Consider the following 121,896-nt stretch of genomic DNA (forward strand, 5'->3'; position numbering starts at 1 on the left):
ATTACGACGCAGTTTAATTACTTCATAATGTTTAACACGAATCTCGCGCAATCGTGACCTCTTCGGCATTTTTAAATCGCATTATACAATAAACCACACCTCTAATGTAAATAACGACCATTTCAAACTGATTTTAATCCCGTTGTTGTTAGTTCATTACAATAATTTAATGACGTAACTAGATTGCGTGTCATCAATAACGGCAAAGATAACAATAGTTTCCGATTATGGAAAACAAACAATTTCTTCAATTTATACACTTTCATTGATGCAGGAATAAATTATCACAACCTGATATTGGTGCTCATTTCAACTGAAATGTGTGAAAATGGCAAAAGATAGAAATTATTCGACTCGTTTAATAAATTTAATTTGAAACAAGCACTCATTCAAGATCATCTATGTATAAATTAAACAGATTTTGTTTAAAGGTAAACGCGTCCTTGTAACAGAATGAATTCTTGACATGTTACGAAAGTAACATAATAAATGGCTGCAGCCATAAGCTATTTTGGTGTCAAGCTTTTGAAACCTATGGTTATATTGTTATGGCTCAAGGCCTTCAACAATTTAACAGAAGGAAGCAAACCCAGTAAGTTTAGTAAAATCAACAAACTATTTATTTCTCTAAGTTACAATGTAAAAATGTATGATACACTTTCAGTATTTCGAATTAAATCCCAAATAATTCTCAACGTCGTATCACAATTTAAAAAATATACAATCTTCCAACTTCCATTTTCTTGAATGTCGTGATCTACCACAATGATACTTTAAATAAATGTAGTATGGAAACCGCATTTTCTTAAGAGTGCGGGTTCGAATCATACCATCGGACCAGTCTGGGTTAGCTGTAATGGTGTGTCCTTGAGCAAGGAACTCTACTCTAATTACTTAATAAAGCGCTAAAACAAACCGACACTTTAATTGTCTGAATTAGCTCTTGTTGGTTATTCGTTTCAATTAGCATATTCCTCTCTCGTTTAGAAGTATTCGCGAATGACAGCGCTTTCACTGTTCGGCATGCTATGCATACAACGCTTGAAATGTACTCTTTATTTAAATCAATTTTCAATTTTAAATTCGGTCCGACTATAATAAATGTAAATGAAGCTCAAAATTGGAGCAAATTAACATTTTCCTAAATGACTGTGAGCAGCTAAAGCAAATGCAAATGTAGTAGGGACCCCGGGTGGTCGTGTAGTCAAAGCTTACACTTTGACTGATCACTGCTATCCTATCTGGGTTCGATTATCAGGCCCCACCAACGTAGATATGTGAGAAAGCTTGCCAGTATCTTCCCGTGGATCGGTAGTTCCAATCGGAGTTTTCCCGTGTTCTTCCTTCGTTAAACCCAAAAAAACGATATTTCGTATCAGGCACACTGGGAAAGGATGTGAAGAGTACACTCTTTCCATCATTGCAGTTTCCTAAAATCAAGTGTATTTGTGTGGGTATAAATAAAACACATGTATAATATGTAAATATCATGAATCTTAATAGAGATATCATGGCTTGAATGCTGCAAAAGAACGTCCTGAAGTTGGAATTTGCTTTGGATGGTGTCAGATTCTATGATAATGTCACAGTGTCCAAATGGATGTTTTCTTGTACAGTTGCTCATTTGATACAGATAAATAAATACAACATAATACAAAACTGTGTGTGGTTAGGACGTTACCTATTTTATAAACGTTTTACATGATCAATAGTCCAAGAAAATAAAATAATAAGTTAAAACTTAGTAATCTATTTCATTTGTATAGGAATCCATGGTATGACTAAATGATCATAGAATATGGATGGGAATAAAGTATTTAGGAAAAATAGACCTTATGACATTGAAATTGATGTCCTCGACAAAACATAACTGTATAAACCAAATCTTTCAGCTATGCTTGATTAAAAATGTCATTTTTATGTTATAACTTGAAGTAAGTCACTAAACTTTGAAATCAAAGTTGGTCAAATTAATTTCATGTGTGAATCAGAGGAGAGCAACGTTTAAATCATTTTACAAGATTTCAAGCTATTTTTTGTAAATATAGTATGATGGACAGATAGACAAAAACATCAAATATAATGCCGTTATGGAGAAAAAGCATACTATAAATACTGACTTTTATCACATGTCCGTCAATATGAAATTCAGCAGCAAAGATTTCCAAGAGTCATCTCTCTTTTATTCCAAAGACAAGGTTCGTGCATTGTTTAAATATAAGATCTGCATATTATGTTACATATAGTTACAAATCAAATCCAATTGTATTATACAGAAAATATTAACTGATGAAAGACCATTTATGTTAATGAAACCTGTTAGGAAAGTTTTGAATCATAATGAATATGTAACATAATGTGATCAATCACAACTTCAATCCTAAAAAGAACAGAAATAAGTCAACTTTCACACTGTGAATAAATGAAGTATGTGCTCAACTAGAATATTTCATAAACAAACAAACAAATATATCTCATTTACTTTCTGACACTGTCAAAACACAAAAGTTCCTTATCATCTAAATTTATGGACACAAACATAAGTTTTTAACCAAAGTAAATTCAACTGTGATGAAATCATCAAAGAGTTCTAAATAATAAAACCAACATTAATTTCAATGCTCTTAAACTTTCTTTCTTTAAAATTAATAATGGTGGGTAGCATATTTATCTATATAAGTTATCATTTGTGTCTGAATATAGGTATGTGACCCGGTTACACATATTTAAGTGAAGTATTTCACATAATGGAAATTAAAAGTTATTGAAATGTATTTCTGACCTTTTCAGCATACAATATTATTTACTGTTTTCCTACAGTATAAGCAGGTCTTCCAATAAAATGTAATATAAAAACTGTTAAAATGAATAAAAAGGCTACAAAGATGCTTTAACAGTAGCACACAGAATATGTAACTGTGTATTGAACATTTATGACAAAAAAACAATAGCATACTAATTTATATTAAAGCATAATTAATGAATATAATGATTGCACAATTTATCTGTGACTATTATTATTATTATTATTACCTCTTAAATATAGATGATATTTAGTAGCATCTGCAAAATATATCACTGTCACAATTCTTTGAAGATATAAAATGTTCATTACATGTTTCGGATTTCTAAGCAAATTATTTTAAATGTTTTCTGTATGTTTTTACATGGAGAGATCTTTTCACTGTTGACGATGTCATATATCAAATAATATTGTATGTACTAAGACACAACACTAACAGATCTCTACCGTCCTATATACCTTGATTCACGTGAAACATAACTCACCTCAGAAACATTGCTAGGTAGGATTTTTTTCAAAATCTTCTATACCTCCACCGGTATGTGTCCTCAGCGTCTTGCAAAGCCATACAACCTTGTAAACTCAAAAGTGATCTTTTGACTCATAAGATTGGAACCTGTGCAAAACCGCAGAAAGTTTTCCATACCTTCAACAGGCCATTCATATCAATTAACTCAAAGTTATCTAATGCTGACTGAATCATGGTTCTTTCTGAAACCGATATGAAGCTAAGAAATGTTGTAAGGCTTGCTGTGATCATACCAAATACTGCAACTTCAAGTGCAGGTTGCGCAAAATGTAGTGGAAAGTATTGCAAGGCTGATCCACCATTACATATAATTTTACCAACTGATTTCCATTCATCGTTTCCCATATCATGTCGCAAAAAGGAACATTGATATCAACACCCTCACAAACAGAATTCAGTGGAAACATCTCTGAGATGTCCAACACATTCACTTCTTTCATTTTCTCCATTGCGTATTCTTTCATCTTCTCCATTGGGTAAAACCCTTTTCACTGTGCAACTACATAGACACATGGCCTCATTCTGATCGCTTTATCAAATCAGCAAACATGTTACATTGATGAATCCTAAATGTCAGAACATTTCTTTCCTGCTTCTAGTTGAAATCGCTGATAATAAAGTATGGCAGGTTTCAGAAGGTACTGATTTAAACACAACAATATCATTTGTGTGATTCAGGAATCAAGTTCCAGTGGCTGATGTTGCAGCATTGGGTAAGGAATTGTATGAGATTGAAGCTGGCCCATTTGATGACAGACGTTAGTAGCTTTTGGCACAAGGTGAAAACATTGTTTAATGATTTACCGGAACGGTCAGCAAACGTGACTGGATATTTTAATCACTGGATTGCATGGTTGGCGACTATGTAGAGGCTTTCAGGACTCACGGTACTAATTCGACTCGAATAGTAAACATATGGACACACTACCTTATTCAAAATTCAGTAACTTAAAAGTTCTTGATGATGATGATGAGATCTATAATTCTTCATGCAGAACTAACCTTGGTGCAAGCTTATGTGTGGAGACCATCATATGAGCCGCGGCATTTTGTTTATCTACATGTGCATGAAACACATGTTATTGATTCTGCACCAAATGAATCGGGTGCTACTTTCATTATTGAGTACTCCTAAGTCAAGCCTGTAAAAATACTAAAATTGCATCAATAGAATGTTGTCAATATGTTTTTAAAATTACATATAGGATAAGCTCTCAAAAGTTATTTTTATTAAAATTTTAATTTTCATTATTAACCAATTATGAACCACCAAACCCGTAAATACTCTATTTTATTTGTTCACCCATTTCTAGACTGTATCACAGTTCTTCCGTATAATTAGTACCGTGTGTCCTTCAGTGCTGTTGGTGTTTTACACAGTGATGTGATTGTTGTTGGCATATATCCTTCAGGATTGACGAAGGCTGAGACAAATGATAAAACTAACCAATGGAATGATTTCCAAACCCAAGCTGTTAATCCACGCAAATTTATATCCAGAAGAAATTTATGACATGGATCTGCAGCACCAATAGGCTGCTTGTTTCTTCTATATACATATACTATAACTTATTTGTGTTCTTTTGTACAGATCTCCACTGTTATTGAATTATCAACTGCTGTCAGCTAAAAATCTTTTAAAAGTAATTCAAATTTAGATTTACAACCGTTTTACGATACACCTACGGGGGAAAAAAGTATCTTACCATATTCAAAAATGTCTTCGGCTTTCAAATATTTTCTAACTTTCGCTTCTTTTGCCCCACCGCCATTTATATTTCTGACGTTTTGGCATTCGTCTTCATAACCTTGGTGTCCAAAATAGTTCGACGTCAGCCATCTTGAAAATATTGATATCGCTAGCCCGCCTGAATCAATGGTAATATCAACATGGGGATTCCAAGAAAATACTTCCTATGATGTCAAGTTGTTTCGTAACGAAAATTATACGGATTCACGCCGAATATGGCCGCTGTCGTGAAATATCTTGTAATCGTCCTGAACAAATAATCGTATCAACATGAGCTATTATAATGTCTAGCTCGTCCAAAATAAAAACTGTTCCGATCTAAAATTTACTATGGCTACGAGTTGAAATAATCTTTAAAAAGCTTGCTATCGGAACTCTACTTGAACATAGACTCGTACAGCTTTTAGATTTTGACCATAAGACTTCGAATGATGTCTAGTTGGTTGTAAATGAAAATGGTGCCAACTTGGCGTCCAATATGGCCACCAAAGTAGCCACATATAAAATCGCGCTATCGCTACCAATCGTTGATGGAATGGGGAATGTAATCTTTTACAAATATCGTTATCTGTATTCCACTCCAACTGGATGTTGCCAGGTTGCCTTAAAGACCTTGTTATCACTACTCCACCTGGATGGATGCTTATTGTCATAATGGCCTGGGGTTTTCACAAATAACCTATGATGCACTAATATTACATAAAACCTAAATTTTATACATTTCTTCTCTCTCTCTCTCTCTCTCTCTCTCTCTCTCTGATTATTTTTATTGACTACCTGTACATTTTGTTCCCAAGCACAGACTTACTATTCTTAAATGCGGAGGTACTTGATTATACCTGGTACTGGCCGAGCCAATGACTATTTCGAAAATAAAATAAAACAAGTCAATAAATTCATAAATGAAATTAGTATCTCCATTTATGCTTAAGAAACTGTTGAAGATAAATACATTAATTATGAAATCAAACAAGCAGATACATTAAAAATATATACAGATTCATATCAAACAAAATAGTGTAGTCGCAAATTTATAGATGTACCTTTATCCGATAAAAACTATAAATAGACCCTTACTCACAATTTCAATTCCAGTTCCGTCTTAATAAAATGTTCTGAGATTTGATACTTAAGTCCTTTCCCGAACGAAAAGATTGTTTTTGTGTCTTTATATGTATTTATGACTAATCACCAGTTTAAGCAATAAATTTCGACAATTTAATCCTGTTTGTGTACCCCAACTACTTGTTAAAAAATGTAGCAACGTCAGAGTACAGTATTAAAGTTATCATCATAAAAATTTAAATTCCATAAATATCCTTTTTCTTATATTTTAACTACATCATTACGTTTTAATAATAATATCGATGATAAACATCTACCAGTTTTGCAAAGAAATGTCCTTATAATATTTAAATTTGCTCCTCACATTATTGTACATCGATTTAAATTTAGCAAATTAACTTTTAAAATAAGTAAAAACACTAAATATTTTAGCGAAATGAATTACACGTGTATTTAATACTGAAGTGTAATATATTATCAATAGTAAGCATATTAGACATAAAGTCTGAAGTTCTAACTGCTGAGCTATTGCAGACATCTCCATGTACGACCAGATCAACTCTTTTCTTGCCTCTATTAAAAGGCACAATATGTTAATTGACCTAAGTACAGCACACACGTCTTTATTTTCAGTGGAATCATTTATAATAACTTTACTCTTCTTTGTTTATCTGAACAAAAAGGTTGGAGAATTTTCGGAAATAAGGGCAACTACCCTTTTAAAAGCATGTTCGAATGCCACTTAACTACGTTGAGCGAGAAAAAGTAGGCTAGATATGAAGCCAATCATCTGGTTAATGGAGATGGATAATTTTCGGAAAGTAAAGGAGACCACACTTTTGCGAGCAAGTTTGAAGGCCACTTAAATACTAGGAAAACGTGGTATAGCTATGTTGCCAAACATCTGAGCAGTAGGGTTGGAGTATTTGTGGAAAATGAGGGTGACCACCCCTTGTAGAACACATGGGAATTCTATTTAAATCGAGAAGCTAGATAAACGTAGGTTAGATATTAAGTAAATATTTTATGTTTTATATTTTCTATTTCGTACGGATGAAGGGATGGATACGTACAATCTTTTGGGATTTCAAGCAGGATGTTCAAGGTCATTTAAAATTAAATTATGCATTAATTTCACCTGATACGATAATATTCCCCTCAAAACTAAACAATTAAACAAACGAATATACAAAAAGAAATCATGTACATGTTCGAGAAACAAGAAAAGCAAATCTATATGCAGAACAGTCTACCGTCAGATTATGAGATAACGTTGAGCTGCTATGTATGTAAAATTCATTCAACGGGTCAACAACAGATAGTGTTCCAAAGGTAAATGACTACACTAGAAATCTATGCAAACAAAGTTAGGTGCTCGTTCACTCGGTGTCTAATCACCACTAATCAGGATATTCCCACGAGTAGGTATGAACAGAAGTTGGAAGGTTTATAAGAAAAGAAAAACTATACGAAAACACACAGAGCGTTAGTTCAATTACTCAAGCAAGGTAAGAAGTATACTAAATTTCATATATTTTGTTGACAACTAAACCATACGTTACAAACGTGAAATGGTAATTATCATTTCCAGGTGAAAATCACACTAATTCTTTGCATATCCTTTCAAATAACCCAATACTGTTTTAGTCCGAAAACCAATGGGCGGTTTGTTACGCTCGAGCTGGATTGGTATACTGAGAGACACGTTACCACACTAATGTCATGAGTCATGCAGAGAAGGTGTTCTTGCTGGTTGTAAATGACAAGATACTTTTTAGTTTGTCTTAAAGCTGGACTATTTTGGTCATCCCTTTAATAGCCTCCTTATATAAGCATCATACTATCGAATTTATTAAAATATGTTCGACAATTTCTCACGTCCTCCCATCAACTCTCTTTCTATCTCACACACACGTATGCACACACAACTCCACTACCAAATAATTCAGATCTGTGTTACTTTAAATGCGAGTATTATAGGAATATAATGTTTGAAAGGCACACCGTTGCTAAGGAATCTCAACTACGGTAGAGCATATCTTAAGTTTGATCACACCTGCCAAGGCTGTTTTCAGTAAAATGTTTCACGTAAGTCTGTTTTGGAAATCACACCATTGGTGAGGGAGTCATGTCGGGAGTAATTATGATCGGATGTCCTTAGAAACACTCGGTGGGCCTTTCTAGAATTGAAAATATCGTTTGTTGTTTTACCCTATTGTTAAGGAACCCACACCGTTGCTATTAGAGCCAAACGAGATGACACTTAAATTGAGATGACTTAGCAAACTTCTTTCCCAAGATTGAGTGAAAACGATTCATTTTTATGGAGAAGAAATTAAAAATAGGTTTCTGGCTTCATTCGAACCACGCTATGACTTGATTACTCACCTCAGATAATTTTCATAAAACATGTACTAGCAAACATTGGCCCTTTTCTTCACTGAAATAGGTATATCGGTTTTAAACAAGAATTTAAACATAGGTTATCCATATGGTTGCTACGAAATCTATGCAATTTCTGGGGGAGCAGCCCTGGAAGAATCTGCCGAAGCATGTCTTATGAAGCACTCTCACCATTAGTGATCAAAAATGGATCCACCTTGCTGCTAAGGACACGACATCTTTCCTGGAATATAAACCCGTGAGAGGATTGGCAGTAGATCTTGTTCTGATAAATGCCACCTTATTTGATTAAAGCTAGGTCAGCCTATAGAGCAAAGTCGAAAATATCGTTTACACCCTATTGCTAATGAAACTATCCTGTTGACTTGGAATCCATCACACACTTAATGTTTCTAGTGCATGTTCTATTAGACATTCGTTCTAAGTTACAGAGCTTTTCTGAAGATATAATTGCAATTACTATTGCTACGACAGAAGCCAAAGTATTGCTAGGAGATCAACCTATGGCCTAGTTTTGATAGGCATGTCTTATGAACTATATGTAGTTTGATTGCAATGGCTCAGCTGTTCCAGGAACAAATCGAGAAATGGTTTTCCAATCGTGCAAAAGAAGATTGCTATTTTGACACAACATTGTTCTACGATTCCTATTAAATATCTCTATCAAGCATGATTAACATTTGCTGGCCAGCAGTTTTTGAAATGAAGTTTAGAATAGCAATGTGGATGAACGACAGGCAACAGGCACGCACACTGGACAATGGACCATAGCATAAGATCACTTAGACTTTATGTGAGGTGAGGCAAAAATGCAATACTGGTTGCCAAAACATACATATGACAATCCCGTGTTTTTAAGTGTGTTAAGATAGCTCATTCCTTTTCAGCTCACCGATGCACAGTATGTATTAATGTCCATACATAAGGAAGGATGGATGGTACGTTTGGAGATAGGAAAGATTTGTTTTAAACTGTCTTCATAAGAAAAGAAGTACGTGTATCGTGTAAATAATGAATAACTAGTAGGTGTCACCGAAAGAAAATAAAACGTTCTTAAGGGAAACTTTTAAAGAGAGTATACCTTAAATAAAACATAATTTTCAATATAGAAATTCTGACTATATTTAAAAATAAAATACTGAAGAAAAAAACCCTTTTTAAAGCTAATATATACATAGTTATGTGTTTATGAGACTTCATTAATTATCTAAAGTCAGCCAAAGACTCACTCCATATTAGCTTTCGGGCTGGTAATATAGTCGGCAAGGTACAATTAACGCTGAAAATATAAAAAATCTGACCTAGAAGGAGAAACATGATAATATTAAAATTATCATTATTGTAAAAAAAGGTAAATGAACATTTATCACTCAATAAGAATATCAGCAATATGTAAATTATTTTATTATTGATACTGGTTTTAAAATATTGATTGAATTTTGTTACCGTACAAATACTCCTTCTAGCATGTGCTTTCGCGAGATTCTGTCTAAGTTATTATGACTTTAGCAGCCAAACTACGTCTGGATTTCACTTATTACGTACAGCTCAGTACACCAAAATATAGTATTTTCGACATTTTTGTTTAATCTATTCTTGGGGTAGTCGAGATGATTTAGACATTATTTATGTTAAATGACATTTATTACATTTTAGAACATAAGAACTTTTTGTGATTCTATGAGTTTAATTCTGTGACAGTACACATACGTTTTTACCCATTTAACGTTTCTAAAACGAACACGAAAGGCTGTGATTTAGTAACATGCCTAGCTAACGTCGAGTCAAATTTGCTGATACAAATTACTCTCCTTGATCCTAAGCCTGCAAAATGTATTAATAACATGTATTTGTAATGAATAGTACAGGTAGTGCAGCAAATAGCTTAATGTATATATGGATTATATTGCACGTTTTAGCAACGTAATTAAACGTACAAATCTTAGGATGAACCATCATCGTTCTTCTCTTTTTAGCGCTATTTTAAAAATAAATATGTTAGCAAGTTGTGTCGCAAAATAATTTCCATGACTGTTTCTACCAAAATTAAACCTTTACATTTATTAGGTTTAAAGTTTTAATTTCTGTAGAAACAGTCATGTAAAGCTATGCAACGCAACAGTTTTTCTGTTTTATTTATTTATCTTGTCTATGTTATGTATTTGTCTTTGAAAAAGGCTCACTAAATGTCGAAGGCGCTGAGGCTAGTTTGCACTGTTCGTTATCGGTTTATTGCATTTTATCTTAATCAATCCCTGAAACATGTGATCCCTTGCTGGATCCAGTGCCCTTGAGAGGACTATTATTCGCCATATGATATATATATATATATATATATATATATATATATATATATATATATATATATATATATATATATATATATATATATATATATATATATATATATATATGATAAAGACGTTTCACACACTTAATCATACTTTTTACTTACTAATTACAATTGTAATTACGATAGTGTAAAGCAAGCAAGCTTAATATATTTATATATTTAGAACTGAAAGGATGTAAATGAGAAGTCGGTATTCAGTAAAAAATATATAAAACAAAATTAATCGATTATTGTATGCATGGTTTATTATAAACGTTGATACTGCCAAGTCGTATTAGGGACGTGATTTAGGGATTTATGTATTGTAGATTTGATTGGGCCCCTTAAAAAGACATATCAAGTAAGAAGTTACGGAGAAAAAAATAATTGTGTATTGGTACTTTCACTTAGTTAAAAAAATTAATTCATGTTATTATATCTATAACTTCTCAAATCTACTTGCATCATTACTTTATTTCCAAACGTCAGATTCGCAGGAATTGTGTTCAAATCTCTAACGGAGAAGTTTAACGTTAATATATTTATTGTATCACTTAAATTGTATTGCTGTATCTCATTAACTGACCTCAGTATTTAGGTGTTATTGATCACCACATCATATCAAGTACAGTGCGAATGACGAGATAATAATTCAATAGGTGTCTTGAAATAGACCACGAATATAATATATATTGGGCCGCATGTATATAAATTAACATGTTTAGTTAAATATTTATCATAAGTTTTATGTATTGTGATTGCTATAGTCATTTATTTATCGTTAGTCCAATGGCAACTGGTAAAAGTATTCTAAATCTGACACTCATGGTTTCAAAAACTTTTCTCAGCCTTCCGACTCAACGTAATTATAAAATTTGATAACGTTATAGAGAATCGACCGAAGCATTTAGGTCTTTTAAAGAAAATCACAGAAAATACCAATGGTTCAGGAGGAGAGGGCACTGAAGAAAACAATTCATAGGCACAGTGAAAGAGTACATGAATCTGAGAATCTTTATCCGTAGGACTCATCGAAATGCTAGGGATGAAAGGTCCTTTTCTAAACGGAGATTATTTCTGACATTTGCAAAACCAGTTTACAGTTTTAAACCATAATATATCATACTGATGTGTTACAATATATTTAATGCTACATGCATTTTTCCAATCCAATTCAATATTTAACCAATGCAAGAAAGATGTGCATTTGTCTGCTGAATATATACTGTATACATACTAAATCCAACCCATAAACATTATTCAAAAGGTAAAATTGCAATCCTACAAGGTGAAGTATCTGCCGACTTATTTCCGTAAAATATGAAATCATACCACTCTTATTTGCAAACCTTTTGCAAAATACCACTCTTATATGCAAAACGGGTGCAAAGTAGACAAAATGATGATCTATTCGGAGTTTGTGAAACATGCTACTAGGTTTGGCCATTTTTAAAGATATCGTTACATAATATTATTGGGTAAAACGAATCTGCTTATTAAAACGTTTCTTCTCAATAAATCCACCATTTTGTCTGTCTCTCTAGCGCGCTGCCATTCTTCATTGATCTATTAATAATGTTAACGATGTCGATATTTGAGTGGCGTCTATAACTAATGATACTTTCCTATAGCTTCCTGATTGATATGAAATTATTGATGTTCCTTGAAGAAACGCTTCTTTACATGATCTGACAGGTCAACTTTATGACATCGGCTGTACTCCAACATCAGAGTTGCAATGTTGTCATCGGGTACCGTGTATTGTTGCATAATAAAGTTATTTTTGTACGTAAATCATAAATAGTGAGCTCATTTGGTGGCTGGTTATTTAAGAACCCTTCGATTCCGCCCTAAGGTTTACAGTCTATCTACGTCTACAAAGACACAAATGATATCCTAGAGTACATGCAAACAATTGAACCCCTCAGCTCCTCCCTCGGATTTACATTCTACCATCGTCTACTAACAAGCATCTGAACTTATAATGCGTATATGATCCCTAGAATGTAATACAACATTAATTGGTTCCAAACAGCAAATCAGAGCTACGTTTAGCACAAACGCAATTAAATTAAACAGAAAATCTAATCATGTCATGCATTGGTTACAGTTTTATTTTCCAGTCAAATGTTTACATGTTTCAATTTAACACAAGATACCAGATAATTATGAAAACATCTTATTGCTAACACACTATTTACAACTGAATATACACAGGAACTAGGAAACTGATGTTTTGGCTTGTAAGTCTTAGTGCCCTTACGCCAGTAATCATGGATAGATGATTAATCAATTCATGATACATCTGACCAAAGGTTTTCTCGACATGCATAGGATTATTGGACAGAGTGGCTTAAAAAGCAAATAACTAGAGACTTAAATTTGCCCTTCGTAATCATAGTCAATGTGTCGAAATGATCTAGCAAGGATAAAAATCTTGACAGTCTTTACATTTCGCAGTTTTACCTGTTATATACACATCTAGTAATTCCCCTGACTCTCTGGAAAACAAGATCGTTTTGTTCGAATACATTGGGTGATGTATCTCATCATTGTGAATGTCTAAAGAGTGTTTCACCAAAATTGGAGAAAATTGTCTTTTATGTTCTTTCAAACAATCTTCTGCAACGGAATTTGTCGGTTTGTTTCAATTGATGGTCTTCAAAAGTACTTTCACAATATTATAATAACAGTCATTGTCCTCTGCGCATAGCCATTTTTTCCTAATCATGTTCAAAATGTGTCAGTTGTGTCCAATACGAACTGGGTGCCAACAATCACAACCACTGGTTTAAAAAGAAAAATCTAAGTTTTAATCAAAGTAAAGTTTTTAAATTATATATAGTTGAGAACTTATTTATTTTTCTTTCTTAAACGCGTATCATTGATGTCAGTAGATTACTTCGTCGGCGGTAACGCAGCATTATTCTGAAACGTTGTTATTTTTGTGTAGAGTTTGCCTTAAACTACAACACTAAGGAATAAATTAGCTGGCAGATAAAAATATAAAACTGTTCTTCTATATTTCCGTAACAGTGTCAACGTATGAGAACTGTCGAAATAGGAGAAACCCGTACAACATGCCCATCTCAGACATGCAGTAAAATGCATTTGTTACCTTTGACAAATCAAATTGATGCATTGGGTTGCTTGACATTCTGATTTCCGCTTTTGTTTCAAGGTTTGGGGGCGGCGTTGGAATGGGGGATACTTTCGTTTCAAAACTCTTTTTGACCGTCGTGTCTGATCATCAGTGGTATCTCTTTAGGTTTCATAGAAGTAACGTTCACGTATTGATATTAATTTCACGTTAAATTTGTTTTATTTGCACTGTGTAGTATTAGGAAGCAAATAACACTCAAAAGGTAAAAAGAGTTAAACATCTCAAAATTTCGTACATGTATATTCAATCCGTCATGAGTTTCATTAAGGAGACTTTACCTGCAAATTGTCGGAACACAAAAAGGAAATTTTTAATTGGGTAATTTATTTACGGACAAACTGTTACGAACTGCCAATACTTTCTTAAATATAATGTTTCACGCTTTAGAAAAAAAGAAACAAATAAAATGTTTGATCAAAAAGAATCTTTATTCGGGTGGTGAAAAGTATTTGCTGTTTATGCTAATTTTTCAACGAAACTATTCCGCGTCTGCGGTATTCATGGGTAGTGAACTAAGGGTACAACTGAGAAACATGCACCGTCTGCGAAAAAGTACGAGATTGTAAGAAATACAGGGTATAAGGAAAGTACATGCTGTATGTGAGCGACCAACTGTATCGTTGGAATTCTCTAAAAGAGATAATGGGAGTACGTACATAAGAGTGAAATGGCAAAATACGTGTTCGTTTTGTAAGTATTTACTTGGTTTCCTAATCATGTGTTTTATCTGTACATTAGTCTGAACACCTTTAAAGAGTGCAATGAATATTTAAAGAAATGTTAACATTCTATTAAGAATTTGGTTGAAATGTATGTTTGTGGGGAGAATTTCTTTCTACTACGTTTTCAATTTCCATAATCCTGCATGCCCGATGAAATACATTCATTTTTCTTAGTTTGATATAATAGCTCGGCTATATAGGACTGTCATTCAGGATCTAAACTAGTTTTAGTTTTGTCTGCATATTAAACACATACAACCATGTTGATTCGCTGTGCTTGGTGTGTTTGTTTGAGATAATTAATATATAGCCAATGAGCGGAAACATTTATTTATCGAGAAGGCAAAGGCCTTCATTAATAGCTGGGCATACATAGCATTCGAACATACAGTTGATATCTCTACGGAAAGTGGTTCTTTTGTGCTTCATTCTAATAATTTGCCTCCTCAAAGAAATGCCTTTGACCGAATTTGAATTTTATTGACTATGACATGATTGAATATAGATGCAACAGAGAAATCGTTTGACAAACCCTTCTAGAATGTGACCTATTTTATATGTTCCATAGATCAGTTTGTATTTAGAATACTAGTTATACAGTCTTAAGAAGTCATCTTTCCTGCAGATTCCAAGCACAATACCAACACAAAAAAAGATTTTTAAATGAGTGGAATTTACAGATCCATGCAATGGCTACAAGGCTCTTCAACAGCTGTCGTCACAGCAGCTGAGCCAATGAAAGTTCCTAGTATAGCCTTCCAGCCGATACCGACCACTGCTAGAGACTGCAGAACGGAGACTACACTCCCAGGTACCATACTGCCCCCATAAAATGGCCATGTTCTTATCCACCAAGGATCCTGCTAAAATTCCAACCGCCCCGAATCTGATTACTGGGAGTCCGTATGTGACAAGTCCAACTAGAGATATTATACTGCTTATAACAACAGCAGAGATACCCCAGGAAATTTTAATATGCACCAAAACTGTTTCTTGTTCATTTCTTCTCCATCGGTGTCCTTTCTACAGTTGGTTTTTCATGTTCTTTTCCCCTTATCTACTCTGCGTGTGGTATTTCACCAGACGATGTACGTATTGTAATTTCAAGCTCTCTGAGTAATGCTATCTGGCCTCCAGATAGGTCTACATCCTTGATATAGTCTTTAGGTAAACCCTGAACTGCTGCAATGTTTGCTATTTCCTGCTCCTTCCAAATTTGGATCGTTTAGTCATATAGCCCATGCTTTCTCAGCATCTTCTCAAACGTAGAGTTGAGGGGCAAAGATTTACAAAAATTATTAAAATGTCAAACATTTCTTTTCGACAATGTTTATAATTTGAAAGGACAATCAGACGCGTACATTATAAACTTCGCAAGGTCTTTAGATTCCTGTTTTGAGCTTACGAGGGAAGTGACAACAAAGAAGTAATGTTAAGATGTCAAGGTGTGCACAAATAAAATTCTCTATGAATGTAGAAACATATCTAAATTTAAGTGTTTGCTAATCTTTAAAATTAAGCGCATTGTTAAAGGAAATCATGAACGTTATTAGCAACTAACGAATAGCTAATACCTACTGTGTGAGATACACGATGTACTAACAATATGACGAAGCTGCTCTTATTCTAGAAAATCCGTCCAATTATTATGTGGGTAATAACAAACACATGTAGTAAACGACCTTCATAACAAAAACTCAAGTCACTATTTGCCTGCATTGCTCAAATTACTCGCTCTTATTCAGTGTACAGGATTATATTGTCTTCGACAAGAAAACTCGAATGTACAGACAACTCTAAACTTGATCCATCGAAGCATAGACTTTGCAAGTTCAAATGTATTGTTCTTTATAGGGAAGGCTAAAGAAGCCAACTTTCCTCATTTCCTAGATGAAAGAATGTTCAATTTGTAGTCTTAAAATTTGTTGAATACTTACAAGATCCACAAATATCGTAGTAAATAGTCAATACTTTTTTCGATTGAATGACATATTTTTTTGTGCTTTTTTTCCCCTTCTGTAATCAAATCTTTCTCTCTATAAATATAATTGCTTTAATTTTTCTAAAAATATAATTGCCGAGACTGTAGTATAACAGTAGAAATGAGGAAGACTCTTAAATGGATCAATTACCGCAGAAGTCATTTAAGGTGTCATTGACTTACGCAGTTTTGTTATACGTATTAATCGATATGACCCTTCAATTACTAAGCTTGCCACGAAAAAAAAACGTTGAGCTAAAAAGCTGAAAAGCGAGTTTGTGAAACAGTGACTTCTGCAAAGGAACACTGGAAACAAAGCCAAAAAGAGTCAGAAACGTTGAAAAACAGAACCCGAAATAAAACACACACCCCAACTCTACCCTGCCATGTCCCAAGGCTAGCTCCAGAGAAAATAGATCAAGCATCATACGGTCTGAACTTGCCAGCATTTGTTGGGAATTGTGTTGGAGTCAAATATATCTGAACATTTAGAATTCATTGTTTGTCGAAAAATCGGGTTGTCTACAGAAAGTTCATGATAATTCTATAAGCCCCCGTGGACAATGGATTCATTTTATATAACATTGGAACAAATACATATGCAGTTGTATTAATTAGATACGTGTATGTGGAATCTATATTGATTTCACTATGAAATTCTTCTGATAATGTTTCTGTCAATATTGGAATTATTTATATTCCATTTCTCAAAGATGTATAATTATACAACCGTCAAGCATATGAATATATTAAATTAAACAGTCGAACCAAGGAATACTATTTCGACAAAGAAACCCAATAAGAGGCGCAGACTATATAACATTAAACTGAATATTTGTATGTCATATATGTATGTAGTATTGTAAACTATTATGTAGAATCATCTACTTTTTAATTTATTTAATTTATAGGAATGAAAGATGGACCGATCTTTTATTTTTAAGGAAAAGTGTAACTTTAAAATCCCCCCTGATGACTTTGTGGATAAAGCTTGGAAGATTTAAAATAAAACATAGTCCAGGGTTTAATTGTTTATGCACATTCAAGCTTAGTATTGCCAATTGCCAGTAATTCTTACATATTGTTACAAGCCAGGGGTATTCGCTTGACCGAGCGGTGTCAAACCCTGGCGCGATTAACTCTAGAAGTCACAAGTTTACCCCAAAATTCCAAAGACTTCTATACAAAGCCCGACATGTCCATTCCATACGTAATTGTTTTACTCTAACCAATGCAAGACCACAAATCTCACAACTTGCCAAATATACATCAACCGCACATGTGCATGGTTTTTCTTCGCTATGTTTCCTTACCGCCAGCAGTTCACGCCAAAGAAACTATACAACTATCCCCTAACACAAGGGACTGTTTAAACTGCGCCACCTTAATCCAGTCAATCCATGGCTTCCAGGCCCATTTCGCCAGTACATTTCCATCACATTTGCCACCATGGCGACATAGACGGTATATGCTTAGTCCCTTCTTGTTGATTTCATTGTGTAATTTACCGGTTTCCTACCGTAAATATTGCCACTGCTGTTACGTCACCAGTGTACACCACACTATTGTAATGGGGACTATGGTACTCCAGGGACACTCATGCAGTTTTAACCTAAATTCACTAAATGTACTAAATGTGAAGCATGGCATCATGGAAACTCACTGACACTTCACTCCGTGACGTTTGCTTCTAGTAATTGTCTAATTATTTCGGGCTAAGAAATATTTCCATTGCCTAAAATTCCATTAATCAGACAAGTAATCACAAAAATCTAAGAATTCCTTAAAACGGGGCGCTATAACCAAATGCGCATACTCCAAATTTATTACATTACCCTCGTCTTTAAAAAGAATCACTCATCATCGAGTGTCACAAACGTCACAAGTATGTGGTCTAATCAAATTTGATGAGTTCACCTAAACTCAACCCCCAACCCGATTAATGATTCCCAACATGATTATGCAAGACAAAACTCTGAATCAATGGACTGGTTCCTAATAGCCCGTCACTCAACATCCCCAAGTAAACCTTTTTTTTAAATCAATAATTGCTTATAAATAACCTACATGTCAACAATAAACACAAAATAACCAAGCTGGATCCAACATGAAAATGTTCTGACAAGTTATTCGGGTTTAAACTCTCTCATAACAATCCTCGGAATTCGCTGCAGGAAAAACTTCTCTACGCATAGGTCTGTAACAACAAGACAACAAATGTAACATAGTAACATTCCTGTTTAGGGGCTATGGTACTGCGGGGACACTCTCGTGCGATTTTGACCTGAATTCACTAAACGTGAACCATGACATCATGGAAACTCACTAACACTTCACTCCGTGACGTTTGCTCCTAGTAATTGACTAAGTATTTCGGGCTAAGTAACATTTCCAATGCACCGTATTCCAATAATCAGACAAGTAATCCCAAAATCTAAGAATTCCTTCAAACGGGAGACTCATTAAACAAATGCGCATATTCCGAATTTATTACATTATGAAGTAGGAGCGCATTAACTGTATTTAAAAACTAAAGTCCTTAATTCAAAATGTTTAACAGTGCACGTATAACCCTTAGTATGGTATACACTAATAAAAACTAAAAATAGAACTTGTGTATAATTATTAAGCCTCAATTCCTCCTTGTACAGTGCACAGCCATTGAACAACCCCATATATATATATATATATATATATATATATATATATATATATATATATATATACTTACCACCTGCATTAAATATAACATGACTTTTAAAGTTTTGGAATAAAGGAACTAGATATATCAATGCTATTAGCATATCAAATTGTGATCCGCCCATCATGGCGCAATAATACGGATATACAAATATTGTTTCAACATGAGGTTATATTTCAACAGTAGTCTGTCTCTTCTGTAATCTTTAAATCTGTGATGAATTTACACTGACTAATCATTGCGTCGTAATAAAATAACGATACAAGTAATAATCCCCGTCTTCTACATGAATTAAACATCGAATACTCTCTGTTTTCCTCTCTCTCTCTCTCTCTCTCTCTCTCTCTCTCTCTCTCAATACACACACATACATAATGTAAATATTTGGAGGATGTATAATAAGAGACAAAAAGAGGGTTAACTTAACTTGTACCAAGTGACCGATAAGAACCTGAACTTAGTAACAGTTAGATGTAAACGCTCATTGAGATTTGAGTACAATGTTCACAATACCCATGATACAGATTAGCATTAACCTACTCAAGACTTAAACGGTACGTTTATACGTAAGGATGAATACACAAAGTGTAATTTATTTAATTCTTTTTTCTTTCTTTCTTCATGTTTTATAAACTCTATTAATACTGGTTTAGAAGCATCGTATTTAATATTAATGTCCGAAGGCCGCTCTACTCTTCATTAACCGTCCTCAATCACCGTGTGTTGGTAAGGCAGCAGGCTAATCGACCAATAAAGAAACATAGGAATGGGCAATGCATACTCGCCTTTATTATAAGGCTCTCCATCGCCATCCACCCCCACCCCTCTCTCTCTCTCTCTCTCTCTCACTCTCTCTCTCTCTCCATCCCTCTCTCTCTCTGTCTCTCTCTCTCTCTCTCTCTCTCTCTCTCTCTCTCTCTCTCTCTCTCTCTTCGTAAAAAGATACCGGCGAAAATCCGGTTAAAAACAGGCGTGGCGGATTATCGACTGTGTCATACGACGATGTCTCTGGACTTACAAATGATAGAAAAAAGTAGTCACAGAAAGCAACTGAAAGGAAAAAGTTATATATAGAGGATAGAGACAATCGTATGGTTTATAGCGATGTTAATTACAATATGATAATGAATTCGATGACCTGTAAACACGTTTAAATGTTTGAAGTACCTCTTGCCGGTTCCTCATTTGGCTTAGTTTATATTTCAGCTTGTTTAAATAGGCTAGCCTCTATGTCAAAGACATCGCGTTCAGTGTTCAAGTAGTTAACAATGCTGTCTCGAATGCTCTATTACAGGGTGGTCCATTTTTTCAACCCTGAGGACCACATGAATCAAAAATGCAAATTCGTGGGCCATACATGCTGATACATATTTATAATTATATAGCTAAATTTTGTATGAGAGCACACAAAAGATTCCTGCGGGTCAAATGTGACCCACGTAACTGCTCTATTATCTTCGTCCAAACCATCTTTCTTGTTTAAGTTATAAGTACTTAATCAATATGAATGAAAATATTACTTCCAAGAAAAAAAATAAGCAGCTTATCATTGCAAAGGAGACTGCGATCATTCGCGACAGGTTAAGAAGTACATTTTGTAGAAGACACACTGGGCATGGTTGTGCAGAGTTCATTCATTCCGTCTATACACAGCTGCTTGTAGCCAATCTTAATTGCTTTTGAGACGCAAATATGTATATTTGCATGTAATATAAATCTATACACCGAAAGGTTGCTCGTTCGAATCCAACCATCCGGCCTGTCTGTGCTAGCTACCTTCTTTTTAGACGAGACACTTGACTATTGCCTAGGCATTAAATAAATTAATTGTGCTGCAAAACCAAACGAAAGACAAACCTATGTACGTTATATTTGTATATTTCGTCTCCATCTATAGCTTTGCTAGAGTCAAGCATATTATTTTGCCATTGTAGCGGTGTTGGGAAGATATTACTGAAACCCAGTAATTAGGAAAAGACGTCATAAAATACAGTGTTCACGAGACTTTGTGGTAGCACGTATAAGTTTCATGAAATGGACCATCCGTAATTTTCGAACATAAAGAATTCTCAGGATATAATCGTGTACACGTGTTTATTAATTTGAGATAGGATTATTATTTGTCTTGAGTAAAATGCATTAAGACAAAAGTACAGACTGCCTGAGAAATATTTCTTCCTGAGGAATATCTACATGTATTTGCTGAATTTGTATATGCTGTACTTGTTGCCTCAGAAAAAGTCTCGGTATATAAAGACGATAATAGAATATTACGAGACCATTTCTGGAAATTAATTCGTACAATGTACTTCATACTGTGCAATTTTCTATGACGTATACTCATTTTACAAGGTTCTATTACTACAGTTAATCTGCTAAACGTTACTTTATTACGTTTTTCGATGATAAAGCAAAGTCTTACAGTCTGAGTATTTTAACAGATGGTGTTACGGAGGAATTGTTCTTGGAATCGCAAGCGACAGAAGTTTCTTTCGATACAGGTTAGACATATACAATTACCTTAATTAATATACGTTGTCTTAATACACCGGCTGTCACAGAATTAGGCAAAAAAATAACTTGGTTTTGCGTTAGAACTATTTGACTATTTTTTGTTGTATATGCGTACAACGTTATCTAGGGTGAATAAGTGTTTTTCCAGGTAAGCGACTGTATTAACATGTACCTCGCCGGAAATTACTTGCGACGAGGCACACTAAAAGCATGATATGCACGGGTATTTTACCCTGACTATTGCTCACTCTCCAATGGATTTAAGTACGCTTAATTTCTAAACCGACACTGGTCGTTTTGGATCACATCAATGAGTGTACGCTCTCCATTGTTCTCCATCCATAGGGGTAAGTGTTAAATTTATATTTCATGTGATATGCGAAGCTTATTCTGTTTCTAATGTCTTATCGCGTAATAATGCATTTATTACAACGCAGATTTGAACTTTGAATTACAATTCACTATTAGAGGTTAATGTATTAGCATATATCTAGATATTTTACAGAAACTATTAGTATGACCAGTTTGGTTTTATTGTAGCTGAGTGTGATTGTGACTGTGACTATGACTAGAGCTGACTAGAGTTGACTAGAGATGTCTAGAGCTATCTGTAGCTCTTTAGGGCTGACGGTAGCTGTATGGCCAAACAAGACATACAGATCATGTATCTTGAAGTGCAAGACATACAGGTCATGTAGGCGATATTGATGAGAAAGCCAGTGACTGTCCGTGTGTTGGGCCACTGTAGAGCAGTCGATGCTGTCCGTCTCTGTGATGTGATCTGATGGAGCTGATGAGAAAGCGAGTGACTGTCCGTGTTGGTTGTGCCACTGTAGAGCTGTTGGTGTTGTGTTGTCAGCTGCGAAGCTGTGTTAGAGTGGAGGTTTCAGCCATGGTGCTGGTTTGGGTGTCGAGTGGTGGTTCTTTGTGACTTGATATGTACCTAGTATGCTGCTGTCGGTGGTGACGTTAGGTTCATAGGGAGATTGTGGTTATCTCGTGTAGAGGAACCAGGGCTCCACAACCAACGGGCTTGCATGGTCCAAGGGTAGGCTGGGAGGGGCGGACCATGCGTGGTGGCTCCTTACCATTCGACAGTGGTGGGACTGAAGGTACCATGTGAGTGTCATTTTGGACATCAGGTTATCTCCCACCGTTTGGGTTACATATCATGATCACTACTCGAGCATAAAAAACCACAATCATTGCATAAAACCAGAAATACTATCATTATAGCTATCTGAGCTAACGTTATTATCGCTATTTGAGCGAACGTTCTTTCTTTGTTATTGTTAACGTCATTATCGATCTTTGAGCGAAAGTCTTTGTTACCTGTGTGCGAAATATTTTATTTGTGTGAGCATTGTTATGAATTATTTGTAAATCATAATCATTAGGCTTTGTTTCAAAATTATTTGTCTTTTTTTTAGTGAAAGCTTGTGATTGGCTGCATGAATCATTTTTCATTATTTGTCTTTTTTTGAGTGAAAGCTTGTGATTGGCTGCATGAATCATTTTTAATTATTTGGATGATAACTTATTGTTTACATGACTCATTGAGTGGAATCGCATTGTAATTTATCTTGGTTTCTTTTTTGCATTTAATTTTTTTGTTTGATATCAGTTCAGTTTTCGTTTATATCATAATTCGTTCCTGTTAGGAACTGTTTTAATTATATGGGATATTTAACTCTGTGCGCATCATTATGTTAAATGTCCAATATTTGGATCCTGTTTACGCACGAGTTAGATATGGTTTTTGTTCTACCTTCAAATCATTCATCATCAAACATTGTATTTGTATCACCATCAAGTGTTCTGTTCTGAATCCGAAATCCCTCCAGGTTATCTTGTTACACCGGCACGGGATATATTATAACAACAGTTACGGTACAGTCTTGCATTTTTTTTCTAACAGTGTCCATGAGAATGATAAATATAACCACGTTTTAATTAATGGCGTGCTTTACTAAGGGATGCTATAATAAACGATGTGTTGTGATTGCGTGTTAAAACAAAAGTAGCGTGTTGGTATTTAAAATTATGAAATTACGTTATAATTGGTTCTCATAATCAGTAAAGCAGAATTTAGTTGGATCAACATAGAAACAAAGTCCACGCTCATTCATTCACAATATGATTCTACATTTCAAGTTTAAGTAGACATAAACGTCAGTTCCTTTGGAAACTGATGTAGAGCACACGTCTAAGTTAAAATGCGGAGCTATATGCGCATGAATGATTTATTGGGTGTTGATGAATGTACGGATGTAACATTTTGGGGAATGAAGCATAAATTCAATAACTTTTTTATTGTAATGTCTTTTATTATTAAGCCTTAGGTAGTTACACAAAACGAGCATATAATACAAAAGTTACTGCATTTGTATTGGAAAATATGAACTCGTTATTTCTGAACAATACTGCACAATCGTTCCCAAAAAAAGATTTCATATTTTCATGTACAAATGTAGTATCCTATAATTCTTATAATTCAACTTGCTATGGTATATCACGGTACGCACCGCTCTATGATTAGAAATAACTGTGGTATAGACCGATATACCTCGGTACAACATATTTCGTGATGCTCAGCTGTAACACAGATGTAACAAAAAATATATAATCCGGTATTTCTGTTATATATTCTTCGGCTTACAAAGGAGGTTTTTCAATTGCATGTAAATATACTGAGTATATGAACGACAATAAGGTCATTACTTGATTATGTGACTCACAAACGGAGTGCAAATTTATTCATTTATTCACTGGACGATTGGCAAACAAAAATGGGAAACAAAAATGGCCGATAATATCTGAATCAGTGCCTAAAATGCAGCGAAATAATTTATTAAAATAGAAGTTGGATACAGCCTAGTCTTTATCTTTAATAATTATGCATAAAATGGATTTATATGAAAGAATGATCACTAGACAGTGTTTACAAGAAGTTTTGTTTCCGGCCTAAGGAGGTAACTGCTGCAACTTGCCATCAACAATCATCTTCATAGTTAAACATTTCAACTTAAAAAATCATGGGATTGGAAATTTCCAAAAGGGCAGTAGAGAACAGGGAAAGATGGAGAGAATTGGTTGAAAAGTGAACTTTTGGTGCCCCAAAGACATCTTGTGGCTTAAGGGATTGATGAATATATATATATATATATATATATATATATATATATATATATATATATATATATATATATATATATATATATATATATATATATATATATATATATATATATTCATGTACTTGAGAGTGTGGTGATGTGTAAAATATTTCCACATGCGGTCTTTCAAGGTAGGCTGAAAACGTTCCACGATGCTGGTTTTGGATTCTCGGTGGTTAAAAAAATGAATGTCACGTTTCTTTAATTCTTTTTGGAAAGCTAGGTTCAGAAATTATGTGCCTTTGTCGGCTTGGCATCGAAGAGGGTGACTACCGTTTTGTTTCAACACCTGTTGGAGGGCTCGCACTAACTCGCTGCTCGATTTGGAAGTCAATGGCACGACCCAGGCAAATTTGGAAAAGACATCGACGACACAAAACAAATATTTCTAACAACGATTATAGGTGGCTAAATGAGAGACATCGGCTAAATCGGCTTGCCATTGATGATCGATGCCTTCCACTTGGGTGCGACTTCTGGAAAACGTTTGTTGAATGGGTTTGTTTAAAGTGTAGGTAGCTTGTTCTTGTAACCATCGTTACACTTGAGGTAAACGGAGAATTTTCAGTCGAGTTTTGGCAGCATAATACAATTTCTGAACTGCTCCGTAACCTGTTGGATGGGATAGATCAAAGTAAATGCTGGCTAACACCTTCTCCATTGTTTTGTTAATAAGTCACCCACCCTTCGCTGATGCTACTTTGGACGGGTGGTTTGGAAACGGATTTACGTGTCTGATGGGTCACGGGAGTAGAAGTCGAAACTAGTGGTGGAGGTGGTAATGAAATGGTTTTGGTTTTCTTTTCTTTTTTCACTTCTGGTTTCCCTTCTTCTTTTTCACTTCTGTCGAAGGAGGAGTAGACATCATCTTTTTATCCCAAGCTTTTATTTATTTTCGTTGGGGAGTGGGGGAAGGGGTCAACAAAGACGCTGTAATCTTACTAGAAATGGAAGCTGCTGACGGTGTTTGAAAAACTTCTCGTATCTCTTCTTCCTCAGACTTTCTTGGGGTTGCGTCTCTTATGACCACTGGGGATGGTGGTGGTCGTGTGGGTGATGGACTTTTTTCATCAAGGTCTTAAAATCTTTCAGAGTGGGTAGAGCTGTTTCCTCTAAAGCTTTCTGGTGAAAGAGCTGTAATCGTTGCAACGGTTGACCGTACTTTTGCGATTTTTCTGTTTCGGACAAATCGTGGCGATCCATCAATGACTGCAGTTCGTGGTGTAACTGGGACATATCGGTCAAATTTGGATTGGGAGACGATTGCGGATTCCGTTCTTCTTGCCGACGATGGTATTCCATCCATCGTGTGTAGGTCAATAAATCCAGTTTTCGTCCTTTCCATTCGATGTCAAGGGTCACGTCTGAGACCTTAGGACTTCATAGGCTCCTTTTATCTTGCTCCCCCGAGTCCTCCTAACATGGTTCCCAATGCTCCTTTCAGCAAAGGTCCTAACAATAGAGGCAGAATTCCTCCGCGATGGACCAACGTCTTCTTCTTTTGAAGAATGGAGATTTTCTTTTGAACCATTTGGCGAAGAACGTGACTATGTTTGCCTAAGCATTGTTTCTGGTGTTTTTGCAAAGGTGTCGTGCCTTTCGAGACGTTCAAACAACATTCGCACAAGGTATCGATGACATCTTTGGAGGCAGTTTGAATGAATTTTTTCCCCATGGGTGGAGAAGCTTTGGACAGGACGCACAACATGTCCCCATGTTTGACTAAACGAGGAGGAAATCCTTTCGTTTTCTTTCCTTTGGCTTTAGAAGAGGGATGTTTTCTGGGGGCTGACATGTTTGGGTCTTCAGGAGCACAAAATACTGATACCCATGCTCTGTCTCAGGCCTTTTTTAAATAATGGAATGCGTCTCCACTGACTGTGTTTACGTCGTATCAACTTGATGACAGGCATCACACGTCGTGGACTGGTTCTCAACGGACTAAATCGAGATTGTTCTTGCTCGGACAAATCCAGTAAACTCTATAACATGCCCGATCTCACTTGGACTTTGATTTTGGGAGCAGGTACTTTGTGAGCAGCTGCCACTGCAGCTAAAAAGGAGGAGGGTGTCACACTGGAGGAAAAATTATTGGAGACACGGGTTTCCATGGCGTCATCAACTGAGGACGAACGTGAATCAAATTGGATTGGGCAGGCATCGTCATCAACGGAGAAGTGGATGAACCTGAGGCTACCGGAGAGGCGATCACCGTCGCTGCAGGATTTTGTTTGCGAATGTAAGGTTGCGTCCTGGCCGAAGTGCCTCTCTTGCGGGTAGAAGCCTTTTTGTGATGGCTTTTCTTTTTCTGGGGACTTTTCTTTTTCTGTGGGCTTTTATTTTTCTGGGGATGGGACCTGGTCTTGACAATGTTGCTTTTTTCTTTTTAGGGCTTCGTTTGGATTTTTTGGGAGTGGCTTTTTTCTTGGGGAGAACTTTGGGAGCATTAGGATCCCATTTTAAGAGGGAGCGAATGATGACACCTCCTAAATTACCGCGCCCTCCAGGTTTCAAAATAATTTGCTGTTTTGTTTGAGTGTCGATGCGGGAATCGGCCAGTTGTGTCAAGGCTACTTTGTTTTTATCAAAATTAGCGTTTGGTTTCATGAGGAATCTAAATGATGCCTTGCAGTAATTGACGTGCTGTCACCGTAAACCATCGCAAAACGTCTTTGAGACTGGCTTCTAAGACACGAGCACGTATTTGTGGATTTTTTCGCAACTGATGCCATACAAGGCACAAATCAATTTTACGGGAAGATGAGACTGAAGGGACGTCAAGTTGACGATGTGTGAGACAGACGAAGTGTCCGAGGTTTTTATAGAGTTTTTGGTGAAGTGGACGATGGAGACATGTACAGGATATGCCCTCCGTCTTGACACCAGTGGTGAAACAAATGGGTACGAAATCGCAAATAATCGGAGGTAGTGGGTTTTAAATCGACGAGGCGATAGGCGGTTGGAGTTTGAGTGGCATTGTCGTACGCATGAGTTAGCCAAGGCGTTCCTAACTGTTTGGGTAAGACTTACACTTGTGATTTATCTCCAGGGCTTTTAAACAAGACCACGTAATGAGCACTGAGACTGGTCGTGCGATGGGCTTGACTTTGTTGAAACAAATTTTGAGTGAAGTAAATGACACTGGCATTACGATGATGCCCTTTGCGCGTAAACCACAGTTTAATTTCTTCTTTGTCTAATCCTAACATGTCGTCAAAAATGACCAGATGGGTTTGATTGGAGTAAGACACGATTCCGTCGTCTTCGTTAGGAATGCCTTCCACAAACACGATGGAATCGCCTTGACTTTCTCGCAAGAGACCTTACGCCGATTACCACTCTTTGTAACACCACACGATTCGTTGAGGTGGACGATCGATCAAATGCTGTTCGATCAAACGTTTCACAAATTCGGTTTTGCCTGAACCGCTAGGTCCAGCAATGAGCATGTTAAAGGGATGATCAAGATACAAAGCCTCCCAAATGGCACGATCTAAGTGTTCGTCGATGACTTTGAAAGTGGTGGAAGAGGGAGCAGAGACAGCAGAGGTAGCCATGGTGCAAGGAATGTCACTTGTGACACGAAGACAGACACGACAATAGTTTATTTGCTTTTTCAGGACACGTTTATTGACTTTTTAAAAATAAACACGAAAGATTAAAATATAATAAAAGCCAAATGTTTAAGTACAACGATAAAATGCACATCAAAATGATCAAAGTGGATTAAAAACAAGTTTCTGTACAACATGTTTTTGTTAAACAAGATGTCCTAAGGACAATGTGTAATGTTCTTACAGGCTCTACATGGGGTAACTGTCCTCCCGAAATAGCCTTTTGGGAATAACCATGACAGTTCTGTCCTGAAAGGAGTGGTTGTCATCGGTGACGGGTTCTTCTGGTACTGTCGCTAACACTGGTTGAAAAGTGACTTTTTCATTAGACGTTGGAATGGAGGATCACAACTCTTGAGCAGAATGGGCTACTTTTTGAGTCCAAGCCTCAAACCCCAATTTTTCCAGTCACGTATATCTGTCCAGTGAGGGTGTAAGTCACAAGCTACACAATCATTTTTACCGTAGAGGTCGAGAAGTATCCAGATGAAAACGCAAGGCTTCGCGCAAGATGAGTCTCTAGTGGACATTTAAAGGAACCACTTTCATGTTTGATTGGGTGGTCAGTATTGTTCGTAATGTGTCCACAAGGAATCGCTGGTAAACAAAATCCCAGAAAACAAGTCACTAAGACAAACATCACACGTCGACCCCAATTGATTGGATACAAGTTTCGTAATACGTGTTGGTAATCTTCCACTGTTTGAATAGTGTCATTGATTTCCTTCCACGGAATCTGTTGAATCACTTCTGATAAAGGTTGTGGCATGGTATCCTGTTTTTATACTTCTTTTCTTCGAAGACAATAAGTGTACTTTCTGCACAGAGATGATTTTACTCCAGTGGCGTATCTAAATAGTTTAGTCACTAACTTGCACATCAAAAGACACCGTTCGGAAGTTTCCTCTTTCAATATGTTGACATTGTGTAAAAGATTTTGGTAACTCTCTAACTCTCCCTCTGGAATTCTTTGCAGTAAGTCTACCTTGTAGCAGATAGGATCATCCGTAACAAACCAATCTTTGGAACCAATGGATAGTTGATGAATGTCTGACCACTGAAACACTTTCATCTGAATGAGTCCTTTTATAGCATTCAGGTACCAACGGTTTAAACATCAGTGACATAACGGATGCAATTGTTCTTTACGTTTTACTTGTATTTTGACCAGTTCTCGGTAAATCCGTTCTCTCAACTCCTCAGGCAAGCCCAAAATGTTCTCTTGTACAGTACAAATAATTATATACTCTTTTTTTGGAGTCACTGGGTCGTGACCAATAGCCTCGTTTACCTTTGTGACTGATGTATTCTCCACTCATAACAAGTCTTCTTATACTTTGGAAAAGAGCATAATTTGAAATTCGAGACATGATTTTCAGTTTGCGTGTCACTTGTATTTTGATCAACTCTCGGTAAATGCGTTCTCTCAACTCCACAGGCAAGCCACGAATGTTCTCTTGTACAATATCCATGATCATATCAGTCAGTATTATTGTATTTACAATCGTCTCCTAGAGTGAAGGTAATCAACATTGTGAGTAATTTCTGGCCACTGCCATTCAGGGTAACGATCAAGAATGCCACTGAAATCTTCTAATGTAACCGGTCTAAAGTAGAATAATAGGGTAAACGCACACTTGATACAGACAAATCTAATCCGTTTGTTGACTTCTTTCATTTTCCTCTTGTGAATTTCTCGACACAAAAGTACTACAATCACCCATTGAGATTTTGCTCTGGCAAGTCCCTGCCAAACTTCCTTGTAGATCTTCTCTTGCAGTTCGTTTGGTAATGCTTGAATATCATTTTTATAATTGGGGCTTAAATACTGATCTCGGTGTTGTCCAACGTTTGACTCCTAGGCTATCTGGTTTCTTAAACGACATGGTAAGTCACTTCAATGACTCGGTCCCACTAAAGGTAAGTAGTGACAATTCGGAGACCATCGAGCATGTTCAAGGTATACTGAATCTCGTTGTTCCCACTGGTGTAGTGACACACCGCAACTGAAGCACTTGACTTTATCCCCTTCGCCCAAGTAGAAAATCCGGCCCCTTTATAATTCTTCAGGGGTCGGTCCTCCCATATATTTAGGCCATTTTCCTTTGAACGATTGAAGACGATTTTCAGAGTCGTAGTATTCAGGCAAACGCACAGGGAACGAATATTCGTCTGTCACAGGTTCGTTTCGATGAGGGTAGGGTGACATAGGCAGGAGTTTGTTCAGGGCTGGATGACATACATAGTGTGGTAGACGTGAAGGTTTCCATCCGCAATGAAAACCAGTAAAGAGTCCACGATCACGATTGGCATCGCTTTCGCATCCATCAGGTTCGACACGCATATCATCACTTTCCATGATAGGTGTAGTGGTAGTAGTAGTAGTGAGAACAAAGTTCCCATGATGCTTTACTGCGTCGCTCTCAAAGCAAGGCACAGCATCGCACTCCACTTGAGAATCACGGAACTTGAATTGTGCCTCTCTGAACTTGTTTTGTGTTTCTCTGAACGTATTCATCTTTCTCGCTTGGTTTTGGTAGTCAAAATGAACTATCGATCTTACATATTGTCCCTTTTTATACTAGTCGAATTGAAGTCTCGTCGTTCCTTTTTTATGTATAGTTTTGGAAGTTCTCCTTTTTTTTCTTCCTGGACAACTGTACTACCTTCTCTAAGGTACCGTCATAATTGTACCGTAGTGTAATGGGTGGAAAGGCCATAGAAAGGTAAGGACAGTGCGGAGACCATCGAGTATGTTCCAGAATAGCTGAATCATTATAGATACATAGATCCATTCATAACTTCAGGCCGCAACTGAAACACTGTACTTCGTATCCCAATCCAGTCTCAGGTCCCAAGTACACAAATACTGTTCTAGCTAAAACATTCAAAGTAGGTAATCCTTCCCTATCCGTGGACCATTTTTTGAAACGTTTCAAATCGACGGGCACAATCACAATAGTCAGGCAAGAAGACCGGAAAATGGTAGGGTTTGAACTTGGAGTTCTCATTGGGTTTATCATTCGATTCTTGTTGTGGCGAAGTCATCCTTCTTGTTGGTGGCTATCCTCTTGCATCCAATTTTTATACCGACATATCCATACGGCAAAGTGAAGTGTTTGGGACGACGCACTCGCTTCTGGTACACAATTTGATAGACTTTTTCCAAGGGTCGACTGACGATTTGGTGAGTGGGTAAACGTACAATCTTGTTCGGTTGGTAGGTGGTCACTTTAAAGTTTCCATTCTCTCCAGACTGCAAGGCTTCTTTCAATACTCCAAAGTTTACCACTCGACTGGTGCGATAATTGAGTCAATCCTTTCACTTTACACTCGGTGTGCACTTTTCCTTGTTTGTCGCGGTATTCGTAGCCGTAATATTTAGGACCGCCACTAGCAAAACTTAAAATTTTCCCGTCGGGGTCTTCGTCTGTCCAAGCTCATAAACGGTCTCCTTCGAAGTCAGGGTGACGTTGAACCGGGCAATCAGTGTAGATGAAACTGTCCGTGTCAAAGTACGGGACTCGATTCTCTAACAGTTCTAAAGCTTCGTACAATTTTAAGCGATCATGGGATGTCACGTAAGCCGCAATGATGACATTTCCAAATTCGTCGGCTTGTACAAAGTCCAGATCTTCTTCGTAATTGACTAAGATCAAATCCTAGCGAACGACGTCCACGTGTTTCATGTATTTGGTTTTGTCGTGAATCATATGGAAGTAGCTAGAAGGTTCTGTCAAATACTCCGTCTTGGATAAACACGGTCGTTGTGCCATTTTACCCCCACAAACATATTAACACCACTTTGGCAAACGATCGCCTGTCTTGGTTTTTCTCGATGTGGTCTAAAGTGATGCCTACTTGTTCCCAGTATTTCTCTTTGAATGAAGTTTTCATCTTCGGGAGTGTGACACCAGTAAGGATAGCCACTGGCTTCTTGTTTAAATTTCAAAAAAGCATCAACGTAGTCTGCGAAAATGCCTTTCTGAGTCTCGTCACCCTTGTATTATTTCTGTCTTGGGAAAGTGATAAATGTCGTATATTTATAACAGTTGGTATCCCATGTCCAGAGCTTTGAACAATTACACGCTGACAAACTTTCCCGTCAAGGAGCGTTCTTCCTGGGTGTGCTGACAAGGCTGGTCTTGGTTGCACGTTTCGGCACAAGTATGGCACAAGGGAAACATCAGTTTTCCTTGGCAATGGTGAAGTAACACGGGATACTACAAGTCGGTGGGAGGCAAAACTTTGCTCTTGATCAAGCCTTCGTATTGTCGAATGTGGTCAAGGTCGATGTGTTCCGTCAACAATTGCGGGTACCCTGCAGGAACGCCACAATATTTGCACATGGATACAGTAAACACACGTCCAAGTATTTGATTTCTTCTCCGTTTTCTTCATCAGCTTGGTACAGCAAACACGTCGAATTTGTCCGTCCTCCGTACAAACTATCACTTGGGTTAAGGGGGGTCCATCACCTTGTAACTTTCCACGATACGTATAAACTCGGGATCGGTTTTCAAACGGTGATCGTACTTGTCTTCCCACATTTCCACCACTTGATATCCTTGCTGTTCTAACTTCAAGCGTCGCTTACAAGTGGCCTGGTACAAGTCTTCCATGGTTCGTTGTAATAACTTATTTTTAGTGCCACGTTCAGGGTAACAGACGGGACATCCGTGAAATAAGCAACCGTTAAACTCGTACACGATCTTGGGGTTTTCTAAGTCCCTGCCATCTACCGATTACGTTTCGATGGTCTTTTCGCCTCCTCCTTGCGGTCGTGCTGAATCCATTTGTCTTCCTTGTCGTACAAGTAATGTAACCAGCGTAGGGCTTTGACTGGCTATTGACGTTTAACAAAATTGGTCGTTTGAGGGCTGATGACAGACAGGGTGTTTTGGGGCATGAATCGTTGACAGTACACTAAGGAACATGCTTTGACAATGGTGCAAGCTTCTCTAAAAGGATGGACCCCTCCGTGTTTCATTAATAGTTTTCGAAATTTTCCACCGCAACGCCGTAAAATGTCCACGTCGGAACGACACTACTTTAACATTTCTTCCTGATAGGCGAAGGGATCCGAGGCGTGAGATTGGTACCAAGCGCAGAAAGCTTCTCTTTGATCGGTATGCATGTTGTCGGATTCGTAATCGTGAGCCTCAGGCAAATGGGGTAGAACAACGTGTTGATTATCTTCGGTATTGAAAAAGTGCGGAAAATAACCTTTGGCCATTTCTGTCATTCCAAACGTTTTTGGCATTCGACTCAAAGGCATGGCCAAGTAGCTCATTGCTGAGTACTGTGACGTCACCTCCCCCTAGTTTCAACATTGTTACCAATCTCCCCTATCGTGACGTCAGACGCTATACAGTCCCCACTTTCCCTTGTCGCTATACAAACCCAATAGTCCCTTGTCGCCATACAGTCCCAGGGTGCACTTAAAAGTCTTGTCGCTATATCGTCCCAAGGGGTCTAGTAATGCTAATTCACATTGTCACCAGGGTATCCCACTTCACTACTTGTATGTCTTTATTATCATCGTGAAAGAGAACCATTATTTCAGTACGATTACTCGATTTTGTCTTTCAATAACTTCTAAAACTTCGTTTTATTTTATTTTATCTTTTTTGTTTTTAGAGAAATTGTTTCTGTTTGTTTAACTGTGTGTTCTTCCTCATCCGTTTGTTAATGTTCTTGATGTGTGTTCTCCATCATCCGTTTGATAGTGTTCTTGCTGTGTGTTCTTCATCATCCGTTTGGTAGTGTTTTTGCTGTGTGTACATCCTCATCCGTTTGATAATGTTCTTGTTGTGTGTTCTTCCTCATTCGTTTGGTAGTGTTCTTGCCGTGTGTTCTTCCTCATTCGTTTGGTAGTGTTCTTGCATTGTGTTCTTCATCATCCGTTTGATAGTGTTCTTACTGTGTGTTCTTCATCATCCGTTTGGTAGTATTCTTGCTTTGGAATCTCAAATGAAATATAAACGTGTTACTTTATAGACAGAAATGACAAAAACAGCATTTCGAGAGGAATCTTTGAGCAATCGTATACGGTACACAAATACATAGTCTATTTGAAATACAAAAAACATAGTCTAATTCAATATTACTACATTTTCATCTTTTTGAGAAAATAGTATATCAAATTATTTTGGTACATAGAAATAGTGAAGCGTAGTCAAGTTATCGAAAACATAAACGAATGCATTGTTTTTTTTAACTTCAACATTAAGCATTTTGTAATCGTTGCGACATTATTACACATTTTGTAATATGACGATACAATAGTCAATGGTCTTCATTTACTTTTAAAAAGTGTTCATAACTATTTTAAAGGATGATCCAAATCATGCAATGCACATCTTAACAATGTATTTTCATAAATTGAATCCAGTCCTGATCAGTCTTATTATTCAATTACTGCGCTTCTGACACTTTCTTATCCATCGATCATCAAGGTTTCGTGTATAAGCTTTCATCTATCTTCAAGACCATGTCACATAGGGTCATATGATCTAAATGTCTGTTCTGGCATGCTGATTTCGTAAGCGTTCTAATTAAATAGGTTCTAAAGCAGGGGTGGGTGAACTACGGCCCGCGGGCCGCATGCGGCCCGCCAAGGGTTTTCATGCGGCCTAGGAACAAGTCATCATTCGCACTGACCCTGTTTATGTTACTCTGTGTATCAAATAAATGTGCTTCTTTTGAAGTTTAAGTTTAAGTTTTCAAATATTAACAACATATTAGCAACTGAAAATTAATTAGATGTTATTTAGAAAAACCTTTTGTTTATGCTATTTCAAATATTAATTATTTTACTTAATGAACTATGCGTCCCGCGACAAGGTGTAAATTTATGCATGCGGCACTTGCACTGGAAAGTTTGCCCACCTCTGTTCTAAAGGGATATTTTTTGGGGTCGTACATTTCAAGGACATGCCAAAACAATTGCAGTAAATATAGTAATCTCAGATAATTTTCCAGGGCTAGTTTGAGTAAGCCTCTATTTCGGCGAAGATGTCACAATCCTTAGTTTGAACTATTTATTCACTAGAAATACAAAGTGCACATCATAAACAACATTCTTGAAAATAGAGATTTGAACTTATAGTGAGAATTCAAATAGGGATACATTGTTAAATTGCATTATTATGATCCGGCAAAAGGTTTCTGGCACTTCCCCACTACACATACCACCAAACCACACGAACACCTTCAACGTTGGATTTAATTTGGATTTCCACCAAAGTTTACTCAGAATTTTTGTCATTAGATTTTGTGTCTGTAAGTCCAGACTATTTTGGATTCAATTCGCAATAACGTAAGTTATTTACTTACATATTTAGTTTGAATTCGAGGAAAATGTATATTATAATCTGAATTATACGAAGTGTGTTGCTTCTCACTCGTTTCTCTTACTTATTTTAATACCATAGAGTCGTAATAGAAAGTTGGGTGATTGTCCTAGGGATAGAAATTTCAATGAAATATTTCAGAAACATATCTAATTAATTATTTAAGTCCCACGTATTATTTTACAATTTAGATATTTTTGTTTTAATAATGTCATCTAAGGTAGAGATGATTATTTCAAATCCTACCCAAGAACGGTTAGATTCCTTGAAAAAGGTGAATTGGTCCAGCTTGCCAGAAAATATGATCTTTCCTGAGAAAAAGACTTCCATAACGAAGCATAAAAAAGGGGACCAATGTTTGGTAGAAAAGAATGTTTTGGATAAAGTGCTTTGGATTTGATTAATGAGGCTCCAAGAATGAAATCTAGTTAAGAAACCTTGAGCTTCAGAAAGAGGAAAGAGAAAAACAAATGCAGATGCAGAGAAAACAGACAGACAAATACAATTGCAGGTGCAAACATAGGACAGTGAGAGAAAGAGAAGTCATGATTATGCAAACGAAGATGCAATTTGAAAATAAGACAGAGAATTGCAGAGAGAAAGAGAAAAGGAAGAAAGAAACTTTCAGTTTAGAGCTGGAAAGAAAAATTTCATTTCCACTGTACATACAAGTTCAAGTTCTGATGTTACTAAGAATATTAGGTTAGCACCCACTTTAAAAGAAAAAGAAGTAGATAAATATTTTCCTTCTTGTGAACAAATGGCAGAAAATTTTAAAAGAACAGTGTTAGTACAGAAAGTGCTGATTATGATCTGATTATGGAGTGTATCTTGAAGATTTATGAGTTGGTGCATGAGACTATCGACCAAAGTTTAGGAACTATAAAAAGTCTCTGCACAAACCAATGTAAAAATTACGAGTGAAAAAGAGCAGTTATTTGATAGGTAGTACTCAGAAAAGTACGTTATTAAATTTTATGAAACATTCTGGCAATTCATACAGTTGAAGAGGCCAAGAATAGCACTTCAAACCCAACACTGGCACAACTTTTAGACATCATGTTTCTGATTAAATTGATCAGAAATCATTCACTCTTCCTACGTGTACCTACTGCAAAAAGAGAGGAACGTCCTTTCTGATTCTTACAAACTGAAAATTAAGCAACATAATCAAGACCTACCTGTTCTGTTCCAAATGCTCTTATTTCTAAGAGTTCAAGGTCATGGTCATATATTGAAAGCAATACATTTGTTTGATGAAACAGACGTCAGTCTGCGATTTTATTGTGGGAATTATAATCCATTCATTATTATCAAATACTTTGAATTTTACTGAGAAGTCATGTTCTAAATGATCATGTTATTATCAAGTAAGTAGAGTGCAGCTTTGTTAATGTTCTTCTCCATTGTGTAAATTTGTCATCAAACTTAGTCTCAGGTCACGTGACACTAGGAGTCTGAACCTTGTTTTCTTTACCCATTAATGATATTTTTTATTATTTGGCAATGACCTAGCTGGAAATAAGATTATAATTAATCCATTTCTAAATGACAATTACTGTTTGCATCAGAAAGTCGATCCTATTATAAATTAAATCACTGATTTATACCTATTTTGCTCAATTAATGGAGCTATGGCAAAAGAAGCACTTGAGAATGATGTTGATCAGGAAACTATTCATTTAGGTAACACGTGTATTGGACAGACTTTTGACGAAGTTAATTTGCATCCTCGTATTGATCAATCAAAAGATATTGATGATTGTGATCATTTTTTACTTCTCAAAAGACAATCACATGTCGAACACGAGAAATATCGAGATATAGCGTTTGTTTCAGAGACCTATTAGCAAAGGTAAAGCCTCATAAGTAGATATTTGGTTTTTTTTCTTAAAAATGTCGTCTTTACGAGAAAATGGAGACCACCTGAGGTATGTGATAGTGATGAATGGTCATTGGGCGATGGAATTGTAATTCCATTGCCGCGTAGACGAGAAATTCATAGTTTATCCCCTGAAACTCATTTGGCTGGTCATTTACGGACTATTAAGACTGATCACAAGATCTTTGTGTCACTTGTATTGGCCAAATATTTAAAGTGATGTTTGCAAATAATGCAGACCTTGTCACACTTGTCAATTGGTAGGTAAACCCAGCCAGAAGGTACAAAAGGCTCATCTGGAACCTATTCAAGTATTTGGAGAACAATGTAGCAGAACACTGGTAGCCTATGGGTCCCTTACCTAAGACTAAGTCAGGATATCAAAACTTGTTGACCATGATGTGTGCGTCTACAAGTTTCCCAGAGACAATTCCTCTGAGGAATATTTAAACTAAACCCTTAGTAAAAGATTTTAATAAAGTTTTTTCTTACATTATTTGGCCTTCCTAAATCGGTATAATTTGATCAAGGATTAAACATTCAGTCTGGGATTTTCCAGCAAGTTATGCATCCAAGAATTGAAGTGAAAAATGAAATTAGGGTTCAACAAAAGTACAATCGGAAGGACGTTTCAATCTTGCTCTTTCTTCAAATTTTCTTCAGATTAGAGAGTATGGTCCTTTTTAAACTTAGAATGAAAGTTATATATATATATATATATATATATATATATATATATATATATATATATATATATATATATATATATATATATATATATATATATATATATATATATATATATATACATTAATACTCCTGTGAGGCGAAAACAAAAGGATTTTCCCATAGAAATATGTTCAAGGCAAATATTAAAAGAGGGACAGGTTTACCATGCAATCAATTTAGATGTATCTGTTAAACATAGTGAGGATTTATTCCACAGAATGACATCGGACAGTAATGCCATGGATGTAACCAGTCCTAGGAATTTACAACATATGAAGAATCTAGACCAGAATTATTCACATCTGCAGCAGAAAAAAAATAATGAATTAAAACAGTTGTTACTTGAATATGAGTACTTCTTTCCATATCTTTCTATGCGAACAAATAAAATCTACCATGACGTTGAAATGGTAAATATCAAACCTATGAAATGCCATTCGTATAGGATGGACCCTCTCAGACAGGACTGTTCGTAGAAAAAATCAAGCATATGCTGGAGAATGAATGCATAGTATCGAGTAAAATTTACTGGAGTTCGCCATGGATATTTGTACCCACCCAGATACGACCTTCTCCGTGTGCACAGACTATAGAAAAGTGAATAGTGTGAGCAAAATAAATTATTTTGCTATTTCCAATAATTGAATGACTGCAGTCCAAAAATTTGACATGCAAAATATGTCACAAAGTTTGACCTTTTCAAAGCATTCTGGTAAATTCCACTGAAGGAAAGCGGGAAGAAATTTCAGCATTCTTGGCTCGAGATAGAATTTATGAATGCAACGTGATGCCATTTGGGACAAAAGATTCGCCTTGTACTTTTCAACTATTAATGAACATCATACTATAGCTGACTTGTCAAGATATTTACCTCTCCCTTACTCTCTCTCTCTTATTTCTGTTTTCTTTTTCAACATGAAAATGAATGAATTGAGACAAGTCACTTTAATAATGTTTAATTTGACAGAGCTGCAAGTTAATGAATATAATAATATACACAGAATACTTGCATCACCCTATAAGGTGACGGTATACGTATACGTAGTCATTACTATGATACCATTGTATTGCACATGTATAAACTTTAAATACTTTTATCGATGTCTTTAGTCGGTCTTATAAGGTAATGGGAGCATCCTTGTCCTTTCCTTTTACATTGTGACTCAAATAACTTCGACTTTTACAAAAAGGACTTGGTGTAATAATTGGGATATTTTTTGTTGTTAATCTTTAGTCGGACGATTATATGGCTTCACGTGTAAAGCTAAGTTCACAATAAAAATATAAGAGTCTAAAATCAATCAACAACGTTTTGGACATCATTGTACCAGATGCGCATTTAATCTCTTTTGTTGTATTCCTTTTACAATAAGCATAAGCAAGGGATGTAGGTGACTATGTAATCAGATAAAAAGTTTTAAATGTTGATGCTATTGAAATCAGAGATGGTGCTTGGGATCTGAATTAGTGTGCGTGCGTGCGTTTGTGTGTCTGTATGTGTGTTTGTTTGTTGATAATGTGTGTTTAGTGTGTTTGTGTTTAAATGATGTCCAAAATACTTTAGTGTGATCCTCATTACATCAATAGCTAGTGACGTCGGATTGTGTACTATCTTACCACTGTTACCAATACCCATACATACGTGGAAGGTTTAAATTTACTCGTACGAAAAAATCTTTGATCTGACACCCATGATGAGATGTCTTATTGTCTTCTATTATATATCTCTGACCCGTTGACTGGTGAACCAAAAAAGGCACATCTCATATAAGAGGGCTAGAGATTCATAAAGTGAAACAAACCAAATTTAGTATGTACATCTCTACTAAACGAAAATAAAAATACATTGTATGCATGAACGCACGAATATGCAAAGAGGCAGTGCATCTTCTCACATGTAAGATCTGTGTTACTTAATACATTAACGAAACAGTTGATTTCAGAGAGCAAATTAATAATCACAAAAGCCATCTTAACAACGCAGTCAACACGACATTCACCAACCACTACAATTTTACTGGATAGTTGTGCCAAACCTTGGGTGGACTAATAAAGAACGCACACCTAAGGAATGATTCCGGATACTACAATTAAAAACTGATTGGGACTTTGACCTAAATCTTCAAATATTTAACCTTCCCTTCACCATTGTTTCACCCGTACGCAATTTATGTCATAATATTTGCCCAAGTAATTTCAAATATTATTATTATTATTATTATTATTATTATTATTATTATCATTATTATTATTATTATTATTATTATTATTATTATATTAAAGTTCTTGCCCATGATCTTCGTTCACCATTTCCTTTACATCTTTCTTTTAGATTTTACGTTACGCTGTGTTTCTATAATTTGTTCACAACCTGGATTTATGTTCATATATTCTGGTTCGTTAGGTGATGAACACAATGACCACCTACTTTCTTATTGTTACACAACCTTTTCTTCTTATATCTCTTGTTTAAAATTCCCCCTAGTGTTTTAATTTGCAGGATTTTAGAATATTTCTTAGACTTTTACTCTGCGTTTGCTTATTATATATATATATATATATATATATATATATATATATATATATATATATATATATATATATATATATATATATATATATATATATATATATATATGCGCGTAAGATAACAAGTTCTATTTATATTTGCATGTATGTAAGATAAATTCTGGAGTTATTAATCCTTTATTCGACTCTCCTCTGAAAAAAATGCATATTTTAAATGTTACTGAAATTATGGATGTTTATATGACTTTTTCTCCACTCATTTCGCCTGTTATCTTCGATACAAGAATTAGAAAATCATTATTTTGTTCAATTCAAAAAGGCGAATCGATGAATGACTTTTTGAATCATCTGCGATATGAATAGTTCAGAGGCCTATCTGCCCATAGAGACAAAAGCGTAGCAGACTGAGAAGTACGATTATTTGTCATGAACATATCGCCAATGCCTAGCTAAAATTCTTATCTTAAAGTGATCTGTATCATAACACCTAAGGATTGCTGAACGACATTTTGCTAAGCTCGATAGCCCTATATTTCAATCATACATGGCCGTCGACAGAAGTTGTTGACGTATGTTTAAGAAACAAATCTACCTGTCGCTAAAAGTGGAATTTAGATGTTTTACGCAGGAACAGACGTCGTGAACATTAAGGTCCATGAAATTCAAGTACTTTTATATATATGCAGGATTCGAAAATTTAAAATAGGATTGAATTATTATAGGAGAATCATTACTAATAAATTAAGAGATAGTTTCATTCAAAAGACAACGCTTGAAGGGTAAGGGATTTTCTCACCTTCTTTACTTCGAGTAATCCGGTTATCTGGACAAAGAACATATCCTTCTCTTTGTTCCATGGGCTTTTCGCAGATTTTCGGACTTCTGGTAATGCTATTTTTCTTCCTCACGTACTCCGAAAAGTTCACACAATGTTCTGTGGAACTAAGCTCTGTCCAGACAGTTGTGCATTCCTTTTTAAGTCGCAGCATTTACGTTTTATTTCTGTTGATTTATTTTATAACAGAATAATGTCTTTGATAAGGCTTGTTCATGTATATGTATATGCTTAACGACGTGGTTTTATGTTTCATCACAAGACTACTATTTGTAGAAGTCAGTATACATAAACAGCATTTGTCACATACATTTTCAGCACTACAACTCTTCATAGACGGATGGTGATTATATTCAGAGGAACAATGGGCTCTGCTTCCCAGTCACTGTTTCTGTTGATTGTATTCCGTTTCATAATCACAGGAACCATTTCCCAAAGCTGTAAGTATGTGTAGACCCTATTTCATTAGGAATATATTTCGAGCTAAATCACGTCAAGTCGGTATAATACCAAAGCCATTTGGTATCATAAAGTCGTTTTATAATAATTCGTTAATGGATGAAAGGTATTGCAGATGGAGGTTTACAGATAAATAATAAAGAGCACCAAGTACATATAAACGACTTTTTTCAGCTTTGTCAGCTGACTTTATATATAGTCCTACCATGATGCCATAATATCTTTTGTCTACATTTTTACCTACCTCTTTGTGACATAACTCTCATAGGCAAGTCAGTAATCAAGCAAGTTAAGTAACTTACGTTACCGTAAACAAATTGTTGTTGATTTTCTAAACAAGTATATATATATATATATATATATATATATATATATATATATATATATATATATATATATATATATATAGTATCAGCGATATACCATGAGATGTATACATTTTTCATTTAAAGGCTTGCAGAGCTTGCTATTAATGAAAAATTTATACAACGAGTGGTATATCATTAATACAGCGTGCATACTATACATATATTTTATTTACATCACATAAAAATACACATACTTTCCCTTTGAACGGAGTTAAGATATGTTCCGGGCAACTGTGCATTGACCTAGTGAATGAACTCCTCACATCCCTGCGGGTGTGTCCGCTACAAAATGTAGTTCTATGACTTTTCTTGTTGTTCACAATCACATTTGCAAATTTATAATTTGATTGTTGTCTTTTCAAGTTTCTACTTGTATTCATATTGAATAAATCAATATAAGACAGACGTATGATTTAAACACGAAAGATTGTTTTTATGACGAAAGTAGAACATTACGAGCACTGTAGATTCTTGTATACACTGAACGCTTAGGCATTCACGTACTGGCGTATGGCATTAGCGTGGAATAGAAACTAACAGAAATGACAAGCGAATTGAAACATTTTAATATATTTGTAATTGGTCTAAGTTATTATTCTGTTTTAATTAACATTACTACTGAGCACACAATTCTCTCTCTCTCTCTCTCTCTCTCTCTCTCTCTCTCTCTCTCTCTCTCTCTCATTTACCTTTAGACGGTTTGATTTAAATTTAACATCATTCATAGGTCCAGAGACATCGTCGTAAAATTCCCAACGCCCGTATTTTCATGGATATTTTCGCTCTTATCCTGCTAAGAAGATCCACAGAGAGAGAAACAGAGCGGGGGGTGGTGGGTGGGCCGTTTGGATAATTTCATATTTAATTAATAATTTTTGAACATTTCGATAGTTTTTAGAAACAACAACAACAACAATAAAGCATTAAATACGATACGGTATGTGTGCCTCGTAACCAACAAATTTAACTTGTAGTGTCGACCGGCTATTCCTACTATGAACACTGTAGATAGATCCCAAGGAAAGTGTAAACATACCGTTATGACTAACCATATTCTTGTAGGTTACTTGGTGCAAGATCAGTTTTAAGGTTTTCCTCCAACCCAAATTGCTTTTCTCTGTCACTCCATATAACTGCGTATGTTGACCCTTATGCGTGATAGGAGAAAGGGGAAAGGAAAAAAGAAATAATTGCAAGGAAATCGTGTACCATTTTAAAGTCATTTAGAAAACGGGACTTTTTATACCTTTCATCGTTATTTTAAGTAATTAGTGATTAATGAGTGCAAAATCATCATTGATATATAGGCCTACAGTTTATCACAATTTGATATACCAATAGTATTGGTATATCAATTTACAATATACCAACATTTTAAATGCCATGTTGTTATATATATATATATATATATATATATATATATATATATATATATATATATATATATATATATATATGTGTGTGTGTGTGTGTGTGTGTGTGTAGTATATACGTTGTATCCACGATATACTACGGGATGTATACATTTTTCATTAAAAGAAAACGAGGCTTGATAGCGTACATACCGAACTTCCATTATATTTATATCTCATACAAATACATATATTTGCCTTTTGAACGGATTTAAGATTTAATACAGGCAGCTGTGTATTGACCTAGTGAATGAACTCCTCACAACCCTAGTGTTTCCGCTACAAAATCTAGTTCTATGCCTTTTGTGGCTATTCACAATCGTCTTTGCATATTGATAAGTTGATTGTTTTCAGTTTGAGTTTATATTTTTCATCACATTGATTAAATGAATATAATATACACAAATGATTTAAACGTGAAAGATAGTTTTATCATAAAAGGTCACCACTAGAAACACATAATTAACTACGCCATTCTCATGAACTCTAAGCCATTCAACTAACGGCGCATGGAAATTAATGTGGAATAGAAACTAAGCGTAATGACGAGCGAACAAGAGGCAATTAAAATATTTTAATATATTTACAGTTGATCTAGGTCATTATTCTGCTTTAGTAACAGTAACACCGACCGTAAACTCTCTCTCTCTCTCTCTCTCTCTCTCTCTCTCTCTCTTACCATTGTTCAGAAGTGTGGAAATTCATCATTGAGATAGAATCAACTGCAGAATAATGGCTTAGGTCAAAGTTAAAAATATTAAACTATTCTAATTAAATCTTTCTGGTTCGTCATTTTGCTTAATTTCTATTCCACATTAAATTCCATGCGCGTGTACGTGAATGGCTGACATTTCAGTGTTAAAGAATGTAACTATGTGCTTGTAGTTCTCTACTTTTTTCATTAAAACCATCTTTAATGTGTAAATCATAAGTGTGCCTTATATTGATTTAATCAATGTGAATAAAAATAGAAACTCCAAAAGAGATAATTAACTTAATAATATGCAAAAGTGATTGTGAATAGCCAAATAAATCATAGAACTATGTTGTATACCAGCCACACTCGGCAGCGATGTGAGTTCATTTTCTTGGTCGATACACAGTTGTCCGTAGCCAGTCTTAACTCCGTTCAAAAGGCAAATATGTATATTTGTATGTGATATAAATAAACTATATGTACAGTATGTTCGCTGTATGATATATCATTCGTTATATAAATTTTTCATTTAAAGGAAACTTGGCAAATCCCGTTTCCTTTTAATGAAAATTTTATACATCCCGCGTAATATATATATATATATATATATATATATATATATATATATATATATATATATATATATATATATATATATATATACTCAGTTGTACGTTTCTCCTTCTGTACTTGTTTGTTACTCAAAAGGAAAAGTCATTCATTCTTAGTAATGTTACAAAGTGTTAACATAATTAAGCTCTATATAGTCTCTATGGGCTCGAAGAAAATCGGAACATCGCTCACTCATTTCCGTCAGGTCCAGAAATAGCATAAGAAATAGTTTTTTTCCAAACATATTCACAAATATTATGGGAATAGTGAGAAAGATACAAAGCTGTTCTGTTTTGACTTTATCTCCTTCCACAGCCATATTTAATCATGTGAAGAAAATTAGTTCCGAATATATTTGTTATTGACGGCGAATTGCATTGGAGGTTTCCTGTGCGTCTTTATGGAAAAGGTAGAGGATGATGCGATTAAACAAACTCCTCTTATCTTCTAATGTCGTCGCAACGGCACATCTCGCTGGTAATAGTGATTGATATATACACGCTTTCATTCGATTTCACATTCCTTAGATTGCTTGTGTATATTTGTATGTACTAACTTTCCGCACACTATAGTAAGATAGATAATAATGTAGGAAAAATTATATGCATACTTATTCTACTTCATAAGTGGTAATTCAATCTTTCTTCACGTACATTTTATACAGAGCCATCCAATGTCCACTTTACTCAATTAAACTCTTTCCAAGGTTCGCGAATTATCAAAAAATAGAATATAAAAGTTCATTTATACTTGCATATATACATTTATTATTGATAAAATGTTTCTGTTCTTTTTATTACTAGTTAGTAGGGGTTGGTAAGTATTCTAAATCACATTTGCTAAAAGAGACAAAAGATTTTCATTTTGACGTGGTTTACTTATCTCGTCATACATCCTTCGCAGTATTTGAAACACTGTATGTTTAATTATCTTACACTTCGTGACTTGTTAACAGTTGTTCATTTCAATACTCTTTTATATCATGTTACAAACCACATATTCAATGATAAGCGAAGTGAGCCTAGTTATTAGTAGACACACACACACACACACACACACACAGAGGCGACGACCGGGTCGAGCTTAATTTACATGACAGTACTGTTAGGGTATCAATAGGCAGTGTTAGCTATGCGTCATAAATGCAGCGTCCATTCCGACACAATCACGATCATTCTGTATCGGTAAATGCAAAATCAAATGCAGATATTTCCTAAATTTGGTAACCCACAGTACTAGGGTTGTACAGAATTTGTAAATCATGCGAATTTTATCGATTAAATGTCTAAAGATTCTTTAAAATTTCTTTCACAACGTGAAGAATATTATTTTCTATCTTTCGTCTTATCACATGAAGAACATTATTGTCCATATTTCGTTTTCCCACATGAAGAACGTTATTGTCCATCTCTAATCGTCCTATCCTTTCCATCACCTAGATACATTGGTGGTATATAAATAAATAAACAAAAGAAATAAATAAAACAGAGAAAGGTTTGAATCTGCTTTATTTTAAACGCAGTATTATAAACTCACAATTCTCGAGATAATTCATGTATCAATAAGGTCATGAACACAACATCTACAGATTGATATGAGCAGCATATTGTGAAAAATCATGTCACTGTCAGTTACTTCGATGAAATTTGGATACATACCCTGAACAAACTCCATCTTTGTATGCCTTTTTCCCAATCTGTAAGTCCTTATACTAATCCTAACTAAATGATGTGAAGTGGCCAATCAACTTCCCGCCAGGCAACGGCCATTCCATCAACAACTCAAAATTTGCTGTGATGCAGTAATACATATTTTAATGCCCTACTTCTGTGAATTAAGTTTTATTATACGTTTGTACCTTTACGTTTCTTTTATTATATATGATATCGATATTGATATGCCATATTTTATTTTTTGTTGAGTAACCGATGTACTGAAGTAGCTTAATGAAAGTACATGAAAACAAGTGACCTAAAGCAGGGACATTATGACAATGGGTCGTGTTATTGTAAGCAAATGTGCATGGTGAAGGCGGTGTACTTCACTCTCTCCTCCACATAACAAAAATGAAAACATCAGACAGAAAGCACCGGAACGTTTCGTACGTTACGTTTCCTTCCATAGCTAGGTGGTTAAGATTATGCCACGGAACTATTTAATAATAATAATAATAATAATAATAATAATGAGGACTTTGTATAGCGCCTAATCTTTAGAAGCTCTAAGCGCTTTACAACATTAGACAACACCTATAAGATAAAAAACAACATATAATGATATGATTACAAAAACAAACACCATGAAATTAGAAAACATAAATAACATGCTGAGAATATTTAAGGTAGGAAACATTATTAGGTCTTTAAGTTTGTTCCTGCAGTCGAAATAAGTGAGTTTTGAGAGCACTCTTGAATGGAATCACTGTGTCATTGTGTCTAAGTTCAGTGGACAATTCATTCCACGTTGCTGGGCCCTGGTATGCAAAAGAACGCTGTCCATATGATTTTGTTTTCATACTTGGAATAACAAGTATATGATTGTCAGAAAAGGAGCGTAAGTAAATTGCTGGTGTGTACACATGGGTAAGGTCTGATAGGTATGATGGACTAGAGTCCGACAGTGAAACGTAGCACAGACACAGAAAACAAATTTTGTGTTTGATTCTGGATAGCCAGTGTAGGGTACAGAGCAGTGGGGAGGTGTGCTTTGATTTTGGTACTCTAAGTATGATCCGAGCAGCTGTGTTTTGAACTTTTTCAAGTTTCTGGAGTAGATATTGAGATGAACCAGACATATTGAGTTACAATAGTCCAGTCTCGAAAATAATAATGAACACACGAGTGTTTTAGTGGCATCAACTGAATGATATTTGCGAATGGAGCTGACGCGTCTCAGCTCAAGATATGCAGCCTTGCATATGTTTATGACATGTTGGTGCAATGTGAGACTACTGTCCAGAGAAACACCTAGGTTAAGTACTGATTGTGTGAATTTAATGTTGGTGTTGCTGATATTGTTTGAGGTAAAGGATGTGAATGAAAAAGTCTTTGTGCTGTGATCAGAATGGCCTCAGTTTTATCATCATTCATCTGCAGTTGTTACATGTCATCCATGATTTTACATTAGAAATGAACCTTTCTTCACCTTGGATGGTAACATCAACTTCAGTTGGGTGGCTAAATTTGTATATTTGGGTGTCATCAGGGTGCAGTTTGTGAGATACTGGATGATGATCTATGACACTTGAGAGCGACTGGGTGTATAGAACGAAGACAACAGATCCAAGAAGAGACCCCTGTGGAATATGCAGGATTGTGCGGTTCTATCATACACACCCATAGCCTGCTTATTTTAAAGCCCTCCCCCAAAATAATGTTCTTGGAACTGGACCTACAGCATGTCAAGATGAGTTTAAGAGAATATATATTTGACATTTGATGTGCATGCTTAACTAAACTAGCTCATATTTCAAGTTAAATGAGGGAATCAGTTTGTATTCATTTCATACAGTTGTATGTAACCTCGTTCATATCATGAACCGCATATAGTCCACGTCTGATGCTCCAATAATCGTATAATGTCCGATAAGTGATTGAGGTGGTCACATGACTCAGTCACAGTTACTGCACGCCTCAAGCCACTGGATGCAAACTTGATGCTGAAATGGATCATAGTCATGAATATATTTAGTGTGGGGTGTGGACAGGTGCAAGAAGACCTTGTAATACACGTAGCCTTATTTTGCGTTCCTGCTCTGAAAACATACCAAAAAGATAATCTCTTAGAAAACTTATCCGAAAAAGTCACGTAGAAACAGCCCAAAAGAAAGTTTCTTGAAAAACATACCAAGAAGAATGTGTACAGACATTATCTAAACTAAATTTCCTCTTTCAACAATGGCAATTTCAGAATTGCATGAATTCCGATATATTCATGATACAGGGAGCGATTCTCAAAAATGCTAAAATGTCGCGGTAAGAGGCATGACTAGGTAAAATAAATTCAAAGTAGTATATGTAATATGCAAATCCATGCATCATGCCCTTAAACTTGAATTTATCGCTTGCTTTAAATATTGTGATAATAAAAATCACCATGGGAAATTCAGCTATATCTAGTCGGTTTATTCGTCGTTGTCAGCTGTTTATGAACCTAAAAATCATTTGCGAGGTACCTTTCTTCCGAGCTTGTCCAAGTTTGCTTATTTCCTGAAGTTTGTCAATGGTTCGCCATTGGTTCGTGCTCCTGACAAATGGAACAATCAATTCATTTTCTTTTTACCTCAAGATGCTTTCTTTTGTTTATTAAAATGTATTAATATGATAAGTAATATATTCTATAAATCATAAGAAGGATATTTTTCAAGCTATTGTTTTTACTTAAAACACCAGCCTCCCCTGCTTAGAATTGTATGGTCTATATCTAGGGACCACATGACATAAAATTGGAATGTGACAATTAGGCTAAAGTTTCAAAATCGATCTTTCATGCTGTCTCTGTAATATTGTAGCTAGTATCAGCTGTAGTATTGTAGTAAGACATTTAAGATTTAAATATAAAAGTGATCAAATATTTTAATAATTTGTTTTCAAACGTTATTATCGTGCAATAGTGAAAATAAAACTAGGCAGTTCTTTTGGTTATTTCAAAAGCAATGTCATTTTCATTATTTTAAAACGATGCACTGAAGAATTCTTTACTGTATCGTTTTCCATTGGATTTATTGATCATGCAATACTATATAAGAAACTAAATCTGTAGTAAACATTTCTTTAGACTGCCGTTGCTTTTTCTAACATCTACAACGTGCATTTCGTAAGAATATAAAACTTCAAAAGAAAGTCAACAAGTACTCGTGGGCCAAAAAATTGAGGCAGGGAAGCAATTTTAATAATATTTCTTAAGCAACACTTTCTGTCACAGTCACGAGCCCAGTTGACGACATCATGAATTCAATCTAAATGCAGGAATCGCTTGAAACATTTTGTACGAATGAAGAATTGGTTAGTCCAGTTGACGATACTGAGCCAATCCTTTTCAGAGATTCGGTTATTCCCATTTAGAGTTAAAATCCTAATTTGTTCTATGTCGCTGAAAAGCTGAAACTGTCAATTGTTTGTACTCGATTAAATCGTCCAGTCCTTTGGAATATTACAACCCAATTTCCTCCAATCATACAAAGTTCACGGTAATCGGTAATGCAGGTAAGACTACATGGGCAACGAGGTGAAACGAAGACAAAAGCTACGGTATCGCATTTGGTACATTGTCAAATAAATATTATAACTTTTCATTCATGGAAACCTGTTGGTCTAAATCGGTTACACACTTATATAGATTTTAATATATTTAAATCTGGTTTGGGGGAAATTCTTAAGCTACTAAAGCAGCAATGAACAAGTTTGCAAGGGCATGGAGAATGAAACGCACTTCCATATTTGCTGTCAACAAGATGATATTATTAATTAATATGCATATCCAAAGCTGTTTTTCTTCTTCTTGTGTTGCAATGTCAGCAATAACAAACAATGTTTGTATGCAAGTGAATTGTAAACTTATCCCGTTGTGGGTTCTATCAAACATGTTATAGCTCTTTCTGCCTTTATTTTCTTTAAAATTCTAACTTGAGAACTTGGTTTCTGGATTTTTTAATACTTTATTGAATAGTAGATTGTTTATCCCTCTCAGATCTTTGTCAACACTTCTTTCTTTTCACGTTCCACAAGAATCTTTACGGCCTTTCCAGCGATAACTTTACTTAAGTTTCTTCACTTTGTCTTAATACTGTTTTATTTACTTCATGCCATTTTCTGTGAAGACGTTTATTTCGTAATGCTCATTTACTGCCTTGAAATTCATCTTTTATATTTTCTATAAAAACGATTTCTGTTTCATCAATACCAACTATTGTGCCTTCCTCGGTCTTGTACAGAAAAGACGGATTATTTTGGGCTTTATTTGAGAACAAAATAGAAATTAATAGCAGCATTGCATACTGTGCATATAACTGAAGCTGCTAACCATGTATCGTATTCCTCTCTTTCTCTCTCTCTCTCTCTCTCTCTCTCTCTCTCTCTCTCTCTCTATATATATATATATATATATATATGTATACAAATTTTTCATTATTTAAAACAAAACCTTATCAGACAGATACTGTTCGTGCTGATATAGACCCTTTTTGTTATATCCGAATATAGCAGTACAACATGACGTAAAGATGATAATTACATGCAAGTTTCATTGAGAAAATTTACAATTTGTGTCAGTGTAATAGCTCTGATATGTCTCCTCCAACCAAGTGATGATATTTTATTTTGTACTATCCCTTCATCACACTTTTCTGTGTGCATGATAAAAACTGCAAGCGAACCCAAGCCTAATTTGATATTAGGATAACTTCCGTTGATCCCAAGACCTGAATTGATTCCGTTGACTGCGACCAGTTGGTGTGCACATTTCTTTATCGTTTTGATAAAATCAAACTGAGCATATTTAAGCAATTCTTATAAACACATTTAAGCACAAATTAGTTGAGGCTAATAATGAATCTATAGGATGCTTGTTCAAGTTTGTGCTCTTATTACAGTTATGTATTGTTTGCTAAAATTGAATCAAGAATGTTTTAAATTTTGTTATTTTTAATGAATCCTTGTAAGCATGATTAATCAAAACTCACTAACCTAGGCAAATAACCTTTGATAACTAACTTCTTTGCAACAACTGGTATGTGCCCGATTAGATCTATTTATATTTTCAGGCTCTTTCTGCAATATTTATATTGTGACAGATATATTTGGCTACCATATGGCAATATAATTTTGTTGTGATGTTCGGCTGTACCATTTTTGTTTTTCCATGATAACTGAAGTTCTCTACCATCAACGGATGCCAGAAATGGTTTGCACTTGGGGACAGAATAACCCTATTGATTTGGTGTCAAAGGATCAGGAGTTAAGATCAATGGCACAGCAAAGAGATTGTTTAGTTTTTAACCAATCCAAATCTCATTGAGCCGACTTAGTGAAGAATCCCCGATGTGTCTACATGGATTAGTTATTTGTTCAAGGTATTCGTGAGATTTTATGGATAAATCGTTATCAGAAGCATCTAACAAAATTGACTTGGGACAAAAGAAATTCCCTATTCATATATGCATTAGTTTTAGAGCCCTGACATCAATTGCTCACTTTTTTCTGGTGTTGGGTTATCTTCTGATGCTTCTCAAAATATTTGGGTTTTTCTCAGATGTGGAGAAAAGGATGAATAGCTTTAAAGTTGTTTCTCTTGGCATTTATTTATTCTTCAGAGACATAAACGTTGCTGTACTGAATTATAAAAGTAATCAATTAAGTAATCAATTATTTTAAATATAAAATTGTAATTGCAATCAACGCGTCCAAAAATGTAATCATAATGTTTTCATTGATGACAAATTCTAGAAAAACTTACGCTGTGCTAGAATAAATTTATATTACATGTATTATTTGTCATTGTGTTTTGGTCGTGTTATATATTTTAGAAACTGTTCTATTGTGAAAACGAAGTGCTTACACATTTTGAGACATTAGTACTACAATATTTTATTCAATTTGTTACGTGGAACACTTAGTGCGAAAACATCGTTATGTGCAAAACGTTAATTAACGTTAAGAATTGTTAGTTGCCACAGGCTGAAGAGAAGTAATATAATTATACTCTGATTAACCGAATGAAAATGTAAACAGTAATTGATTAATTTAGTGTGACAGAGACCGCTCTAGTGGCCTAGTCGTTAGAGCGTCCGCCTCGGATGTGGCAGGTTGTGGGTTCGATCCCCGGCCGTTTCATACCCTAGACTTCTAAAAAATGGTACTAACAGCTGCCTTGCTTGGCGCTCAACATTAAGAGGATACTGTTAGGACTGGTCGGCCTGGTGTCAGGGTGATGTGACTGGGTGGGACAGTATGCTACATTTCAGCGACATGATGTCCTAGTGCTAGACATCACTATAAACTGCCCCACTGCAGACATCGTAGCGATATGACTGAGCAATTGTTAAAGCTACGTTAAAATTCTAAATAACAGACAGTGTGACAGAAAAATTGTAATTTTAATCAACTACTACCATCTTTTATTGTAATTGTAATCATTATTCATTACCTTTACAATAATAATCTAGACACATCAAACTTTCAAGTATTCCTTTTGCGTATTCAGGCCAACGATTTTATTTGTCAGTTGAGCAATAAGGAAGACGTTAAAGCGTCTCAGTATATAAAAGAAATTTTGAAAATATAGTCAACCGTTTACTCCCTATCAGAGCCAAATAAAGATACTTAAGTAATTATAACACATTGGAAATGGTGATGCGCTACTACTATTAAGGTGCATGTCAGTTTTAGGAAGCTACAGCACAACCAAATAACAATGCTGCATCAATGGAGGCAAAAAGGCAACATAATGAGGTGACAAACCAACACAATTTAAATTTTGCTCTTGAATCCCATTCATCGTTTTGTTTGCTTTGTTTTGTCTTTGATGATCACTTTGGTGTTTTTGAGTGCAATATCTTAAGTCGGTCTTTCTTGGGAGCATAAAGCAGTTATGGTCCGCTATACCTCATATTTCTAGAGACATTTGTATCTCTACTAAAACCACTTGCACTACCAAAACGCAAATAAAATCCGCCATTATTAGCTTTCATCATCCGTTAGCCCTTTTATAAGAATTACTGATGGGCCTAAGTATGGTATGTAATTAACTGACAATAATAGGTAGATGAGTTTGAAATAAAGATGAAATATTATATACTCAACATGTATCTGATTCGCTGATATATTTTGTTGTTTGTGTTTTTACCACTCAAATTATATCCACTGAACTTAGAGTATTTCAGATCAAGGATGTTATTTATATGAATTGTTTTTCATGTTGGCGTCATTTGATAATATATTCCCTCTAGTTTCTCAACTTTGCAAACATTTCTATTTTCTGTTTTCACATTTATTTAGTTGTTGTAGTTTAATTTCGACCTCGATAATGATTTTGCAAAATCTATATCATAACAAATGCATGCAATATAAAACTACACACAATTTGAGAAAATAGGCTAGTAACAACCATATATTATTTATATTTTTACAGCTTGACTGGTTCCATGGTCATCAGTAATAAGTGGATACACAATATAATAATTTTCTCTATTGTAATCGTCTATCGTAGGACACCTGTAGAAAATATTGAAACCTTTCTCGTGTGAATATGAGTTCGAATTGTATCCTCATATTTTCATGCTCGAACTAGCCTCAGACTGATAATATTTTGTTCTTGGTTTAAAATTAATAACCAATCAGGATAAATAATTTTATCTGCGGGCTGTTTATTGGCTGATGATTTACAATTGATTAAGAGTATAGGTGTTGATTATATTCTTTGGGAGTGGATTATATAACAAACTGTGTAATATATTTATGAAACTTTTCTCCTCAGTTAACACTTACTATTTGTTTTAAGGATTTACAAGTGTTACTTTATTGTTTTATGTAACTTCTTTTTAATATTTTTAATATTTTATTCCCTTGTACTTCCTATTTATATTTATTTTGAATGGTTTATGTTGCGAAAACTTTGCGTATTTCTCCATTTTATATATATCTAGAACGTTAATTTGAGTAATGTATGACTTATTATCTAGGACGTGGTCAAGTCAAGCCTGTAGAAACTAATTTAAATCTAACCCCTTTGCCTATTGGTAAAAAGGAACTAATACGAGTTGTCATATTTGTTGATATTATCGGAAAATTTGATCAAATTGTTCCGTAAATATTTAGCCCCAGACCAATCTGTTGAGTAGATATAAACAGTTGTATTGTTCTGACAAACGACAGGAGGCGTTAGATATATTAAATGCCATACTTCAAGTGATCTAGTTCTTTCAGCTCCAGATTTCGAATCAAACATTTTAAATATATGTCAATGCAAGTGACGTAGGGGTTTGTGGAGTATTAATTTAGGAGCATAAAACTGAATCATCCTGTGTGCTATTTCTCTACAAAATAACTAAGCACCAGAAAAAATAATCCACTATAGAGAAGGAGTTGTTTTGGATTAAAAGTTTGGGTTTATGACACTTTGAAGTTTATATTAGTCTGCTCCTTCTTCGATTATCGTATTTAATTGTCTCAACGCCCTGGCTTTCATAAGCAAACTGAAAAATAAAAATCAGAGGTTTTTAAGATTGAGTTTGATGTTGTAATAATACAACATCGACTTTTGGCTCTTCAAGCCAAAATAAAATTTATTTGCAGATGCACGTTCATGCCTACAGGAGTTTCAAAGCTTTATTTTGTATACAATTTTGTACATTCATCATCAATCTTCCTGTGTAATTTCATTATCATTTGTGTGTCTGATTAAAATAAAAAAGAAAGCTTTACTTCGTTAATCTTTATTTTCTTTATGAAGGAAGGTGTAAATGTATGTAAATCCATATTTTCTGTCACTTCTGGTTCATGATTTAATCTGACTTTGTATATTTTTTATTCATGGTCGTAATTTAACATATAATCTTCACATTTTGAATACGTGACTAGGACTTGTTTTAGGGATATTAAAGAACGTCAAAGTTGCAGGTTCTTCAAAATATATGCTTACATACGACTTCACAGTAACTAATGAAATTATTTGTAGAAAAATGTACGAGATTCGGCCTTTGTACAATTGGAATGAATGGGCAGATGGTATCTTAGAAGTTAATACTTATTGGCTGAGTTAGGTCACATGAATATGCATTTTGAATCATTAAAATTAGTTGTAAGATCTATCACGCGGGGTAGTGTTGTACAATATAGTCGTAATAGAAGATGAATAAACGGATAGAACTGAACAATCAATTTTTATTTCTATTTCAGAGCCATTCCTATATCTTGTATTCCTTTTGAAACTTAAAGTAAGCAGACGTGTTTTGTTTTGTACTCAGATGTTTTGATTACCTGATACATCGTGTATTTCCACAATGTATTGTTTGTATAAAAATGATGACAATGTACTGCAAACGATAATGTTACGGTGATAAAACTGGTAAAGCTCAGAAGATTATACATTTTAGCACTGCCAGTGCGTTTAAACTTTCTTATACTTTTCCTTGAACCAACACATCATTGACACATCTCTTCTCTCGAAGCCATTGGCATATTAACACGTTTTAGACTACATGAACACATGCAATATTGAAAATTTGATTGGAACACCACTTAAAATCAATTGAAACTTCATACATTTGAATTTTTGCTCGTTGAAGTTTGGTTTTGACTCTTTTCCGTTACTGGCGCTAGAGTCGTATGAAATGTGGAGCTCTCGTCTTGGATACAAATTTCTCTGAAATATTTAAGAAAACTTCAATTTGTTTATAAAATTTAAATTCACTTTGCTCTGAATTTTCGTATTTCCATGCATTGTAATGTCACATATTTGAGAAATTAATACTCAAACCATGAAGCCTCTACAGTGTCATCCAAAGTGGTGAAATTTATTTTAAATCCTCTTCAGGAACGGTTAGAGTCAGTCAGTCCTCCAAACATGATTTATTGCTCCAGCTTACCCGGAAATATGATCTTTCTAAGGCGAACAAATATTTTGGTTTCATATTTGGTAGAAAATAAATTTGTATATTAAAGTGTTTCAGGTTTGATTAATAAGTCTCTTCCTGGCTCTGAAATAAAAGTAATAGAGCTGCTATGAAAACAAAAGATAAAAATGTTAAGAAAGTTTCAGCTTCAAAAAGCGAACCAAATGCAGTCGGAAAAATTGGAAAGAGAGAAAGAAATGTAAATGGGGTTGGAGAAAGAGATTAGGGGATAAAAAGAAGATAGTCAAATGCAAATATCTCTTAAGCCAGAGAAAAGAGGGAAATGGAAAGAAACAGAAAATAACAAATGCAAGTGAAACGAACAGATGGAGAGGCCGAGAGAAAAAAAGAAAAAAAGAAAGGGGAATGCGATTTAAATTAAAAGAATTAACGTTGGCAAGTGGAGAGCACTCCCTCACTTTACACAAACGTTCAGGTTTTACCAGATCTATTAGGTTAGTAACCCCTTTTAAAGAAGGAGAAGTAGATAAGTGTTTTGTCATTTTGAACTTATTGCGGAAAAGCTGAAATTTCAATGGAAGCAGTTAACTCTGTTAACATAAAGTGTTGTTATTTGCAGAGACCGGGATACCAACACTTCACTGTCAGTAAAACAATGTGGTGATTACGATGGAATTAAGACAGGTGTCTTGAAGGTTTATGAGTTGGTACCTCGGGCATATTGACAAATGTTTAGGAACTGTAAAACAATTCTGGACAGACCCATGTCGAATTTGGAAGAGAAAAGGATATTAGATAGATTGTGCTCAGCCAAGAAGAATTGTGTCAATAGTGACGTTGATAAACAAAAGGTCGAAAAAGAAAATTTTGCTCATACAGTTGACGATAACTCTTGACGCACAACGTTCATGTCTCAATAAGTCTTCCGTACAGCGGTTTTTGGTAGAGAAAAAAAATCTCATTCTCATGCAAGCACTTCCAAATCTGAATCTGACATAACTATTAGGAATCAAGTTTCTGATAAGATTGATCACACACCCTTATCGCTGTTTACTTGTAAATACTATATGAAGAAAGGGCTACAGATTGTTACAGATTGAAAATGTAACAACTGAAGCAATAGAGAGCTATTCCGAATGCCTTATGTCTAAGAGGGTCAGGTCATGATGATATATTGATAGCAATACATATGCAGGTTAAAAAGAGCAGTCTGATTTTATTGTAGACAGTTATGAACCATTTATCTCGAAATTTTCTATATCACTTATTGGTAATTCTGGCAAGTCTTTTACTATTACATTTGCATCTGGCAAATAGTTTCTAAGAGTCATTTGTTATCATGTATTACCGTTTTCTGAGAAAAACTTCCTCTCATGAAGGTGGTCTTACTCATGAAGTTGATTGCAGCTTTGTTAATATTCATCTCCATTTCTCAAATTCAGAGTCAGACTTAGCCTTAGGATCCGTGATAATCCGAATATTGACGTCTGTATCCATCGAGTGTATCAATGTATTACTTGGCAATGACCTAGGTGGATATAAGAGTGTGGCTAATCCAGTTGTAACTGAAACGCCTTGTCTAGATCAGAAACGTGATCCTGTTGAAAAAGAAATTTCTGATGTATACCCTGCTTGCGAAGTTTCTAGAGCTATGGCCAAAACAGCTCTTCCGATATTGATCAGGCTATTATTCCGTTAGCTGACATGTTTTGGTCAGTCTTTTGATGAGTTCACCTATGCTCTTGTTATGGATCAATCGAGTGGTATTGATACAAAGTGATCCTCTTTTTAACTGCTACTTTTCTTTATTCTAATCAGGCTGACAAACTACAATCATGCATTGTCTAATAGGATCACGATCCTGAAATCTTCTGTTTGTCTTAGAGGGCTGCTAGCAAAGCGACAAAAGTACCTGCTTTTTATTGTGCTAAAAATGGAGACCTTATGAGGAAATACAGACCACCTGAGGTACCTGCTGGTGAAGAGTGGTCAGCTAGCAATACAAGTGTTGTTCATAGGTTCTATAAACATGATATGTGTGGTCTACTCTTTTGGCTGGTCATTTAATGATCAATACAACAATCACAATATCTTGAATTATTAGTATTGGCTGGGGAATACAATCAATGTTTCTTTATATTGAAGTTCCTGTTACACATGTTAAGTCATAGGAAAACCTATTCAGAAAGATATCCAAGACACCTCTGCAATCTATTCCTGCATTTGAAAAGCTATTTAGCAGATTAATTGTAGACCGTGTAGGTCCCTTACATAAGACCAAGTAAGGCAAGCAAGACCTGCTGACCATAATGTTTGCCTACACAAGATTTCAAAAGACAAATACTTTGATCAATATTAAAACTCCAACAACAGCAAACACATTGGAGAAGAAAAAAAAAAGCTTTTTTTTTCTTCATAATTTGACGTAACTAAATCTGTCCAGTCCGATCAGGGGTTACATTTTATGTCTGAAAATGCTCAGCAAGCTATGAATGATTTAAGAATTTAGTAATTAATTCTTCAGCCAATCACCCTGAACGTCAAGGGGCTTTAGAAAGATTTCATGACTTTTTTGTATATGATTCAATCATATTGCTTTGATACCGGAACAAACTGGTACGAAGATATGTATTTACAATTGTTTGCACTTTGAGAATCAGTCAATGAATCATTCGGTTTTATTTAATTTTGGACATACTGTCCTTGAACCATTTTTAAACTTGGTTTGCAGGTTTGCCATATAAATACGTTAAAGGAGCATGTTGATAGAGGTAGCCCTATTAATCATGCAGTCAGTTTAGCACCTGTCCCACACTGTGAGGAGTTAAGCTATTGAATGAAATAGGACTGTAGTGACTTTAGAGTAATCAGTCTTTGTAATTCGGACATACTGAATAATCTAGACCAGAAACATTCACGTCTATCGTCAGAACAATAGAGTAAACTAAAAGAACTATTATTTAAATGTGCGCTTTTGGTTCCAGATGTTCTAACAAGAACAAAACAATCTACAATGATATTGAAATGGTGTATTTCACACATGCTAATAAGCATCCTTGCAGGACGAATCCTCTCAAAATGGAATGTTTACGAAACTAAATTCAGTATTTACTAGAGAATGATATCAATTTTTCAATGTATTCTTGCGCCAAAACCAGATAATATTTTCCATATGTGCACCGACGACAGAAAAGTGACTAGTGTGCCTAAAACAGATGCATTTCAAGAATCGCTGACTGCATCAAAAATATTGAAGTTGATGCCAATTAGCCCCAAGTCTTATGTTTTAAAAGGAATTTGGCAAATTCCAATGACGGGCAAACGAAAATTCAGCATTCACGACTCCAGAAAAAATTTATAAATATAAATTGACACCGTTTAGGATGACAGGTTCTCCTTGAAATTGTCAATGTTTAATGAAAACATTTACATCTGGTCTAGATAAATGCGATGCTTACATCGATGACGTCACAATCTATAACGACACCTAGAATGAACACCTGGAGACTAGTCGCAAATTCTTTGATGGACTAATTTATGCAAATATGACAATTAATGTATCGGAAAGTGAGTTTTTCTGTCTTGTATTACACTGGTCAAATAAAAAACAAAAAGCAAATCGAAGTCGACTGCTTCAGAGACAAAATGTGCTATATTCAAAAATGACGATTAAAACAACTGATTAGCTACTGTTTCCAAGATATTTAAGTTTTACATTTTATGTTAATGTATATTCTGTAGTTTGTAGAGTTTTAATCATAAATTGTAAACCTAGGTCATTTCATAAGTTAATGGTTGCTTTACATGATAATATTCCACATGTCCTGTTTATCTAACACTTTTAAAACAAGCAAAAGGGTTATGTAAATAAACTATAGTATGAAACAAATGGCAAAGAACTATTATGTGTATATAAGTACATAGTTTAGTCCTTATTCAGTGTGTGCTTGCCGCTTCTTGACTTGTCGCTAATATTCATTAAATGAAGCATCTCTTGTCACTGTTCAGCAATAGTCTGCAAGCGTTGATGGGCTCCATTTGCCCTGATTGTGTTTCAATGTCCTGGTGAAATCGCTCCAAATGCTCGTCGCCCACTGCTATGCAGTTTGGTAGAAAACAATCGAGATGAGATTTCAAACAATGTATCTTTAGTATTTGAACCAAGGCTTTAGTATGCCCTGAGGAGGTTTTCCACAACGCCCTTAAGTTGTCTGCTTTGAAGTTTCCAAGAATATTTTTGCCACTAACTGGAAGGTTTTCCATGCCATTTTTTCCTTGCCACGCAGTTCACAGTCAAATGCATTATCTTCAAGAAGTTCACGAATCGGAGGACCAACAAAGACACCATTTGGTAGGTTAGCTTCACTTAACCTTGGAAAATTTCCACCGAGGTAATTGAAAGCTGCTTGTGTTTTGTCCATGGCCTTGACAAATTTATTCAGTTCACCTTGTGTTAGGTGTTGTCGTTCAGAGGAGGAAGATGAAGAAACTATGGGTAATGTGTCATTGATGGTTCGTAACTAGAAGTTTCATCCTTTTCCTCTTCCTCGTCTGACTCTAGTGAGAATGATTCTCGTGGATCAGGAACCCGCAGTCCTTAACCGAGGGGTACTGGGCGTATAGCTAATGGAATGTTTGGATAATGCACAGCATACTGTTTCTTCTTTGACACACCTTTTCCAGCTGGAGGTACCATGCTGAAGTAACAATTGCTGATATGATATGTTGGCTATCTCCAAGTGGCTGTCACTGCAAAATGCATATATTTCCTTTTCCTGTTCAACAATTGGCGAATACTTGTTTCACAAATGTTGCAGCAAATTTGTGGGGCTTACTAACTGTCTTGATCTCCAATTCCTCATGCTCATGTCCTTCTTTATATCATGGTTCGAGAAATATGGTACCTCCATGGATCAAGCGACCAAAATTAAAAGAAAGATAGAAAAAAGTTTTAATTCTCATTTTAATGTTAGTACGATGCTATGATATATGTTAAGCAAAAGCAAATAATCAGCATGTTTTGTAAAATTCAACAATAAAATTGATTCCCTTACAATATAAAGTGAATAATGTAAAACGATCATAAGGTATTGCAAATTAAATTCCAAATAATTGTATAATTTAAAAACACATGTCTTAATGATTAATGTTCTTAACAAATGTTATTGGTATTCCAAGATAAATCGTTGAAGGTTTCGTATGTGCTGTGCCAGCAAGCTTTTGTCAAATCAAAATAATAAAATGCAAAAATATATTCTTATTTGAATTTCACTATAAATCCAAGTCTATTTCCAGGAATGATATTTTGGAGCACTTTGTCTCTCCAGAGAAAATTTGTTTGAATTAAATAATTTGAATAAATGAATTCCATTTCACTTTAAATGCTAGACGCAACAATTAATACAACTTATTCTGTTTAGTTCTTACAGTACGAATGAATAATATCTAGATTAACAAGATTATAGAGTCCTCTACGTGACCTCAGGTAATAGTATCAATTTCTAAGAAAAGGTATTACCTAATGGAACGTTTCAAATGATTACAAGATAAAATCTAAATTATAACTAGACGGTATGTTACTAATAATATAAAATGTGGTAAACAACAGGTAGGCCGGGCATTTGATGGGGAATTTCCAATGATTTAGACTCAGATTGTGATAAACATGATCTTTACAAATCCAAAACCGAGTTCGGTCAACTGTAGAAAAATATTATCAATAGCATATAATGAATAAAAACCTTACAATCAACGCTTATTAAATAGTAGTTACAGTGTACTTGACAATTTTGTTGAATAACCATTATTCTTTAAATGGTCGATCAAATGTATTGCGATATGTGATGAACAAACCCAATACTAATCATGGTATTATATCTGTATTTCTGTGTTAAAACATTATTTTATGCTAGAATGTAGTCCAATCATTTCATTAAAATAAACCAAATTTAGTTTACATGCACTACAATTATTACTATATATTGCCTGGCGTTTAGTTTGCACCTGCCTCAACTACCACCTTTATACAATTTGTTCACAGTTAGCAAATTTGTAATTCTTGTTATACCATGGTATGGGGCATACAATAACTGAATGGTATGAACCCTTCATGTTATAATAAGAGAGCTACATGTAAGCTACGTGGCAGCGCTCAAATGTCTATCGTTGTCCTCATGTAATCCATTCTCTTGCATGTCAACTTGGACGACTTAAAATTGTCAAATTCGGAAGCAACCTTTTGATCTGCACAGCAGTAAACGTTTAAGATTTTTACGCTTCTTATATTATAACAATTTTTAAAATTAACTACATCTGTTCCAGTATCCATTGAAAGGTTGCAGTAAAAAAAGAACTTGTAAATTAAATTGTGATACATATAAGCATTTTTTATACTTCCTTTACTCCTCCATTGTTAGCAAATAAATATGGAAGGATGTTTTATAAGACTCCCTTCCATGAAGTTTTTAAGGAATAATTCAGAGCTTATATACTGAAGATAGTATTGCATATGATTATTCTGAGAAATACTTGAACTTCATAATTTTCGATATATTGCGAATGTGTTATGTAGCTTATGTGAACGAAGATTAGTTTCAATCGAATTTTAACTTAATATTTGTGCTGTGGTTGATTTTATTCATGAACTCAGCTTTGCATGTGAGGTAACATGAACCTTGAAGTTTTCTGTTAATGTTTTTATCTCATCTTTGTTGGCATGATGAGACGAATGCAGCAAGTTTGTGACGGATATTGCATTTGCTTCAATGTTTAAACTATTACGTTTTGTGTTAACGTTTGTGCAAGTCAGATAAAAATAAGATACATCATTTCATGGACATAAGTAAAATTAACTGTTTCTAAAATGACACTTGTCAGGGTTGTGAAATCACTAAAATCCCTTTGTCTAGTTTGGTACGTACCAAGTAGTTTTGCATTAAAAATCGAACTCTTAATTGAACTGCTATTATCGAGATATAAAAGTTTATAACGCAAAACATCTATTTATTGTGTGAAATGTTATTTTCTGTAACATGTTAACTGAGTTTTTGAAAACAAGTAGTAAGTTATTAAAATTTGGAACGGCCTGTTGTCCCTTTCGTAATCATCGAGCTGTGAGAGAAGTGCATGTATGGACTGATCAAAACTAAAACGTTTACCAGTAGTAGAATGGATTTTGAATCAAAATATTGCCATTATTCTTGACATAATATCTTTTCAATTAAAGAGAAACTCTATTCAGTCCGAAATCAACTGCTGGAGATTTATACGCCATATTTCAAGGTGAGTACCTGAATTCTTATCCCTTCAACGTTTACTTTTATGTTTAATACTTACAGCTGTCTTAAGTGTAAACATCCCACATACTGACACGTATGCAACTGCCGGCCAGGACAAGTCCATAGAATGTAACGTTTTAGGGTCATCAGTATCATTTGTGACTTGGTCACATGAAGACACCTACATAACTGTTGGGACCAAATACTTCTGGACTTACGACCAGCTTTCTGGACGAGCTGATCTCACAGTGAAAAGTGTCACAGAAGCGGATGCTGGCACGTACAAATGTTTGGCAGAAAACACTGCCGGTGTCAGAGAGCAAGATACTTTAGTTTTGACAGTGTAAGGTGAGTTATGCTGTGGGTGTGAAAGATATGTCCTTTTAAGTATGCTCAATAAATACAACTCCCATAACTGTTTAACTGTATTATATATTTATTATCAGTCTAAACCAACTGAGGTGTTCATGTCATCTTCTACAGAGTTCTGTATTTAGTTATTCCATATTCAGTTACTTTATTATCAGTAGAGCATTGAATATTTGTGTTTTGGAGATTTTTTTGTAGTAATAATATTTTCCAAATTACATCAACTCTTAGAAAGATAAAATGAGAAGTAATTTCCTTAACGAATTTCAAGGTCAGCAGAGCCCGAGTATGTATCGGATCTACTAATTGCATTGTCATTAATTTTAATTTCAATCACTTGGTTAATTATATCATAAATAGCGTCAAAGCTGTATATTGCAAAGTGTTTTAGGCACTGTCCACAATTGATTAAGAAAATTTATTTCTAGGTGAGATGTACACATTAAGAATCATTTTAGATCACCTCTTTGAAGTGAGCAGATCTAACATACAGATTCCTGTCATTCCCGTGACGTCTGCACATATAAAACCAGATATATACACTGTAACTAAAACACTGCTACTTCCTAGGACACATACAGCAGTTTGGAGTGGTTTATTGGCAACTAAATCTACGAAGTGTCCTAAAGGGCTAAAATTTTGCATAAATGTACCTTATTGGTATAATCATGGTTATGCTTCTGTGTTTATCTCATTTTTGTACTCCACAGTATCAATATACTGTTATATCTTAAATCACGAAACATTGTGAGGAGACATATCTTAATGATTGCTAAGTTTTTGTAACAAATGTGGGTCATTGTGACTCATACTTTCTTGCTTCGCTGGGGATTAGTTTCGTGTTTAAAGATTATTGCTCAAGTTTTGATCATGCTAGATTCATCAAACTAACTGAATGCATGCATTTCTACTGGTATATTACACACTTACAACGAAAGGTCTCTCCGATTTCAATTATACTATGTTTAGCTTTTGCATTTCGCTCATGATTATATCCTTGAAGTATACTGTTATATTTGGAATCATGCAGACAGAATGCATTTTAGTGAGCCCTACGGCTATGTCACAAAAGTAGGTGATGGTATCCTACACTGACTTCATCATTTGAATTTCCGCATGCATGATTCATTGAGATATTAGGTTGTATAGGTATAAATCTTTATTAGAAAAACCAATGTATAATAAAGGTCACCGTGACCTACTTTCACATCATACAGGCATAAGATATGTTTCCGTATACAGCTCATGACCACAAACATATTTATATCGTCTTTAAATATCGTATTTTCTCTTAAGAAATTGTCCATCCTTTTATCTGTTATCAAGTATGTTTATACACTGTAACTCGAGTTGCCTACTACCTTCAGATGCCAAGCTTTCTCTATGACGCGCTTGTGGTAAGAAAGAATCCTATCAATTTCTGTGTCAAAAGGTCAAAGGTCTAGGTCACAGTTTGAAGAAAAAAGTCATGGCTGCATCATGATAGCTTGAGTTCTTTGCCATATACAGATACCAAACTCTGTGAATGGACTGTACATGGGATAATGCAGAAATATATTGATCTCGGAATACACAATTTAATGGGCAATTAACTTGGATTGAATGACAAATAAAACGTGGTTTCTATCAAATGACTTTAAATGTTCACTGTCTACAGTTATCAAACTTTGTGGGTTGATTACACATGGGATAACAAGCAACCCTTTAAAGGTCATGGTTAAAAATTTAAAGGTTGAGGTCACTGTTACTGAAAAACGAAGAATGGTCTCTGCATACTAACTTGAAATCACCAACTCAGATTAAAGGACTAGGTCACTGGTACTGAAAGAATAACAAGTTTTCAGACAAAAACGTCGAGCTCTCCACCGTACACACACACACGCACACAAACACATACATACATACATACATACACACACACACACACACACACACACACACACACACACACTATATATATATATATATATATATATATATATATATATATATATATATATATATATATATATATATTGTTCTTTCAGATGAGCTTTCTATAAACGTTAACAGTGTAACAGATGGGATATTGGGACAGGGTATAACCATACCTTGCGCTATTAGTGGGAGACCTATTACTACAGTTCAGTGGTCATTGAATAGAAACTTGCTGTCGAAAGGTTCTCGGTATAGTTGGAATACTGGAGCAAGGGCTGATCTTCATATTTCCATCTTAACTATCGACAGCAGTGGTACATATATTTGTATAGCTTCAAACCATGTCAGTGAAAAAGCACTCGGTGCGCAACTTACTGTCAAATGTAAGTAATGAGACAGTATTTCCATGTCAAGCTTGATCTCTGAGCCTACATCTCCTAACATTTCAATTTTAGTGCATATGTCCGTCATTAACCATATTGAAAGTGAACATGACTTACCAGTTCATTAGGTGGGGTTCTCATTGTGTAATTAGCCGTTGATTACTAGTCTACCTTAATATTTTCTGACCGCCTTAACCGACGTGGAGGATGACTGTTGTTTGTTTTTTTCGGCTAGGTGTTCCACAGGTTTGAAAAACAGTCTTGATATATATATATTATCCAGCACTTCAAGATAAATTCCTGAACTTGAAGATGACATTAGTGAAACATTTACATTCTTCTTGCTTACATTAGTAAGAGATTGTCTAAAAATACCCAGATATATAAATGCGCCAACGAAAGTACACAGATATGCATTTGGCACATCAATGATCATCAATGTTTGATGTACTCAAGGATTTTCGTGCGTATAATTTCCCAATATTGACATCGTAATTCCAAGTCGGATGGAATGTTATGTTGGATTGTTAGGTGACGAGTAAAGTAACAAAATCCTTCTTTCATATCAAGTACAAGATTATACAGAACTATTCTGAAGGTAAAATCTGTTGTCACTGCAAAGGATGCCATTTTCACTGCACTTGATTGCATGATATTTATCAGTATAGCAGGATGAAAGCAGGATAGAAGAGTATCTAGAGAAAAGACGTAATACGATTCCATTACTGAGATGTGTATTTTGACGGAAATGTACGATAAATGAAACCGACACCTTACTCATGTGAATAAAGTCCCACAATAGATACAAAAATGATGTGTATAACCTCTAATAATGTAAAAAAGAAAATGATGTTCCCCAAATGGAAACCGACCAAAGCAGGGAATTCCAACAAATGAATCACAAATAACTTCTTATGTCCACATGAATAGGGTATAAAACAAATATAACTTAAGTTATGGCCTTATCTACAGATTTATATATGTATGCACTTTAATCACAAGTATTCTCACTGAATTGAATTAATCAACATATATGGTTCCTGTACGGAATTGTCAACAAGTATGATTTATATATTGCTGTACGAATAAGTTGGTTACTTTGGTTAATGTATGAGTCACATTCAATATAGGAATGGAATTTCTGATGCTATTTATCTCTTACCATTCCGATGATGATCGCGAGATATTTCGGGTCCCATAACTCGAGCTAAATGGAGAAAAGACTACCTCGCATGGTCCGCTAACCAATTATGCTGAAGGATTCGTACAGGACCTCTTTATCTGGCTGACGCATTAGTCATAAACCTTTTGCCCATTACATTGAGCTAACTAATCACATCCGTGTAACCCTTGCCCACATTATGTGGTTAACAAAAGACTCTAAGTTCAATGAACACCTGGGAACAGCTAATTATAAATGTCTAAGTAATGTAATACACGAGGCTCAGCTATTAATTAATATTATGATATACATAACGCTTACGCGAACATGAATTGACTTATTATAAATTATTTCATGACAATGACCATACCAATTATCATTATATGAACCATGTTCATACCTGGATTTTTCAATGGCAATAATATTCACATTGTATTATAAAAACCCAACACTCATCATTTCATACATTCAACAAGTACTTTAATCCAGCTAGTCTGTTAAGTTATAAAACAATGGTTAACTGGACACAGACTATATCTGATATAAAATTAACCTTTTCAGAAATGTAAAATACATTCCAAAACATTCAGTATATAAAACGATTCTAGCACTTAGAACAGATAGTAATAAATAACATTTTTCTGCAACTCAAATACCATGCCTAGTTGTAATTTTTTTTTACCACCGTCCCAATTAGCTTGCGGTAGTGAGTGAACCGTGCTCTGTGTTTTGATATAGCTAAGGCTAAAACAATATACCCCATGGGAAACACTGTATTTGGTAGCAAGCCTATTCCATGTGTGTTGATGTATTATACAAAGATATCTTAATGCACACATTTTCGAACTTGTTTGGGGCAATTCAGTTCACGTTATGACAAAACTTACCGTCTATTTTATATCAGAAAATCTTGCCGAGCTAAACTCATTGTTTTATTCTGAAAATCATTTACGTCCAAATTCCAAAAAAGTATGAGTTCGACTTTGTAGGTCGTTTGAAACTTTCTGGTACTTTAAATTTGATTACGAGGAAACAGTGCAGACTCTAGCAGGCACACGATGGCCTGCAGTGTAATCATGCTGTGATAAATTTAAGTCTCGGCAGCTCATAGGTAAATGCATAGTTTATAATAATCTGTTTGCAAAAATACTTTATATCTTTGTGTAAATTTATTTCACTCTATTATTTCACGTTTTTAGCAATAACGTGCAAATGATTAATGATCTAGCTATGTGAAACCAATCAGCCCAAACATTTCCGTCATAAGCTATATGTAGTTTACAAAACTGAGCTCTGAATTATGTACAACTGAATCATCCATTACGTGAAATTGAAAGATTCACTCTACCTAATGAACCTGTTTATAAGTCGACAGGGCCATAACCTGCAAACATTTTATGTTTAAAGCATATGCATGGTTTGGTGATGACGTTTAACATTATCTCATTAATGAATCTGTTTGAAGTTGCCATCCAAATTATATCCATATGGGACCGCTCCGGTGGCCTAGTGGTTAGAGCGTCCGCCTCGGATGCGGGAGGTCGTGGGTTCGATCACCGGTCGAGTCATACCAAAGACTTACAAAAATGGTACTAACAGCTGCCTCGCTTGGAGCTCAACATTAAGAGGTTAGTGTTAGGACTGGTCGGCCTGGTGTCAGGATAATGTGACTGGGTGGGACGTCATGCCACATGTCTGCGGCATGATGCCCCAGTGCTAGACATCACTAAAAAACTGCCACACTGCAGACATCGTAGCGATATGACTGAAAAATTGTTAAAGCTACGTTAAAAATCAAAATCACACACACACACACACACACATCCATATGGTCAGTACTTTGGATATTTAACGTATAAATTAAGGATATGGACGGGGTAGATAAAAATTGGTGAGATTTGCGAAAGGCACATATTGCTCGCATTTGACATCTTTGCAATTTTTGTGATAGAATGTTTGTTTAATCCATTCTTAATATATTTTATCAAGAATGAAATATTGAAATCGTTATGTATTGTTTCATTCACTAAGAAGAAGACAATTTCCGGAATAATAAAATTAATAAAATTACTGAATTAGCTGGTCTTTTATTTCAAAATAAAAACTGTTTAAACTTGTCAAGTTATCATCAATATTCAGGTTTTGATTATTTTCTTTGATACCATTAAATTCTTACTGACTCAATACAAATCAGTTTAGAACTAATAATTATCTTATTAATCATTGTTTCTATTCTTTTATTTCAGCCCAACCAATTGTCACGATACAGTCTGATAAGCCAGATTTCGGAACTGTGGGTCAAGCTAAAACATTATCTTGCAACGTGATGTGGACAAGCGATTTAATAATAAAATGGTATCGTAATGGCATACTCCTCAGTATTTCCTCAAAATACACTTGGACTAGGTATCTCAGAAGTGGACATGCAGACCTGACAATATCAGCCTTGTCTAAATCAGACAGTGGTATATACACCTGCGCTGCAGCAAGCAACGCTGGCACTTTTACCGACTCTGTGAATCTTACCGCAGAAGGTTTGCATGATAGATTACAATATTATTCTGATTGTTAACTATTTTTAGCATACGGTGCGATGTGAGAACAGAACCTGTACCCCATATTTTGATTCATTATTTGGGTTTCGCGACAATTTAAAGTAGTTCGATTTGTGAAATCGACACTTTCTGCGATCTTGAAATGACGCATACAGTGCATTATGTCTTTGATTTGATATCACTTTGTTCCTCGGTTTATTGACCTCTGAGAAAGATTCACCATAAAATAACTGTATTGCAACTTCTCTCTTTTATTAAGTCGTGAACATAGGTAATCCTGCGCATTTTACAACCAGAAGATAATTAGCTGTGCAGAATTTAATAATTTTTAATTATTATGAAAATGTATCCTTTCCATTCTTAATTTGATAAAGATGTGTGTGGTCTTTATCCTTTGTCAATTTATTACATTTTTAGACCCCATTCAGCTTTTTGTGGACACGTCAGTAGGCGATTTTTTACATACTTTTCTATTTAATTACGCTTCAGAACAGACATTTAGCTAAAGAGTATCGCAAACATGCACACCAACCTGTAAATGTTTAAGATATTTGGAATTCTGGGATACTTAGCTATGTCAAATACTGTAAAGTAACAACATACATTTTTTCAAACCAAGTTATATGCTGCAAGCTGTAGCAAGCGTTTATAGCAAGTTATATCCAAAGAGAAAACAGGATAATATATACAGGTGAGACACTGTTTTCCACGGAAACCATGTTTACCCAGTGAATAAGAACTCAGCTACATTGACCGCAATAACAGGAGCGCAATTGTACGATGGTCACTGAAATATAAAACAAACGAACAGTGTTGTTCAGCATCTCATTAAAGACCATTATTCATCCCATGAATACATTCCCGATCACATTAACATTGGGAATATAAGCCTACTCCCTCCAGAACCCAGCGCTACTAAAAGACAATTCGTCATTTCTCTCTATATCATTTAGCCAAAGCACAGTATCTCTTTGTCCATTATCTCCTTGGCACAGCTCGTTCTTGTACGTTTTAAAGCATTGCTTCAGCACACAGCCTGAACAGAATAAGCCTGATTTCAAATCCAAGTCTTTGTGCGGGAAAGTCATATCATTTTTTCAAATGTATGGCATTATTTGGATTAATATTGATTCATAAACTATTTACATTACTGTTTGAATTTGGTGTATATTTTGTGAAATTTATCACTTTATTATCTCGGATGTTTAGATCACATGGTTAAACACTTATCGTAGATTCTTGTTAACCTTCAAATAGTGGTGTATGCTTTCTTTATTTCGTGCACTCTATTTATAAAAAAGTGTTATTTAACAAATTAACACATATTGTTAATTTATCAATTGTTTCCATTGTTTTATTGTCTTAGAAACATATCAACTAAATGCAGTAAATGGAAGAAATGCAAAACATGGGAAGTCAGGCGTGCGCCAAATGTACCTGTACTTCCCCGTGCATCGTGTGCAATTTGTGATCCAACGACCCGTGGTCGACCGACCGTTCTGCAAAAATTAAGAAAAGGCGAGGGAAAAAGGGCTAAAGCACGCAAAACCAGTACCGATAAACAAAATATACATCTGAATGTAGAATAACGTTTTGAATATTGATGGAGACGCTGTTTGTATCCCCCACCTAAAATCAGAAGGATGATGCAGTTCACCACATTGGCAACAAATGATTTGGGTGAGACGAATGCACATATGTTGCAGCAGCAGTTTGATAAACCATCCTTTCAGCAAGATGAGTCAATTGAAAAACGTGACGGTGGCATAATCATGCCAAATTTTACCTCTCTTTTCATCTCTCGCCCGCACAGATACTTTGGATTCAGTGGTTGAATGTTCTTTGTTATGCAGCCCAGTGAGAATGCGTTACCCCGTAAGTCTTTATAAACGAGCGCACTGGGTATTTTTGGAATATACTGAGTTCAGCATGTAGTACTGTTTCGCCGTCCGGAGCCGTACCGGCCGTCCAGCCAACTTAGTCATTTCTAGCTGGACTCGATAGCGGAAAAACTTAATGATAGGTCAAATATTTTAGCCAGACATATGACTTTAATTATTTATAATGACAGATGTATTAGTGCACATGCAGATAGGGACGGGATGATTGCGGTAATTCGGTCCTTCAAGCAATGCTTCTGATACGTCAGATAACCGAGCAGACATTTCTCCCCCACTAACTAGTCGTCCCGGTAAATCTGTATTTGGCTCTGAAATTAAAGTGAAAATTCGAATTAAATAACCAGAGGGATATAAACCTAAAGAGCTTTATCTTACAAAGTAAAAACGGATATCCAAGATCGGAAAGAGAAAATACAAGGAGAAAGAGAAATGCAACATAAGAAGGAAGAAGGGGAATGGGGCAAAATGCAAAGATGAAAAGATGAAAATTAAATTGAAATGCAAAAGAAGTAGACAGAGATATGCAAAGTGATAAAGAGAAAACGAAAATGAAACTGAAATTAACATAATTAGAACTAGCAAGCAGGAAGCACACGCAAAACTAACGTGCAGGAATTTATGTTACCCAAAATGTTATGTTAATACCCCCTTTTGAAACAAATGAAGTCAATCAGTATTTCTCTTTGTGTAAGATTATTGCTTCGAATTTGAAATGGATAAGGGAGCACTGGACTTTACTATTAAAAGCGCACTTATAGTCAAATCTCGTGAAGTCTACACTTCACTGGCGTGTTAATTATGATGTAGTTAAGGAATGTGTCTTTAAGCATTATGATTTGTTTATTACCTGAGACAAATTAACAACGGCTTAGAAATCGTAAAAGAACAATAAGACCTATGTCGAGTTTTCTAGGGAAAATGAACAACTATTTCATAGGTGGTGTGCATCTTACTCGATTTATAAACATTATGTCAACCTAAGAAAACTTATATTAGATGAGGAGTTCATGAATTGCACATATATTGATGTCAAGACCTACGTCGTTGAGCTAAAGGTAGCAACTCTGGATGATGTTGCTCGTAAAGACGGCAACCACTCATTGACTCAAAAAGCTTCGGTGGTCATTACAGTTTGCTCACAGCATATTTTTAGTAAGAAACCATTTCAGTCTCAAAAGAGTATTTCTAAATGTCAACTTATTGGAATCAAGCTTTTCAAAATATTGTCAGAATTTTCTCATATATTCCAACGTGCATATCTTGCAAGACTAAAGGGCACGTTACTTCGGATTGGTAATAGATTGGCAAAATAGCAACATAATTAAGGAAAGGATATTCCAAAGGCTCTCGTCTTTAAGAGGTCGAAGTCACGGTAACGTGTTGGAAAACAAAATGCATTTGTTGTTGGGTTAAACAAATCCCAGTATGATTTTAGCATGAACCACGCATGTCCAAAAAGTTATATAAAACTTGTTTGTAATTTTGCCGAGACAACCCTAATTAAAAGACTGAGGAACTTCCCAGAATCTTTTATTATCAGGAACTTTACATTTATCTGAAAAGTCTTCTTCTGAAAGTGTACTTTTCAAATGATAGGAAAACTCAACCTATTTTTCATCTGCAGCATGTTCCTGAACTATTAAGTAGAATAATAATAGGCTGCGTCTGTCCATTTTAGGTCAAAATTATGAGCAGAAGTTTTCAACAAGTTATGTATAAATTTGGCATTCAATATGTTCAATCTTCTACCAATCACCCTGCAGGCCAAGCGGCTTTGGCAAGATTTCATCAGCTTTGAAGAATATAATTTGGCGATATTGTTTTGATACCGCAACAGATTGAGATGAGAATGCTTATTTGTTGTTGTTTGCTGCTAGAGAATGAGTTCAAAAATCATAACGTTTTTGTCCGTTTTGATTCGTTTTTTAACATATCATGCGTTGACCGTTGACGTTTATAAACAGGAACTTGTTTCATCATATGACTCAGCGGATAATCTTCTTGATGATGTCGTTGAATTTTAAATATTAAAGTGAATGGCGTATGTATGACAATTAGCAATCTTCACTCTACTTATCAAATGTTGAACCAAGGTATAATAAAACTAAAACGGGAGAATTTTACAGCCTATAACGTTCTCGCTCTCTTATCTATACATCAGAATCCATATCGGGTTAAGTATTATGGTCCTTATACACTTGAAAAGACAATCCGAGATTTTAATTATATCATCATCACTTCTGAGAAACAGCTCTGCTATATAAATGTGGTAAATCAGACTGTTGATAGTGGTAGCCCTGTTAATCAGCAAATCAGTTTACTTACATCTCTCCCACACAGTAGTGACTTTAGAATAACCGGTCTTCGGAATGCATATATATAAAACAATCTGGACGAGAAACATTTGCATCTATAGACACAAGTAAAGCTTGAATTTAAACAAATGTTGTGTAAATTTGAGAATTGATTTCAGCTGTACAAATACAATCTACCATGATGCAGATATTGTAGATTCTACGCATGTGAAATAGCATCCTTATGTGATGAATCCAATAGGAATGTATGATAAAGAAATTGAATATATGTTTGGGAATAGCTTTATTGATCCAAGTAAACGTAGCTGAAGTTCGCCGTGCATTCGTATGCCGAAACCAGATAATTATCTCCATAGGTGTGCTGATTATAATAAAGTGAACATTGCAGCTAAAACAGATTCATGTCCAATACCAATACTTGTGTTACATTTTTGTGACATATTGTGGGGCATAGCCAAGTTAAACATTGTCTTCGTTTTTGTTTCTTTTTGCTGCTTAATTTATGGCCATAGAGCCATAGCATTAGAAACGTTGTGACGTCTTCGATGCTGGATCTAGCCTCACACGCGATTTTGCGACTGGTGGAAAAATCGGCAAACCAACACGCCTGTGAGTCGATGGCCCTAATTTCTAAGTGGTGTTAGCAGAGTAACTCATCATTCAACGTCGAATGCATTGACTGACTCTGTCATTCTTTACTTGATATGTCGTGATGTGCGTTTGCGCACCATGTCGCTAAAACCACATCACACTATATTTGCTTTACGAATGACTTATTTTGTTTCCCCGTTGCTGTTCTGTTTGGAGGCAGGCATCTCAGGAAGATGGAGAGGACGAAGAGTATCCGACACTCCGTCGGAAGAGACAGGTATGCATTTAATCTTGCGTAAATACTTACCGCATCGTCCTCCTGTTCTGGCGTAAGACTTCAACGGCAAATGTTGCGTATCGCCTACGAAAACATATGGTAAGTGTTAGTAACCTCAAGGGTTAAAACTATCTTCTATCTCTTTTGAGTCTTATCGGTTTTATAGTGAACTGAGCAAACGCCGTCGTTCACCCAGCCATGCCTTTTATCCACCTGGGGATACAGTTTTTAACTAGTAGTCTCATCTAGGACGTCTTACTGACGTACAGGCTTCATACAATGTCGAACTCGGTCCGGTCTTAAATATGATCATCAAATAATGGGGATTAGGGTAATGGTATCTTCCCATCAACATTGTAGAAATTAAAACTGTCTTAAACAACTTTCAATTCTGGAAGGACCGACCTTATGGAAAATTAGTTCTGATAATGTTCGACAAACCTATAGTGGTGTTTTACCTCCTCAAACACTGAGGCAACAAATTGCAAGACCTGTGCTTGCTAGTCTGGCAGTTTATTAGCAATCCAGTCGGGTACGCAAGGATCCTTGTTGGTAGCTCGCTCATATGAAACTGTCGAGACCTACTGATGGTAAGAGGAGGTAAATGGGCAAGATTGTTTCTCGTTTTGTGCACATGGCAGAGACAGAAAATTCGTATTTTAATTTTTTAGTATGTCTGGATTCGGGAGCATCAGGCTTATATTTCAAATGTTAATGCGATTTGATAAGTATTTCCTTGTTGATTTGCAAAGGAATCTTTTCTTTTGATATTCTGTATAAATTTTAATTACAGTTTAGCAAATTATCCAGGGTGCTCGCGCGCATAAATTGCGTGAATTATGAACGACTTCGTGTACTTGCAAAACCGTAATTTGAGACAATTCCTGCAAAAAAGTTCACATTAACTCATGTACTCAACGCAATATAAACGTTGTTGCTCACGTCTTTGGTAGATGTCTCGTCGCGCTTATCAGAACATATGACTTTCCGGTCTTTTGTACATCTTGGTAGTTAAATTTAACATGAATATTTATAATATTAATTGAATTGGAACCCTGAGCCCCAAAACAAGCATTCTGGCGTAATGTTACTCTTAAAATTGGTAATTTAAATTACGTGTTACTAGAAAACCCCGAATGGCAGACCTCTTCAGAGGACGATTTCATTCAGCAGATACCACCCTATGATAGAAATGGTGAAAATCAGTTTCAAAATTTTAAAATATATCAGATTATAAGAGCTGGGAAAGTGTCTATGTAGTGATTTTGCGCCCGATAATGACGTTGAATACAAATCTGATGCTCGATGGACAAAGGCAGACATCATACGTGACAACAGCGGTATTCGGAAATTAAATGTAAAAATGTAGTTTACCAGGTCTAAGTATAATTCGCACAGCTTAAGATTAGAGTGCAATTACTTTTTCTTTTATCAAACAATTCAGTAATAAGGGATATTGTATGACAAAACAATAAAGAACTTTCTGGATAAAAACATGCTGAATAACATGGAATCTACAAAGAAATTAAAGAGTAAATATGCTTGTATTTATTTGATCAAAATATATGTGTCTGATCAAGCAAATTATGAGATTGGGGTACGTATAAATATAACTCAGCATTAAGAAACAGAAAAATCTTATTTTGAAAAGAGATATCTATGAGTAATACCTACGAGGTAGTGACAACTGGATCATAACAACCATAAAGATTTAGGCGGATAAGATAGCAATGCAACTGTCCAATTTGTCTGCAGACTCTGAAACATAATCCCGTACAGACAAATGTTCATGCACATTTACGAAACAGATTAAACACAGAAACAATCAACAGATTTATGCATATGCATCTAGAGCGGACAGGTTTAATATTGTGATATGAATGTAAAGCGTTAATAAAGCGTAGGCAAGAGATACGTATTTTTAAGTGTTAGGTAAATATTGAATTATGTATGTCCCCCAAACCCATGTTTTTACTTCTCCGTCCATAATTCTGGTAACATCTCTACTAATATATAATGCATTCAGAATAAATTATGGGACTGTTTTATGTCATTTGTATTAGTATAATTTACGATACAGTATTCATAACTTACATACCTTTATGTTTCAGATATACTTGATGTGACTGTACCTTATGGAACAGAAATTGGCATTGTTGGTGACCTCAAGACGTTACAGTGTAGCATCACAGGAACCCCGATCATATACAGTTCGTGGTCATTCAATGGTTACCCTTTGACTAATAATAATCTAAATCACTACTGGCTTACATCTAATACACTCAGCCTTCACTTTGAGAGCTTGGCCATCGCTGATGCGGGGATGTACAAGTGCTCTGCCTCCAATGATGTAGGGACTACTTCTGCTTCCATCAAGCTCACTGTAATTGGTAAGTTTTAAATCTCAAATGTGCTCAATATGTTCTTTTTTTAGTAAACACTAACGATGCCGAAAAACGAGAAAAAACAAATTTATTTTTCCTTGAAAAGAACTTCATTTTGATGAAAACCTCGGAGAATGTTAGCAAAACTGTGACATTATCTGAGGAAAAAGACAGTGCAACACCTCAATAAACATTGCCGTACCCAATTACCATTCGGGATATAAGTCTGTTATCTCGCGAATTCAGTCTTACTAAGAGACGAAAATTCATCTTGTTTGTCTATGCCATACAGACACATACAATATATCTCGCCCACTATATCCCCATAGCCACCACAACTAGGCGTTCCCAGTTTATAGGCTACTCTTTATTATAGCAACATCGTACGTGAGAAATTGCACATTCATTCAAGCAGTAGTGTATCGAATAGCGTTCCCAACTCATTTTGTATACCTGTACTTTACCTCATGAGACATTACCTCAAGTATATGTGCATGTATATATGTTCACTCGCACACACACAAACACACCCACCCACCTCGGAGTAATGGGACACGCACATTGTTTGCACAAACAGTTAATGACCTGTGCATGAAAAGATGTAGAACAAATAATACATGTTTGATGTTGCAAACTTCATAGAGTTTTCTTTAGATCTGATTATAGAGTTGATTCATCTCTAACCTTTGTGACAGGCTAAGACTTATCGTACATCTTTCAACTACTCGAAAATTCATTAAAATCATTGAAATGATAACAATTATAAAAGGATGTCTAGTCATAATAGGAAAAGATCTCATAGTGTTCTCAGAGTATAAAGGCTGGCAGATTGTTATGTTATTAGTTTTTTTATAGCTTCAATCAAGGTTGTTTTATTTATGTGTATATTTGACTTAATTTAATTATTTGTTTGTTAGTTTTAAATTTTTATATTTTATTCCATTAAAGGCTATTGTGATGTAATATTGTTTTTGGACTTGATGCTTTTATTTTTTGCGACGTAAAAAACTAATAGCATAAACATTATATCTAATGCTGACCTTGTTCCTGACATTGTTTCAAAATCAGTAACAGTTTTAGTAAACAACTTTTTTAATTTTTTAATTCTTTCTTAGAGTAAGAATTGTTAAGGTAAGTCAAGGTCATACCTGGACGATGTGATAATTATCTTTTATCAAACTTCCATTTCTTGAAGTTTGACCCCCATTGGGTCATCTTTTTGCGTCTTAGTAAGACATATTACTAATATTTTGAGAAAGAATAGTCAATCGTACCCTAACACTTGAAAAGTCAAGTTGTTTTATGTTGTGACCAGTTTGGGTTAATTATTTTAATTTCATCAAATTATTGAATTGCAAGTGAGTGTTCTCCCTGGAAATACTAGTGCACTAAATTATTTCTTCGACAGGGACATTTATCAAAATTTATACAGAAGTCAAAACTAGAATAATATTTTCTATGATTCAACAAGAGACTGTTGATACTGCAGCACTTCGCATGTTACAGCAGACGTAATTGTCTTTCATTTTGACTTTCATCGGGATTCGAACTTATTTCATTCAGGATTGTTTATTACTTAGGACTTCTATAAGGATTCTTTTTCTTATTTTTCAGTTGATATCCTTGGGAAATAAATTATTTGTTACATTTTACAAAGCTTGTTGTCTTCACTGTTTTCTGTTACGTTTTTTAAGAGCCTACACAACTAACAATATGTACTTTCATTTCTTATATTACATAGGAAAACTGTACATTTTTAACATCTTTCCTTGCAAGGATTATAACACGTCCCCACATCAGGAAACTTATAGAGAATGGCCTTTTCTCTCTGCTTGGGAATGAAATGGTATGAGATGGGCAAGAGACTGCAAAGGGGATGATACCAGGAGATTTAGTAGAAACCTAACGCCTCAAGAACTGCTATCGACTTATTTTTTGATAAGATAGTTTCATTTTGACAATTGCTACATACAATAGAAAGGTGTGCGTGCTACAATATGATATGCTTTTCAAAATATTCTGTAAATAATAGCAGTTGAAAACAAAGTATGACATAATACCTGCAATAACTAAAAACTTTCTATATTGATTATTCTGTCCTCTTTGCCCACCCTGTTTATGACTAGTGTTTTAGAATATCTAAATGAAGCATTGCTTTTCATTCAATAAAGAGGTAATATGCACAGTTACAACAAAACAAAGTGACGTCACTTGTATTCACTTATATGCAAATTCTTAAACACAAGTATCAATATTCATGCGAGAATTGAGAGAAAAGGCTGTCCAAAAGTATCAAGATATTTGTCACGCATCTATCACCTATCATGCTGCCATAGTATAAACTGCCTATAGGAAGTATGTCCATTGGCACTCATGATATAATCAACGACTGGAATATTCCATCTATACATACTGGCTACGGACAGGACAGACCCATATATAATTAGAATTTGAAAATCTTGAAAAAGTATTCCAATTTAACATGCTATTCCTAAAAGGTTAAAGGCTATAGATTAAACCATAAATAAATATGCACTTATTTAACTTTTATTCATGTTAAGTGACAATATTCTACTTTAAAATAAACATTGATCAAAATTGCACAATGTTTTATTTCGCTATGAGTACTGAAATTTCCATCACATCTTGAACTGATATTAAGTACAGTTTAAATTAAGGTGGGCAGCTCTAAGTACTTTTATGTATGCCCGTATTATGCAATAATTTTAGAACTACAGACTCTAGGGGTCATTGAGTAGACATCATATTAAATAGCTAATTTTGTCTGCTGGGGTGGAGTCACTTTGGAATGAAGTAATTTCATTTGGGAATACATGGTTTTGTGGCCTTTAGACATTTCAAGGTGTACAGGTTAATGTTTTTGAAAAATTTGATTGGATTTAAGTTCCTGTCGTGGGTCACTTTTTAGGAGATTTTGGCTCACGTGATTCATGATTAGCTGGCTGTTACAGGAAAAAACCTTGTTAACAAGTTGAATGTTCTGGAAATGAATATGGGCCCTTCATTCTGAAATTGTGTCTTTGTCTTTTATATATAGTTAGTGCATAACTTGAGTAGTATTGCTAAGTTAAACATATGTAGGGGAGACATTCATTTAGTGGTGTTAAATTGATGTGTCAATCAGAGAGGTTTAATTTATTTCATTATTAATTGAGATTGCAAGGTGCTTATAAACAAAATAGGACTTATTAACTATTTTCTAATCACTGTGAATTAATTTAAAGACGTTTTGGACCATATCATTGTGATACATCATTGCTAGCAAATAAACTTTATTGAAAGCTACTGGCACATCGGCAAAATAGGTTGGAACTCATTTGGAACACCAATGGAACTCATTTGGAATAATCTATGCGTTTCAAGTTATGATATATCTTTTAGAACAATCAGGGATTTAATTCACAATACTGTAACTTATTTCTATATTTTACTTTTTATTTCAGGCAAATAAATTATTTGTTGAATTTGACAAAACCTGCTGGTTTTTTTTTGTTTTTTTTCTGTTACATAATTTAAGACTATAGAGTCGTTAAGCACGTTTTGAGCATATCTAGAAGTCTCAGACTCCTGCACTGGGCTCAAATAGAAACCTCTGATTGCATACGAAGATAACGAAGCTTAACGTTTTATTATCATCAGTTTATATTTGTTCAGCATAATGCATTACCGACAGTAACACAGGTAATGCAAAAATCTATCAAATGAGAATCAATTGTAAACAATAGACCTTAACATTTACGTCTGATTGGCTGACTGATAGTTTCAAAATTCATTTACAGAGGTTGCAACGAAATAGCTAAATCATACGTCTCATTTGGTCTCTGCGAAAGGTCTTGAAAATTCTGACGTTAAATACCCTCTTTAGCATATTATGAATAACTCATCAAGAGACTCCACAAAAAGATAATATATACATTACTGGCAGAAGTGATATGCAGTGCTGTCTCTTTTAGGTCTGGGGGCATCTACCTACATTTTTCGCACATGATATGTCTGGTGCTGGATGATAATTAACAAACTGCCTTTAACCTCGCTCCAGGACATGCAAGAAAATGCTGAAGCGAAACGGCAAAATCTAGAGTAAAAGAACAGTCAGCCTGTCTGTCTCCACATTTGTGTATGATCTGTAATTTGTTTTAAATATTAAGCATACAAAATCCCTGTATGTATGTGAAACAACCAGCTTTAAAGCTAAAATTACAATACCATGGAAACTTCAACGTTTAAAACAAACATCATGTCATTACCCCATTTTTGCAACTCCTTCTTGGAAATACATACCCCAGTAGTTGCAAATCTTGTATTGTAGAATTAGCTACCAACGTCGTGTACGTTTGTGTGTCAATGTATACATTATTTTAATTATTTCTTAACTGAGGAAACATTTCAATTTCATATACATCTGTTAAATGTGTGTAATGTACAGCCTATATACAATTATTTAGTATCTTTTGTGAGAATTATAGGTTGCTGCATTTGTAAATGAAATTACTACACAACCTTGGGAGTGTAGTATATCCATCTGACAAAACGAGGTCATATTTCTCATATAGATGCAGTAACCTTTTTATTATATGCTAATTTTCTTATTCTATCTAAGGCTAAATTGCATAAACAAAAATACATTACAAGAAACAAAGTACCTGAATGTATGTCGTATTCCTAACTAAATACACAAGCGCAGATTCATCATTACACACCAACAATATTATTAATGCGCACATAACTCCGTCGAGACAAATTTGAACTAGGTCGCGCGCTCGACATAGCTTTCGAAAGGAAATGGCGTTTTGGTGAACTTCAAATTTAAATTTAGAGTCATATTGTGAATGAATTGGCATTGATACAAATTTTCTTTTTGATCTGGAATGAATAGATATTGATATTTGTGTCGATTCTACAAAATTTCGTGATTATGTACTGAATTTATCTGTGCCAATTCTACATGAAGTAAACCGGATTTCAGCAGCGTGTTGACATCTGCAAATGTGTTTCTGTTCTGACATTCAATGTTTGAAATTATAATGTGGGAAAAAATATGAAGTCTTTCACTTGCAATTATCAAAAAGACGCTATGGAATATAATTTTTATTTCAGTCTGATTACAATAAGGATGATGTAATTGCACTCGGAACATTGTCGAAATTATAGTAAAATTTCGAAATGTGTAATCAAGTTTGAGACCCCATGACATGGCTCGTGTAATTTGGATTTGCAGAACTAAGAAAGTACATATTGAGGAAATTCAGGATGTAAAACTGGAAGTAATAAAACATTACCCTCATTCTTGCCTGCCTTGTATCAAGCATGTACAGAGTTTAGTCAGATCTCTCATCTTCAGTGTGCACGGCATGTCATTCCTCTCCCTCTTAAAGGGCACCATGGACTCTAAAGCAAGACTTTGGGTAAAAGCAACGTTTCCACCTTTGAGTAATTCATTTTGATATTTTAAAGTATTTTATATCTTGACAACTTGTGTTTTTATGAGTACTTCTCATACTTTTATGAAAACATGCGTTGCAAATTAAAACTAGAGAGGTTTTGCTATGATGAAAATTTTGGACTTGGGTTCATTACTCCAGTAGCAGATTTTAATACCTCAGCTCTTTTCATAGCCTATGCTATGTTTTTTGTAAGTTATTAACATCGAGAAGCAAAACACCATGTATTAGTCAAATAAATTTCAATACTTACTTTCAAAATAGAAAATAAATAGGAAAGTGATCAGAAACAGAAGAATATTGTTCTCACCGTTCAACATGTTGTGCGGTTTTGTAGCATTGTTTGTTTTCTACGTCATCAACTTCTGTACAAACAATATATATCAGTTAATTATGCAAATTTAGGTTAGACCTCATTCTTTCCAGAATCTGCAGATCACTGCTGAGGGCGAATTTCAAGATGGAGATTGTAGACTTATTACGCTAAGATACAAAGATATTTGAGCGCTCGTATTTCATAATGATAAATTCTACGTACTTCATATTAGTCATAAATTGCTAATACACAGTAGTTAATGAATCAAGATACATTTATGTCACTTCAAGATCAGAAAAAATTCCCTCTCATCTGTACTAGTGTGCCTTTAAATATTGCTTTTCGATGTTTCCCATTATTTTCTGATATATTTCACCTTCTCACACTTAGTCAGCTTTAGACCACATAGTACAACACGCTAACGTCGATGCATGTTGTTATTCACGGTTTCGTGCAGACCGCCTATGGCACACTCGTCATTTTAGTTAATCGGTTTGTTTTAAAGACTTATTAACGTACTGTATTTTTAATTTATAATTGTTATTGTGGTTTGGTCTTATCTTGTCATGTCAGGGAATCCTATCGACGAAATTTAACAAATGTCTGAAGTTTACGGCCATGGAAGGCATGCATGGGTATCGCCTTGCGTGTACTAAACATACTTGGTCAGTACCATGCAGTGTTTGAGCGATAGAGTCACAGAGTGTATATACTATGGTTTTGTAAATGTCGGCCAGGACATATAGAAACGGTGACGACAGTGTACATTTTAAATGGTTACAAGTATTTATGATACAATGGGGGTGTACCAGTATTGCTTTAATGAGGAAGATCTTAATGACAGATCTGTTCGTCCAGTCTTGCCAGCAGCTTCATACAGTTACATGTACGGGGATCTAAGTATATAGCTATATTCGTCTCGCTTGGCGTAATGCTACACAAATATATTACGACGGGGATGTTAGCGAAAGGTTCATCTGTCCAGTCATTTAAATGGCCCGGCCTGTATTGAAACCAACTGGACCGCTTTTCACACGGCAGGTAGCCGTGACGTCCACGATCCCGGCTAATCAAATATCCGACAAAACCGGTTTCTCCTATATTTACTGAAGTACATAAAGAAATATGCACAGGGATGGGTTTATCCCGAAATAAAAACAGATCAGGAACAGGATACTTTACATAATGAATACAAAGGCACTACTGAGATAAAGCCCTACTCTATCCGACCATGGAGAGGAAGAAAGTTTAAATTAAGTCTGCGTCGAGGAGCTATGCCTGGTGTTACCGGTTTTAGAATGTATTCTACTACCATCATGTATGATTATAAAGGCAATCAGCAGGTCGATATCGACGATGAAGAAGTGCGGATTCTTTCGGCTGATTTTCCAGATACCAAAGGTCAAGTAAAATAACAATAGACTGTATGAATTTGTTTGTTACCCGAGGCATGCTAAAAAACAAATCATGTACCACCGATATTTTCATTGCGCTCATATAAGTCACATTCCAACGCCCACATATTGAACTCCTGCTTTCAGGAGGATTCCATGTGGTTTACCATTACTCTTGGGGGCAAAATTGAAAGACGTTCGGTGGCAGTCAGCTCAAGAACTTCCTCTCCAGCGTGCTGCTCTACCCGTATCCTTTGTAGGAAACCTTCTTCAACTGCCACAAAGGAGGGACGATAGGAAAGCCAAAACAAAAGGATTTTTAACTCCCATGTGCCATTTAACATTTTTCCAGAAGACACTGGACGAATCATTCTAAGAGCCACATTTACAGGGGAGGTACGAAACCAAATTTCCCACCATAAGCCTCTGACTTAACACCTACACATCCTGCAGACAGTTTACCCATGTGCGATAAATTCCTGCAATTCTGATCAAGTTGGATCAGCCTGTCTCTGCAAAGTATACGGGTGATCCAAGTCATATCGGAGGGGCATCGGATTTAGTTTAAACAACACGCTAATCTTTATTTCGTTTCCCTTTTACTGATGCCTATCACATCGAGGGAATGATGCAGTCGCAAACGGGCGTTGGTAATTGCACGAAAAGCAACAATCTCGGTAGCGTTCTAAAGGGATGTTCTTGACCAGAAAAGGACCGATGGCATGTTCAGCCCGATCGTGGACTCGAGTTGCCTCCAAAACTTTAATCTTCCGCCCCTTTTTAAGATAAGGACGGGTAGTCCTATACGACTCTCTGTCAAAATAAACTAGAAGGCCATCATTGTTGATCTCACATATGCCTATTTTCATGTCCTTATTCACCAGGCATTGTGAACTTTTCTTCAGTATAATTACTGCGACAAAGATGACCAATTTCTAGTCCTATGTTTGGTTTCAATATCTTTAGCAAAGTATGGATTCCGGCATTGCCTATTCTGATTGAGATTCATTACGATAACGTGTGTGTAGCTCGCTTATCACCTCCAAAAGCATATTGTAAGTTCCATTGTCATCTCAATTTCTACGTGAATTGGGAAAATCCTATCTTTATCCATGTGGATTTTATCCTGCTAGGCCACTTGAAGTTGCGTCCGACACAAATGAATTTGCTGGTTCAAAAGCGCCATCATCAAAAGATCAATATCTCTAATGAGATACTATGGCTTTGGTGTCAGTGTCGCAAACATGGTTGGGTCATGCCAGGAAATCTTGAGGAGAAACATCCACAGGCATTTACGGAATATATATACGCCAGTACTTATATATAGGGATCCCATTTGTTTCCTGGCTTCAACCCGAAAGTGGCAAATGGGGACCAGGGAAACTACCTGTTTGCAGTAAACGTAAAATGAAAGTTATCCTAAACGCCTTTTAGTTATGGAAGAACATAATCTAGGATATGTCATTCCTGATGATGTTTTTCAATTCCAACAGTTCCGTAGAAGTGATTTAGCTGTTTATATGGAGGGCAGTGCAAAAATTCGCCCAATCTTTTCGTCCTGGTTAGGCAAATGGTTTCTTCGTTGGTGCTGCCAACTTTAGATCAACGTACAAAGTCATACACATTCCCAAAAAATATCCTTACGGAATGATTCCTTCATCCGTAAGTTTATCATCGGATTTGTATACTTTGGTGACGTCCTATTATCAACCATTTGACAACAAGCTGGAACCACAAATGCCTCCCCCCCCCCTTTTTTTTTCTGCATCACCTGTTCCGGACGCCAAGGTATGGGCATGAATTACTGTCATACAGTTGGGATGAGTTATGAGAATTTGCATGCCCCATGGTCTTAGTACTGGAAACAATTTAGACAATAAGGAATCGGAGTTGAAAGAGTTCTTCTCAGGTGGGACAAGCCCCGGATCAGCGATTGACTTGGCCTAGGAAGATTACGACAAAATGATTTTTCTCATGCAAGCAAAGTTACAGGTATGATCTTCTCCTTCCAGCTGGGCTCTTGTCAGGACAGCCTTTTGAGCAATGTAATTTAAGCTTTCGATTGTGTAGGGCTTCTTGATAGCAAGAACCCCTTCCATTCTAAAGACTTGTTAGAGAAAGTGTAATATTTCAGACTTGTGTCAAGTATTAACATCGTCGCTACATATGCCTGGATCCCTCAACTAGCTAATGTTTTATCTGGCTCAGTGAGGAGAACAGTGTAATCACGATTGAATATCAAAGGTTGGCACTCCATGAAATCCAAAACATTCAGATATCATTGCAGAAGATATAGTGGTAATGATAAAAAAAATTATCAGACATACTAGTCACTTTTGATTTGAGCAGAAAAAATTTCTCACACTGTTACTAAAAGTGTGCATTTCCTGTATAATTTCATTGTCTAATTCAAATAACTTAACTATGTTATCTAACAGTGTCAGTTTCCTCATATATTTAGCTTCAGTAAGCATAGTGACCAAGGTATATGCTCTTTCAGTAGATCCAAACTATATTCAGCTCAAACCATAGTGTTCGGTGATATTCAGGACACAACTAGACTTCGTAGTCAAAATCCAGTTTCCGTCAGTGGAGAATCAAAGAACCGTCAGATGCTCGCTCATATTTATAGATAACACTATGCAACACAGTCTTTGTTCCTAGATAGTAAGTTTTTTTGTAATTGCTTTTGCCTAAAATGTATAGAAAACAACTATTATTTCTCCCAGACTTTGCTTTTCTGACCAGGACAGTGATATTTTGAAATTTACCTATTTCCAATGAGAAAACGAGCGAATATTTGTCTTTTCGTTCAAATAAAGTCAAAAAGAAAAACATCTGAATTAACATTAACATTTATTTATGCTAAAGTATTACAAAAGTGACCAAAATATATTTAGAAGTGAATAGGTTTTTAAGATTTACGAATATACTGTAAATCACTTTCACGAATCAGCCCCCAAATGTAATCTTTCATCATGTTCTCCTTATACTGTCATTGGTAGCGGAGTTCAATGATCCGTATATCCTGGTGGAAGCTCTTGCATTGCTCCTCCGAGTACGATCTCATGTTCGCCTTGAATTTATCAAAATGAACATCAAGAATATGGACTTTGAGGGACATCATGTAGCCCATTGTGCCGTAGATCTTCACCAAAGTCTCATTGAGCTCCATAAAGATTTGGCCTTGTGATTTCCCAATTAACCCCGAACCACTGCGAAAAAGCTGTTCAAACCGCTTTCTCCTTACTAGTGAGCTTCTTGGGGAATTCATTGAACTCCATTGCACTCCAGGATTTTCTTTATATGTGGTTTGACAAAGACACCGGCTTTGACCTTTGCCTCATACAGGTTAGGAAAGACGTCTAGAAGGTTCTTGAAGGCTACTGACTCTTTATCTAGAGCTGACAAATTGTTTCATAAGGCCCAATTTGATGTGTAGTGGTGGCAATAGCACCTTCCGTGGGTCCAGCAGTGGCTCCCAATTGACGTTGTTCCTCCCCACAGAGAACTCGGTCTACTATGGCCAGTACCAGCTGTGGTAGTGTGCCTTGGTGTCCCTACTGTCAAGAAAGCCAAGAAAACTTTGAAAAAACCACCTTGAAGACCCATCACGAATGCTACCATTTTGAAGTCTCCGATGACCTCCCAGCTGTATTCATCATGCTTCAAGGTGCACCGAGTGAGCCAGGGGAAAAGACGGGTACTTGTCCTCATTATGGAGCAGCACGGCTTTGAGGCTCCTGGATAAACTGTCAATGAAGAGGTGCCACTCATTCTGGTTACAGGCGATTACGATTGCCTCGAACAAACCGTACATAGTGGCAGAAGCAGAACCCATCTTGACGGGTGAAGAAGCCGGAAAAAGATTGGTGACGCTTCCTATGATCTGCAACTTACACACTTGCATCCAACAAGTTCAACTGCTTGTGCCAAGACGTCAAAAGCTCGGCATTGGACTTGGTGAGACCACTATCTCTAATCAAGTTGTTGAGGTCTTTTAGTTAGGGTAGTATGGGCTTCTATCCTCAGCTCCACCTTTGAAATTGTTATCTGCAGTCTTCCTCATCTCTAATAAAAACGGCTGCTATCCCTCTCCGGAGATCAGGGCAGTGTGGCATCTGGCCGATGGATGAAGATAGGTGATACGTTATAGCAGGTGCATTCTTGCCAGTTCGACGTTTAGATGGGTCCACCATACAGAAGTAGAAGTTACTTGAGTGGTCAGTGGGTTCCGCCAAATTCTTGCGGTAGCAAACTTCATGACTCTCTTTACCCTTGTGTACCATCCGAGAAAAATTAATTTATTTCACCCATGCCTAAGGTGTAAGAGATTCTCGCAACATGTTTTATATATGAAGTACTGAGCAATAATTGTCCATACTAACTTCCAGAGTTTCTTGCAGTGTTCGCAGGTGAAATGAGGTGCCAGAGTTCGTCTTCACCCCCGACAGGCATGCCGACATATGCCTTGTAGGCCTCATGCATTTTAGCATATACTTTCACGGGCTACTGTTTCAATCTTGCCTTGATAAATTGACCACATACGTAGCAAAATGCGTCTAATTGATGCTTGTAGCATCTTGATGTCATCTGAGAAAAAATGCAGATATGTATGTATTTAGGCAGCTGGAACTAAAATGAACTGGTGGGCTTAAGGCCCCTTTATTTATACTACTACTTATATTACTGGAAGTACTAGAAAGTTCCAGAAATTACTCTTAATTTTCTCAACACTAAATCTATCTGGAATGTTCTGGAAAATAGGTAAATTTAAATATATCACTGTCCTGGTCACAAAAGCTAAGTTTGTGGGGAATAATAGCCATTTTCTATACTCTGAGGCATAAACAATTACGAAATAACACTTACTACCCAGAAACAAAACAAAAAAATTGTACTCGGTGGAAGTCGAAAGCATCGACCATGCAAGAACGTTCCCGCGCCCTCGTGAACTACGTCAAATGCACAGGAACAGGTTGTGGGATATCACCTCCCAAGCCAGATCTTTGTTGATTAAATTCGTTTTTCAGCTCATGAAATTAGAAATCTTTGCATCGTATCGAAAGCAACGATTACGGCAGAGACAACATAGAAACTATTGACTGCTATTTAAAGTCAACCTTCTCAAATTGTATCTTACGGATTTAGTTCTGCAAAGATAAGATCTGAATCTGGTTGGTAATATGATGCGGACCAGACGATCAGCAGACCCTATTAAACCTATGCAACCTCTTAGCTTTCCTGGATTCTCCAGTCAAATATGACGGTGAGAAGATTTAAATAATATTTTAAACCTGATACAGCGGTCATGGAAGTAAAGACCAAGTCTGTATTGTTTTACGTGGGAGAACGGGTTTTTATACACAGAAGGATAGCATATGTAACGTTCACATGCTCAGCATTCTCGACGCTTTTACATAACCTCCTATATTTATGTGTTCGGGAAATGTATTCAAAGGAGAAAGCAATTTTGTTCTAGTATATTGTTTCTCCAAGAATAATTACCCGATCATATTACTTGAAATCCGACCATCCCATCCAACTCACCTTGCGATCATCCTCGTTGGTAGCTTGCTCAGTTCAAAATCTCCCGATGTCTAATGGCGGGAAAGAGAAGTAATGGGGAATAGGTTCTTCCCTTTATCGATATGATATGGAGGCAAATTTGCATCTTTTAGTAGAGATGGATTCAGAATATTAACGTGATCTGGTAAGTACACTTGTAGAAACATAATTTATTAGAACAATTTGGTTTCTAAAAAATGATGATTATATTAACCAAATGGATTTAACGGGTTTGAAAACAAAACACGTTTATATTGAATAGCATTCATTTGCTGTAGTAGCTAGCTAATTCTTCTTTCTTTTTTGTTTTTTAACATAATAGAAAAACAAAATAATACAATTTCTATCATCTTTCTTAAACATCTTAAGGTGATGTGGCTTTTAGTAGCAGTTTCATTCGGTTTCAAGTTTAAACTCGCATACCCACAAGGTGAAGTAAGCTTATGATATGGTCCTACATAACTTTGCGCTCTCCATCCATGAACACATTGTTATTACTAATTTGGTGACCGTATTTCTCTCTGATGTTGATAAAAATTCGAATATTATGTTATGCCATCATGATCGAGTTTAAGAGCATGATCAATGCATTTTAAGAAGGATTAGTTTCACTTCTAACTTGCTCAGTTCATTAGCATTTCTAATCCAATTTGGTCAAGCATGGAATATGGATACCGATAACCCATGCATATTAATGAGGCAATCTTGTATGTGTTTGGCTGAGCACGCATCCAGTCTGGAAGCCGTATTTTCTGAGACAATATTTATCAGACTTGGAATTTAAACTTATCTTATCCATATCTAAGACAAGTTCCATAACTAACGGTATATACAGAGCATAGCGTGGAAAACACCTGTCCATTATCGAGACAATTCACCATATACAGCCTAAAATACAACATATTATTAATACGCATATCAATACATCAGATGCAAATGGTACCCAACGTCCCAATCTCCCCAATTTCATGTTAATGGCTTTATTTCTTTAGGATGATCAGTTAATAATAACATACATCAATATAAGGGACATTCGAGAGTTTTCCTCATTATGAGCGTGGTACTTAACTGATCGTTTGATAACCACAAAACTCTACGTTTCTCTGTTGTTTCTCATTTTGTCTGCTTCCATCTAACTTGAGTACAATGTGTCTGGTGTGTCACGGGGAAACATATGTCACATTTCATACTAATAGGTGGTTCTTGATAGTTCAAGTTCTGAGTAAAGCAATAACTACTAATCAGAACTAACTGGTGTATTCACTGCGTGACACACTAGAAATATTAGGACCCCCACTAGATTCATTTAGAGTCTAAGTAACGAAAAATCTTAGATTCCAAACCACACAAGTTATAGTCACTCATTTGAAGAAGGGGAGGGATTGTTATCAAAAATTTCCTTTTCTGTTGGTGAAACAAGTGTATATTGCCACGATGTCGTTTTGCACCTACAGGAAGTAAAATCTGAAAGATTTGCTTGTTAGTCAACCCCAGCTCCCACGCTCAAACTTGTTCTTGATGAGGTTTCTCTTTACATGAAGAAATTGAAGATAGTACTGTATTGATTTTCAAATTTGGTGAAGACATGCAACTGGTAATCAGAAGATTTAGAACAATCATATAGTACAAAACAAAAGCGTAGAGACTAATATGTGTCATGCACCTGATCAAATGGATTAGCTGGAAATGACCTATAAGGTTGGATGAAAATAACTGACGACAAACAGGTAGTCGTTTTGGACGTTCTTCTTTTATATCTTATCAAAGGTAAGAATGGCATATACATACGATAGGTCCATGAAAGTGCGTAATCATCTTGCTAAAAATACAGCCAGTATGTCCACACATAATAATAGCACTACCCCACAACATATCTTCTAAAGATGAAGAGATCATCAAATGTTATATGTGCATTGTATCGTAGGCTGTGAATCGTATCGATACACGGCAGGAGTATATTGTTCACTTCTGCTACTACAATACATTCAACAACTGGTGTGTTGAAGCCCAATCCCCTCCCCAAGTAACATTTTACTTCATAGGTTTAAACAGAAACTGAAATTTAAAGGCTAAGTGAACAAAAGCTATATATTTTTTAGTCTGACGGTCATGAATGATTTCTAGAGAAATACAATATTTTGTCACAATTCCTCTTCATTAGCCCTCGTGCATGTTGCAAGACCTGGTAAATAGAGACAACTATTTATTAAAGACTATCTATTGATGATGTTCATAATGAGAAGATCTCTCTCTTAGGAAGCTCTAATGTCGCACCTAATCAATGGCCATTGACCTGAAATTCTTATTGACACAAAAATGAATTGTAAACTACTCTCATCGTTTGTTTATCACCATTAAGGAATATTGCTTACCAGACATTGCTTTCGTTTGATTGACGTTGTTCAGAATATATTTACTGCATGCAATTCGCACTTAGCAGATGTCAAAAATACTTAGTAGGGCTATATACTGTCTATAGTAATCCGAGCAACTTCTTATTTGCTTAGGTGTGTTCTTAGTTGAGCAGCTGAACAGAGTTCGTTCCAACTATACATGGTCTTATAATGCATGCAAGGCATGTTCTAACTGACATGTGTGATGTTGATTGAAATGTTTTATGTTGAATGCTTAAATTATCAAAATTTTTATTGCGTTTGATGATTAATACACAGCCTGAAATCCACAAACAATTAGTAAAAATGCTCATTTTTTATTTTTTCTAGCTAAACAAAACGACCAAACAAAATGGGAGTCTTATTTATTATTTGTGTACAGTTTAAACAGACAATCTACCAACTTGATTATTTTGATAAGGCTAAAGAGCAAATCTTTCTGAAAAGATACGTATAATCCCCTGACTGCTAAGCCCATAGCACATACATCGATGTATGTCTTTGTTTATTCTGTGTCACTATTGTCTCTTGGTGCTTTATTGTTTTTCATTCTCTCTCTCTCTCTCTCTCTCTCTCACACACACACACAAACACACACACACACACACACACACACACACACACACACAAAGACACACACGCATATATATATATATCTTTAGACACCTTACATGTTTAACAAGCTCGACGCTGTGTATTTCTTTCAGCCAAACCAGTGGTGACTATTGGAAACTCCAGAGAACTTTCTGTCAATGAAGGAAAACGTGTAGTCATCCCATGTGTTATCACCGAAACAATCTCCGTTGACTCATTCCAATGGTACTTCCAGAATAAATTCCTGTGCCACTCTGACCCACGTCTGTCATGGTCTAGTACAAGTGGTGTGTCATTTCCTTTCGACTGTAGTCTGACAATTTATAATGTGATACCGCAGGACACGGGGACATACAAATGTCAGGCCACTAACATTGCTGGTGAAGGGGAAAATTCCATAAACCTGCTTGTTCCAGGTTTGTATTTCCTTTGAAGCGGCTATTTATGTATTTATACGGAAGTTTCACATTGAAAGCTACATGGGAATCATGCTGTCTTTAAATAGGTAAGATAATGGAATGAACACACTGAACATTATGCAAGTGTCAACTGCATCAAACCAAAAATTAAGTATTGAATGAATGAACGATTGTCCTTGCGGAACAAAAAAGCAGTCTTTACAGAGTTCGAAATTGATACTTTCAGTAAATTACTAACGGAAACACAAATTAAATAGAAGTTTGATTATAATGACAGTGTGAATTCAATGTAAATTGCTTTTACAGCATCAGGTCTGCTCCAGTTATTATACATTTACAACATTGCTAGAACAGTAAACAATACATACATAATATTTGGTTCTCTCAAGTCAATATGCTAGTGGACATGAAAAATGTCTTGAGGTTTGCTAGTTGAAAATATTGCATATTATATGTCTGGTTTGCTGTTTAAAACTTCTGTAAAACATAAAAATTCATGTTAACCTTAATTGAATAATTGTCAATGTCAGAACAAATATAATCATATGTTAGGCTTGACACCAATATAAATAAATTTCAGTTATGGGATTACATTATTTATGTTATATAAAGCAATGCAAATATGAAGACTCCATGAGATCGTTAGACTTGGTTTTCCGTGTTAGTTTGTAATAGTGTTTAGTAATATCTTTCTATTTGCGCATATTTCCTAAATCACGGGATAGATTCTCATCATTCTTGGCATGAATAATTATTAAGCTAAGCAAATTCATTCTACAACGTACTGTCTCCTTACACCTTGGCATAATGTTTTGTCATGTTGGTTGTATTCAAAGTAAGAATTCATAAATTATTATCAACACCTATGGACACACAGGCAATACGGTAAGTTCAGCTACCCTAAGGTACATGACTTTGCCATTTTATCCATTGTCTAGAAATTAAAATAACATAAACGCCACTTATTCGCTTACATGGAAAGTGAGAAAAAAACCGCTTTCCCTTACATTTTAAGAATGTTACGCTTTATTAAAGTGAGAGGTTAAAATGTTAACTTTTTCAATGATCTGCAAAGATAAGGTCATAAAAGTTCCAAGTGAATAAGTTCGTTACAACCCTTGTGAGAAAATGAATGTATCTATGCATAATTTTATTTTAACGGATGCAAATACACAAGGAAATTAAACCTTGTGATATAATCAACAATTTTTTACAAAAACTTTGCAAACTATTCATCCTTTTTGTTTTTACAAAATCTGTATTAACACTATGGAACTTTTAGTCCACTGTAGTTTCAGTACCTGATGGTAGCTACTTCCATCCAAAATCGAAACATGTATAATCTGAACAAATGCCAAATGATTTGCGTAAATCTTTTAAAGTCTTTTACATAACATTATTCGTACTTTATTTTCATTCTTATTGATTTGTATTGAAGAAATAAATGAACTATTTGAACGTCCATGGATATGAGCAAAGACTCTGATGACCTGGCGTTTTAACTAGATTTATTGCATTCTGATTAAATGGGGAAAACAATTAAGTTGTAAATAATAGTAAATGCACTAAATTTGTTAAGCTTGCATAGAGAATGATATTTAGCAGAATAATTCTCTTCGCTTTGATTTACGGTATTCCAATTCATTTTATCCAGTATTCACACAGACCCACAAGCACACATACAAACTCCATCACTGTGAATGTTAGCTACACCAGTGTATACCAATATTATGCATCCCACTATGTTTCCATTTTAGTTGATTTCAGAGATATATCGTAATTTTTAAATATAACAACTGCATTTCTGTGTTTAAATTAGTTACTTAAGAGTACCTATTTCAAAATACATTTGGATTTACGTATAACCTTTAATCACAATTGATGTTTTCCGGGATTTCAACTGCATTTTTTCGCATACTAACCGAACTGTCCGATGACTTATAACGAATTTTTGAGTACTTTATAGATATTTAACATTAATAAGAGTGATATTATTATAGAATGAATTATAAACGAGTTATAACACCTTGAATCATAATGTGTAATATTTACAGTTATGAAGAAACAGGCAAGTGATAGTAAGGACATACACGATTCTATTTTACTTCCTTTTTTAATCTATTTGTACGCATTTTAATTATATTGTTCGTTCTCAGTTGTTTCTCCATTCTTATTTTAGTCATTTTGTTATCTGCCACGCTTTTATAATTTTTGATTTATTGATTTTTGTATTCAATCTCTCAGTTGCATCTAACACTTTCCAAGCATCAGAGAGGGCGAACAATATCTATTTTTTTCACTCTCCGTTTCGCAAAATAGACCTTCCTCGAAAATCGCAACAACAACAAAAATCGTGGTTGTCTCAGTATCCAGTGCAAGACAACCCTGTCAACGAACTTAATAAACTCTAACTGACTTACCCAGCCGATCGCTGATAAGTTTTTATGATCGCGAAAACTCTCGCGATCACGTCGGTGCCAAGTTTGATACAGAACCCTCTCTACTGCTATTATCCAAAAAGTGTATCAAGACCGACTCGGTATCGTGTTCGAGGATCGTGTAATTTTATTGTTATAAAACCATGTGGTGTTAAATGAGCCTGACTAAATAAATTTCTAAACTTGATCATGTCCATATCATCGATCCACCAGGTCTGATGAATATTTATCAGCGCGTTTGTATAAACTCCGTTAAATACAGTAACACTTTACAATCATCCCTGATCACTTTAGAAATTTGTGTATATCGCTGGGTTACATAAATCACATCAGTGTTTTTGTGATATCGTGTCTACCTCGAGAAAATATTCTAGCAGGATTTGATTGCCTATCCAACATTATTAATGGATCCATCAATATCATCAACACTCGGCGCTTCATCGATATCAGTGATAAACTCGATAACATCGCTTTTTTCATTTAACGATTTTGCATTTTCATTAAAATTCTTGAGTACTTCATAGCACCGTTGGTCATTTACAGACGGAGCAATTAAATACAACTTATCCCACCTGAGCCATCTCATTATCAAATTAAGTAACAGTTGCGTTTCGCCACTTCCAGATGGTCCAATTATGATCATACGAACAGAATTTGGTAGTGCAGCATGATGTTGACTGGCTCTTGTTTTCTTGTCGCAGAAAAATTAATTACATTCATGATATATAAAAGGAAACTGGATTTATATTGTGTGAAATGCAGGGCGCGTAGCCCAACAAGTGATCTAACAACTATTACAACACAAAAATAACAAATCGGCAGTTACAAGTAAGTGTGAACGATGCGGTACAAAGAAATTTAAATTTATTCCCGCACAGTCGGGTTTTAAAAAAAAAACAGGAGGTGATATTGTAGCAAAATTAAAAAAGTTACCAGGGACTCCGTGGACTAAATACCCAGGAGAAAAACATCTCCCAGGATATAATTAATGTGGCCCTGGAACACGACTTGATATCAGACTTGACAACCAAGAGCAACCAACATCAGGTGAGTATCCGATAAATGTTATTGATAAAGCGTGTCATGCTCATGATTTGCAACATAGATACATAGCAGATGAAAAATTAATTCACGCGCTAACTTCCATTACGAATAAATCTTTGAAGGAATTGCTATTTAATTGGTTAGTAAGATCCGCGATGAAAGGTAAACTAGTGCTAAGCGCTGGTAATTAATCAACATATTATTATTATAATGGAATCGATTTATTATTCTCCAAGAGGATACTGGAAAGGTAGAGCAGCAATTAGTAAACTCGCCGAAGCAGCAAAAGTTACACATGTTACTACTGAAAAATGGTTAGCACGACAAGCAATATGGCAAATTTATCTACCGCCGCCTAAACGAATTCACTTTGCACAATTTGAAGTTCCAAATGAAGTTCATCAGGCTGATATGTTATTTTTACCACATGATAGTATGTGTCGTAGCACGTACAAATACGCGTTAACTGTCGTTGATGTTGCAAGTATATACAAGGAGGCAGAGCCGTTGTCAACAAAGACAGCAGCTGAAGTAGCTTCTGCGTTTAAACAATTTATCAACGAGGTGGCCTACATGGCCAAAGCTGTTACAAGTTGATCCTGGCAAAGAATTTCAAGGTGCAGTATCATCGCTAATGATGCAACATAACGTCACCATCAGACGAAGGCATACTGCAATTCATCGTGATCAGGTAATTGTTGAACGGTTTAATCGAACACTTGCTGAGCGGTTTTAGGATATAAATAGGCGAAGGAATTTATTCAAGACAAGATATCTCGTGAATGGGATGCAAGATTACCAAATGTGATAGCTGCGCTGAATAATGAAGAACTCGAACAACTGCGTTGAAACCCGTTAATGCAATCAAAAGCGCGCGTATAACAATACAATGACGTGATTTTTCAAAACAGCCAGTGCTGAGCAATGTGACTGTAAAATATTAATATGAGCCCGGTGAACTTGAAGGCGGTATAAAAGAGCGACTGATCCTATTTCGAGTATTACGATGCACACGATATCTAACATTGTAAGATCCTCGGGTAGACCCGCAATCTACAGACTGGATTAAACTGCTCCATTGATACATTAAACATCAAGATCAAAATCGCGTTTATTTATTTGGTTACATTGTTTATAACCAGCTAATGTTTTCTTGTTATATCGATGTCAATACCATCATTGATCACTGGCGCGTCCATGACAATCCTTCGCAGTTGAGATATTTTTCTGACTCGAGACACTGCAAGATAAACTAAGTTTGAGCATTTGATACGATCATCGACAATCCAAACAACTGTATCAGTAATAGTTAACCCCTGAGGTAAGTGAAATTTCATTGCGTATCCTAACGTCCACGAAGATTTTTCTAACGATAATGCATTCTCTACAACATTGACATCAATTAAAACAATATCATTCAACACCAGATTTTGTTTCTCAGTCTGTCCTGGTATGTCAACGTCGATATTCTGTCGCCGTGTATCAGTTGGTCTATAAAACAATGGTACTGGTAACTTGAGTAACTGAAACAACTTCTGTTGAGGTGTGTCTCTGACTATCTTTTTACTATCAAATCATTTGGTTTCCACGTTTCTTCTGCGGTTTCATTAATTTTTCTAACGTTTCTACGGAGAATTGTAAACATACTGACGTGAACGTCATACTCGAACCGCAACGTGGATAATTTAACATCAACTGTGCTGTGGTTAACGTCAACATATATTTTTGTTGCCACGTCTTCATCAGATGTTGGATCCGTTACGGCTACTATTTTATTTCCGTTCATGAAGAGTTCACCTGTCATTGTGTCACCAGTATTTTTTCCAGTGTCAGTAAACACAGGGATGTTATCCGTGACCGCACCGAGTACTCGTCGAACTATGTCATTCCATTTGATATTGCTGGTTTTCAGCTTGTCATATCGGTCCTGAAAAATAGCAACCTCATCTGGGTATATCCCGGACAACGTTAAAAGATTATTTTTTTCATCTTTGGTCGCATATTTTGATAAATCTACGTCATCGCGTTGTTTACTTTTACTCGTGCTGAGAGATCGTCCGTAAATATCAACCATTATTGTCCTATGGATTATTTAAATTTATCCGCGGTATACTCGTACCCAACTTTGTGAGGTGGTTTGGTTGATTTTGATAACGCGTCAAGTACATTAATTACTTCACGGCCATATATCGGAGGATCAGTTTGTGTTTGTGTTGGTAGCGTTGAGTACCAAACTGAAATTTTCGTGGGTGTGCTTGGTACGTATTTTAGAAATTCAACTGGAGGTGCTAACCTATACGAATCGAAATAAACAATTCCACGTGGATCAATCGCGTAAGCAACCCAATCAGTTCCTGGACCATCGGTGTTATCAAGATTAATAATTCCTGTTTCTGGATTATTTGGCTTACGCGGTAACTGATCTCGCATAAAAACACCTCTGAAATTTTTTATACTTAATTGTTTAGCAGCATCGAGTAAATCAAAATTTGACATCGATGCGAGACGAGCTGCGTCTGTGAAAAACGTTTTGGGTACCATGAGGGCGAAGTCCCTGGAAGTCTTAGACCCGCTCCGTATTGTTCCACTGATAGTCTTAGACGACACGGCTGAGGCATACTTAACTTTTCTGGGCGCCTTGTTGGCTTTTATGTCCGGGATGATCTTTTTTTAAGCTTTCCTTGTGTAAAATTTCCTTCCCACTTGCTTTCTTTAATGCCATTTCAGCAGCGATTCCAACAGCTCATTTATCAACAGCTGGGGCAGCAGCAGCAATTAAAATGCTGGTATTGCTGCGAGACGTGGAAATATACCACCGCATTTTAATCAAGTCTTTGATGGCACTTGGAGCGAAATCAAGTTGAACTCTGGTATTTGCTTGCAGCGCCTTATTGAAATGTTTTAGTTGAGTTTTAGTCAACGATACCTTATTTGGACCACAACTAGCAATTTTATCTCGCTTCAATGTTATTTTTGCCCCGCATGCACCGCGTATTTTATTGCAATTTTTTTCACCTGATTGGGAGTCAGAGTGACATTAACGAGATTATATGACATTTTTATAATAGCATGGTTGGTCCAATTGTCTACATATTCTCCACTGGTGCATCAGCGACTCTCATTCGTCCACCAACACCTTCAAGTAACATTGATTTGTCGCTGAGTATAACAGCAACCGCTCTGTAATGACCATATTTAACTGGTAGACCATCTGCAATTTTAGGTAATACACCCACGCAAGCTCGAAAATGTATATCAACGACAGCTTGCTTAACTAAATCAAGATGTTCCAGCGAAAAGTAATAAATCGGGTACACCGTTGTAAAATCGAACTGTAATATTTGCAAACCAGTATCAGTATTTTGATCACGTCCCATAAATGTCATCAAACGATGATATACACGTGCTACATTATTATCGAAATTCAATAATATATCTTCAGATGGTTCATGATGTCCGTTTATTCTTAAAGATATTTCAGTTACATCAAGTTTGTCAAACACCAATGGATTTCTCTCTTGATTGTTTAATCATTCAACATCTTGAAAAGCAACAAAGATAATCATTGGTGCAGAAACACCCTGCTGTGATGCTATATGCCATGTAAATGAACCCGAGATGGAACTTTGTCTGTAACGTCTGTTACAAGTTCATCTGTGGCTTCAATAAATGCTTCAGAGGGCAAGAAATATCTACTTGTATCCTGAACTCGTAATTAAACTCGGATTTGGCGATGCTGCTTCATGAGAATAATACTGATAATCATGCACAGACTCGTCCTTGAGTACTGGTGCATTCATGTCAAACGCTGGGTCTGATATACGCTTAAACATTTTATTATAATTACCATGATCTAAATCATTGTCGTCTAGCACGAAGACCACTTCCGGACTTGTCTTTATTTGTTCAGTCCCTTGATTCATCAAGGCTTCTAGTTTTTGATTTACGGCTTGATTTATTATTTTACTGACATTTGCGGGCATCACATCAGTGCTTGGTAATTTCACTGACTGAACCGCTTTGGTGAACCTCCTTGAGGTTGACGTATTAATAGTGCTAGTCTGTTCTTGATTGCCAAGAACGCTTTACTGGCAACATTACCAATATCACCAGGAGCTTTATCACGAACAGCGTCAATGCCTTTCATTGATAATTGTTTTGCGATCGGTATTGCTTTGGGGGTTATCCTTCTGAATAAACCCTTAACAACATCACCGAGTCCATCTCCGTAAGTTGCTTTATAGGTTGGTAATCGCGAATTTATCACCCTAACTGCTACAGGTCCACGATGAACATTATGTTTAATCATCTTATTTGTTATCATTGTTTCTAATCGTGAAACAACTAGTCACTGTGATAGTCATCAACGATTTCATCAATGAGTTCCCGATAAACATTAAGTCCATGATACCGCCTTGAAATAATCGTCGACAAATATCAGCTGCTTCATTGGTTATTTCCGGAGAATTATTTCCAAATCGTTTACCCCCAATCAGAATTTCTAACCGTTGCATGTCCTCGAGGATATTATTAGGACAGGCAATAAGACCACTTCTCAAACCACTACCAGTAGTCGCATCGTAAAATTCTTCTTCTGGAAATTGTAGTCGAGTAGTTTGTTGTTGCTTTGCTCTGATTACATCTTGTCTAAATTTTAGATACCCTGGATCTTTCGTATTAACACTTGAATTTTTAGAAGCAAAATATAATACAGGAATCCATCTTTCAAGTTTTACTTTTTCAACATATTCAGGTTTCATATAATTTTCTCTAGAATTATAATGATGTGCAGCAATATTAACTAATTTACCTCGGTCAGTAAAAGTATCAAGAGCTTCATCGGTAAATATTACTGAAGGTCGAACCGTAGATTTTGATTGTTCTGTTTGTTGCAGGGGAGGAGGAAGTTGATAAGACTCTTGCTCAGGTGGCTAATAAGGAGGTGGTGGCTGTTGAATATGTGATCTGTACTATTTATAAAGTCTTTGTATTTCCCTTACAAATTTCACAAATCTTGGATCATCATCTCTAGCCTGCTTGTTTTTTGTTGTTTTTTTTTTTTTGCTTTTTTTTGTAATAAAAACTATATATCCATCTTTGAAAATTGTCATTATACACGATAACATATTTTGATTTCAAAATTTCGCCTTTTCGATCTAGACTTGCTGATGTTGCAGTGAGTAAATCTTCTTTTATTTCTTTAAGTTGCTTAATAACACCTTCCTTAAATTTTGCAATTAGTACAATATTTTCTTTTACTGGTTTGGGTTTTGGTACAAGTTCCTTTTTCACGTCGGCGACTTCAGTACGAATTTTGCTGATGCCTTCAAGTATTTCTTCACGGACGGGAGGAGGCTGAGCTGCAGTTATATCAGTTGGAAGATCTCGTAAAATCATTTTTTTAACCAGCTCAGCGGTTTGTTTTAATACTGGAAGAATACCCTTCTTCCTCTCCTCATCGTCCTTAATACGAACCAGTATAGCTTTTTCAGTAACATTTGTAATGGGTTTAAATAACTGTTCTGTACCCGTAGCAAATTCAACTTGTGCTTCTTGACGTTCTTGAAGTTGTTGTCATACAAAATCATGAACAGGAAGAAATTTTTTGATTGCTTCTAGTCGCTCTCGAGCTAATCTAGCTGTGTAAGATTTTCCGATGTTTGCTATTATTGATATAATAATGATTAAATTTATAGCAGCAGAGACGGTGCTGTATCAAACTTGGCACCGACGTGATCGCGAATTTTCTGAGAATCTTCGCGATCAGAATACCTTATCATCGATAAGTAAAAAAAAAGAATTAATTTCCGAAAGAACTTATTGGTATGATGACATATGTATCCGTATCCGTACAACAAGAACCCAAAAATAAACTTTAGAGAGTTACAAAATCATATACGTCATTGATAGAACAAAGCAATATCAGAAACAAAAATACTTCATACTCTCTTACAGTACAGTAAGTGTCCAGTTGAAAATACACTATTATTACCATTGATATAAAAGCAATATTTCAAAGAAAGCACAGCTCCCAAATAGTATTTTGATTGGTGTTGCTGGTTCATTTTCTCCAGTTTGTTATACAAATTCTTCAAGCTGGCAGAAAGTTTGTTTCTTTATCACTCGATTTAAACACATAAACCATTTAACAGCTCAGATAACTCATTATAGAGTTGATAACAGTATGAACACAATCAAATACAAATTTAAACCTTCAACTGAAAAATGTTTTTAGAACGTTTCAAAGCTCAGGATAATAATTACAACATTCCAACTAAATCTAGCTCTAGTCACCCAGATATCTCTGTAAAAAAAAAAAAAAAAAAAAAAAACAATTTATTTTCACTTACCTACATTTCGTCTCCATGTAAAAACTATGAAGTAATGCGAACACGACTCTAGCCACCGCTGCTGCCAGTTTCAACACACTACAGCTTATATACATCGTCTGCATTACAACATGAGTTGAGATACACATTATTTTACTTCATATATCATTTCATAAAGGTTTATGAAAAGTGTATTGGTTCTTTTAATTTAGCCTTTATTTCAAATTATTAGGAGAGATGACACATTTGTGATTATTTCTGTTGGATATGTCAGTCAGATGATTGTTTAGAAGAATTATTTCCTTTAGGATTGGTCAGTTAGGTGGGTTCTTTTACAATGCGGGTATTTCCGAAATATTACGTTGTGAATATTATGGTATTCCGTTTTAGGAATATATGCTAGTATATAATTAGATAGGGATTGACAATCATTGATTTCTTATTTCTTAGGTTCTTGTTATAGCGTCTGTCTGCAGAGGTATTTTATTTTGTAATTAGATACTGTTTGAGAGGAAACATTTATTTACAGTAGTAGTTGCAATTACAAGGTGCTCAATGACCTAAATAGTATTATAGGACGATTGTGTTCAAATGGTTATGGACAATACCATTGTGATACATCAAGAAATGGCAGACCATTAGATTTATTCATTCAGAAATTCGTTCACCCATTGACTTACAAAGTTTCATTTTTCAGTTAGTCTTCCTATTAGCAGTAATCTCATTCTCCTAAGAGTACTTCCAAATTTCAGTCTGCAAAACTTATTTAAATCAAATGTCTGATAAGACTAATCAGAATGCTTTATCTCTTCCTATGTACATTTATTGCAAGAACACAGCGCAGGTTATTTCTGTTAGAAATTTAAAGTAATAAGCGACATGAATAAATACAGATATATTCCAAATGATCATATGTGTAAGAGGTCAAGGTCACGGTCATTTATTGCGAACATAACATATCTATTGGTTTAAAAACGTCTGATTGTATTCTAGGGAACTTTGAACCGTTCGTGTCGTTGGATTCTATAACATCAATTGTTAAATCTGTTGATTCTAACCCTCTTAAAATATTATGGGACACAGGAACTTCTCTGAATCTTTTGTTGTCATGCATGCACATTGCCTTTTTCAGAGAAGTCATCTTCTAGTGAAAGTGTTCTTATTTGGGAAGTAGAGTGCAAGTTTGTTAATGTTCCTCACCATTGTATAAATTTATCATCATACTTATTTTCAAGACCTGTGACAGTCAAAATGGTGACTTTTTGCCCATTTGATGGAGTTAATGTGTTGATAGGCAATGGCCTAGCTGAAAAAAAAGAGTTGTGCTTATTTCATTCTGACTGAAAGGTATTGTTGGGATCAAAATTATAAATGAAATACCTGATTTTTATCCTGCTTGTGAATATACTAGAGCTATGGCAAAAAGAGCTATTCAGGATAACGTTGAACAGAAAATTATTCTTTTGGCTGACACATTTATTAGTCAGTCTTTTAATGAGGTCACATTTGTTCCTGATACTGATGAGGTAAAAGTATTGGTTAATGTGATCTTCTTTTAACAACTTTTTATTACTAATGCTCACAATCCAATCAGGTTGACAAAGGACGATCGCTTGTTGTCGAAAAGGAACAAAATATACTGCTATATCCTGTTTCAGAGTGATATTAGCGAAACTGACGAAACACACATACCTGTTTGTTATTTTGTTAAACATGGTGTCCTTTGGAGAAAATGGAGACCATAAGAGGTACCTGCTACTAACGAGTGATCAGTGAGCTATTAAATTGTTCTTCCAAATTCGTATAGATGGGTCATTCTTAGTTTGCTCCATGCAATTCCTTTGGCCCCTCACTTAGGAGTCAATAATTGGTGAGTGAGCTATCACATTATTATTGCCAAGTCGAGTATATAGGATGTTTTTAGTTTAGGCCATGCATCTCACTTGGCTGGTCACTTAGGAGACAAAAAGACTGGTCAAAATATCTCAAATAATTGTTATAGGTAGAGACATAAAGGTTATGTTTCTAAATATTGTAGATTTTGTTATGCTTCACAGATGGTAGAGAAGCTCAAAGTGAAGATACCCAAAGCTCATTTGAAACACATTCCTGCATTTTACGAGACTGAGTTTATATTAGGTAATGCTTTTTCACCCTTTTGGTCTTAAAGGTGTCAACATAGCCTCTATTCCCCATAATTTGGCAACCAAGCGAAAAACAGAAATGTAGAACCCGTGGATTATTAATCTACAAAAGTTTCAAATGGATAGTATACATGTTGCATACATGACAATTGACAGTCTATTGGAAATTGTACCAGCATTTTCTTTATATTGCTTGCATAATTTTAACACTGTACATTGTTTCTCACGTGAACGCTAATACATTAGCTTGAAAGGATTCCAAACAAATTAAACTTTATTGCAAAATGAATATATCGCGCTTTTCAAAACGCTCTGACGAACGTTGTCCGCATTGCAATCAGTACTGAAAATGTTCTGTAATTGTAGATTTTGCAAAAACATAAAGAAGCAATCCGAATAGATCGTAAATATTATATACAGATGAGGAAATGCTGTCTGATCTACGACATAATGATGAGACCTTGATAATGATGAGACGTTGATATCCTTAAAACATTACAAAAGGCATCAGTTTTATAATTCAATGTTATGGTCCATATCAACGTTTTCTCTGGGGAAATACATCGCTACAAGTAAAATAATTGAGCAACCGTATACATACATATATATATATATATATATATATATATATATATATATATATATATAGATAGATAGATAGATAGATAGATATATTCTTCATCTGTTTCTAAATACACAAACCAATATATATATATATATATATATATATATATATATATATATATATATATATATATATATATATATATATATATATTAGTTTGTGTATTTCAGAAACAGATGAAGAAGCACGTGATTTTACCTTATTACCATTAAGTATTCTCTGGGTTCACATTTAGTAGTTGTTATTAATTATATATGTCCACCCCGTTGCAAATGTAATGGCATAAAAAAAAACAGTATCCGGAAAAGAAATATACTTTAGTACTAACAAAAACGTCTTTTTTTGGCATGAAGGTGTTTAAGGTTGCTCACAAAAATTATGGAACACTCAGTTGCAACGGCGCCCACAATGAAGTTGCCATCTGCATTTAGCTTTGCAAAACTAAAGTTATATTCAGCCAGTGGTTTAACGTTGTCTGTATGCTCTAGTTTATTTAAGTACAAACAGGTAATTTTGAAAGAAACAAATCAATATGGATTGTATAAAGTCCTTTGTTTTATGTATAAAATAGTTTTAGCCTGGTAAATTAAATTAACCCACTTGTCCTCAGCAAATAGTTGATAATGGATAATTTACATTTTTAAGCCAATAATATAACTGATCTGTTGGTAACACTCTTAATGTCGAAACTTACTGAGGCTTAAAATAATCTGAATCAAAAGCATAGTATCAGAAAAGTGTTATATGGTCCAATATTTCTTGGCTAAATATGACTGCCTTGAACTTGGATAAAATATGGATTGTTCTGTAATGTTTATTTGAATGACGATGATCTTTTGGCGTGCACTAAAGAAACCAGTACGCTCCTGACTCAGTATTTGCTTTTATTTAGATCATTTATTTAAGGTTCTAAATTACAATAAGCGAGACACCTACAAGTACAAGAGTAATGGCTTCCCAATGAAATCGAACAAATGAAGTCTTTGTCAGGTAAATGTCCTATGATAATTTAAACGAAAACAAGCTTTTTGTTTCAATCCGGATGCCAGAAAAAATGCATATAATAACTGTTATTTAGAACATTAAAATTTGCATTATTTGTTTCTTCTTAGGTCGTGATTCACATCCGGATGCAGGATCAGGTACCAGTCACGAGGAAGGTTAATATTTTATTAAATTAACAATGTAAACGATGGAACAAATCATCTATTAATTAACTAGTTGTTTCATACGATAGAGTTCAGAATTGCAGACCAAATGACTAATATATTAGTAGCCATGATTTTGTTCCGCATCTTTTCAAGAGAACATGTCACTGCTCACTCTTTCCATCCGTCCCTATATAATGTTCATGAGTTCAGTTTTACGTGATATTGGCGTCATGTAAATAAACCAAGGAATCCAGGAAAATAAGATTTAGGTCTTAACATGTTAAAATTTGACTAACGATATACATATGAGTACAGTATAACATATACTACTCGGTTTTAAGTCCAAATGAATGCTTCTGAAGTGAATTAAGTCCTCCCTGAATTCTATATCTGTTCTCTGGATAGTTTCTTCATGATTTTGAATAACATCAACAGTGTGCCTATTCCAAACACTTTTGCCTTCTGGTTGTACTCTTACTGAGTAGTGTAAAAGAATGCTTCGCAGACTATATTTCTTAGTTATTATGCTGATGTCATGTATAAACCCTATGCGTTTTAAGGGTTTGTCAGATACTGACATAAACATATAGTCAATATCTTTTTCAAGATAAAAGTCTAATTGCCCCTACACAGTCGGTTGAAAAAAATAATTTAGATTTATCTATTAATGTTTTCATTGACCAAAGTCCTAAAATATTGCACGTTGCCTCCGTAGACTCATATTTATCTTTACGTCTCACTGTATACTTCTGATATAACTCGAGGTCTTCCATATTGGTCTTTTTAGGACCTTACTATTCTTTTCATCCATATAGGACTCAAGGTAGAATACTTCTTTTCCAATTTTTTTAGACTTGTTAATAGATTCATTCCGCCGTCTCTGATATCAATAAAATAAAAATGTTTAACAAATGTTTGCCTTTATCGTATATTTCTTTCATTGCATCGATTGGTTTTAACTTGTATGTCAGAGGTATGCCGGCATACTTCATAATCTTGACGTCTGGAAGTGGAAATTTGCCAAGCAGAAAAGAAGGGGAAAATGTCATTATTTGTTTGCATAGCTAGAAATTGTTGCAAGCAGAAGTTTTATCGAATAATCCAAATTAGACTTTACAACTGCGTCATCTATTAATAGATACAATGCAGGTGGCGATCAGCATCGCAAAATATGATCCAATTCAGTGATACAATCGTTTATCGTTACATGAAAGAACAACACAGGCAAGACTTACACCCTGCTTAACAGCGAAGCGTACAGACACTTTGCCCGCAATAAAACAGAACTTGTTCCGCCCTTGAACGGGTCTTTTATAATGCGCCAGACCTTCCCTTTGATTCTAAGTCTGTATAACTTGTAAATTAACCCGATGTGCCAAAAAAGTGTCGAATGTTATAGAGTTATTTAGATATGTAAAATTGACAGGAATATCTCTTTCCATATAATAACATGTACATTCTTTGATACATAATGCTTCAGTGATAATACCGCAATTAGTTTTAAAACCCTGTTGCAATGGATTAGGAAAATAAATCTGTTTAGACATATAACTAATCTATTGTATATAATTTGTTCTAGGACTTTCTGAAACACTTATACTTATATCTAATTTGTATCACCAAACTTTGTTTAAAGTGGCGCAGATACTTTTCGGACTCACACACTTTTTGTGACTATAATTGTAAGTATCAGTACATTGCTTGGAAGTCCGAAAATACTAAATACTCAGCAATAATATTATCAAGACCACATGACGTGTCACTAATTACACAGCTGATTTCTTCTCTAGTGGGGATTTTATCAACAGCGTTAGTGGAGTAGTGGGTTTCTATGCTGTGTTTTTCTATCCTCGGCTAAGACCATCAGGTAATGTTTGTCACCGTACTGCTGGGTTTTGTCTGGTAGTGACATACTGAAAAACTGATTTGCCCATAACTCTCTAACAGAGTCGTGGTCACGTATATTGTTTTAGTTTCATTCGATTTTGTAAGTGTAATTATGTTTATATATTTTCATCCATATAAAGTTATAGGTCATGGAATTATCAAGCCCTGCAGTTGTTTCAAGCTCGCTAAATTGTTCTCTAAAGTACATTTCTTTAGCTTTCAGGAATTCTTTTGCAAACCGTTTATTTGCTTTCTTAGAATTTGCGCATGACAGATATTTTCATCCTCTTAACATATCATTCGAGATCCATTCAGCTGCATTTCTGTGTGAAAGGTTTCTACGTTTAGTAGTTTCCATTTTAAAAAATGCGTCTTTATTGTCAGAAACAAAATCTGCATCATGTCTTGAATAATAATTTCAATATCGACATTCGTCACAAGTTCTGCCTTATGCAGTTGAGCTAAAAATTCTTTGCATGTTGCGTCCTGATGTCTATTTATCTGTTCTACCATTTTTTGTTTTCTCCCAATGTATTGGTTGAATTATATGCCCTTTGGCCCTCATTGTATTATGTATAAATGGTCTGTCTGGCTCCATCTTTACAGGATGAAGATCAGAAATGTTCAAAGGAATATTATCTATTCTATCGGCATTAACCACTAAGTCAAATTTACCTTCCTGCAATGGTATATGGTCTATCAAAGATTTAGATTTATCATTCGCTGAAGAAAAGGCACAATCAGTGCCATTACATGTGGATTAACTATCAAGTGATAATAAATGCCTATCACATAATAGCTTTTCTTGAACAGCGCATGTAGCGCTGGATGCTAGACAATTCTAGAATACATTTAAGTACAAAGAGGTACCGGTAATATTGAAAGAAACCAATAAATATGGGTGGTATAAAGTATTGTGTGTTATGATTAAAGTAGGATTTGGGCAAATTAAATTAACCCAAATGACCTCAACAAAATAGTTGATAATGGGTATTTTCCATTCTTAAGCCAATAGTATAACGGATCTGTTGGAAACGCTCTTAATGTCGCTACTTATTACGAGACAGAAAATAATTTGAATCAAGAGTGTAGTATAAGAGAAGTGTCATATGGTCCAAAATTTCTTGGAGAAAAATGGCTGCCCTTATTTTGGATCAAATATGAATTGTTCTGTAAATCTTGTTTGAATGACTATGAAATATTGGCTTGCATTAAAGAAACCAGTACGCGCCTAACTAGGTATTTGGTTTTTTATAGATATCTTTTTAAGGTCCTAAATTACATTAAGCGGGATAAATAAATGACAAATTTAATCCGAAGTGTAATGGCCTGCCAATAAATTGGAACAAATTAACACTTTGTCGGGTAACCATCTAAAGATAATTTACACAAAACCATGCTTCTATGGTTCATTCAAGATGCCAAATAAGAATGCATATAATAACTTTCATTTAGAAAATTATTATTTGCTTTATTTTCTTTTTCTATTGAGATAATAATTCACCTGGACGTGATGGATCACAAACTTGCGACGATCAAGGTAAATACTTTGATTAATATAATCTGTAAATAATGGAACATCAAATCCATTACTTATCTAGTTGTTTCATAAGACACGATGGTTGTAGCTACTGCAAAAATGTATGTATGTATGCATGTATGTGTGTGTGCATGTATGCATGCATGTATGTATGTATGTATGTATGTATGTATGTATGTATGTATGAAAGGAGTTATTCCATCATATCCGTCGTGATATTCGGATACAAAATGTTGCCGTAAACGTTTTACAATTATATGGTATTAATGAAAATAATTTGAAATAAATAGCAAGATCATTAGGAAAGATCAACATATGGTATACGTTTCTAAAGTATACCAGGAAAGTTGAAAATGAACATTCAGTAGTTTTTTAAAATCAGAAATAATCACAATAGTGACTCAAAAGGTCCAAACGTTTTATGTTCCCCATATATTCCCGTGTTCAATATATATATATATATATATATATATATATATATATATATATATATATATATATATATATATATATATATATATAAACGAAAGAAGAAAACAAAGAAAACGAAAACACTGTTTATATTGAATTAATTGTTAACTACAGCTAACGTTTTCAGCTTTGGTTCAACAGTTGTCAAATGAAAATGTAGCATAGTGTCTGACTTGTATGGCATTGTTTAAGAGTCTAAATTGAGAGAACATTTGATTTTGAATAAACTGAGAGAACATTTGATTTCAATTCAAAGTATCCAATACTCTACGAGATAAAATGTCCTGCAATGCTTTGAGTCATCGACAAGCTTGGAAGCCATGTCATTTTACTGAGATTTCACTAACAGTATGTGTGTATGTATGTATGTATGTATGTATGTATGTATGTATATATGCATGCATGTATGTGTGTGCAGGTATGCATGCATGTATGTATGTATGTATGTATGTATGTATGTATGTATGTATGTATGTATGTATGAATCAAATATAATTTCCCTGTTTAAATTAAAATATACTTAAGATGCAAATAAACTTATTTTAGTATTCCTACTTGTTTGTGTATTATAAAAACGAAAGAAGAAAACATTGTTTATATTTAATTCATTGTTAATTAGAGCTAATGTTTTCAGCTTTGGTTAAACAGTCGTCAAATGAAAATGTCGCAAATTGTCAACATTTTATTGTGTAGTTTAAAAAGTCTAGACTGAGAGAGAATTTGATTTTAAATATATTTAGAGAACATTTGATTTCAATTCAAAGTCAAAGTATCCGATGCTCAAATGAAATTGTTCGTTCAAGCGACATAATGTACGTGATTTGTGCATAATACATATATAATGCTGAAAGTAAAACATGTAGACACTGCCAAATATAAAATATACTTAACATTTACTAGATTTTTAAGACTGCCATACATGAGTTATGAGGCCTTGCACAAAAACCTACTCGTCCTGAACAAAAACTGTTGCAACCAAATCACAAACTGCAGTTACAAAGATAGTATGAAACATAGCTAGAAGAAATGAAACAAACAGTGTGATACTAATAAAAGACGTTACAACTAATTTAAGTGAATATGAACCTATATGTGTATGCAACTAGAACCTTGTGTAGTTCTTAGTATGTGAGACGATATATAATTTTCCAAATACTTCTTGACAGATGATCATAACAAATTATAGTTGTTGCCCTTCAATTTACGGAGTTAGGACCTACGCTAAGTATAATTAATTTTTAAACAAAATTTTGACAGGTGCAAGTGTGCACATTTTTGTAGTACAACTGCCAGGAGAAATGTTCTGAAAATCGTAGCAGTGTATCATCTTAATAATACAAAAACCAAAAACTCTGGATATGATTGTCATGTTTCAAGGGAAATGATTGATCTGATATTAGATTAAAGAAACAATTGGTGTCTTCCATCGGTTGTTGTTAATAATAAATTAGGAATATAATCTATGGTTAATGAGAACGATTGTAAATTTCTCTATCGACCTTTCAATTTTGTTTCGATTATCCTAAATTGGCCTCTTAGCTTCAAATGCAGTCACTGAGAACGATATGTGTAAACTCACAGAGTTGAACATGTTATATTTAGCGATGTCATAAGAATTAATCCTGGGATGATTAATGGAAGGAAAAAGAAGATTTCCCACATGAGTTACTTTAATTTACCTCTACAACATGTGCTTTCTTTCTTACACTGGCTTATGCTACCCGAATACGTTTGGATCTTGCATGACACATTATCTTTAACAGTATGTATATTCTTATATCATTTCATTTTTATCTGTACTCCTTTCTTATAAAGAAATATTTGTGAATGAAAACTTCTATAATTAGATTCAAGCTCAAAGTACCTAATGTAAACACTGAAAAGAAGGGCAAACACATTGCATGACTTTAAAATGAATTAAAAATGGTATTGTGCTTATGTCATATTCTGAAAATTGAATAAATTACTTTCTCCAGAATCAAATAACATGTACTCTACTTAAATACATCATTCTTTATTTGACTAGATTCGATCTTAATCTAGACAACAATATTGCCTGTATGCTAGATCTTGGCCATTCCCTGCGGCTGTTTACAAACAAAATAAATCTATTGATAAACAGATATATGGATTGGGAGGCGGGCGTTCAGATACTAACATTGTAACAGTTTGACTCATAGTGCTACAGTGTAAGACGCCAACCATGACAACTACGATGTGGGATTGGGTAGGTCGGAGACAGATTCCACCTATCCTCACATAGTACCTGTCAATGTGAATGTCTTCGCTTGAATCTAGGACCCCATTACTATAATCGTTTACGATAGTCTTGATTTCATTTGTAAGTAGCTCATCTATATTATTATTATTATTATTATTATTATTATTATTGAAGACTACAAGAATGCCACGTTAGGACTTGCAGTGATTGTTGGTATTACCCTGCTCTTTGTTGTATCCTGGTTTCTATACAAATGTTGCAAGCATTATTAAGGTTAGTGTGCCTGTTACTCTTCACAATATTTTCATCATTCAAATATGTTATTAAAATAGTGATAAAGTATAAAATATGACCCAGTACTAATGTAACTCCTCAAACAAAATTCGTTGTGAAACTGTAAATTGTTAATAGTAATGGCATTCCAATTACCAATTAACTACACACACGCAATTCATATATTATTTAGCGACATTTTTGTTTATCATATGTATGATGCAACGAAGGAACTAGTAATACAAGTAGGACTATTACCAATGCTGTTACTTTATAGTCGCTGCGTTATAAATCACAGTTATTTGAAAATCAGTCTGCATACTGTTTCTTCAGTATGCATATTATAACACCCAACCGGAATTGTGTTATTGGCTTCATGAAAGCACATTGATTATGATGGATGCACATTTTTGCTGGGTAGGGGGCATAGAGGTATCACATTACATTTGTTGTTACTAAGCTCATTCGAACCATCTTGGTCAGTATGAAATCTCCAGGAGTGTTACGTGCATACTAGAGGTGAAACAAATCTGTTTTAGAGTCACAGCCCAACTAGAGAATTTCTTTGTACATCATACATGGTCTTAAATTCAGTTGAGTAATGTTATTGTCTCAAGTACTCCGCTTTAATAGTGACTCAAAATATAGCGTCGTTAGCGTTATAATAAGAATGGCAGGGAGTTCAAGAACTAGATTCAACTTCAGCGTGCAAGTGCTGAATAGTGTTTTGTTAGGGATAAACTTTATTCACATAGTCAATAAGTACGTGATATTATTTGTTCAGTGGAAACATATCGTGGACAATTGGTTATATGGAACTGCAGACACGGCAAAACTTACCTAGATGGCACGCAACTTTTATCGGTCCTATGTACACTATCATTCTCACTCAGCAGTGGTGTGAGTTTTCTTTTAGCCAATAGTATAAAATATAGCCGGCCAGGCTGCAAACGTCCACATATTGTTAAATAAGTACCAAAAATTTGCTCTGACTTGCCAAAACCAAGCTAGTTGGAGGCGGACTTCATATGATTCCAAAGGATATAAACCCTGTCAACAATGAAGAGAATTACCTTCTTATAACGGACGATAACATGGTGATGGACTCCAGCTTCGATATTAATGCAGTAACGATGCACACATAACTGCCCACACAATTACAAAACCTAAAACATGGATAGGTCGGCATTGATCCGGCCGCAAAAGGCGCATCTGTTAGAACAAGAACACAAACCAACCCTCGTGCTTGCACCATGTAAAGCCGAAGACAACGAATCCAGTAAAACAACTCTACTGGTGGGAGGCATCGCGGTACGGCTTTTAGCTTCAGCGGATAGAGCATCAAAGGATGACACAATAATCTATTCTCAGCCAGAACCACACGATGGACCGATACTTTTGGTAGAAACTCCGCCATGATATTTACAAGGGTTTTCAGCATTTCTGCCGCTCGCCCTGCTGTTTCATTTTACGCATTCTTTGACATGATGAATGTGATTTAAGCTGTATGATTGGAAATGGCCTTACGCTTTCTGTGATTGCGAGCGTAATCGAAATTATATTGAAACTGAAGGTCGTGAAAATCAATTCAGTTGTAATGCCCTGCTCACGACGAAGATTGAAACTTTTTCAGCTAGGGTTGTGTCGTTATGGAGAACTTAATTAAGTTTCTCCCGAATGATAGCGTTCTAGGTGCGGAGGTGTCCTTGATCAATACAGGCAGGCTTTAACAATACTATCCGTTTGATCTTAAGAATTTTATGGCGAATTCTTGTTTCGTTGCTCACCATTTTTCTTTCGTCTTAGGGTGGGTTAGTGTCATTTTCCACACGGGTCTTGTTTACCTCTTTTCATCTGAGATGCTCATCGAGTTCTCTAACCTGCACGGTGTTACGCAAAGTAAACCTTTGGTCACTGAAAGTCATCTATGCATTTCTCGCTATTCTGAGGATATTTAACTCTGCTACTTCCAATGTTGTGAGCGTTTCATCTGAGACCACTTCTTTGAGCACTGTTTCCACTGAATCCCATTACTGTTTCAGGTTTCACGTGGTTTTCCCAAACACTATGATGTCATCACATTGAAGAAGTCATATTATACTGCTGTACGGCACCATTCACACGCTGAAGTTGAATTCAAGTACTAAGAAGAGTTTGGTGACGAGAATCGTGATGTTGAGCTTGAGATTAAGTTGGTGGAGCACATATCACTCATTTTCCATGGCCTAGGAAGTAACTTCGTATACTCAGTGAACTCGTTCCCATTTTATTCAATAAGTCAAACTGACAACTGTTCAGCGATATCTCTGGAAGGTACAGTGCGTCTTCGGCTACTGTATAGTCTTTGTGCATATCATGATTTTCCTCGGGGTATTCAAAGTCAACCTCAAGGATAAAGCTCTTTACCTCGTCCGCAAAAAAAAAGCGCAAATTGTTTCGAGCTATATTGTTGGGCGGTCGACCCACTTAAAGGATCCTGCTGGAGAACAATGTAACATGGGCTTGGTTATTCAGATGATTAATGTCTTGCCGTTGTAATCTTGGGACATTACTCCTGGGACATTGTGTGGTTCTCTTTCACATGAGAGCGGTTTATCATCGAAATGCTACCACAGAAGCTCTTCTCGACAAACAGCTCCAACTTGACACCATTATTCTCCAAGAGAACGTCTCAACTAATTCCCAGATTGCTGAAGAAATGGGCTAGGTCAAGGCGGCCATTGTCCAGCAATGTGTCAATGACGATTTCAAACATGTTATTATTTAAGCTGCGATTATGATAGTTTCCAATGTTGTGGCATTTAACACCTTCAACACACTCTTTGAGTGCGCACAAGCACTTTGAGAAATGCTGACGTGGCCAATCTGGCCGTTGAAGGACTCAGCCGATTGAATCTAGGTTTATTCAAAACGCTCCCAGCTGTTCGTGTATTCGTTCGGGTTGACACCCTTGATAGTAAGGCGATCAAGAATTGTTTCCTCTGAAACAGCTGATCTCTGTCTTATGATGCATCACGGCTCATCTACATTGATCAGGTTTTTCACCATTTCGTCGATTTTGCAGTTATAAATTCGAGACGTTTTGAACAGCGACATATCCAGTGAAAATGCAATGCATTTCTACACGTTGTTTGAGATGGCACTGATCTTTTCAATCGAGGCTTTCCAATGGCCTGAATGATTAGATGACCGTCATAGCCGTAGAGGTTGTGTAGCATAAATGGTACCTTCATTTTTCTGTATTAGATGCGCATGGATGTTATATACTTTATGGGCGGTATCGCAGTGCTTACCGGTATATGGCAGTGGTCTCTCAGTCTATCCGTCTCCATGTATCTTTTGTCTCTGAAAGTTTCTCCAGTAGGTAGTCCATGTCAATGTTCATTTCTTCGGGGTTCAGCCGTATGTCGAGGATCTTTTTAGTTCCACGGACAAGTACCTGATGATGGTTGCCATCTGTGCCCTCGATCAGGCAGAATATCAGCAGGTTGCAAAAACCTTTGTAGCAGAAGCGAAATTAAACCTGATCAGTTGTTTTCTGCATGTTGCTTTTATCGGGATCCCCGGCAGGGTTTTCCACTAGGATGTTCGGTGCTTCTAAGTCTGCATATATGATATATATGGAAAGTGAATCTACTAGGAAGTTTGTTCCTGGCTTTGGAAAGAACACGGACTGTGACTTGTATTTATGGCTCAAGATGTGGAGGAATTTTTTTTATGGACGCAGTGGCTTCTTTTGTCGTCTGAAATGAGCAAAATTCCGGTTCAGATATGACGTTGTGACAATGCATTGTTACTCTTTTTTCTATCATCTTAGTGTCATTTGTTCAACGATTTCCACCACAACTTACATGTATCCTGTAATCGGTTCACGTTACATTGCCACAATTCCAGCATGGGATGGAATCTGCATCATCTTCTGTACTCTGCTATATTGATATCACAGTGTTCACCAAAAGACTAAACAATTCCACACACCTCTTTATTCCTTATTTTCATCCACGCACACATTGTTCTGCCTCGAAAAACCGTGTACAAGCTAACTGTTATACCCTTTTGCCCATATTTCATTTTTAAAAAAACCTTTTAGACGCCTGTGGATGGAATGTGCTATGAACTCGCACACAATTACCTCACTGTCAATTACTATTATATATATCCAGCTAGTAACTAGTAAAAGTGTGCGTTGGTTATAAAACAAAATCTTACTGTGGTGAGGGTTAAAGATCCCGCATTACAAAATCGCAATAAAACCTAGAACATTTTGTGTGCATATTTAATGTTTTGCCTCCGTGTGGTTGAAGTCTTCTACTTATTGTGACCACTATTAGAAGACCGACATCCATATTGAGTAATCGACACCATAAACATAAGTCCTAGCGGATGATCATGATGATGCATGTAGTATACGTACAATGGCGCTAGTTAATTCTAGGCTGTTTTGGGACCTGCACCGCCCATTCCAGTAGAAGTGTGGTCTGGCCTACAGATAGCGTCTAGAGATGAGGTTGGACAAAACTGATACTTCCAGGATGGGTTTTTTTTCAACAACCCTTATGCATCTACTCAGCTATTTGTTTCCGGAAGAATATGCAAGTAGATATAAAGAGAAGCTATAATGCAGGCCAAAGCAAGCAGCACATAATTACATGCTCTTTTAACTAAATCTAACATTATTTAAGTGCATAATCCAATTCTAATTTGGTAGGAAAATAAGTATTCCTTCCAAATTAAAACTTATGTAACTTTTTAAGACATCTTAGGATGCAATAGGACTATTCAAACATTTAAGTGTAAAATTCGAACAAAAAAGCTGTATTCCCAAACGAAATGAATTCGAACAATTTTACAAACCAAGTCTTTGTATCTTTTGAGATAAAAGTCATAGTTTTACCACTATAATCCATCAAAAATACAAATTATCCTCTTCAGATAATTCAAAGGGATGACTTGAGAATAAGCAAATGCTAGTAGTAGTAGTAGTAGTAGTATCATCATCCTAAGATGCCTGAATGAAAGAAAGACTTTGGTTTATTGCTGCGATCAAATCTCTGTAGAGTACAATTAAAAATTCTCTAACCTGTATGATGGTATTATTTGTATTAAATATATATTCACTATTATAGACTACAGGTGATGTGAAATTGACCCTTTGTTCAGTGTAGAAAAAATAAACACTTTCACATAAACACCATTTCAAGGCGATGGAATTTGTATTTGTTTGTATTTGTATTTAAGTATAAATATAGTTCATCTCGCTTGACATATGATAGTTCGTCTTTAAGTTATGGTTCTGACCTTTTACCTTATCGCTGAGCACATTACAAATGTATGTAGAATAGCTATGCCGCTGTAGAATTGACAGGTACCTAAACATTTTGTGGAGTGATGTACTGCGATTGGAAAATTTGTTATTGAACTAAAAAATACTGTTCAGTTATAATGCCTATTGCTCGTCTACTTTACACAGTTATAGCTAACGTTATGTATTTTTTCTTTCGAATGTAGATATGGATATCACATTTAATACTAGCTCTAAGACGAACAGATGACCTGTCTCACAAAGGTGTACAAACATGCCATTATGGTCGTTTGATGGGCTATATATGGGATTCGAAAATGCTCAAGTTTCTATATTAGATTTTGAAGGTCATGATTGTTTTCTGTATTTCTATTTTCCTTTTGTGACATTCAGAACTTTATATCATAAGACAGCAATGTATGTGAACTTAAAATTTTATCCAGCCATTATTTTTGTATAATGTACGTTCGAATTTAATAATGTTAATGATGAAGCAACATGTACAACAGAAACGGAATATTAAAATATAGAGGGCAATTATTATGGCGACCAAAGCTCAAGAATCAATATAAATCAATATTAAGTGATTATTCTGTAATTGAAAAGATATTAATTATTAACTAGAATTTATTTTAGAATGTTAATTCTGACACTATTGAAAGTTGTTTGCTAGCATAACCTAATAGTTTTCACTGTTTTCTAATTCTTAGAATGATATAAAATATGTCACAACAAAGTGTGGAGAAATATGATAAAAGGTATAATTATTGGTTAATTGATACATGGGAGGAAGAACCGTTTATTCTTACGAGTAAATTGGACCATTATCAAGTTCTAAAAACACCGAAAGCAAGAACATACATGACAGGTACAAGATCAACCTATAACAAAGTCTACGAAAATATAGGCATGAATATGATGCAATGAAAATATTAGACCTTGAAAAAGTAAATTTATTGGTGCCGTATTTAATCGAAATATGTTAACAAATGTCCAGAAATTTCAATGAATATTTTTTTATAAAAAATACATCAAAACTGTTATATATATATATATATATATATATATATATATATATATATATATATATATATATAAAGGAAAACGTAATTTCATCTTCAAAGAAATAAATAAAGATATTCCTCTTCAAGAGGCAGACAAGACTATATCAAATGAAAGATATACTTTTAAATACATTCGGTAATTTTTAATGTTGTATATAAAACTGTTTAGACCCCACCATTAAGATTGCAGGTCTACTTAAAACGACCAATTTATATGATGTTAATACTTGTTGAGGTATAACACTCCTTGGTTGCACAGGTAAAGTATTCACCCGTATAGTTAATAATAGACTTAACGACAGAACAGACAACTATCATGTTTTTAATGAAGTGTACGCAAGATTTTAAGAAAATCGTATTATTAATCAAGGCATAAAGTTAATTTGTACGTTTTTTTATTTCAACAAACCATTTGATTATACAGTAAGGGAGAAAGTATGGTATAAATTGATAAAACTCGTTTTAAGAGATCTTCAAGATATAATCGAATCGATGTACATCAATGTAAAATAAAGAGTTGAAGATGATAATATATGTTTTGCAATCTGTTTGATCCTTGTTGTCAGTCATGGGGAATGTTTACCACTATTTTATTTTCAAAAAAGATAATTCAAATAGAGGAAAAGATTACCATGCATGGTATTGAATGTATAGACTGGCATCTCACACCGTTTTATTCTTTTATACACAGATGACATTATCAGCTTATGAAGTTCACACTAAATGCAAAATTATTTTTTAAAAGGTTTATACTAAATTGAAACCTGTGAACTAACATAGTGCCATGTATGAAAATCAATGTTGTGTTTAAAAGAGATCATCGAGTATCCAGCTTAAATATCCAATATATCATCCTTAAACTGAAAGATATTAAACTGATGCTAAATTAGATCAATCGGTATTCTGGGTCTATGTAAAGAAACTATTTTT

General features: G+C 35.2%; 1 protein-coding gene across 1 annotated transcript; it reads left to right on the forward strand.

Moving 5' to 3' along the window:
- The first annotated feature begins 7,537 nt into the window (after positions 1–7,537).
- On the forward strand, positions 7,538–120,325 carry LOC149793334 (contactin-3-like). The gene is made up of 11 exons (XM_089966357.1): positions 7,538–7,655; positions 42,402–42,523; positions 64,538–64,825; positions 66,874–67,146; positions 70,555–70,842; positions 78,059–78,337; positions 94,172–94,474; positions 108,170–108,217; positions 111,588–111,635; positions 114,502–114,600; positions 120,109–120,325. The coding sequence occupies exons 5-10, from the start codon at positions 70,635–70,637 to the stop codon at positions 114,597–114,599; spliced, it is 984 nt and encodes a 327-aa protein (XP_089822483.1). The 5' UTR covers positions 7,538–7,655; positions 42,402–42,523; positions 64,538–64,825; positions 66,874–67,146; positions 70,555–70,634; the 3' UTR covers position 114,600; positions 120,109–120,325.
- The last annotated feature ends 1,571 nt before the right edge of the window (positions 120,326–121,896 follow it).

The sequence above is a fragment of the Sinohyriopsis cumingii genome, chromosome 8, assembly GCF_028554795.1.
Source record: "Sinohyriopsis cumingii isolate HCF-2022 chromosome 8, ASM2855479v2, whole genome shotgun sequence".
In the NCBI taxonomy this organism is placed as follows: domain Eukaryota; kingdom Metazoa; phylum Mollusca; class Bivalvia; order Unionida; family Unionidae; genus Sinohyriopsis; species Sinohyriopsis cumingii.

What these genes read in the sequence shown, in the direction of transcription:
- LOC149793334 (XM_089966357.1), top strand. Translation starts at nt 70,635, where the DNA reads ATGTGGACAAGCGATTTAATAATAAAATGGTATCGTAATGGCATACTC. An exon ending in AGGTACCAGTCACGAGGAAG is followed by an intron (nt 108,218 to 111,587) that starts GTTAATATTTTA and finishes TTTTCTATTGAG; the next exon opens with ATAATAATTCACCTGGACGT. An exon ending in ACAAACTTGCGACGATCAAG is followed by an intron (nt 111,636 to 114,501) that starts GTAAATACTTTG and finishes TTATTATTGAAG; the next exon opens with ACTACAAGAATGCCACGTTA.